Below are 126,813 nucleotides of genomic sequence, written 5' to 3' on the forward strand. Positions count from 1 at the left end.
CATTTACATTGACAGATGACTCCCCCCAAATCCACTGCTCACCCCTTGAGTGCTGTTGGAGGGGCAAGGGTCTGGAGGACGTTAGTACTTACAGATGTTGGTCCAAATTTCTAGGACTGGAGTTTAAGTTCTACTTGAAAGTCCTAGGCATCCACAAAAACAAACAACCCAATAGTAGCTGTTTGACCTTTTTAATGCCAAAATGGTCAAAGCCAGCAAATGAACACACTGCATTCAACCATGGCTTGTGGGAAGATTTCAGCAGTTTCCAACAAAAACTCATGTCATCCAGGACCAGAATCAAAGCTCTGAAATGTTCGAGGTCCTCCCAGAAATGCCCAGGAATTAACGCAATCCCTTGGATTCTTATGTTCTGCCAAAAACTAAGTGACAAGACTACAAATTTTCTAGCAGGGAAAATAAAGATTAAGCGTACTACAGTATCAGAAGTGTCTTCTTGAGATAAGTCCACGCCAACCCTCTGTGCTTCTGTGATGACTGCATGGTTTGGGGAGTGAAATGGGGTTAGATTACATGGAACTGTGTGTGCCTAACAGTGTCCCTTTCTAACAGAAACATACAAGCTTCTCTTTCTCTGTGCAGAATGTGACATAAGCACTACATTTTTTAGGCTGTAGTTCTTTCTGGCCCTCCAAGAAGTCAAGTTCAGATCATCACTGATTCTCATAAACAAGCTGGGGTTGCAATGGGAGCCCCCCAGGCTTCCAAGACAGAAGCATTTATGCGACAGTGTCACGTGAGTGGGGGACCACCCAGCTGCTTCTTCAATGTTTTCACTAGTGCATTATAGTTGTACAAAATGCAGGGGTTCACTTGGATGTAAGCATGCATGCATGGAATATAATTTCCTCATTTCAGTCCCCAGTACTCTTCTTTCTTTCCCTTCTCTGCCCCCCCCCCCCCGTTCCCCTTTCTCTACTTTGCTGATCTTCTGTTTATTTATTGTTTTGAATTGGTTTGAAGATATGCATAAAGGTGAAGTTCACTGTAATGTGTCACGTAGGTACATGGCAACACTTGGTCAGTTTCAGTCCCCAGTTCCGCCCTATTCCTCTCCTCCACTGATCTCCCTCCTATTCCCAGTCCTTGACCTTGCAAAAAATCCTTACCTCTACCTACAGAAAGCCCATCTACTAACAAACTGCTAAAAATGTGGTGAATGAGTTTTTAGCAAGAAAAATGTTCCTTTTTGGAGCTTTAACAAGTATAGAAAGGAAGAGGCAAATACTACTGCCATTATATGAAGCTCAAAATCAGGTGCTGATATCTGAAACACCCCCTGAAACTTCAAGGGATCTACCCCAGCTGTTCTCTACCATTTCACTTCCCATGAGCAAAAGGGCTTTTTTTTTTTTTTTTTTTTTTTTCAAATTTTGCTTTTGGACCTTTCAGCAGGTACAAGGAAGCCCCCCACAGCCCTGGAGGGCTGGGTTCAAAACAGTACCCCACACTGGCTCCCACTGTTTAGAGCTGGCTCCAAAGCTCTGGGCTCCCAAGTTCCAAAAGTACACCCCAGCTACTCTGCTCAAATCACCTTTACAAATCCTTTCCCAAGTTTCGTGGCTTTTCAAAGAAGACATTGGCACGTTCTCTCAGCTCACCTAAGGTCCACCCTGAAAGCATCCTCTAGATGTTGCTCTGGCCAGCAGAGTGTACAGGTGCAGGAGCCCCTCACCCCGTCCCCTGGGGTGGCCACGGAGCAAGCTCTACTGCTCTCTGGAAGGTGCTGCTGGAAATTTAATTAGTAAAGGCAAAGTGTTTGGGGCAGTAAGATAAAAGTGCTAGCAGGCTCCTGATGGGTTAGCAGTCCTCGGTCTGCTGGACACCAGCTAGGACACCGGCCATCATTCTCTTGGCCAAGGAATAGATTTTACACTCAGGTGCTTTGGTCATCCAGAACTCCCTACGGGTTCTCACTGTGGACCAGCAGAATTGCCCGTACTCCTAACCCATTCTAGATCATAATGCCCTCCAGGAAGGGAATGGGAGGTGTGGTGTGGAAAGCACGGTGGGATGACTGGGGCAGGGGCGCGGGGAGCGGCCATGCCAACACGGGCACGAGGTGGGTGTCTCTCTCCACCACAAAGGCCTCACCTACTCCCCCCCGGGTCCATTTCCAGGCTGCCAATGAGGATGCAAAGGAGGCCTCAGCCTCTGTGATGCTGATCAGCCCTTCTGCCTTCAAAAGAGGAGAGGCTGGTGGAGCCCACGCCTGGGCCAGGCTAACTGGTGGAACTGCCTGAGACTGGGATCCAGCAGGGTAGCTACTGCAGCTGGAGATGGTCCTAGCAATCTGCTTGACTGGGCAGGGAAACCTCCATGCACCTGGGCTGGGATTCCAGTGCTTTCCTGGTGTCACACAGGACGGACTCCAAGGGTCATGGAGATGGGAACTGCCGTGGCTCTATCACACACAACCTTCCCCCTAGTTGCACTTCTCCATCCCCAGCAGAGCTCAGAGGACATTCCAGACGATGGCTTTGGGAATTACAGTAGCAAGCGAAACTCCAGAACTGTCTGTGGCTGTCTTCTGGATGTGGATGTGACATGACAGTGAAGGATCTCCAGGGAGATGGGCTCCCTGATTTCAAGAGGGAAGAGGCTGACTCAGCACTTAGCTGTCAGCAGCCAGGTGACACATTTGAAGTGATGGGCAGCTGGAGGTGAAGCAGAATCTGAGGGTCTGCATGATCTTTGATCCAATGTGACTAATTGATCCAGTGTTTCTGGGAATGGAGTAGGTGGGTACCCAAATAAAAGATTCCTTGATCTGCAGAACAAGAAAACTTCCACTTCTATTAGCTGGAAGCCTGACTTGAGTCACCACAACAGAGAATCTTGTCACCACAATGGAAAGCCTTTACTCCAGTTCCTAGGCCCAAACTATTTCAGGGACTCTTGATTAAAGAAACCAGGTCACCTTAAGGAAGGACCCCTCAACCCTGTCACAGGAGACTCCTCTACACCTTCCCTACAAGGATAGGGACCCTAATAAATAGTGACCATGCATGGGAAGAGAGAACACCCAGGCCCCTGGAGCTGGCAAGACAACCTCAGAACTGATGCTGGCTTATAAGGACCCAAGGCATATTTGTGATCCCTCGGTCAGAGTGGGAAGAGGGGTTACAATAGCAACCAGCAAAGGTGGTTTCAGCTCAAGTCCAAACCACAGAGGGTCCAGAGGCCAAAGGACTATCTCAACACATGGATCTTTCCTCTATTTCCTGCATATAGAATGTGCACACTTGACAGTGGCAGCCACTCTGGCTCTCTGGCCACAGGGTAACACGGCGACTGTTGTAGGAAGGACCAAGCCGGGTCCCTGAACACCCTCTCTCTGCTAAGACAGAAAATCCAAAGCTATCTACCTTCCCAGAGGCAGGTGCAGAAATCAGTGCCACCGTGGGAGACTCGAAGGAAAAAAGGGATAATGATACCACCTTTCCCACTGAACAGATGTTTGACCCATCAGGAGGTGGATGGATCTTGGAGAAAGTGGATTATTGGAAACATAAACAGGCGCAGCTGCGGACGTGAAAACGTTCCTAGAGCCATTCCTTGCATCCCGTATGCAGCACGTGATGGGGCAGCCACGTGGTTTTCTCTCCGCCAGCTCCCGAGACCACCAGAAGCAGTCGTTGTAATTGGCAGTACCTTCGGGGGCCTCAAGGTAGAGATTGTGATGGTCTCAGTATTCCACAGAAATCACACTCATGGCGGGTACTGACAACGTTATGCCCAAGAAATAGCAAATTCCTTAGATCCTTCAGGAAGAAGACAAATGGCAGCTGAAGAATGAGGGTTGAGCGTGTCGCGCTCTCCTCTCCAAAGTGGCAGACAAATCCACGTTCCTTTCACCTCTTGTCACTGTAAAAGAGATTATACTATGTGGTGGGTCTTTTTCTATTTTTATTTCAAGGAAATATATTGCATGAAATGTGCTATTCTGACCCATTTACCCATCAGGCTTCCCGTTTTGAGTGGGGACTAGAGGCTGTGACTGCAGCAGGCCAGCAGTCTCCAGGACATGCTGCTTTGTCACTTGGGCCTCATGACCCTGATGTCTGGGATGCGTGGTCTCTGCAGAAACCAGCAACACTTTGTGAATTCTCTGACATGCTGCAACAGGGGAGTCACAGCGCAGGGCTCCAAGGTTTAAGAGCAAACCTTGCCCTCTTCTTCAGATAGACACTCTCCCTGTAAGAGTGGCCCCTGTCACAGCGGTGCCTAATAAAGACAAACACCCAACAACAGCACATCATGCAGGTACATGGCCTGAGCTTCCCGGCACAAATGGGTGGAGTCTGATGCAGGAACTCACAAGGTGGCAGATGCGCATGCTCAGAGAGGCATGTTCCCAGTAGTTAATAGTATAACGAATCCAACTGGAGTATCTTCAGAAGCTTCATGGGGCAACACGCATGAGCAGGGATCTCAGACTTCCCAGACACTTGTGCCTCTCCCCTACCTCTCCTCCCTCAGTCTGCTTCTCCAGCCTTGTGGGAAGTTCTCCGGGCCCCCTGGTTGAGGAGGGGGAAAGGCTCTGCCCCGGCTGATGGGTGACCCCATACAATGCGGGATCAGGAAATGGCCTGCAGCTCCTACGGCCCAACCAGGAGGGCCCCTCAAAGACAGGGCACCTTCCACCTGTGCATCGCTGTCTTCTTGGGAGGGAGAATGAGCACAGTGGTACAAGGATTTTCATGGAGTGGCTCATGTGGCAGTGGCCAGGGACCTGGAGAGAATGAGATGGGGAGACAAGGGGCCAGGGCGTGTGGGGGTAGGTCTCCGAGACCATCCGTGGGGTGTGGAGCTGCGAGCCCCATCTGCCTGCCCGCTCTGGGCAGCCACTGCCACAGGGACGCGTGATTACAGAGGCGCGAGCAGCATTTCACCTGGAGACCTGGCAGAAGCCTGTGGTGTGGTGCTGGAGGTGGGGTCCCACAGGCACCCCCTGGCTAGTCTAGCTGCCACTGCTGCTTAGCCCACCACAACAGAGACCCAGCCCGGACCCGCCCGGCAGCACCTTTCCCTGGGAAGACCTGCAGCTGCCTGGAGTTCTCGAGTATCCTTGACCCCTCCCACAGAAAGGGGTCATGAATCTGACGGACATGCCCTGGGGCCTTCCAGGACACAGACGCCTCTGCCAGTACAGAAGTCCTGGCTCACCATCGTCCCCCAGAGTGATTTCTGATCAAAGAACTGATTTCACAGAAAAGTTAGTGAAAGGATGAACTCATGCCCACAATGACAATCACTTGGCTTATAAAGTCGCCATGCCTAGAAAGGGTGGGCCTGACAGTGGCCTGTAGGAACGACTTTCCTGAGGCTCATTGTGTCAGTTAGGTGACAACATCCTGGAAAATTGGGAGTCTGTCTCATAAGAAGCAATGCACACTTTGAATCGGCCACTGATAAATGGTGGCTTTCTTCCATAGTACTCGGAAGACACAAGCCCAAGAACAAGTGAGTAAAATGGAAGTTACCTCTCTTTACTTATCAGAGCTAATGATCCACTTGCAGAATATCTGGATTCCCTCATTCCATATGGAAGCTGCTCAGGTTTGGAGGGTTTGTTTCTCGAGGAGGGAAAGATTCCACCACAGACAAACATAATGGTTTCGTTCCAACTACCCCGGGACCTTTTAGGTCCCCTTGCCTCAGAATCTACAGACAGGAGGGGTCCCTTTACACGGACTGGGATGGTGGATGCTGACTCCAAGTAACAGGGTTACTGCTACACAAGGAGAAAGGTGGATGTTTCCAGAACACAGGGTTCCCATAGATTCTCTGAGATTCTCATAGTACTTCCCTGTTCAACAATGATGGCTACTGAAAATCCACAGCCACTAACACACGGACAAGACAGAGAGGATCCAGATCCTGCAGGAATCAAGATGAGAACATCTTCACAGGCAAAGAACCCCAGAGACTAGGTCCAGACTGAGGAAAAGGGCAAGATGGAATGGGTGAGGAAAGAAGGAGGCTTTTGTGAACGTGTTTTCCTACTGGAATAGAGCAGATCATACACAGACTGCCCACATACCTGTGCCCCTCCCAGCTCCCCGGAGTGATAATCTTTCATTATCGTGACACACTCGTCAAACTCAGAGGCCAGACTAACGGAACACCAGACTTCACGTGGGTTTCAGCAGTTTTCTATGACTCTTCCTTTCCATTCCAGGATCCAACCCAGAATATGATTCCTAGATCTGGTTGTCATGTCCCTTTTGTCCCTCTGTCTCTGACCATTTCTCATGATGTTGGCACTTTTGAGGAGTACTGGAAAAATATTTTGAGGAATGTCCCTCACTTATAGTTTGTATGCTATCTCTTGCATGACTAGACACAGGATGTTGTCCCTGGGGTCATGATATTTCGCAAAGAACGCCATTGAAGTAAAGAGCCTGCTCAACACATCATATCGGGTAGTGGTAGCCCCGCCACACGGTCAGCAATGCTGCCCTTCATCCCTTGGTTAAGGTCGTGTTTGCCACTTTTACTGTTATGAAGCTGCTCCTTTTTTCCCTTTCCGTACTGTATTTAGCACAAGTGAGTTAGGAAGTCCAGCTGGAATGCAGGGTCGGGAGAGAGCCGAGTTGCCTCTTGAGAGGTGGAAGCAGCTGCTACGTGTCCTAGGAATTCACCTGTAAGAGGGTTCCTCTTGTCTGCATTTATTCGTGTATCCAGTCACTTATTTTCATCCACATGGGTTTGTTTATGCTTTGGGTTATGATTCAAAGTGTTCATTTCATAGACCCAATTGATCCCTTCTGGCCATAGCAAACCCTCAGAGTCAGCTGGCCCCCGTGTTCCTCTGACATGCTCCACCCTTTCAGTTATTGAGCATTTGTTTACTTTCTGGCCCTTCAAGATGCTCCAGATTCATCTCATATTTTCCCTACCCTGGCCCTTCAATCGGCCAAATGGCTCCAAAGAGCTCTGATCATTTCACTGAAGGATGGTATTTAGAAACCAAGCCTGAGAACGAGGTGCACTGATTGGGACTGGGGTGTCATCACTTCAAGCCTTTCTCGATGGACAAAACTACTGCACCTGTACGTGCTCACCAGCTACCCTACACACCTGTCACGTTCCTGTGCCATCCAGCCGTAGCTGCCCACCGGAGTCCCTGATGTAATCCAGTACTCTGACCCAGAACCACAGGGTTCACGCGACCCTTCCTTCTTGTTTATCTGTAACCTTGGGGAAAGGAAGCTATAAACATCAACAAAACCTACCAAATTATGCCACATCTGTGTGAATATATCACAATGGATCCTGCTTATATATATAATTCTAATTCATAAATTCAAATAATAATGGAAGGGATATCAATAGAGTAACCAAGCAGATAGGGGGAGGATGAAGGAAGGGAAGGGAAGATGCTGGAGAGTGGGATTGGTCAAGCCATGTTACATGCATGCACAAATGCAGCATAGTGAATCCCACTATTATGTATCACTATAATGCATAAATAAAATATTTAAAATGGGCTGGGCAGCCTTAAAGAAGAATGAAATTATGGCATTTGCAGGTAAATGGATAGAATTAGAGAATATCATGCTAAGTGAAATAAGCCAATCCCAAAACACCAAAGGCCAAATGTTTTCACTGGTAAGCAGATACTGATCCATAATGGGGGGTGGGTAAGGAAGAATGAAGGAACTTTGGATTATGCAGAGGGGAGAAAGGGAAGGGGTGGGGCAGTGAGGATGGGAAGGACAGTAGATTGAGACAGACATTATTACCCTATATACATGTATAGAAAAAATTTTTTTAATTTAAAAAAATGGGTTGGGCACACTAGCTCATGCCTGTAACCCCAGCAGCTCAGGAGACTGAGGCAGGAGGATCACAAGTTCAAGGCCAGCCTCAGCAACTTAGTGAGGCCCTAGGTAACTTAGCAAGACTCTGTCTTAAAATAAAAAATAAAAAGAGCTGTGGATGTGGCTCAGTGATTAATTGTCCCTGGGTTCAATCTCTGGTACCTATACAATAAATAAATAATACATAAGAATAAAATACTGATTTTTTTAAAGGAAATGAATCATTCAGCATGTACTGACAACACACATGATTATAATTTATATTGAATTTAAAATGTCTATAAGAACATCTCATAAAGGTTCCATCCAAACATTATCCTGCAAGTCATGCTAAATTATGAGATGAAAACAAGTGGTCTTGAAAGGGAAAGATCTCCTCCTGTCATCATCTGGTGTATTTATAGTCTTCGTATTGTTTCCTGTCTGAGTCAGGAGATCACCACAGAGTTAACGCAGGAACAATTCCATCGGGTGAATGTGGGCTCATCCTTGACGTGGATCTGGCATATGTGGACAGTTGATGGATTTTTTCTTTCCCTTACTTTTCCCTTTTCATCTTGTGCAAGGACTGTGGCTGGTAGTCACCTACCAATTCATTACTTTGGTTACAGAGTGCTCCAGAGGGACACCCCTGAGTCTGGAGAGTAGCAAGCACGACCAGCAGGTGAATGCCAAGACGGACTCCCGGAGCGAGGCTGTGCCTCCTTCTGGGCAGAGAGAGTGGGCCTCCTCGTGCGCAGGGCGCCGCGCAACTTGCGCCCGAGCGCGGCCCAGCGCCAACAGCAGGCTCCTGTTTGCTGCAGCACCCACCCGCCCGGCCCACTGACGCCTTCGCAGCCCATTGCCTGGATTGAACTCTCTGCTTTGGTGCGGCGAGTCCCTGGGCGCTTCTCTATCTCCCTTCCAATGTTCCTGAAGTCTTGTTCTGATGCAGTTTCCCAAGTCTCCGCCCTTCGCAGAAGACACTGCGCCCAGGGCCCGCGACTCCTATGCCTGACGGCAGCGAAGGAGACCGACTGCGGCAGCTCGCCGCTGGGAGGGGACAGAAAGTGAGTGCTGGGTAGAAAGTGGATCCAACACTGAGATGCTGTCTGATGGAAGGAAAAAGATGTTTTCCGGTAACAGAAAAGCAATGGCAGGGTTCAGAGACCGCGAGGACATTTTATGGCAGCCAAAGTTCTTTTTCTTCCCCTGCCATTTGGAAGTAGATGGGGTACACGAGTAAACGCGGGTGCACCCCGAGGATCAAGCTGTGCTTCCAGAAGGTCTCTGAAAGGAAGGCCGTGGGTCTGAGCCGCGCGCTGGCGCCCCCTGCTGGCCAGCCTCCCCGATGTCCCTGGATGCCACAGGCTCACTTGGGTAACCTCCATCTGCATGTTGAAGACCTGACTCCCGGTCCCTCGGCTGTAACTGTATTTGGAAATAGAGTCTTTAAAGAAGTAATTAAGTTAATAGGAGGTCACTAGGATGGGCCCTAATCCAAAATAACTAACGTCCTTATAAGAAGAAGAGATTAGGATGCACACGCACACAGAGGGAAGCCCATACCACTGGAGAAACCAACTCTGCCAACACCTCCATCTCAGATTCCTATCCTCCAGAACAGTAAGAAAATACAATTCTGCCATTTAAGCCACCCCGGCTGTGGTACTTTGTTACAGCAGCCCTAGCAAACTAATATCCCGGGCCCTTGATTGCATAGACCACAGACACTTTTGGTATGACCCCCCCCCCCCCAAAAAAAAAATGTGTCTTTTTTCCTGGGTCCTGCTGTGGAACAAATCCTCACTAGGGCTCCTGCTCTGAGGGAATTGGGAGTCAATTGCGAGCACTTGCTTCAGGTTGTCTCAAGTCCCAGGACTGGCTTTCGCAGGAAACCTGGGCAGTGTGGCTGAAAGGAAGATGAATTAGCTTTGGGATGAGGCCACTCTGTTCTCAGTCCTGATCAGAACACTCGCTGCAGGAGAACACAAACTGACCCACTCAGCTCCCTTTTCCATGAAATCAGGATACTCATATTCACCCCATGTTGTAGACTGAATGGGCGCCTCCCAAGTTTTTATGCTAAAGCCCTACTTCCCAGGTGGTTGTATTTGGAGTCAGGGTGGCTAAGGAAGTAATGAAGGTTAAATGAGGTCACAGCGGGGGACTCTGATCCAACAAGATTGGTTCCTTCGAAAAGAAACACCTGAGATGTCCCCCCCACACTCCCAAGAAAGGCCATGTGGACAGGAAGACAGGCACCAGCATCCACAAGCCAGGAAGAAGGCCCTCAATGGAGCTCCAACTTTTCTTGGACTTCTGGCCTCCAGAACTGTGAGAAAATAAATGTCTCTTGCACAAGCTGCCCAGTCTGTGGCATTTGGTTATAGGAGCTCAAGCTGACTAATGTACCTACAGATAGGCCCTGGGGGTCTGAATAAGAGAACAGCTAAACCAGGTCCCTGTGTTCAGTAAAGACTAGCAATGATTATTTGAAAATCTAAGACCAGCAGATAGAAATGAAAGGTGACTTTCTTTTCTAGGGGTTGCACCTACCCAGAGTGGAAGGGGATGTCTTCCCTTCTTAGGTATGACTGGCACAACAGGCCAGGGGGTGGTCGCTGAGACTACCCAAGTATTGAAAAGTGGGTGGATAATATGGGTTTTAAGCTCCCTTTCAGCCTCAAGAGTTTTTGAAAGTATGTGCTTGGATTCTGAAGTCCTTCCAAGCTGTCTTACTATTCCTTTTCTCTGGATAAGATACCATCAGACCTAGGAAGTGATGATAATGCCATTTAAAAAATAAAAAAGAAACCATCACAAAAGTTGGCCTTGTTGGATGATCCCATTGTTTGTATATGCTTGTAGTAATTGCCGCATGATTTTTCATAGACCACCTCCCTGAAAATATGACAAAATCAAAGAGAGAGAGAGAGAGGCCAACAAAACATGCCGAGGCTCCCCCAACTCGCTCCAACACAATGAAGCAGCCCGTCCAAACCCTGTCCTTTCTGGCTTACCAGGGAAAGCTCGTCCCACAGAGTCACTGCCATGCATCAAGGGTGGATTTTATTAACTGAGGAGTCTGAGACAAGGGACCAGGTTGCAGCCCCAAATACATCCTGACATGTTCCTCATGCAGAGAGACCCTGCAGGTCCTGCCCTACTGGGTCCCAGGACCCCCACCTAGTGGGACAGCCCACTTAAGTTCCTGCTCTGGGACCCCCCTCCTAGGGTACAGGAATGGTCACTGAGGGAGCGCCTTATGTTCCCTGCCCTGCCCAATTCCCTATCCTGGGGAAAAACCACAAACCAAACACTGGAGAGAACAGGGCTCCTTCCGCAGTTGTCTCTCTCGCATCTGCAAACCATTTGGGAGTAATGATTCCTCTGTGCATGTTCGAGAACCTCTGAATTTTGTCAAAGAAAGACACTTATCAGTGTGAGGTTGGCTGCTCTCATCGTAGATAATGCGCAGACCCACCTCCAGGGCTGAGAACCTAGAGAGGACTCTGGGCTTGGAGGTTGTGGTGGGAGTGCCCTCTGCTGGACAAAGAGAATGCTGCCTCTTGGCTGCTTTGAAAAACTACTAAAAACTTAATTTTAAAAAAATAAATACAACCAAATTTTAAAATTATCTAAATTAATTGGATATCTCTAATAAAGTCAAGTATAGTCTCTTCCAGTACAGACTGGTAAATTTATGTGATTGTACTGAAGTAACATAGTGGCTAGGAATGAAGGATTTAAGAACATCCTGGCTGGACTCCCAGCAAAACCACTTACTAGCTATATTGACTTAAGCAAATTATTTCAACTCTCTGCACTCCAGTTTCCTAACCTATAAAATACCTCATACCATATTTTTATTAAATTGGCAAAGACATGCAAGAAACAGAGAATAGTGATGTTAACTCTTAATTTTAAAAGTTGCTGAGAAGTTGCATGTCCAATTCAAAGTCATCTTCTCCAAAAGCCCTCTTTGCCTAACCGTGAAGCTGTCCTTGACCACTCCCAAAGAAGCAGATTGATATCTCTAAAACTGACACAATCTTTGTATGGGCCTGTCAGCAGTATCCTCTGTCCCCTCTTGCAAGTTCAGCTGTGGCTGTCAGCTGGCATTAGTCTCCTCAGGCCATACTATTTATCCCATGTATTAACCTCACTCCTTGCTCCATTTGCTCTAGAACTAGTGAGTGGAACCACATCATGTCCCCATGACTATGAAAACTTCCTTTTGTTCCTGGTCAGCTCTCCCCTTTCTCTCATATGGGTCCTTTCCTTTAGTTGGTCCCAGTCCTCAGTCATTCCTATCTTTCTCCTGGAGGTCTGTGCCTAACATCCTTCCCTTATCCAGATCATAGGTAGAGTTTTGCAAAATTCTGAAGGCATAGATTCCTGGCTCTGGTGGTAACCAGACTCTCCATGAAATGGCTCAGAGTACTCAAAGCTTTTGTTTGTTTTATGACTGGATGAAAGAAATGTACAGATTTTTTCCCCCCACTGTCACAGAATAGGAACATTTTCAAAGAAACAATAATATGTTTTAACTGCCAAAGACCTGTCTCCATCATTAAAATACTGGTAAGGAAACTGAGCCACTTAACTCAAGACTCACAGCTAGCAGAACTAGAATGAGAAATGAGAACTCCCAAGCTCTTACCAGCCTTGTACCAGAGGGAGACACTTTCTAAAGCCCCACATGGCTTCCTGCTGCTTCAAAGTAACTATGAAATCCCACTTTTAGTAACTACACAAGTACATTTTTTAATCCAAAATGTTCAAACCCCCAAATGTGATCTCATAAATTTGAGCATTCATATTTATCCACTCAAATTTCCATCATTATGGAAAATGGAAATATTAATATGCTCCCCAGACTGAAAGAAAATTGAAAACGAGAATAAATTCAAAGTGAAAGCACACTGGTCACCTACTTTAATCAAGGGACATGAAATTTAAAGAATTTCCCTGCAGCTCACAGATGCTCTGATCATTTTCTAAAAAGATTTGTTTATTGTGTTTCTATTTCATCTTTCTGATATGCAAAGAGATAAAATATGAGAACATGAGCATCAAGTCTGGATAACGTGAGCATCAGTGGCTGGAATAATGGAAGAGGTGACACCAGCCAAAAAATCTGGATCAAGAAAGCACAGGGTCTGTTATACTGACAAAATGACATGAGTGATGTAAATGACCTAGCACACTCAGGACAACTGAAATCTGTTTACGAAAATATCTGGAAAGCTAAACACCAACCTCTTTAGCATTGCAGAATCCTCAAACCCCAAAGCTCAGGAATTGGCAGCACTCAGATACCTTTACATTTACCCACAGAGTTACTATTTCCATTGGTCTTCATTCACTTTGTGTCATCTAGATTTCCATCTGATACCATTTTCTTTCTGCTTGGAAGGTTTCCTTTAATGTTTCTTGTAGTGTGGGATTACTGGTGATACACTCTTACAGCTTTCAATGTCTGAGAAAGTTTTTATTTCTGTATTCAGTTTTGAAAGTTATTACACTTGGTAAAAATTCCATGTGACAATATTTTCTTTCAGTATTTTCCTCCACTGTCCTCTGACTTTCATTGTTTCTGAGGAAACATCTGCTGTCATTCCTATATTTGTCCTTGGTTCATGTTTCTTTGTCTGCTCTTTTGAAAAAATTGCTAGACTTTACTTTTTAAAGTAGTTTTTGGTTTACAGAAAAAATGAGCAGAAAGTAGCCAGCTTCCATATAGCTCCTCTGCCCCCCTCCCCCATTTCCCTTATTAACATCTCGTATTTCTGTGGCATATTTGTTACAAGTGACAAATCAGTATTGATATATTATTATTATTAACTGAAGTCCATTGTTTATTTTAGGGTTCATTCTTTGTGTTGATAGCTCTATGCTTTTGACAAATGTGTGATGTCATATATCCAACAACGCAGCATCAGAAAGAAAAATTTCACCATCCAAAAAAATCCCTTATGCCCCACTTATTTATTCCTTTCTCCCTCTGCCAAACACTGATCTTTTTACTGTCTCTGTAGTTTTGCATTGTCTAGCTACTTTTCACTTATTGCAGTATACATATAATAAAATTTACCACCTTAACCATGTTTAGTGTACAGTTCAGTGGCATTAAGTACATTCACAATGTTGTTCAAGCATGTCCATTATTTATTTCCAGAACTTTTTTATCATCCCAAACAGAAACTCTGTACATAAAGCTAGAGCCGGTCAATCCTGTGTTTATTTCCCTGGTGAAGGGAAACCCTAAGTCAGAGAACAGAGGAAGCCCATGTTTTCTTATAATTAGTGTCAAGAGACTATTATTTTGAGGAGACCTCTTCAATATGTCAAGCGTTAAACCCTCTTCCACTCGTTATATGTAAAATAAATCAAATATTCCCTTAATTGCACATGTTTATAGCCTAGTTATAGCTCTAGGCTCAGACAGTTTTATGGGTCTTTTCAAACTTTCAAATAGACAATTTTTTTGCTATGTAAACTATTCTGCAGCACAGAAACAAATGGAAACAACTCCAATTATTTTAACAAGCTGCCATAGCCTTAAATGTCAAAACCTGGCAAAACTAGTATACACATGAAACAAATCTGAGACCTATCTCAAATATAAATATTGACCTAAAGTTCTAAATAAAAGTCTAAAAGAGTTGATATCAACTTTATGTTAGAAAATAACATCCAGGCAGGTATATAATTTGTCACTTCTGTAAATGAAAGAAGAAAAACATGTGATCACCTCAATAAGATCTGTCATAATTTTGTATCTTTTCTTTTTAAAAAAAGAAATTTAAAAATACTTTACTAACATGATAAAGAATATCTAACACAGCGACTAAAGCTTTCTCTACTAGATATTTCTTAAAATATATTCCAAATAATTTACTTCCATTAAATTTTATTAATGAGGATTATATGGAAAAAAATAGTGTTAAAATCAAATAGATATGAGAAATGATAAATTGACCAGATTAAACAGGTTTTCATGTTCTAACGCTCCAAGTGTCCCACACTCTTTTGAACCTGTAGGACATCGTTCTGACAGCAGTTCACCCAACCACCATTTTACAGAACTGCACTTTGGAACCTGCTGTAGTCATGGTCCCCCAATGATATGGAGAACAAGATAAAAATGCTGCTGGCTTCACTAGAAGATTGTCCTAAAACTTCAGGTCAAATGGTTCTCAGCTAACATAGTGATACAGCTTGACATAACAAGCAAACGGGAAACCATGAGAGGAAGTCATGAGGAGAGTTGGATGGTTCTGCCAACCGACGTGAGCCAGTGACACACACCACTCCATCCAGCAGCAGAGTTCTCTTCTCAGGGACACTGGAAACTTCCAAGATGGACCATCCTTAGGCCCACAGAACAAGTTCCAACAAATTCAAAATTACCTGTGTCGTACGTACCGAGTGTGTTCTCTAACTACAATGAAAATAAGTTGGGGGAAAAAAATGACCAGAAGATCTCTTTATAATTTCCAAGACCCAGAAGCTAAGTGACACCCTTCTCAGTAACCCAGAGCACAGAGGACAGGAAAGTAGTGCCAGGCTGAAACGGAGAGCACCAGCGTCTTCCCTAGAAAAGAAGAAACACGCCTATTCTATTGTAGGAAACTGAAAGGAAGAGCAAACCCAAAGTAAAAAGAAAGAAAATTATAAACATCAGAGTGAAGCGTCTAAATGAAAAAGAGTGAAACCGTTTTTAAAAATGGACTAAAAGTTCTTTGTGAAGATCAGTGAATTTGATAAAGTTTTAATTATTGTGATTGGGGGGAAAAATAAAAATGACTCACTGGGAGTGAAAAGATAACCTCACTACAAATTCTACTGTTATTAAAAAGCCATTAAGGGCTGGGGTTGTGGCTCAGTGGTACAGCACTTGCCTAGCAGCCTGGCATGTGTGAGGCACTGGGTTTGATCCTCAGCACCACATAAAAATAAATAAATAAATACCAGCATTTTGTCTATCTACAACTAAAAAAATTTTTTTGGACTATTAAGGGAATATTATTAGCACTTTTCTGACAGTGAATTCAATAACTCAAACAAAAATGGACTAATTCCATCAAAGACATAAACTATCAAAGAATAAATTATCAAGAACAAATAGATAACCTGAATAGCCCTGTGCCTGATAACAACATTGAATTTATAGTTTAAAAACCTTCCCACAAAGAGAACTCCAGAGCTAGATGGCTTCAGTAGTGACTCCAACCCATTGTTTACGGAAGAAATAATCCCAATCTACGTGTTTTTGAGAAAACTGACGTGGAGGGAACTCTTCCCAAATCACTACATGAAGCCAACCTCACACTGATACTAAACCAAGCCAGTGGGAGTAATCTCAGATCAATATTCCTCACAAATACCAGGAAAAAATTCTAAACCTAAGTTTAGCAAATGCAACAAAACAATGTAACAGAAGGAGGATTCATCATGACCAGGTGTTTTAGCCAGCTTTTTTTTTTTTTCTGTGACTGAAAGACCCCACCATAAAAACTGCAGACAGAGGAGGAAAGGTTTATTGGGGGCTCACAGTTTCAGAGGTCTCAATTCATAGACAGCAGGCTCCATTCCTCGGGGTTCAAGGTGAGGCAGGACATCATGGCAGAAGAGCGTGGCAGAGGGAAGCAGCTCACATCATCAGGAAGCAGAGAGAGAGAGAGAGACTCCACTCTCCAGATACAAAATATATACCCCACAGGCACGCCCCCAATGCCCACCTCCTCCAGCCACACCCCACCTGCCTCCAGTTACCTCTCAGTTAACCCCATCAGGGATTAATTCACTGATTATGTTAAGGCTACAGCCCAATCATTTCTCCGCTGAGCCTTCTTGCATTGTCTCCCACATGAGCTTTTGGGGGACACCTCACATCCAAACTATAACACATGGCTGGTTCGTTTCAGCAATACAGCATTTGAAAATCAAGGTATGTAATCACTATATTAACAAATTTTTAGAATAGAAAACATGATCATCTCAACAGGCAAAGCAAAAGCATTTGAGGGCAGGGTTGTGGCTCAAGTAGTGGAGTGCTTGCTGGCACGTGTGAGGCACTGAGTTCGATTCTCAGCCCCACATGTAAGTAAATAAAATGAAAGTTCATTGACAACTATAAAGACTTTTTTTTAATAAAAAAGAAGAAGCATTTGAAAAACTCCAACTTCTATTCCCAATTAATTAAGTCTCAGAAAACAATAAATAGAAACTTCCATTATAAAGCAACTGTAAAATCTTTGAAGCTAGTATCTTATTTAAGGGTAAAAGAATGCTTTCCCCATAAGATCAGGAACATAGGATTTCTGTTCTCATTCCACGCTCATTTGAAATTGTACTAGAGGTTCTAGTCAGCATAATAAGGCATGAGAAATAAAGTTCCCTTAATCAGAAAGAAAAAATAAAATTATTTTTGTTTTCAGGCAACCCAATCATCTACATAGAAAATCCAACGTGATCTGCCATAAAGCTTTAGAACAAATAAGTGAGACTAACAACCTTTCAAGATCAGAATAAAAATAACAGTTTCAACCTAAATGCTAACAACAAACAATTGGAGATTAAAATTTACAAAACAAGCTGGACATGGTGACACACGCCTGTAATCCCAGCTTCTTGGGAGGCTGAGGCAAGAGGATCACGAGCAACTTGGTGAGGCCCTAAGCAAGGTAGTGAGACCCTGTCTCGAAACAAAATATAAAAAGGGGTGGGGTGTGGTTCAGTGGTTAAGCACCCCCAGGTTCAATCCCCAGTACCAAAAAAAAAAAAAAAAAATTATAAAACCATTTTATTTAGAATAACATCAAAACGTGAAATATGGATAAACCTGACAAAAGATGTGAAAGATCAGTACATGGAAAAGCCACCTGCACTGCTCCTAAGGAAGTGAAGCAGAGTTCCCGGCTCTTTCCAAAGCGGTGGAGAAGAGCCACTTGGCCTGAGCATCTGAAAAGCAGTCCCAGGTGATCAAGATCGGCAGGGACGGTGACCAGTCATGACAGTGTACACCCCCAACAGTGTGAGGACGCGGAATGTGTCAGGACAGAGTTCCAGCTTGGTGTTGGACCTCCCACAACCAGTGACCCAGTCGGACCATGAAGAGAACATCAGACGATTCCTAACTGAGGGGCACAAAGCACCTGAGCAGGACCCTCCAAACCCTCAAGGTCATCCAAAACAGGGAAGTGGGAGACTGCCAGAGCCCAGAGGAGCCGCAGGAGACGTGATATAACTGATTATCATGTAGCATGGACAGGATCCTAAGCCAGAAAAGGGACATTAGGTTAAAACTAAGGAATATGGAAAAGGATGGGGTTTCGTTAAAAGCACGTGTTGGTATTGGTCATTAATTGTGACAAAGGAACCACGCTCAGTCAGGGTGTTGAAGAACGGAGACACTTGCGTGGAGTAGCTAGGAAATCTGCATTTTCTTAGCAAATTTCTCGTCACTTTAGAACTATTCTAAATGTCTAAGACATTTTTGAAATTACCTGCCAATAGAAATTTTTTAATTCCTTGCAAAATGGAGAGAGAGAGACATATGACATTCGTGATCAGAACACTCGACGCTGTTAAAACGGCAAGTTGTGTTTGCCTCAGGGATGCATACATGGTTAATGTCACCTGTCCCTGTCATCAAAGCGCCCGAGGGATTCATCCCAGTGAAAGCAGAACAGCTCTCTAACACAGGCCATACCTTCCAGGTGCCTTAAGCGACAGTGCCTGGCCTCACCCCTGTGCAGCAAGCAGGTGTCATCAGGCAGCCGGGTGGGCGTGGGAGCAGAGTCGGGGGAGAGAGCAAGGTGAAGTTGGTCAGCAGTCTGACCGGTCACTGGTGATGTCACAGGACATGTTGGGGCTGGGGGGACCCTGCCGACAGAACATCAGTGTCAAGCACTAAAACAGGCTGCAAGGGGAAATGAAGGACATAACTTTTATGGTGTCTGTTGGACAAGTAATGACACTACTGTCACCCCTATCGGAAAGTGGGTCACCTCCAACAGGAAGCCCTTCTTACTTGATAGGCCGGCTGAGATGTCCCTGAGCAGTCAGCTTGTCTAGGGACATGTCAAATCTACACAGGCACTTCACATAACTCCCCAAGCTGGGGTCGTTTGGTCTCCACACAGGACGCCAGCCCATGTCCACGTGCTGGCCGGCTGCTGGTCAGGACCCCGGGGCTCCGGCCCTGGGCGCTGCCTCCTCCTCTCCAGCGTCCTGGCACTTGATCCTGCACGGCTCGGACGCTGCTACCATCTAATGGACAGCTTGCAAACTGCGGGAGCCGGCTCCCAGGCTTGATCCAGATTGGCAGAGGAGCACTTTGTCAGCTAAGAGGATCCCCAGGTCTTAGTGCTGTCACCCAGCAGGGGAAAGACAAGACGACACCTCTAAAGGACTTACACATTTAAAGGCAAGCTGACAACGGACAGTTTTTCTAAGAATGAACCTGAGGGACAAGATGCTTGTTCTGGAATGGGGGACAGGTGCCTGGCAGGTGGTGGCCACATGGAGGCGGCTGTAGAGAAGATGGGAAACTCAGTAAGACTTCCAGTACGGTGATCCTTCGTGAGCATTATAACACTTCATTGTGCGTCTTCATACCAGCCTTGCAAATGAATCACTGCAAACAAAGAGTGGGTGGGCATACCCAGCAGGACCGAGTAATAGGACATCTGGTCAACTTGGTCCCAGAAGAGTTGAAATATAAGCCCTAAGTGCAAGGGGGGATTGGTGCCCTTGGAGAGGAAGTGGGCCTGAGAGTCATACAGAAGGGTCTGTGGGTCATTTCACCTTCACTTTTATTTGCATTCCATTTTTATATTTTAATACAAATTCCTTGTGAAGTCTTCTCATCCCCTGGCAGCTACATCTTCCTGCCTGTGTGTCTTGGGGCCTAGAGTCTGCACAGCATGGGTCACAATCACCCCCTTACCCATCTTCCTTCCCCTCTAAACTCAGACCTCCTTGGATCCATTGTCCACTACACTGGGGTGCCCACAGGCACCTGGGTTTGTCTCTCCACAAAGGGTCAAAAAGAGATTCCTGGCATTAATATGCACACCCTACTGTCCTTTCCTCCTTCCCAAGTAAGCGCCAGCGAAGGGAACAGAGGAATGAACACAGAGGACAGTCACATCTGGAGCCGAGACCATGACGAGGAAAGCTCAGAGACGCAGCAGGAACCAGGGAACTGGGGCGAAGACCTGCACCACTCCTCTTAAGATGGAAGGGATAAGGTTACCATCTGGCGGAGGGACACTGGACTTTGTATCACAGTTTGTAGTTAATGCAGGGCACTGACATTCATGGTGTTTTCTAGCCTGGCACCCACCCCTCTTCCAGGTCTAGCACCCCAATTTTCCTGTGGAGTACCACTGTCTACAGGAAGCCACTTGCACGCAGGTGGACCCCGAGATTAATTCTGTCCAATGGGATGTGAGCAAAAATTATGCCTGTATCCCGGCTGGACCTGGGGCTCACCTCCCTCTTGGTCTTCCACAGCAGGGAGGAACGCTCTCCTTCATGCTTCAGGAAGGCTCCGTCGTCCCAAGGAACTACTGAACCTCGCTGAGTCTGCTCATCCACGCACACTGGGTGCGCATGTTCCTTGGGTATCTCAGGTGCTTCCCCTTCCACGGGGGGCTCTCCCGGTTTCCTCCCAGGAATCACTCTGCCACGGCTCCTCCACCACCTGCTTTCCGACCTAATTTTCGGACTCTGCCTTCATTCTTGTGCCCGAGCCAGCCAGCCCTAGGGTGCACCCAGGCGGTGACTTTTCTCCAAGGCTGCAGGGCGGTCCTTGCCCCGCCCACCCGGGCCCTCTGACACTTTCCGTTACCATGGTGAAGTACCTGAGGAAAGTGGGGGAATGTTTCTCTGGGCTCACAGATTCAGAGGCTTTTGTTGCCGTCTCTCAGCCCCATCCCGGAGAGCAGGCTGTAAGGCAGAATGTGATGAGGTCGCCCACCTAGTACCCAGTGGGAAAGGGGGCTGGGGGCACTGCTGAGGACAAGATAAACCCCTCCAGGACATAACGTGGCCCCACCTACTTCCTCCAACTAGGCCCCACCTCCTAAAGGTTCTCCCTCCTCCCAATAGCACCCCCAGCTGGGGACCTTTTAGAGGGGGCTAGTGGAAGGTCCTAGCCCACGGAGCGCATGCCGTCTCTCCCCCGACGCTCTCTCTGTCTCCCTCCGTCTCTCCCCAACTTCAGTTCAAGACACCATCCGTTGCTCCTAATGTGCTCTGGCCATGAGGTGCCACCACCTGTCACCCTCGCCAGAGGCCAAACACATGCAGCCTCCTGATCTTGCTCTTTGAACCTCCCAAGCTGTGAACTAAAGAAGGCTTTTGTCTCTGTAAGTTAATTGCCTCGGGTGATTTGTGATAGTAAAGTAAAGATGACTAGTACCCAGAGGACCCAAGTGTCAAGGCCTGAGCAAAGTATCAGCCCTCTATCATCCTGAAGGCTGTAGAGGCAGAGAAACCTCCGCCAGAGAGGAAAGAGGATGAACCCTGTCCTCAGAAAGGAGGACGGGTTTTGTGTGTTTTTAAAGTGAGGAGACGGGAAATACTGTTAGTGAAGACGAGCCCAGTTTACTGATAACAAAACACACGTGAAGAGTTGAGGAGTGGGGTCTGGTCAAGAGGAAGCAGCGGAGGAGGAAGGCTGCCCAGGGGGACCCTGGATGACAACTGAGGAAAGAAAGGAAGACATACATGCTGGGGAGGTTGGAAGCTGGAGGCAGGGGAGAGGTCAGGAGGCTGAAGGTGTGGAGTTGGCTGTGGTGGGCGGTGGGTGGGAGAGCCGGCCAAGGAGTGGAGGCAGAGCAGAGAGCCCACCTCCCTCCATCCCGGGGGACTCCTCATCTACCCCAGCGCTGGGGTTTCTCTTCTTGTTCCGTGAGTGCGTGGGTGCGCGCTGAGGTTGCTCCTCTCCCTCGAAAAGGTCTCAGGAAAGATAACAGAGGTGTCTCCCTCCAGCAGAGGGAGCTCAACACCAGGGATCGGTGGAAGACAGCCTGCTCCTTGACCTGGGGATGGGTCGACCGTGCCCACCAAGCCCCCGGGTGCTACGCTAGAAAAGCCGAGCAGGGGGCTCAGGGCGCAAGCCCCTTGCCCGCCCACCGCTGCCCTCCGCGTGGACGGCGGGTCCCGAGGGATCCGGGCAGCCCGGCAGCGGTCCTCACTGCCCGCCCGTCCTTCCAGAGGGTCCACACTGGCGTCTCTCAGGGTCCCTTGATGGAACAGACAGCCTAAGCAGAAACTCTTGAGTGCTGCAGGGCTTCGTAGATTTGGGGAGAGTAAAGCTGAAGGCAGCTGGTCCGGGAGGGGCATGGCCCGAGGATCACAGGGCTCCGGGGGGCACAGCCCTGCCCCGCTGCTCCCTATTACCCACAGCGGGGCGGCTGGGCGCACAGTGAGGTGCCCAGGATGGGGGCTGGGAGGAACGGCAAAGGGCACCCCAAGGGTCACCTCCTGTAATCCATTATTTAACCGAGAAACGCTAAGCCTCGTGCTTGCTCCTCAACTCTCCCCAAGGTCCTGCAAGTCGTGTTCATCACAGCTTCCACCAGAACCCGCTGCTAGGCAGCCAGCCCTCTGCCCTCCTGCGGGCACCAGCCCGACCTGGTCCTAAATCCCCATCGAGCGTGGGAGCCTGTGCCTGACCAGTCTCTTAACCAAGTGTTGGTGCCTGGACCGGCCTAGTCTCTTGGCCCCTTTCCAAAGTGTTTTGTAGACGATATTTTACTTCCGCTTTCAAAAGCCTTGTAAAATTAGTTAATTATAGCTACACAGTTGTGTGTAAACACACATTCATGATTTCTCACCAAATCAACAGTTTCCCCAAATCTTTGCTATAAAATTGGATTATCAGCTTCCCTTTCCTCTCCTCCTCCCTGCCGGTGTTGTCCTGGCTGCTGCACATGCGCAGGCTCTCTCACCTGGTGCCCAGAGCCCTCCCAATTTTAAGTTCAAGTTGGCTCCCTGGGATGGCCTGGGCTCTTTCCTGCAAAGCTGTCTGCCACCTTTCTTCCCCAGGCCTCACTCCCAACAGGCCTTGTCTGGTACTTTCCATCCCCCTTTACCCTCACCCTCCGAAGCTGGAGCTTTCCCACAAGAGACAGTGAATAATAGCAATTGAAAACATGCCCACCGTTTTCCTCTATCCATTAAATAATCCATCCCTCTCCTACTTCAGCAGTAGGGAGACGGCTAGATATAGAGATGGAGACACATTTCCTGCTCCTCTTTCTGGATTATTTTCCATTATTTCTTATACTCACATTGCTGCCGATATCTTAATCATCTAATTATCATCTACAGGGTCAAGATCACCTTTTCTTTATTCTCATTATAAAATTTTCTGGCCATTCTTAGACATTTCTTTATATATATTCTCAGATGATTTTTTCTAATTTCCAAAAAGAATATTTTCCAGTGTGTGTGTGTGTGTGTGTGTGTGTGTGTGTGTGTGCGCGCGCGCGCGCGTTGAGGACAAATGCCATTTTGTGATAATAAATCCTCTCTTACAAACTGGCTCCTGACAGTGTGGATTCAAAACCTGCTTCTGAGCAAGTTCCAACACCATTTCTGTCCCCTCGTCTGCTTAACAGTGCCAACAACAGTGCCCCTTCCGTGGGTTCTGCAAAGAGTAGCAGCTAGGCGTGAAGCTCTGAGAGTAGAGCCTGGACATCATGTTGTCCGTCATCGCCATGGTGACTTCAGCCAGCAGATTGATCTGCTCAGCAGTCGACACCGACTCTGGCGGCTCACAGTCCTGCGGTCTCTGCAGTCAACCCAAGCCCTGACAATCCCCAGTCTGCATCTCCTAATCGTTTCTACCTTGACAGGGAGACATTTAGGACACCATCTGCCACAGCCTCCCCTCCCCCGTTCCTGGCAATCCTCGCCTCGGACCACGCCCCGTTCACTGCTTGCCCTTCACTGAAGGTCTAGGGGAGCTGGGGGTCAACTGCGGTTGGGTGCATGGCGACATCTGTCTTGCAGAGGGGGCGGCTCAGGCCCACAGCAGTTCAAGGGCTTTCTGAAAGATGTCCCTGATCAGCACCGCTGTCAGGGCTTAGGCCCACCTCGGTGGATGGGGGAGGGAAGAGATGGGCCTTGGGACCGAGAGGCAAAGCCACTTCCCAAAGGCTGTGTGACACTTCCTTTCCCTACATGCTCCAAAATGCGTCTCTGGAATAAGTCATACCACGAACTTATGCAGCTGGCTCGATCAGTTATGAAGACACTACCACCCGGATGGTCTTCAGAGACCCGGCCGCCACTCCCTGCAGCCTGCTTCCTGCCACCCACCAGGAGCCACTAAGCCACAGCCTGGCGTGCCCTTCCAGGCTGGCTTTGGTACCTGAGTCCCTGCAATCCCCTCCTCAAATGGGCCCAAGCCTGCTCCTAGTGCCCGCCTGAGGCTCCTGCTGGGTCTGTCCTGCACGCAGCGGCCCGTCCAGCTACCAGGGTTCCCCTCGCCGGGTAGGGCAGCACATGCCTACGTTGGAGTGGGTGTGCGCCTGAGGATGGACAGTGGGTCTGGGGTCTCCACTATCTCATCACAGGTCTTTACATGTTAGGGCGAGATTTTTCACCCCGCCTCCTTGGACAGATTCGATTCCACTGGACCAGAGCCCGCTCCCAGCTCCATGGCTACTGCGAGGACCCAGGACTCTGGGCTGACCCAGGGTTTTCAGGATTTCTTCTCGAGGCCTCATTTCTTCCTCTTGTTGTTGGTCACTGTGAATGTTGGGAGTGGCAGAATCAGTGCTCAGAGGCCCCTGAAGTTTCCGGGCTCGGTAAACGTTTGGTGCCAGCCCACGGGGGTCTTACGCTTCCCACTCATTTTCCTTTTGCCCAATGAGTCTTTGTTTATAAAATCTTGGTACCAGGTATGTTTCAGTAAATCATTCACTTCCTGTTTGGATAAGTTTGGACAGAAAACAAAAAGGGGGGAAGGAAAAGAGGAGGAAGGAAAAAGAAGAAAATGACTCCAACCATATGGCCCAGGGTGGCTGAGGCAGTCTTCAGGACAGCGATGCTAGCGATGTGTGGGTGACAGGGCCACTACGGGAGCTTCCCCCGCCCTGGCCTGCACCCCGGCCCTTGGCTGGGGTGGAAGGAAGCCCTGGGGGTTTCCATCCTGCTTCCCTGGCAGCATGCGGTGGTTACCCAGGCAGCCCGAGGGCTCTCCATGGCACATAAGCAGGAAGGAAGCCCAGACCGAGGGGAACCCCGCCTGAAGCTCAGGTGGCCTCGCCGCCTCCCATTATCAGTCCACGTCTACGGCATGTTCCTGGAGGCCTCGGGCCTCTCGGGGACGGGTTCTATAATGATCTGTGACATTCGGCTTCAGTGCGCCCCACAGGCTGTGGCTTTGCTTAGGATTAGACCTTATCCTACGGCCTGAACACAGCAACCCATGATGTGGACCGAGCTCCTGAACGGGTACAGTGACCAAAACCAAGCCAGATCGGGGGCTCCTGGAAAGGTCCAGAGGAGAAGCATTTTTGCAGACCAAGCAGCCACCTTGAGAGCGTCCCAATGCAGACACACCCGGAAACAACCACATTTTGCTTTATTAGGTGTTCCATGGTAATATAACACAGTCTTAAGGAATAATAAACACGAGACTTGTCTTTTACCATAATTATTTTGCCATTAAGACAGTGGTTACAAAAAAAACAAAAAACAAAAAACAAAAAAACAAAAATAAAACAAACAAAAACAAAAGTACTCTTCTGGTTACGCACATCATCAGCTTTAGCACTGAAAGGTCCTCCACTCAGGGGTCACAATCACAATCGTAAGGATTAAAAACCATCTATTATTAAGTCCTACACTGTTTAGAGCATCAAGTCACTGCAGTTATTCAGTTCTGAGACACTGTCAATTTATTTTAGCATTTACATATGACATTCATTGAACAGACACACAAAGCAAGCCAACAGGTAAACATGCTTACACAGCCTGCGAAATTCTTCAGGTTTTAAACTGTTTGTTTTTTTGTTTTTGTTTTTTTAAGAAAACAATCAGAACAACCAAAATTACCATGACCTGGTACAGGAAAAACAGGAAGACAAGTGAATACTGAAGAGCTGCTTGTGTTTCTTAGAATTGAAACAAAAATGTTTTCCAACTTGTTCAAATTTACTCTAAGTGAAGGTGAGAAAGGAAAAAAAAAAAAAAAAAAAACAAATATATTAAGTCAACCAATTAATTTTTCAAAAGTGCAATTTACCTTTAAAATAACAAATAAACAACAACAACAACAAACCAAAACCCCGACCATAACCCCAAAGGCAAAACGTGTGGAGAGACAAGTGTCATGACGTGATGACCTACGTTAAGATGTCGCACTCGACAAAAGCGGATTTGGTTTCATAGAAGCCTGCAGACCTGACACTGCTTACAAGCACCTGGAAGAGCAGGTTTGGAAAGAAGCGACACGAGTCAGCAGGGACAGAAAGCAGCCAGCTAGTGAAGGGGGTCTCTGAGCCAAGGGGAGGGAGGAGTATGAGACACGAGGCCACAGTGGTCTAAGTGGGCCACATGCTGGACCTGAAAGGTTTCTCCCCATAACAGCCCCATGTGACATACAGACCATACAACTTTTTTCTTTCCTCTTTCAGAGTGAAAAGGTCTTTAAGTCAAAGTTGCAAGAAATTTTCTGAGTTGGTAAGTTCTCCCTATGTTGCATTACATCTTTTGAAATCATTGGGCCAGGAAAAAAAAAAAATGGTTTTTTCTCCCAAAGTGAAAAGCCCCAGTATGTTCTGGAAACCCAAAACATACTTCCCAGTGAAAAAAATCCTCCTACTCTGCAGTCTGTTTCCTCAATGGCTCTGCTCTGTGTGGCTCCGTGCTGGGCCCGCCCTTGACAGCGTGGTGGGACCAGCTCGTCCCTGCACCTGGCAAGAGTCTCCAAGTCAGACACACCTCCTTGTACTGGCAGGCGGGTAGCACCACTCTTCCAGGGACCAGGATGACATGCTACTGTGGTCACAAGGGCAAAGCTCAAGTCCTGCTGGACAGGTCCTGGCCTCAGTAAAAGACGACAGGGAAGGAGAGGAAAATACCATCTCAGAGACAAGGGCTAGAGGAACATGAAGAAAGAGCCAGGCATCTGAAGGTACCCATGACTGACAACGAGAGAGAGAGAGAGAGAGAGAGAGAGAGAGAGAGAGAGACAGGGAGAGAGCAGGAAAATGGCAAAGAGAATCCTCAAAAGATCTAATCTGCCGCAAAATCTAGGCCAAAAGAGAAAACTTGCCCTTTCTCAACAGTTGACCCAGAAGACTACAGAATGGCGATGTGGACACTTTGGAGCCTCTCAGGAGGGACAAAGCGAGTCTGCCAACCACCCTGAGTCAGCATGATGGTTACATAATTGCATCATTAGGATGTCCAGTTCAAACCCCGTGTGTTAATATTGAATCAAACTTTCCAATTTAGTATTAAAAAAAAAAACCTCTGGCCCACCCCAACCCCTCCCCAGCCCCACAAAGAAAACCTTTTTTAAAAAAATTTTAAAAAGAAAAGAAAAAAGGCAGCTCTGGGCAATTCACTGTATCTCCCCCCACGAAAAGGAAGATGCTAATGAGCACAGGAGGGGCGTGGTGGAGGGCGCCCTCACTGGGGTCTGCTTTGTAGCATGTTGAGTGTTGGGTGCAGCTCCGTGTGGGGACAGGTGGCTAGGCTTGGGTGTGGTACTCGTGGATGTACAGGGAAGTGGGTGAGCAAATTCGTAACTCCAGGTGAGAGACCGAGTGCAGGGCCCAGGAGGAGCCCCATGAACTGGCTGCCCACAGCAACTATCACAGGCTCTTAAAAAAAAAAAAAGGAAGAAGAAGGAAGAGGAGGAGGAAGAGGAAGGAAGTCTCAGAATGTCCTCAGGTGTCCCATCCCCATCCCCAAGTGGACTGCAGGTCTCAGCTCTAGCCCAGGCTGGTGATGTTGGCACGGCCACCAGGGGGCGCCACAATGCGCTGGGTGGTGCGGCGGGGGATGTTGTCGTCGATCTGAGCGCCTGCGGGAAGGGGCGAGAAGACAGGGGTGAGGGTCCACAGCAGCAAGACAGGCTCCTGCTTTAACCCAAATAAGAGTTCAGAAGGAACGCCAGGCACGGCCTTCTCCCTCTTCTCAAAACATGAGTTCAAACTCCAAACAGGAGCTGGACCAACGGGAGCCCTAGAGTCGCATCCAGCAGGAGCAGTCCTTGTGGAGCCTGGCTGGATCCACTTCTGGGAGAGCAAAGCTGCAAATGAGACACTACATTGCACCCCGCAGCCTGACCGGTTTCTGCTGGGGGCAGCTTTCCTGAGGACACAGACGTCTCTCCCTCGGTATTGTTCCTAACCCTCACACACAATGAGAAGCAGGAATGTGTGGTCCAGCTGGAGCGTCCCTGATCCAAAATCCAAAATCGGAAAGAAACACTCCCAAACCCGAAGCTTTCTGAAAGTCTGTGACCTTGCGAGCAGATGCGCCACTGCTGACCTTGTATGTGGGCTGCGGTCAGAACACATGCACTCTACAACTGCACCTGGATCTTCCTGCTGACCGTGCACGGACTACAGAAAACATGAATGAACCTCATGCCTGCGCTTGGGGCCCGTCCCCAAGATATTTCATTATGGATATGCATATATCCCAAAAGAAAAAAAAACAAAAACAAAAAACCCTTGAAATTTGAAACACTGTTTCTCATTCCAAGTACTTGGGATGAGGGACCCTTTACCTGCCCTTCTACATGACTGGCCTGGGAAGAGGAGAGAGCACGGACCTTAATATGCCCATTGTGCTGCATGACAAAACTAAGGTTCATTCGTCATAAACTATTGGACAATGGGTAACCCATGTCCAGCTCATATGGCAATTTTCTAAAAAAAAGAAAAAAACAGGAGATCTGACAAGAAAATGGGAAAAAAAATTAATGAGCTATTTCTTTAACATATCACAGGACTGGAGGGGTGGGAGGCTCTGGTCATGGGCCCCATGAGAGAAGGAAGTTTCAAGGAAGGAAACCCTAAAATCTAGACCTTTTCTCTCACCAAGGGAACATGATATATTTTTTCCCAGTAAACAGCTAACAGTTCTCAAATGGCTCTGATCTAAGCATTTCACTCGAATGTCAACTCGGCTGATCCTCACAATTCCATAAGGGAGCTGCTCCCATAGTCCCCATTTCAGGGAAGAGGAGACTCAGGCACAGCTAGAGCTGAGCTACCGAGTCTGCTCCAGACTCCAGGACCACTCCAGTCCTGAAATATCAGGGTCCTTCCTGACGATGGACACCACAAACTGAAAAAAATGTCTTTGCAATCCTAGATCCTGGACCCATGTGGCATAAACTGATGTCAAGATTATGAAATCAACTGGCCATTTACTATAAAGATGCATCTCCCACTGCCAAATGCAACTGCTACCTCCAGGGAGCTGGCCTGCAGAGGTTCCAAGCGAGCGAGGAACCTACCAGACAAGCTGAATCCAGACTGGTGCAGGTTCCGAACAGGCGGGGCCTGCTGCTTGGCGGGAGACGTCTTGGCTGAAGAGGCTGGAGTGACCGTCTTGGGCGTCACGGACACCTCGCACACAGGTCCGTCATACAGGCCGCGAGGAACTCCTCTTAACTCTGCCAGCTGCAAAACACAAGAGGCCCTCTGCTCAGGCCACGGTCACTGACGTCCCTCCCAGGCAACCACCTGGTGGGAAGGAACAGCGGGGGCCTGGGGCATGTAGGGATGGAGGACTGTCCTTACCGATGGCACAAATGTGGCGGAGGGACAAGCCAAGCTCCAGGCCAAGCTCCCACAAAGCAGGTCACAGGTATCTGTGACTCACACCAACGGATTTCCTCCCAAGATGCTTCAACCCTAGACCCTATAGGGATCCCCTAAACTTACCGTGTCCTGTTCAAGATCTGCCCTAAGCTTCCTTTCCAGTCTCCCTCTTCCTGTAATTCCCACGAGGCCCCATCCCTTCCCTGCTTCCTGGTCCCCAAGCTCCAGCTGTGCGCTGCTCACTGTGCCCCAAGATACTGGATGCATCCAGGCTGGAGACACCTCCTTTTCCAGTACCCTCCTCCCTTCTCTGACTCGATAAACTCCTACTTCACCGTCGAAATCCAACTCGAAATGCGCCCTCCCATGACACCTTCCCTCTGGGACTCGGCGGCGTGGGTCCCTCCTTGGGGCTCACCAGCCTCCTACGGCAGCACGTGCTGGCTGCCTGGCTGGCTCTGAACAGACCCGACCCCTCCACCCATACTTGGAGTCCCAGGAATAGCAGGATCAGGTTCTCCTTGGCCCCTATCCCTCCATACTCACCTCGGTATTCTGACTTAACGTGCTTAAGGAACGTTGGTGGAACTGAACTTAATCCATGATTAAAAAAAAAAATCCTAAAAACAAAAGCACTCACCCTGCTCCTTGCTTTGATGCGCTTGTAAACAAAGTCAGGGAAGGGCTTCCGGGGGACATAGCGCCCAGAGCCCTCGGTGACGTGGAGAGTGCCATCCTCTAGGACAATCTTCCCCTGGCTGATGACCACCAGGGGAGAGCCACGGCACTCCATGCCTTCAAAGATGTTGTACTCCAGAGCCTGGAAGGAGAGCACCAGGTTCAGGGCAGGCCCGCCACCCGGGCCCACGCCATCAGGGCTGGTGAGATTTCCTGCCATGGCCAGCAGGGCAGTCCCACCTCCCACTGACCCGCCACGCCCGAGCTGGCCTGCGTGGGCAGCACTTTGACAGGAGTCTCCCGTGACAGCATCCATGGTGGCTGTCCTCCATCACCAGCTCGTGGGATCTCTTACGATCACGGCACCCCTGACATGCTAACATCCAGAGGTTGTGTGACTCCGTGATCTCACGTTAACCCTGTCTCAGAGCTCGGGTTTCTTCATCCGTCACCCTCCCAAGTCTTAAGTGACAATGACAACACAAAAGGGAGCATCCCTGTGTAGATCAGCAGAGAACCCTGCCACCGCCGAAGTCCCCTTCTGAAGGTGTGGCCTCCTCTGAGGCCCGGAGCAAGCCATCCACATTATCCCACAACTCGCTGTCTAACAGCCGGCTACCGCCACATGCACCCTAGCAGAGACATGGATGCAGCCCTGGCTATGGGGCCATCCGCCTGGGTTCCCCCAAGGTGCCATTTACCAGCTGTGTGGCCCTGGACAAGTCCCTGACATCCTTCTGAGTCTCTGCTTCCTCATCCATAAGAGGCTGAGACCCACTTCAAAGGACAGAGGCCAGGGTCAAATGAAAGGCAAGCAGCTACCCGGGGCTTGGCTGAGGGACATCTGGGAGACATCCCCTCACACGCTGTCTGGCTCTTTACTGTGCTTTGCCCACAAGTGCGTGAGCCCTTTGGCATCCAAGGCCTCATGTGACTGTGTACCGAGTCTCGTCACCCAGGAATAAGCCCCTGGAAGGGCTCTGGGGCCATCTCCCACTTTCAGACAATGGAGGGAAACAGCCCCCCAGCTCAAAACACCTTAAAACTGACGTGTCCTAGGGTGGGATTCACAGCACTGGGCACTCAGAGCCCTTCGGCCTGTGAGGCGGGGGCTACACCCACACGGCTCCCCAAAACTCACTCTTGTCGCTCCGTGGCAGGGACGCGGGGTGAGAACCTCCAGCTTGTACCCTCCCAGAGGACTAAAGTCACCCAGCAGGGGGGAGCCGGGCCATGGGGCAGGTGAGGGCAGAAAGGAGCATTCTGAAAGTGGCTGTTTCTGACACAGGCCACCTGCAGGAAAGGCAGGGCAGCTCTGATCTTCTGGAAAGGTCTGGTGGAAGCAGACAGAGGCCAGCCTCCGCCTTCCTGAAGCTCTGTCCCTTTGCGGTCCAGACAGAGCGCTCCACAGGTGGGTCCCCAGCCAGGCAGCGCGCGCCTTCGGCCATGGCCTGTCTGCTGGTCCACCGCCTCAGGGGAAGGGGAAGCACTGTATCCAACCGGCCCTCACCAGGGGCTGCGCGCACAGCCTGGGGGCGAGGAGCCCTGAACAGTGCTGAGTCCTGCCCTGGTGGGACCGCAGCATCACTACGTAACACTGGACTGGTCACAAACTCTCGGCGCCTCCATTTACTATCTTCCCACGTGGGCTGATGGAAAGCCCCTCCGTCGGGAAGGGTCACCACACAGCGGGTGGAACTATGAAGTTAGATGCCTGTGAATAGGTAGGTTCACCAGAGGGAAGTCACTCAGCCCCTAGAAGTGACCTAGGCTGGAAGTGGGCTGGCCAGCGGGGACGGAGGGCGAGGCGCCCCACACACAGAGTTGAGCCCCCAGCACCTCTACCCAAGAGAGGGGATTGGGACCTGGCGAAGGGCCCCAGCCTGCCCTGGAGAGAGGCCAGAATCCCGTCCCCATGCTGTGGGGGCCCCTGGGTGGGGCCCGTGCTTGCCAGAGCGACTGGAGTCGATCCACTGTGAGTCCTCAGCTTTCCATCTAGAAATGCACCAGAACCTCCTCTTTGTTGGTTAAGAAATCACTTCAAAATCCAAGTGAGGTCCTGACAGAACACTTCTGCCAGAGCGCCCCTCTCTTCCAAAGCTTGCCCCTGGTCCACGCTTTCTACGAGGAATCGTGCTATCCAACACCCCTGCTTCACGGCCACTGGCTCCAGAGCACCACAGGATGCACAGACCTCAGCAGGGGGCCCGAGACACCAAAAGACAGCAGTTCCCAAGCCCTGGAGCCTCAACTGAGAGCGGAGAACGCACCTGCAGATCCTAACCACCACCCAATGGCTGCGGGCATTTCTTCTATTTGGGGAGAAGTCAGGTGGATGGGTTCATTTAGGACGGTAGAACCAGCTGTCATTTTCTGTCAGGCTTCTGGGCAGCCCCACCCTCATTAGAAAAAAAACAGCATGTGGAAGTTAAAGCACCGGGAGGTCCTCAAGACTGGACAGTGACTGCTCTATCCAGGTCCCTGGCACCAAGCACCAGCAAGAGAGGTGTCGCACCACACCATGCCGGTGGAATGGTGCCCAACTTCTAGAAGTTTCTGATGACCTGATGTCACCTTGGGGATGCTGAAGGTAAAGCCATGGTACTCTAAAATGTGGGTGAGAGTAACAGTCTTAATGACGTCACTGAAGAAAAGTGAAATGGCTTTTTTTGGCCATTTTGTCTGCTCCCTCAACAAATTTCAAGTTATCACACATCCTGGGGAAGGGTCACTCCCAACCCAGCTAGTTCTTGTTATAGCCCCTGGGCCTCTCCCTTCCTCTGTCCCTCCTGTGCCCGTAATCAGCGTGGATCAGGTGTGCACAGTTAACAGGCTTACGCTGTTATGTGTCTTGGCAGAGATGGTTTTCACGCTGTCCGGGTCCCAGATGACCAGGTCAGCATCAGATCCCACAGCAATGCGGCCTTTCCGGGGGTAAAGGTTGAAGACTTTGGCTGCATTGGTGCTGGTCACGGCCACAAACTGGTTCTCGTCCATCTTCCCAGTAACCTGAGGGGCACAGCACACACGAGCAGGTCAGAGAGCTGTAGGGTAGGATGCTATCCATCTAGGAGAAGGGACACAACATTGGAACACAGAGCTTGGAGGTGCCTCTCAACAGAAGAGAGGCGCAGATGGAGCCTCGCATCTGGTCTACCTGCAGTCTCCACTCTGCCTCTGGCTCCACAGTATACAGTAGGGGCCAATCACATATGCTCAAGTCCTTTCCTTCCCAAACCTGCTCTAAATCCAATAGAACAATGGGCACAGGAAATGAGCATGCAGCAAGAGGGAGTAAGGACCGTACAAAAGACCAAAAGTGCACAAAAGAATATTCACTCCAGTCAGTAGCTGAAGAGGTCAAACAACGAGACTCAAAATCCACTTATCAAATTAGCTCTATTTTGGGCTTTTTGCTCATAATACCCATTTGGACCCAGAAGAAAAAACTGAGGGATGTCACACATTACTGGTTGCATATAAGGTGGTGCAATCTCCCTAGAAGGAAGGCTAACAATATGTATCACACCCCCTGTCCCCTGGCAATGCCACTTGTAGGCATTTCTCCTACAAACATGATTAAGAATGTGTCCAAGGATGTGTCCACATGGATGCTTATCCCAGTGAAAACATCAGAAATGTTCAGCGCATTGCCAGTGCAGTACCTTTTGGCATCGGATGAAGAGTCTGCTTTCAAAAACCAAGTGCAGGTAAGAATGTGGACACTTTTTTGTGGTGTATTAAAACTGCCCAAAAAACAGGCCTTAAAACACTATGCATGAGTGTGATTCACACACTCACACATTCACACATACATACCCTGTACTCAAGCACTCCTTAAAAATGGAAAGGCCTTCGCTAGCATGCTCACTGTAGTTGGGTCTGAAACAAGGTGATTTTTAGTTACATGACCTAAAAATTCATCAAGAAATGGAAAACCTGTTGCTGTTACATTTTAAAACATTAAAATGAAGCAGCCCAAAGATCCCCAAAGCTCAGTGCCCCTTCAAAGTGGGCTTTCCAGAAGGCTGAGGTGGAATAGAAATGCTAAATCCAGACAGCCTTCAAAGAGTCCCAAGAAGCCAGGGTCCATTTCTAAGAGCAGAAAACCAGCTGAGAAAGTCACCAAGTGGCTGAAGACGCTCTCTCCTGACCAGCACAGAAGTCACACTTAAAGACAACATGTTTGCAGTCCCTACTATTCCAGAGACGATGATAATAGAATGTAATATTTAGGGCGAAATGACCTTTTAGGAATAGTCTCCTACTTGTGTAGGAGAGCGCCACACAAGTACCATCTTCTAGAATGTTCTCAACCAACGTATCAAGGCCATGCCTGCAGACGAGGAGGCAGGGGAACTGGGAGGCCCACCACGAGGGAGGTCACTGGTCCTTACCACAGCCTTGTCCCAGATGACAGACATGCGCTCCTCCGTGCCATTGGTGCCCTCAGGAATCAGGGTGAAGTTGTCCTTCCCTACGGCCTTCTGGGCAGTGTTGAAAGTGCAGTGGGCACTGCCGGTGACCTGGAGGTCTCCACTGGAAGGAAACACATGATAACAATGTGCCCCAGTCAGTCTTAGGAATCTGGGGAGGCGGGGGTGACGCGGCACCCAGAGGCTCAGAACACCCGGGCTCAGTCCAACAGCACAAGAAGTATGGCGGGTCACTAGCTGCTAGCAGCCCACCAGCACTGTCCCCAGCCCCTCCAAGAAGACGGCAACCTCGCTGCACAGGTGAGACAAACCTGTGGTCAGGGAGGTCAAGTCCTGCAGCCACAGTGGGGTCCTTTGGACACCCACTTCAAGCCCTATGGCTGACTGTCACGATGGCCCAGCTGTTTATCAGGAACACCCTCCCAGGATGGTGACAGAATGGCAGTTTCTTGTCCTCATTGAGCAAGCCCAGTTTGGCACGTAACAGTCTATTTACAAATCTGCTCTGGGCCACTGTGTGGCCACCTGTCAGGTCAGCTTGGTCTGAGGAGTCTGAGAACATAGAGTGTGAACGGGTGGCCGAGACTCACCAGGAGAGCAGGGAGTTGAGGAAGTCTGGAGTGGTTGGATCCGGGCTCAGGGGCGGGGAGGTGACAAAGGCTGCAGCCTTGGCCCAGTTCTTGCTCCAGTAGTGGGAGCCGTCCGTGCCCAAGCTGGCGGTGATGGGCTCGCCGTATACCACAGTTCCTGAGGGTCAGAACACACATGCTTGGTCAGGCAGGAGAATTGAGGAGGTGACCCTCACTGGGGAACACTGGCCATCTACCACTGCTCTCTCCAGCCCTGTGAAGGAAACAGTGGCCTCTCACAGGTGAAGCAACTCATGCTAGGGAAGTCAAGTCCCTCAGCTGGCCAAAGCCGCCCAAGGGCTATGCTTCCAGGAATTTTCCATGAACCCCACCTTGTAAAGCCTATTTTTCAGACCGGACACTCTCTTCCTTGGTGGTCCCAAACATCCCATAGGCTTCTTTCTGCCTCCCACACCTGCTCCCCAGCTTTGGGAACAGTCTCCAGCTCACATGGCTTCAAGCACCCCATCCCGAGTGCCACCTAGACGCTTCTTGCTGGATGCTCTCAAAGGCCACTGGGCTGTTCAGCAAGCGCTCTCTCCATGCACACGAGTCAGTCCCCTTGCCCTGTCTAGCTGTGGTGAGAGGCCAGTGAGAGGAAATCACACAGGACAGGACTGGGCCGAAGCACTGGACAGCCAACACCACCTCCAGACGTCCCGAGAGGAAGTCAGGTCAGGGATGGCCACGTGACGAGAGCTGCCCAAGGCAGTCGCCACACCCATGGCCCACTTTGTTAGTGGCCACAGCCATGCTAATGAGGGCTCGGCTTCTGAAGCCTTGGCGAATTTGATACAATGTCCAAGGAAGAATGTCAGCTCCTGCTGCCCAAATCCTGTCCTCTTCTGTCAGTTCAGCCAGGCAAGAAGTTGGGAGTCATTTATATACACCAGAGGCCACACTGTCAGCGTACTAAGCACAGGAATGTTTAGATTTAAAACAAACAAGCAAAAAAACTTCACTGAAGCATCTACTGCCCTCACTATCCAAAGATCTCCTCTCTGACCTTATGCCAAGAACTCAGGGTCACGCCATCTGCCCCATAATCCCGTCCCCCACGCCACTGAAAGCCCAGTTTTGAATGTTTTGACCCTCTTGACGGTGACACATTGAAGGCAAATCTGCAATAAATAGATGTTAGAACGATTAAACAGCCCCACTAAGGCATCAGAGCTGGAGTTTGAGCCAGTCACATCCACCCCCCTCACCACCCCTTTGCCCCACCCACACCACCAGCCTGGATCCCCTCTCTCCAAACACAGGGCCCTCCAGGCCCAACCCGGCTCAGTCAGGAATGTGTGTCCCTTCCTCTCCACAGCTTCTCAAAGCCTTATCGCCAGATAATATTCCACAACACCCTCTCTGCCGCCACTCAGAGCTGGCTCTCAGGAGCTGCCCCCTCCTGCCTCAGGAATTCCACAAAGGAGCCCCTGTTCGGCCAAGGAGTGTTGAAGGCCCTGGCCAGCCACTGGTTCTAGGCAATGGGTCACAACCCCAAGCAGGAGGAAGGGCTGCAGTACCCAGGAAGCTGCCCAGGAGGAAGCCACCAGGAAGAAGAGGGTCACACTCACGATGCCTTGAAGGGACCCCAGCTCTCCTGATTCACTCAAAGTCTCCCCCAGAAGCTGATGCAGGGAGCCCGCTCAGCTCACCCCAAAGCACATAATGACAAGGACTTGCTGCAGCCAAGGTCCTTTATCAGATGCAGGACCCAGGTGCAGCTTCTTCCAGGACCTCAGCTCCCAACATTTGGGTGATGCATCCAACAGATCAGGTTAAGTCTAACTTATCTAGTAAGCTCAACCTGTCTGGTCAAGTCTTTACTCTCCCAACCTAGCCAGGTCTGGAGGTCCCATCTGCTCCTGCCTGTCTGAGCACAAAGGTGAGGTCTGTGTAAGTCCTAGGAAAACCAAGGGTCCACAATCCTAAAGGTCTTCTGGCTATATTCTCCCCATGACTGTGAAAAAGTTCATGAGAGACAGGATGCTTGGAGAAAAAAAACAACCAACCAACCAGCCAACAAAACCCCACAAAGTCGGAGGGCCTGGAAGTCCTTGGACCAACACCCACATTTCCCAGGGTTCCCTATAACTTGCCACGGCTCCTCCTCTCACCGAATCTACTCCTCAGTCCTGCCTTTAGAAACCGAGTACCAGAAGGGACTGGTGCTGGGAGTACCGGGCTTCATCTCTCTCTGTGAAACTCCACTCAGATTGGAATGGGGAGTTGTTCAAGGAGGGTCTCCCCCATCAGTGCCAAGGACACCCACCTCACAAGGGAACAAACTCGGCCTTCAGCCTCTGGAAACCCCAGAACTGGTTGGGCTGGGACTTCCAGAGCCCCTGCAGACCAAAACGTCCCACTTAGGCCAAGGATGAGCAAGGACTCCTGGACCTAAGCCAAGCCAAGATGGCGGCATGAGGGACAGATGAGAGGGCACTAGGAGAAGAAGGGAGTCATCTTGGGACACATTTCTGCTTTATTCTGTTCAAATTCACTCAGGGATTCAGAGTTTCTTGCTGTCTTTCGATTTTATTTCTGTTCTTCAGTTCCAAAGACAGCCCAAGACCTTGACCTCCACAGCAGTGTGGGTCTACATAATGAGGCTCTCCCCGGCGGCCTGATCACCAGTGGGCTGGTGCCTCCCCAGGGCTCCTCTCTCCACTCTATAAATGGCATGCATGAGGAGCCCTGAATGAGCTTCCGGAGCTCAGTCAGGCCACAGACACCAGTGAGCTTGCGTGCCAGAAATAATTGCCACTAATAATAATAAACCACGGAATGGCTTAATTGGCCTTTCTGCACTTCTCTAAACACACTGCTGACGCTTTCTTGGCGGCCATCAGAGCTTCATGATTTTCTTCTCCAGGGAAAGTCTAAACTGAAGGATGTGACCCCAAGCCAGCCTCTGGCAGGCTCACTGGTAACACTGGGAAATGCAGGGACTCAGAGGGAACTCACGAGTGATGTTTATTCACAACCAGCCCAGGGCCAGGGTCCATTCATGAAGAATAAATGCAAGGTTGGGGTTTAAAACTGACAGCTCCAGGCTCCGACGGTTAGTCATTACCCATGAGTGGGAAGCGGGAGGACAAATCCAAAGTAGGAACAATGGAAAATCATGCGTCCATAGCTCAGAATGTGGGGCAAAAGCAGACGGAAAGAGCCTGGGATGGGAAGACAGAGAGAGACAGACAGACACACACACACACACACAGCAGTCCTGCTCTTTCAGAGAACCCAGGCCATACCCATCAGCCTTGGGACTGTGCTATCAGATTTTCGTACTAGGAGTGGATCTAGAGAAACAAAATCTCAAGGCTGAGTTTTCAGGATTGCTTCTGAGGTTGCTGGAATTGGTTTTTCTAATCTGATTCAATTTCAAGGCACTAAAAATTCCATTTCCAGTAAACAGAGTCCTTGCAGCCAATGGCACAATGGGGCCAGAGGGACATGAAATACGACTGCCGATGCTCCCTGTTGACACTTCTGAGAGGCAAGGTTCTGGGTGCCAGCGATTTTGTCAAATTGACAAATATCATGAGATTGGCTGTTGCTCTTAAAGGTGCTGGAACCAAGTGGGGAAGGAAAAGAATGGATTCCTGGGCTCGAATTCCCAGGTCGAGCGCCATGTAAATCACTAAAAATTTTCTGTGTCTGCCCTGAAAGAGACTCTTGTCTCACAGATGTAGAAGTGAGGTGGCTGAAAACCAAAACCAGGATCTCGTCACACAGCTGCTGGACTTATAATGCAAACTGAACTCGCCCTCACAGGGCACGCGCACTTCAAAGGAGAGAGCTGAGTGGGAAGGACTGGGTGAAAACCTCCTCCTCCGGGGCCGCCAGCGTGCTCGCCCACCCTGCAGACTTCAGACTTGCCAGCCCCACCACTGCATGAGCCAGTTCCTTAAAATAGGTCTGCCTCTGTCTGTCTGTCTCCATCCCTTTGGTTCTGTTTCTCTGAATAGCCCTAAAATGGACTTCAGTGAGATCTTATTTCACAACTCAACCCACCTGCCACTCTCAGTTCCAATTCTAGGATGGAGGTTGCTCTGTGGTGCACTAGCTGAGCCCTCCGGGTTCATTCCAAGGTGAGATGGTCCTCATGACCCAGGGCCATGAACTTCTCGTGATGCCTGCGTACCCTACTGGCCTGCAGGGCATAAGAAGTCTTGTCCTGAATTAGGGTCCCAGGGCTTAATGTCCCTCACCAGCCACAGCTGTTTCTGCCTCTGGGTTCTGCGGGTGGGGTGAGGAGGAGGAAGGAGAAGGAGACCCACAAAGGACGTCACCAGGCACCACCCACGGGCTGCCATTCACCCATGAAATCTGTCATTCACGCACCAGTTTTCACACAGTGACAAAATGAACTTGGAAGGAGACGATTCTAGGAAAGAAATCCCCACCCTGGACCCCTGTGGACAGAAAGATGGCTGGGAGTCTGGAACCACCTTCCCCAGGCCCGAAGATCTAGGGTAAGATTCAATTTCTGCATTTTGGGTTCCTCTTCTAGGAAATGAGGCTATTAAATTGACCAGAGTCTCAATTCTTTTCAAGCTCAAAAACTGTCCAAGGCATCCTGACTCTGCTTTCATTTCCTTATCGGCAAAATGGGTTGAGGACGTCTGTCCTGCTGTGGCCCGACAGAGAACGATGGAGGCAGCAGGTGTCCAGAAAGACGGGGTCAGTCGTGGCAGCTCAGGCCAGCACGAGAAAACAGTTCTCACCGATGTCCATCTCAGTCTCCCTTTCATCTCACATCCTCACTTACCTGAACATCGAGACACACGGATGTCGTAAAGGACCACAGGCCTGGGGACACTCAGGTACAGGAGCTCATCAAAAGAAACAACTGCCAATGCTTGTGATGAGTTATCAACGGCCACACTTGTAGAGAAATTCTGAGTTCTCTCCCGCAGCCTGGCCCCTCTGAGGCCCCTGCAGTTCCCCTGCCTGGCTTGCACCTCCTCCATAGCAATGACCACATCCCACTGTGACTTTGTGCTCAAGAATCCCTCTCCTGCCGGTGAAGAAGCTGACTGAGGCTTGGGACAGGGTCTTGTCCCTGGCACCAAGGCCTGAAGTACCACACAGGAAAAGGTACTTCAGGAATAAAAACTCTCCCCATTTCACAGATGAAGGAATGGAGTGGCAGAAGCTGGCAGTGCCTCAGCCCTGCCCTGGGGGCCAGAAGAACCCACCCAAGACAGAAAAACAATACTTGGCAGAAAACCTTTGCCCTAAGTTGATGGGTGTCTTTGCTCTGCTTGCCTAACAAGTTCAGGGTCAAGTTCAGCACTCCATTCTTTTTTTTTTTTTTTTTCCGTGAACTCAGGGGCACTCATCCACTAAGCCACACCCCCAGAACTATTTTGTATTTTTATTTAGAGACAGGGTCTCACTTAGTTGCTGGGTGCCTCACTGTTGCTGAGGCTGGCTTTGAACTCATGATCCTCCTGCCTCAGCCTCCCGAGCCACTGGGATTACAGGTATGGGCCACTGTGCCGGGCTCAGCCCTTCATTCTTTAATCATGAGGATAACTGGTAAAAGTTATTGTATACATCTTTCCTTGTAGTGTCTCATTTAAACACCATCACTGCCCCATGAGGTAAGTGACAATTACTACTCTCCCCTTACAGATGGGAAATTGACATGGAGACCATAAGTAAGCAGGCCAGCTTCACACCACCAGCAGACTGAGGAGCTTTGTTTGATCCAGGACAGGATACGGATCCCAGGACCTTCTTGGTTGCGTGGAAATCCTTGCTTCCACATTACCCAGGCCTCTGCCAGGTGTCAGGCTCCAGTTGCTACCAGGTCCCTGGGGAGTGAAGCCCCAGCACAGGGAGACCACCAGCATTTTCTACACCAAAATAATCTCAAAGTGTGCAGGTAAATCGGTCAGACGTTCACGTGGAGATTCACGACCTGAAGTCAGATGCCTGGCGATCAAACCCCAATCCCACTCTTTAATAGCCCTGAGCTTGTTGACTCAGCTGCAAAGAAAACAAAATAAAATAGTTGCTGCCCGGGGTTCCTCCTGAGGGCGTCAGGAAGCTCCAACGAGGTGGAAAGAACCTGACTGGCCTGTGGTTGGCCAGGGTTCCTGGTCCTGCCCGTTAGCACCAGAGTGCACTGAAATTCCTTCCAGCAGCTCAGGCCTAACACTGCGGCTTTCAAGGACTAAAGGGTAATGATTGGAATGCAAAAGCCACACTGGGACCCAAGGTGTGGGTACTGCTGACCACCGCCAGGAGGTTCTGGACTGAAATAGCTCCCTCTGGTGCTCACCCCCAAGACACACCCAAAGCTGAAAGTTTCAGGGACAAGAGAGGGGCACTGGCCCCCCGGATGCTCATTTGGATGAGAAAACTCAGGCACAGAAAGAAGGGCTTGAGCACCGCTGAGGGGCTGATCCCCCAAGACCACCAGTCCTGACTGTGGTCTGGTGAGTTCAGACTGTCCGTCCTCCAGTCTGGACAGGTGAGTGTTTGAGTGCAGGTACACACTGGAGAACAGGGCCCCAGGTCAAGATTATGTTCAAATGTGTGCCTGACTGGTTAATCATCATCATCTGGGCGCTGAATAATTGATAAAGTTTACAAAAATAAACTACCCTCTAGATTCCTCCCTTTTCGGATATCAAAAAGCTGTCCCCACGCACCAGGGTTCATGATGAGTGTTCAGTGTAGAGGCTGATCCCACCTAGCCATCATGCAAATATGTGCCTGGATGATAAAGACACCATCCACAAGGTTCCCTTTAGTAGATTATATTACTCCTGAGTAGATCATATCACTTTAGGGGAATGCTTACTTCAAAAAAGCAATTCCTTCAATCTGCCAGGAGAGGGCAAGTTCCCAAGAAGGCAACAGCACAGCAACCATTTAAACACACAGCCTCAGAGCCCCAGAGGGCTCCCAAGAACAGGGGCTGGGAATTGCTGGGCCTGGGCAGGAACTGCTAGGTCCATCTGGAAGTCATCTCCTGGGACCAGCTGACTTAGTGGTCATTGAGCAATTTGTTCTGGGGCTTGTATGAAGTCACCCACCAGTGAAATAAATCCCACAGCCCTCCTTGATCTGTGTGGATCACATTCCACAGAGAAGCAGAAATGGAGCTGTAGAGGTCAAAGTGCTCCCTCATGGACCAAAACAGACAGAGACAAAGATACAGAAAGAATAAGTGAAAGAGAGACTGAGAAAGACAAGACCAAGTCAGAGAAAATGAGACATCAGGAGAGAAGGAAAGAGAAATGGAGACACGGAGATCCAGAGGCAAGGGGGTGGGAGAGACAGTGGGAAAAGAGTCAGGAAGAAGGGGGGCCCTTTCCTACTGTTCACTTCAGATCAGATCAAGACCCACCATCGAAGCCACCTCTGGGCTCCAGGCTGGCTGTCCCAGGAGCTAACTCCCCCGCACACCCCATGACGTGAGCAGCCAAGCTCACCCGGGCAAGCCCCTAGGGCTCTGCTACATTCATCAGGCACAAGGCGGCCTCAGAACGGCCCTCAGGGAAGCGCTGGAAGCCGCACTCAATGAATTAGTTTCCAGAGCCTTCTCAATGGACTCCCCCGTGTTAACAGAGAACAGCCTTGCCCAGGATGCACCCAGAGTGTATCGACAGGGGGTAACTCGAGCACCAGAAACCTGGGCACGATCCTATCTGGGGCAGAAATGCAGCCCTGCCAGCCTGAGGCTTTCTGACACCCTGCTGGGATCACCAGCCTCCAAGGGGAGACACAGAAGGGGTCTGCAGCCAGTGCAAGCTGACGTAACCCATGTATGCGTTGAGGGTATTCAGACGGCAGCACATTAAATCCGACTTTTCTATAGGGCGGGGGGCGCCCACCAGCCACGGCTTTAAATAGATGAGAACAAGGCCGAAGCAGAGGAACAAAGGCAGGAAACTGGAGCTCACCGCCTCGCTGGGCTGTAATTAGGTTAATGCTGGAACGTGATAAAAGTGGCCCAGTTGGCATGCAGGTCGGAAAAGGAGCCCTCCCGCCAACATGTCCACAGCCAGGTGGCCCTGTCCGCAGCACTCACCCTTCTTCCGGGCCTGCGCAATGACTTCAGCCGCGCTCTTGCTCATCACCTTGGTGATGTACAGAGGGCAGTTGGTCTGGTTGCCGATGGTGATGGATCGATTCACGGCTTCCGCCTCAACCTAGAGCAGAGCAGCTGAGCGTTAGAACTCAGCCCACCCCAGAGCCCCCATTTTTATCCTCCACCCAAGAAGAGACTGACTGCCGTGACCCCAAGGTTCTGCCCCAGGGGGCACCCAGCATCCGTCAGTATTGGACAGCTGCAGTGATGGGGCCTTCCTGACCCTTTCCAAAGTGTACTCGGCAAGCTGACAACATCAGCATCAACCAGATTCCCGGGCCCCACCCAAGACCCAGGGACCAGAACTCCAGCAGCCAGGCCCAGCCACGGGAGACCCAACACGCTCTGGGACTGTTACTCCTGCGAACACTTGGGAACCGCCATGTCCAGGCACTGGCTGGTCTCCATTCAGTACATTCATTTGGCTTCCATGGTGTTGAGTCAAGACATTGAGCACTGTGACTTTGGACTAGGCTTCTTTCAAAAGCTCACCCCCAAAACAATGCACCCTCACAGGGCTCAGGACTGGGCAGACAGCAGCAGCTGTGAGCACCAAGGGCTCCTGTGTGTGCACATCAACACGGCCAGCCACTGCCTGGTACGCCCTTGAGCCCAAGAGGGGAGGACTTGGGCTCATAAACCGCCTGGCTCTTTAGATGGGCTGCCTCAGTGGGCAGTATTTCAAAGATCCCCATGATGACTGCTGAATACTGCACTGCTCAGGGAAGACTCCCGGGATGCAGTCTAGCTTCAGGACAATCAGCTATGTGTGTTCCAAAGCAGGTAAAGCTAAGGCGCTGCAGACTCGAGGGCCACCAGCTCTCTCCAGCAATCCTGTGGCACACGCTCAGAAGGGAGGGAAGGGGCTGGTCTTGCTCTTCCTTGCCCTGCCCCCAACACTGGTACCCAGAGGATGCTCAAAAATGTTTGATGCACAAATAAATGACTTCACTCTACTAATGGCACTTAAAGTTGGGCGTTCCTCAGCACCTGGAGTAGCTACCCCAGCCTCCCCAAGTTTGCCTGGGGCTCAGGTTCCCCACGGCCGTAACTGGTAAGCCAACAGAGGGAAATGAGATAGCTCCATTGACATGGGGCCTCTGAGCACCAGCCATGTGAAGAGAGATGTCTGGAAATCCACAGGCAGGGCAAAGGCTCTCGAACGTGCTCATTAAACACCCGAATGTTTTTAATTCCTGGGATAACTGGAGAAGGGACCCACCCTGCCTCTCCCTGGCTTCCTAAGGGCAGTGGCTTCACAAGTCCCCAAAGTGGAGTGTGGAGAAAGCGCTGCCTTAGTCCTCAGCACTGGCCAGAAACACCATCAGCTACCCGATTCGTTGTCCCATACGGACACTCTGACAGGGGAGGAGACGCTAGCAATGACTCCCTGGGAGCAATGGGCCAGCCCAGGACTGTCCCCAAGCAAACTGGAATGTGCAATGGGTCTAATCGGGGGACAAGGAGCCCCTATTAGGGGCTCTACCCCTGTGGGACTGACTTCCACCAGGACCAGTCTTGGACAAAAGAATCCAAATCCAGAAAAATCCAGACAGACCCAGGGGTCTGTCTGGATTTGCACACCTGCCACGGGCTGTGTGTGAAGTGGGTGGGTCCCTAACAATGCCCCAGCCAGAGAGAGGCTGAACTGAAACTTCAGCTCCTTGGAAGAGAGGTTGGTTGAACCCCATCTCCCAGATCCACCCACCAGGTTTACCCTCCTGGGTTTCTGTGTATGCTTCCGATACCTATCATACGCTGCTTCACACAATGCTGAACTCCGTGAAAATAGCAGGAGAGTTTAAAAATCAGGTCTCTTTGCCTCTCTCAGGGACTTGGGAAGCCATCTAGTCCCACCTTCTGTGAGGGAAATGACCTGTCCAGAGGCACACAGAACAATCAGGATGCCACATGCTCAACAGCGCCGGTCCCCTCGGCTCCTTGCAGACCCAACACGTGACGTTCTCTGAGGCCAGCTGGGAGTTCTCCGCTCCGGGATGCACTCTTCGCCTGCATCTGAGTCCCCATTCTCTTCCCAGCTCCAGGGTCTTTGGGCTGCTCCTTGCTCCTAGCTCATCACATTCTGTCCTACGCACTTGCTTCCTATCTGCCTCTTTGTCCCCAGCTGGTGAGTCCCTTCAGAAGAGACCATGTCTCTCTCATGTCACTATCCCCACAGAGCCTGGCACTGCCCCATCAGAACACACGCTCAGTCACCACTTGCCCATCACAGATAGGGGATCTCCAGAATTCTCTCCAGTCTCCTCCATCTTCTCAGCTAGACGCCGGGGAAACCCTACGGAGTGGTCTCACATGGGATGTTGGGAAGAAAAGCATATGGCGGCCGGAAGGTGTTTGGTAAGTTCAAACACAAGTTAACATCATGATGTGAGTGGTGGAAAGATCCTGAGACCTTCTGCGTGGAAGCTGGATCGCGTTATGAGCTGCTGTTTCCTATGCGCTGGCAGCTCCTCCCCAGTGGGGTGGTGGCGCTCAAGTCTGCTTGGCATGCTTCCACGTTTTATTCCCCCTCCCGCCCACTCAGACCCCTCTTGGCAAATGGAAAAGAGAGAGGTGCTCCCACTCCACTCTGCCACCCTTCAAGCCTCTGACTCCCTGGGTCCCCTCCTCACCTCCTAGGACTGTCACAGGATGAAATTACTCAGGGAAAGCACCACGGGCACAGAGCAGGTGCCTCCAAGTCAGATGAAAAGCACATTCTTGGCTGGTGCATTCCCTGAGTTGTGCCTTCAAAGGAGCATTCCCAACGGGCCGCTAGGGACTCTGGAGTCTCCACAACAGCTGCTCCAAGGGAAGCCTCTGTCCTGAACCCCATACAGTCAGAACAGCGCTTCCCCCAACAGCCTCCTTTCCAGTAAACCCAGGCGGGCTGTCTTCCTGTCTTCCTATTTGCTGTAGGACAGCTCTAGAGCTCTAATTCAGTGGCCCTGCCCCTTTAGAGTCCTCTGGTCAAGCATCTCCCTTTGCCTGTTTCTGGAAGCAAACTCCTAATTTTAAGACTCCATTCGCCCAGGTCCTTGATGGCTTGCTCTTCCCTCCTCCACACCTTCCACTTTTCCAGCAGCTCTTTCTGGTAAAGGAGAACATCTGTTTGTTTCCACCAGACTCCCTCAGTGTTCTGCCAGACTACGCCTTAGTCAGGTCTGCCACAGCCCTGACCTTGACCTCAAGCCTTTCACTAAGAAGCCAAATTCTGAAAAGCATTGAAAGCCCAAAAATTCTACTTGAGAAGAACAGATTGTCCATCACCTACACTCAAGCCCCTTCCCGCTGACACACACCCCATCCAGGGTGCTGATTCTCAGCCTCGGTGCTTGAGGGGACACTGCCCTACGTTTTCCTTCCACAATTTTAAAGGAGTCTGTCCACCAAACTCTGCTGATCATGCTGTACTCAGTGCAGGCTTATCATGGAAAAACTTAATGATTCCCCCAGACACAGAAGAGCTCTGTGATCCCCGTTCCTGTTTTGGCAACCGGCTGCTGGTTATGAAGATAATCAAGAGCTTCCCTAGGAAGGGCTGAGAACCAGAGAGCAGCCTTCGGGCCTCACAACCACACTGCTCTACCTCTGGGCTCAGCACAACACCACACTTCGCCTGTGTAGAGGTACAACGTGCACACACACGACCCATAGCTTCTCAGAAAGACAGTCGGCACGAGAAAAGCCCCGTTCTCAATAGGCACAAGTGGGTTCTGCATGCTCTGCACGGCACCCAAGGGGCCTCAAGTCCCATATCCCATCTGTGGGTGTTCACCTCCTCAGGCCGGCTCAGCACGTGTCCCTCAGGGCCCGTGATGCCCAGATCCAGGATCCTCTGCTGTTCCTGAAAAGTGTAAAGAAAGCCAGAAGGTCAGGAAGCCAGGCTTCAGGCCGATCAACAGAGACCTGGGCACAGAGTGACCCCGGTAAGATGTGAAATTGGTTCTGCTGATCATTCTGCCCTCTTCCCAAGACTTCGAAGACAAGGGTTCACCGCCTTATTCCCAGGCCTGCCTGAGCAGCCTCCCCAAACCCTCTGTTTTCCCCTGGGAGGCTGAGAGCAATACAGCCTCAGCCACAGTGTAAGATGCCCAGGTGTGACCAGGGAGCTTCCCAACCCCACCCACAGCAGCTGCACTGTGGTCCCAAGGGAAACGGCCTCTCTGAAACAGGAGCCAGTTAGCAGAAAGCTCATGCCTCCAGGGACACTTCAGCAGAGTCCAGCACAGGAACACCAGGCCCTCCGATCTCCCTCTGGGGTGTCTAGCTACCGAAGTCACCCTCCGGGGGATGAAGAAACGATCCTGAAAGCTCCATACCTCTGCAATGATGTCGCCATTTTCCGCATGAACCTGGGCTATGGCACCAATATCCCGGATCACGCTCAGAACTTCATATATCTGAGAGAGAGGAAGGTGGGATCAGTCAGGGGTTCTGCAATTTACAGAGCAACACAAACCAAAAGGATGCAGAGGAGGGTGAGAAGCTCCAGGCTGGCGCCTGGCAGCTGAGCAGACTCAGTGCCCCTTTCCGCCATGCTGCGTCCTGGCTGGCAGTTCCAGGGCTCATGTCCAGAGCCCACTGGCACTGACCCCAGGGACTAGGGCACTGGGCTCACATTCTCCCTAAAGGCTGATTCGCATTAGTGAATGACTCTACCAGCCACGTCCCACAGAGCTAAGGATGCACATATACTGCTTTCCCAGGTGCCAGCGAGCCCATTCAGAAGAGCCGACTCTCTTACCTGGGAATCTGTTAGCTGGAAGCGATCTTTGAAAGCCATGTACACGAGGAAGGAGTTGACCCCTGAGAGACAGACAAAATAGAGAGGTGGAAACTTGACTTTTAATAGACAAACCAAAACCAAAGAATCTGGAAGGGAATAAGAAAGTGATAATACCACACACACGTGTGGTACAGAGAAAGAGGAGAAAGGAAGACAGCAGAGATGGAGATACAAAGAGAATGATAAAGCAAACAGGGTAAAACATAAACAACCAATGAATTCTGGGAACAGAGTCCCTGAGAATTCCTGTGAGTAGTCTTACAGTGGTTGGGTGGATTTAAAATGATCTCAAAATGAAAAGTTCAAGTGTCTGTACACCCATGTTCAGAGCAGCATTATCTACTTTAACCAAATAAGGGGGAAGCAGCCCAATTGTCCATCGGGTGATGAGATAAAATCCAGTCCACACAGGCAGCAGAAGCTCACTAAGCCTTAGAAGGGGCAGTCTGACACCTGCTAGGATGTGGAAGAGCCCTGAGGACAGTTAGCTACGTGAGATAAGAAGTCACAAAGGACACCCTGTGGTCCGCTCCTACCAGGGGCCTGGAGAGGCGGAAGTAGACGGGGCCGCAGACAAGGACGTGTGGAGTTGGTTGTTTAACGTGCAGTTTCAGTTTAGCAGGAAGAAGGTCCTGGAGGGGGACTAACTGCGACCTGGTGAGGTGCATGTGCCTGACACCTCCGGCCTGGACGCCGACCAGTGTTAGAATGGTAGGTTCGAGGCTATGTGTATTTTACCACACCTGCTTTTTTTTTAAGCTGCCCCTAACGCAAGCCTGCCATGTCTTTAACAAGAAAATGAATGACAAGTTTCTGTCTAGGCAGATCAGTACCAAATGTCTTTTCTTTGGCAAGCAGACAATACTCCTTGCCTATTTTTTTTTTTTTTTACTTTTATTTAAGTAATTAATTTATTTTATGTGGAGCTGAGGACCGAACCCAGTGCCTCGCGTGTGCAAGGCAAGTGCTCGGCCACTGAACCACGACCCCAGCCCTCCTTGCCAATTTTTAAGGAACTCTTTTTTAAACAAAAGAAGGTCCATTGGCTCAACAAGCAGACACCCAGGGCTCATCCCTCCTCTTGGAGTCCTTGCTTCCCTGCCTCCAGAGGCACCAGACCAAACATCCCTGCCCGACAGCCACAATTTTAAACAATCCTCCTGACAATCTCCTCGCCTCAGAGCTTAATCCAAGCCACCTGGGGGTGCAGGGAGGCGGCTGAGTTAAATGCCTCTGGACACCCTGGCCCTTCTCTCCTTGCTAAGCAACAGTTGTCATGGTAACTCTCAGGCCTGGTTTGGAGCAGATTCATTCTAAGTATTGAAAGTTAACTCCATGGGAGTCTGGTTATTCTCAAATGTGAAAAAGGTCAAAGGTCGCCCATTTTCTTGTCTGTGGAATCTTCAGGGTGGAAAGAACTTTAGGAAACATCTCAGTCCAGTATCCACATGTGGGAGATTTAATTGAAAAAAAAAAAAGGGGGGTAGACCCATAAACTTTAAGGAATTTGCCCAAGGTCACACAGCTAGTCTGTGGAAGGGCAAAGAAATACAGCTGAGACTCTAGCTCCCCATCCTGGGGTTCTGCACCACATCTGTGGATGCCCCCCACCCACCCCATCCACACCCACACCCAGGTCTCCCTCCTGCTCTGTACTTGCAGCACACAGTGCTCCTGAGCCTGGAAGTCCCCTACGTGCACAGGTGCTTCTCTGAAGGTCAATACCCAGTGAGGTCAATGAGTGGCCCCAGAAACCCAGCCACAGCCAAGCTCGAGGGGATCTGGGAACACCATGTGCTTTGACTCCCCCACAAAACCCCCGAGCCCCCAAGGTTCCTGTTGACAGGAGTCCTGGAGACACCTTGAGGTAGATTCCTCCCGCCTCCTGTGAATCTCTCCAATCCCTGGAAACTGTGAAACAAAAGACCCTCAGGCTGTCTCAGGTGTCAAGCGTCTCCTCACCCTCCTCACCCTCACATCGACCCTGGACTCCAAGGCTGCACAACGCTCATGGCTCAGGTGCACTCTGACTGCCCAGCGGCCTCACCGGGGCTCACCAACACTCACTGCATCCTCAACTCCCAGCCTGGCTAGAGAGCACGGGTCCCGAAGACCAGCAAGCTGCAGGCAGCTGTCACGCTAAAGCAGGCCCCTGTAGCAGGGCGCACATTCTCCTCTCGACCACAACTGTTAATGCATTGGGTTAGGCCCTCTGGTCAGCACGGCTGCTGCCCAAAGCCCCACCTCCTTGATCAGGGGCAGGCACGGGCAAGAGGCACGAATGAGATCCAGAAGCGTTTTATCCAGAGCATTTCTCCAGGGCCCTGCCAACGCCTGGACTGGAAGGCAGCCACCAGCAGCAGCAACCAGCAGCGCGACCTACCGTGGTCCTTCACCAGCGCCTCCATCTCCTCCTGGATGCCCTTATGCCACTCGGTGATGTCCACGTGCAGAGAGTAGTCACAGCAGGACTTGCTGTCCGCCCACTCCCTCCACTGGTCGAAGGCAGCCAGCAGGCTCGTCCCAGGCTCAGGGACAACGTGGTCAACTAGGAGAGAAGAGACACACGTCGTCATGGACAAGAAACCCACAGGACATGGCTGGCAGGTGCTTTCCCCCTTGAACCCTGAACTGGGCTTCTTGGGTTCCCAGCCGAGACAGTGATGTCTACGTCCAGCATCTGAGAATGCACCGAAGCCAGCAGAGCACTCCCGGCGGGGGAAGGAGAAACTGGCCTTGGCTGCCCAGTGAAACCACACGCGAACCGCCCCATCTGATGTGCCAGCTCCAAGTCCCTAACCCTGGGGCACACCTCACAGACAACGCGTCCTTACGGACAACGGCAGTGTCGAATGACCGGCCAGAGGAGCCAAAACCTTCTCTGTGCTAATAGCTGCCGTGAGACGCCCCCTGCCCCAGACGGCTGGGCACTGGGAGGCCTGGAGCCCAGCCACGCACGCTGGCCTTTCCAAAGTGCCGGGGCACAGCCACCCTCCCATGACCGCTCATGTTTCTGCAGCATAATACCACTCTGTAATTTAAGGGAAATCTTTCATCTTAAGAGTTCAAAGCATTCTAAAGCTGTGGCTGTTGTTATATTATTATTGAGGTAGCTGACATGGAGGACAAAGGACCACGGGCTCAGGCTACTCTGAGTCTGTTTCCTGGCTCCACCATTCACCCTCAAGGTACCCTAGGATAAACGACTTAATCTCCAGGTCCTAAGTGTCTGTGCTGGTTTGAAACGGGGACAATATTACCCAGCATAGACCTTTATTATGGGGATTCAACGAGAAGCATAGCTATCAACCTAACCTAGCTCCCTGGGCTAAGTGCAGTGTCCACTTGCACTTCACATAGAGATTAAAATCCCCAACAAGGTCCCCAAGGCCACGCCACCTCTACAAACAGACCCTGGACCATCTCCACCTTTCACTCCTCTCCAGCTACACAGGCAGTCTTTTTGGTGCTGCACCACCACCAGTTTGTCCCTCTCACCACAGGGCCTTTGCAGGTGCCATTATCTCTCCTAGGCCTTCAGGAGCTCTCACCCAACTACTGTGATGACAGGCTTCCTAGACTATCACCCATCTTCAAAAAGTACAAAGCAAAATGAGACTTGTCCAAGGTCGAACCAATCTTGGGCAACAATCAAGATGAAGCCCAGGATTCTAGATGCCTAAAGCAATGGCCATTCTTCCCAAATAAAATATTAGATGTTCTATACCCAGGTAAGCAGCTTACTAAGTTAAGAAAATGCCAGCGTTGGCAACACACAGAGCCCAGATTTCTGAAACAAACCACATCTTCCGATGCTGCTAGACTGCTAGCTTCTGAGCTTGGCTTTATGTATGCCAGGGATATGGCCACCGGAGACACCGAGTTCCCTGATCAGGTCACTACAGGTTGTACCTATGCACTGAGTGCCCCGCCATACCCCGTAAGTATATGCAATTGGAATGTGTCAATTAAAAATCTTTAAAATATGGCCCATGAAGGTGAATTTTCTTTTGATAGAATCTGTTTTTTATAAGTTGTAAGTATGAATAAAATAGAAGCATTTGTCTATGTAATTTGTCAGGCAGATACCTGATATCTGTAATATGATAATATTACCTAACAAAAGCAAAAACTGATGTACATTTTAAATGCAACCCTGTTCCATTGGTAAAATACTAACAGAAATTGTGACAAAACAATTCTAATTTTTCTTCTTAAATTGTGCCCCCCACACCACCCACAAAAAATAAATAAATAAAACAGAAAAACATCAGTGGCAATCAGTTCTGGCAGTCTCCACGGCCACTCCCCGCTTCGTCTCTTGCCCTCCTCCCTCCTAAGCAGCCAAGTGAATCTTCTAAAACCTTTTAACCAGCTGCTGCCAGTCGCCTGCTTAAATCCTTCAGGAGCCATCCTCCATCTGCAGAGTCAAATTCAGACTCCTTCCTCAGGTCCGGTAGATCTGGACCTGGCTGATACCCCCATGCTCTCTGTCCCCTACCTGCTCATAGCCATGGCCACCCTGACAGCGTCTCGCTTCTGTGGCTCGTCCAGCATCTGCCCACCCCAGGCTGCCCCCCTTCTCTGGAAATCTGTTCTCCTTGCTCATCCTTAGGGTCTGTCACCAACCCACAGCCATACCACAATTTGCAAGAGTTTCTATATGAGCATCACTTATTTACTGCCTGACCCCGCCCACCACTAGGACATAAATTCCTCAGGGCAGAGACTGTGTCCAGACCCAGGAAGAGCCCAATAAATGTTCTAAGTAAATAAATGAATGCTGCCTCTCAGCTGTCGCATTCTGCCACACAGGACCCAGTGGAGCAGCAAGTCACAGAGTCACCCCTTGGCATTACGAGGCACTGGTTCCGGGACTTTGCTGGTGCCCGTACCCATGCCTGTGCCAAAATCCACAGATGCTCAGGGCCCTTACAGAAAATGGCATAGCATTTGCACATGACCCACACACATCCTCCCGTGTCCTTCTCTCTCCTTCTTTTTCTTTTTCATGCTAGGGATCAAATCCAGGGCCCCCAAGCAGGCCCTCCACCACTAGCTAAATGCCACTGAACTTTCAGTCACCTCTAGATTATTTATAATACCTAGAGGGATGCCTATACCTCCCTCCATTTCAGAGGATTCAGTGGATTCAGCATTACAACTTGCTTTGAGGCAAATTTCAGTTTTGCTCTTTGGAACTTTCTGGAATGTTTTTTTCCAAACATTTTCTATCTGTAGTTGGTTGAAGCCATAGTGGGCTGAACTCACAGATGCAGAACCTTTGGATACAAAGGGACATCTGTACTGTCCGAGAGCCCGGGGAAGCTTTTCCTGATCATGCCCTAGAGCTGCCGTGAAGCCCAGAGAGCCTGTGCCCAGTCATGCTGCCTGCCAGTCAGAGGGCAGTCATCCGCTGGCCAGCAGGGGGTGGGGGAGAAAATTGTTGTCTTGGGCTAAATGTAGATGTCCAGTGCTTACCAAGCATGTGTGAAGCCTGGGTCAGTCCTAAGTACTGAAGAAACAAAGAGGGAGGATGATTGCTTATTAAAAAAAAAAAAGCGATTCGGGGGCTTGGGGTGTAGCTCAGTGGCAGAGCGCTTACTAGCATATGAGGCCCTGGGTTCAATTTCCAGAACTGAAAAAACATTTTTTTCAGTGATTTTTCTGATGATGTGATCTTAGGTAGAAAACCTCAAATTTTAGGCAGAGTTAATATCACGACGAATCCAATCACCACCCCCACCACCCTGTCAAAAACCAACCTACTCGAATTTGGTATATTTCCTCTACACCTTTTTCCTACATTTTGTGTATTTATTCCATTTCTTTATTTGTAGTCTATTTCCTCTCAAAAGTGGCTTAAAATGATAATTATAAGAAGACTTGATTAAAGCAGAAATAAGAACAGAAGGCGGTAAGGAAGAAAGAAACCAATGGTGGACATAAAGTGAGACCAGGAAGGAGGCCTGCATGTGTGTGCACATGTGCATGTGTACAAAGCACGTGTTTGTGTGTACGTGTGTATGTGTGTGCCGATAAATAACGTTGGATTTAGAATGAGCTAGATTTAGAATTAGGCCTTCTAGCCAAAGTAAATAAGGAAGCCCGATATGTTCAGCAGATCTGTTTCCTTTGGGATTAAAAAACAAACCCCTCTCGGGAGAAGGGCAAACACTGCCAAGGCCAAGATCCACAGCTCATGGCCAGAGAATGATCCTTTCCGCTCTGGCGCTTTATGATGACTTTTAAAAATACCTTAATGTTAGTATTATTAGATAAAGCATTTGATAATATTTTTAATTTGCACATACATTACAGAGAAATAAGACTGGGCTCTGCCCCGGGCTATTTTTCTTTTGTTCCCTTGTCGCCGTCGGTATTAAATGGCAGGCCTGACACCCCGTGTCTGGCGCTAACTGTCCCCTGCATCCCTCTATCTTTTTTAAACTGGAACCCAGGGCGTTGCTTGGCCAACCTTTCCCAGTGAGCTGCGTCCCCGGGCCTTTAATTTTTAGGAGAAAAAAATTATCTTCCGAAAGTTCATTTCCTCCAGAGGCTTCGCCTCTCTTCTTCACCCACGGAGCCTGAGAAGCCCCTTGGGCATGCCCGCTGGCCCTCACCCTTGACCCACCACTGGCCGTAGCTCTGCCCCCGTGGCCAGCACAGCAGGAGGTGACTGCTGAGGACACCCTTGGACCAGTGACAGTCCATACCCGGGGTGCCCAGGGGTGGCAGATCACCCAGTGTCCGGTCCTCACACCGCTTCGGGGCTCACGAACACAGGTGTGGGCCTCCCGGGGCTCCAACTCGGGGTGCAGGCGAGGACCCCGTGCTCCCCATTTCTACTGAGCGCGCACATCTGGCGAGGGCCACTTGGGAACAGCGAGGCGAGAGCACACCGCTCCCGTTGCACGTTCACTCTGCAGGCCTGTGGGCTCCAGCCCCGCTGCAGGACCCACAGGACAAGCATCAGGCTTCCTGGAGGCCCACCACGGGGGCGCACAGGCTGGGGACCCTCGAAAACTCAGGACCCAGATGAAGCCGAGTCGGTCAGGGAAAGCCACGTGCTTCCCCCAAGAGCGACCGATGCACGGGAACGCACCCCAAGAGGCTGCCCGGGTTTTCCCACAGTCCACTTCCCCACCGAGCTCTCCCGGGAGGAGCAGTCCGAGGGAACAGGACAGGAGGTCACTCTCTCTTCCGGAGGCAGCGGACCTCCTGCTGCGGATGCGAGCTGCAAACGACATGCCCAGAGCTCGCAGGCCTTCCCCATGGGGACCTCCTACCCTATCTGCCCCTGCAAGAGGAAACACTCAGCCACTAGCAGTGACGGGGCGCGCCTTGGGGTCCAGGCACCCCTGTCCCGCTGCACTCCTCCCTGCTGTGGTCACACCCTGGGACTTCCCTTTTGTCACTGAGAAAACAGGGGCATGGGGCTGGGGCGGGGGCTCAGTGGTAGAACCTCACCTAGCACAGAGAGGCACTGGGTCCGATCCTCAGCACCACATAAACAAACAAACAAACCAACAAATAAAAGTTTAAAAAAAAAAAAGAAGAAAGAAAAAAAGGAAAAGAAAAGAAGACACAGGCACGAAGCTACCTAGCAAGAACTACAGAAGTCCACACAGGACCCGCAAACAGACGCACGCGGCTCCCCTTCCCTCAGGACTTGCTGGGGGAAACCCCACCAGGGATTCGGTGGAAGGCCTGGGAAACTGCTTGGCGGGGAAGCCAGGAACCCGCAGGGGCCGGGGGCCTGAAGTTGGAAGTTACAGGCAGAATATGGAAGAACTTTCACCTAAACACCACCAGCTCTTTCCAGAGGGCTATTACAAGTTGCCGATCCATAATCCAAGAATCCCAAATCCAAAATGCTCCAAAAAAATCTCAAACATGATGCCCAAAGCAGAAAATTCCACCTCCGACCTCATGTGACAAGTTCCAGTCAAAGTGCAGGTACTCTAAAATATTGAATACAATTACCTTCAGGCTGTGTACGTAAGGCACAAGGAAACAAATGAGTTTCAAGTTTAGACTTGGGATGGCTCATTATGTAATTGCTCTCAAACTTGAAACACTCTGAAATTTGAGACTTCTCTGGTCCCCAACATTTCAGATAAGGGATATTCAAACCATATTACTTACATTAAAATTGTCAAAGGACCCTACGTTTTTAACAGCTTAATAGAGATATAATTCACATAACTATACATTTTACCTATTTAAAGATACAACTCAATTTTTAGTATATTCTCAGCTCTGTACAACCAGCATCATGACCTATTTTTAGAAAAACTTCCAAAATAGAAACCCCGTACCCATTAGCAGCCCCTCCCCATCCCTCCAACCCCGTTATGCCCCACCGTGGGCCACGGCTAATCTGCTGGGCTCTCTGGAGTGCTGATCCCAGACGCCACACACAGATGCAAGCGCACAGTCCGCGGTCGCACGTCTCGCGGCTGGCGCTTAGCTAGCACAATGCTTGCAAGCTTGCCCGCTGCAGCATGAATCAGTACTCTGTTCCTTTTTATGGCTTCAGTGTCTCTGGCTCCCCTATTTTTATGCTTATTGCACACTGGCAAAGTGTTAAGACATAGAAAAATAAACCGCTCCTGGAAAATTCACATATTGGACCTGAATGTTTTAAACATTTTTTTTTTGAGATCACTGTAGACTCACATGCAGTTTTTAGAAATGATACAGAGAGATCCTCAGACGCTCCCCCCGGATCTCCTGTCTGCACCCTTCCTTGGCTTCTCTCGCCGTCCTGACATGGACTCGGAAGGTCCCGAGCGAGGCCTGGAGCTGCCGCCCAGGCTGGCCCGCACGCGGCTCCCGATCTCACTCTCATCTGCCTTTTCCTCTCCTAGTCCTCCTTCCTCTCCCCTGACCTGCCTCCTCCTCATTCTTCTGCCTCCACATTCTTGGCCCCCACACTTGCAGGTCAATGGATCTGAGGGATGGGGCCCTTTATAGTCCACGACAAGTGCCCATGATAAAGCACCTAAAGCAGAGGGGCCCACCAACCAAAGCACCGGTCAGAGTGGGCACCTGCTGCAAGAGGGAGCTGCTCATCATGAAGCTGGAAGTGGGCACCTGGAGCCACCCGCACCTGCACCCCACCCCCTCTGCCGGCCACACTTCCTCCTTTGGGGCCTGTTTCTTTCAGGCTGCTGGAAGATAGCTCAGGAAGAACAAGAATCAGAGCTGGAGACTAAAGCTGGGAGCAGGACAGAGAGAAGGCCTGGATTCCAAAGTCAGTGATTTCTGATTCTAAAGACGACCTTGGAAAGCCACCTCTGTCTCTTTGTCCCGTTTTCACAGATGAACACAGACACAACGAGGGTCCCCACTTGAGGAACGAGATGCCCCTCTCCTCCTGAGTGGTGACGTGGGACAATGGGAAAATGGGACCCGTTTATGAGTTCATCCCACAGCTTGTTGACCTCAGCAGGAGGCCAGCAGCCCAGGCTGAGCAGGCTCCAAGGACTTTGTGCCATCATACGCCTTCCCTTGCTGGTGCCACCCACATGGGTGCAGGTGCAGGATCCGGTGTCACAGAAGGGCAGCCAGAGGCCCCGGGCCTGCCTCTGTGGTACGGATGGCCGCCCAGGAGCCTGCAGCAGTCTGCCTTGGTTTCCAGCTCTGGTGACGCCCTCCCGGCAGGTCCCTAAAGAGCTGTCAGCCGACTTTCCCAAGCCCTTTTCTGTCACCCAGAATACACACAGGCCCCCTTGAACAGGCAGCTAATGAACTCAGCCCAGGGGACAGCAGGAGAACATCCCGCGTGAGCTGTGAAAGTCACTTCTGGGCATTAGGTGAAGAGCCCTTCAACACGTTGGCACCTCATAAAACCCTTCTCCTCAGGCCCCACTGCATGTGGGCTCCTTGGCATCCCAGATCAAAGGCCAGGCTAATGAAATCTGTGTGCTGTGACGAAGGGTCATTTACAATGTGTAAATCCCGAAGAGTGAGGAACCAATGAGCAGAAACTCTCTCTGACTCACCAAAAGCAGATGTGGGGGAATAAGAGATCCATCTGCAGGCAGCATGGGTCACGGCCCCAGGAACGGCCCCAGAGGCAACCATGGGGCATGGGCTGGGCGGGGGAGAGGGCCCCGTGACCCACTCCCCCATACTACTTGACACTTGACCTTGAGGACTTGGGGGATTGCAGACCCTCACTCAGAAAAGCCACGCATGTTCTGAGCGCTCTCTGCGAGGAAGGTTTCATCAGACCAAGAGTCGCTGGGGGGAGCAACAGTTAGCAAGCACAAGGCCTCAAAGGACTATGATCGTTTGTTCTTAACGACGCTTCTATCTGCCTCTGAGTCTCACCAACCGACAAGCAAATCTGGCAGACTCCGCCTGCAGACATTTAGTGGCTGGAACCAGAGCAATCCTGAAGATCCCCAAAATCTCCTATCATTTTACTGATGAAGACTCCGACGCCCAGGGAGATTTCAGAAGTTGCTCAAAGATGCATGATCAGAGGTAGCAACACCAGAATTAAATCCAGGACTGAATCTCAAATCTGTCCCATTTCCTCGCCTTTTTATTATGTAGAAGAAACATTACTTATAATCTCACCACCGTAATAATATCTACTATTCTTCTTCTACATTAGCTTCCAGATCGGTCCTGTGCATGGATTTTATGTGGGTGTGATCACAGGGCATGCTCACTTTTAATTGTGTGGGGTTTCTCTTTTTCTTATTTTAATTGCATGTTGTCTTGGAGTCTTCATAATTCAATTTTTTGGGGGGTGGTGGGTACTGGGGATTAAACTCAGGGGCACTTAACCACTGAGCCACACTGCCAGCCATTTTTTGTATTTTATTTAGAGACAGGGTCTCTCAGAGTTGCTTAGGGCCTAAGTTGCTGAGGCTGGCATTGAACTCAGATCCTCCAGCCTCAGCCTCCTGAGCCGCTGAGATTACAGGCTCATAATTCAGTGCTCTTGGGGAACCCACTATCGTTTTCTTTACCGTTTCCCTACTGAAGAACCCTTCCACTCTTCCTCCATTCTGAATACACTCACACTGATGCTGTTTCACAAGGCTTTCTCTGGAGAGCCTTAAAGAGGTTTTTACCAGAGACTGCAGTTCCTAATCCAGACATCTACACTACGATCCAAAAGTGCCACCACTTCACTCTGCCACCAGCAACCCAGTGGGATGTCACCCCTGACGGTGCTAGTATCCATTCTATTTGCTTACTGTGTAAGGGGGTAAAACACACTCTCTTTCCACTCTTCCAGGCTATCTCTGTTTCAGATAAATAGCCACTTTCCAAGACTGGCTAGAGGAACAAGTAAATAAGGGATCAGCCAGACCAACCATCTGCACACAGTGATCAACGACCCACTGGCCACATCTGCCATGTTAGTTCTTGTCCTACCTTGGCCCTTCTCCCAGGTGCTTCTTGGGTATGTTAACCAGAGCCCAGAGATAACTCCTCAGCCAAGGCTGAGGCCTCTGAGATCTAAGCAGATGGAGTGGGCCCAGACCCTGGGCCCCCAGGGCTCTGAGTTCCTTGACCCATTACAGAGAGAAGCTGTGCTTTGTCTCTACTCCAAGTTTATGTCCACAGACTGACACATGCTTCATAGGAAATGCCATCTCCAAAACAGGATGAGGAAAGTGTGGCCCAAGGAGAAGGCAGGAGAGCCAAAGGAGAAAAGCCCAGCCAGATCCATTCAAGGGCAGAGCCTCCAGCCCCAGGTCCATGCAGAATTTCTCCAAGAGATGTCGAAATCCTCAGCTAAGCGTGGGGTGAGGATTGTTTCCTGTAATTAGACAGGCATTCGAAGTCTGAGTCGGAACAAAAGCCACATTGACAGTATCTCATGTCCCTTCACCGGTGGGGGAAGCACCAACCCAGCCTCCTACATTTCAATCCTGGAATTCCTCTAGCACCTGAAGTCCCAAGAAGACACTTCACAGGCCCTCAGGTTGGCCGGCTCTCAAACACCTGGCACAGACAACAGGGCCCAAGCCCAACTGCACCATCCATAATGCTAGGCTGGACAGTGAAGAGTGTCCAAGAAACAGCAAGACCGGTGTCCCCACGGCTGTACCATCCTCACTGAACTTGCTGGGACAGGGGTGAGACAACCAGCCACAGGGAATCTTCAGTCTACCAGAGGCTTAGAGTCACCTGCCTGGGCTTGAATTCTAGGGCTCCTGCAGACTAGATCTGGGACCCTGAGCAAGTTACTTAACCCCGCAATGGCCTCAGTTTCCCCATCTGCAAAAGAAGAGTAGCAACAGTGCCTGTTTCATGGTAGGGGGGCTCAAAGCATGAACTCTGGAGTCTGAATTTGCACCCCAGTCCTGCCAATGACTAACTGTAACTTTGGGATCCTTTACCCTTTCTGGGCCTTGGTTTTCTCATCTGTAAGATGCACATCATGACAGTGCCACTCACAGAGCTGCTGCGAAATAGCATTTATAAAGGGCTCACAATAGCAGGCGCTGTCTAACCTGTGTCAGATAAGCCCAGAGTAACACAGGACTACCCGAGGACAAAGTGGCTTGATGCAGTCCCAGGCCTGCACTGTGTTCTGCAAGCATCCAAGAACCCTCCAGTGCAGCTCATGGGGAGACCGGCCGCACCCCTCAGTAGGAGGGGAAGAGCACAGAGCACCAGCCTGGAAGAATAGGACACAGGAGGGGACCGGATAAAGGCGCAGCTGAGAGCAGGAGGCAGGAGCCCACAGTGCTGCAAGGAAGGCCTGGAACGGGGAGTCACCCAGAGGGCAGTCTCCTGCGTGACACTGATTAAGACTCAGGAGACAAACAGATCTGTCCTGTTTACACAGCAAGTAGGCACTGACTAAGTCAGGGGCTCTGTGACAGATAGAAACGCAGGCTTTCGCCTCCCAGGTACCCCTACCTCGACTGCACGTGGTGAACGATCTCCCATCACAGAACATCTAGGAACAAACGAATTCACTTCCCCTTTTATCAGAAATCAAATGCAAATAAAACCGCCAGTAGCAGCAGACAAGCTGAGCCATCCTCATTAGCAGAGTCCATGTCATTCCAATCAAAAGCAAAGAAACCTGATCCTGCGGGGGGTCCCTCGAGAGCCCAGGGAACACCAGCTCCATCGTCGGCAGCTTTGAAGATGTAAAATGACTCACACTTTCAAAAACCCCAGAGACACAGGGAGCCCAGGCTGATGGACGCCCGGTTCCTCCCTCCCCACGTGTATGTGTGCACGCGTGTTCCCACGGATGAATGTGCACACATGCGTGAGAGCCCGTGTGACAGGTGGGGGGGGTCCTCCCTCCTGGGTCCTCGGACGTTACAAGGAAACACAGGAGCCTTCCCAGTTTTCTCTGCAGTATGCCAGAAATAAATTCCAGACCATAAACAAATTATAGGAAGACGAGAGACACAATGAGCAACAGAGAGCCCGGGGCCGCGGCGACAACCTAAAGATGCTCCATGCGGGGACCAGGTCGACCCCTCCCTGGCCAGACTGGGCCCTAGGATCTCCACCTCAAAGGAGGGATGGTAGTTGGCTGAGTCGGGCCAGATGAGGTGGCTGGAGAAATATGTGAGTAATGACACTTCCTGTGTTTGTCTCCGCTTTGGTTGCCATGGGCTACGGGACCACAGATTTGGCGCTGGCTTGCCCAAAATAAGAGATTACAGGGCTGCGGAGAACATCAGAAAAACAGCAGGCGCACCACAAGCCCTCCACGTGCAGAGAATGGTTTTCACTCGGTTTTCTTTCCCGTTGGTGCCTTCTTAAGAGGGCATTAGGACCATACGCTTGAGGACTTCCCAAAGGCCAATGACAATGACAGGAAAGAACACTGAGTAAATCCACAAGAGCGTCCTGTTGACATCTTTAGAGGTCTGTCTGCCAACAACCCACGTGATCAGATTACAATGATCCTCCGGTGAAATTGCAGATTGAAATAAACGATGCGGTGCTGACAACTCTATTAGAGGATATCATTTCTGGCCAGATGACACATTATTAGGATAAAATCAAGAGCCCCTGGTTCCAACAATAACCAGTGGGGACACAACTCTAACCGGCATGTGAACACCGTTCCCCTCGTACAAAAGCTGCCGGGACAGCCTCGCTCGCACGGCAAGGAGTAGGGCAGCTCTTGGACTGGGGCTAAGCTCAGAAGCGAAGGCAGGAGGAGTCTGGCCTCCGATCTGTTTGTTTCAGCATTGCGCAATCCCTCTTGCCTCCCCTCCAAATGAAGTCGAGCAGGGAAGGAAGCCTCGGTGATGTCATGTGTTGACCGGGCCCAATCTAGAGCCAACACAATTGGATGGGTGTTTTCCTCCTAGGAACCTGGACTGAATTCAAAAACACAGCAAAAAACAGAGCATAACATCCCTCAAGCCTGACTTCAGCCGTGGTACGGTGGTTCTCAGGCCCAGGCTCATGGTTCAATGGGTCTTTTTTGTCCCCAGTTGATGAGCAAGACTCTGAATAAAAGCCAATGTAGCTGGACAGGAGGCTTAAGCCTGGTGCGGGACCTGTTGTTCAGGGAGCCTGTAATCACTCTTTACAACCTTGGGGACAGTTTGAGAGTCCAGGTGACACACAGACGCAGCCCAGCACCACGCCCGCCATATGTAAATGCAAACTCTCGCTCACAGTATGTTCTCTTCCTTCTCAGGAAGGCCAGAGATAAGAGATAATAACCCAGATGCAAAGCACAGCTCCAAAGGAACTATTCTTTAGAGAAGATTCCTTGAAGTGCAAAAGTATTTCAATGCCAAAAACCTGAAACGCCAGAAAGACTGAGAGAAATAAGATTTTCCACTATTCATCCCATCATTCAAAGAAAATATTATTATTCATATGCTCACATGTCTATATGATCTTTTTTCATACCCACTTATACACACATGTATATTTTTTTACAAAGTAGTAGTATAATGAATAGTATGTAAATTATACTTCAATAAAACTCTTTAAAGGGGCGGGCTGGGGGTGTGGCTCAGAGGCACTGCAGGTACTTGGCATGTGAGAAGCCCTAGTTTCAATCTCCAGCATCGAAAAGAAGAAAACAGTATCCAACTGGACGTACTGATCATAGTGTATGCCTTTTCCCACCAATATATTATGAACGTGTTCACATTCACAAATATTTCCCACGATGGTTTTTAATGACTGTGTACTACTTCCTAGAGAGGGCTATACATAATCACTGCTTTGGTTTATTTTGTAATGACTTGCTTTCTTCAGAACTCAGGGGTCCCATGAATACTGTTCATCCCTTCTGCGGGTACCCCCATGACCTACGGACCTCCTGCTAGGCTGCTCCTCCTGAAGGTTCCTACCATCCCCAACACCACCACCCAGAGGTGCAAGCTTCTGACTCGTGAACCATTAGGGAACAAAGGACATCCAAACTGAGCAACTTCCCAGGCCAAACTCAAGACTTGACAGGAAGGGGTCAGGGTGGATGTGGCTCATGCCAGACTCTGGCAGCCTGGAGCCCCAGGGGCAGCCACGCTGACCTCCAGCTCTGCACTCCCTCTGCCTGTCTCAGGAGCCTTCCAAGACCATCCCGCTGGACACTGGCCAGTAGACCTCAGACCTGGCAGAGTACTGGGTGGTTTTCACTCCTCACTGGCGCAACTTCCCAGGACCCAATGACATCCTGCTACCTAAATCTGACCAGCTGACTCCTCACCCGCTCTCTCCAAAATTACCAAGAAGGACCTCCATTTGGTCAAAATAAGAGTCATAATTGCCCTTGGGGAGCGGTGGTTGTAGACTCTCCCTCAGAGCTGGCGTCTTCCTGCTGTCACACAAGGGTGAGGACCAAGATCATCCAGGCCCCACCCTGAGGGTCAACTTGAAAGATGAACTTAAATGAGGGGCCGGCCACCACACCAGGTGCATGCACATCATAAGAGAGGGCAGCAAGGACAGAGGCAGAGAAGGGCAGACGGAGACAAACCTACGCACAGCGAGAGAACACCCATGGGGCTCAGCCCAGCTTTGGAGCTGAGCGCAGCATGCGACAGACGCAGAACAGAACGCTGACTCATGGGGAAGGGCTTCGACTCCTGGCTGGTTCCCTCCTCGAGGAAGAACCAGGCACCACTGGATCATGAGCTGAAATCGATTTCCATGGGATGAACCCAACTATTCTGTACAACCATTAAGCTCTATTTAAAAAATAAATTAATAAATAAAATAAATAAATAAAAAACATTTTTCCCAAAGCAAAAACAAAAGTCAAAAGTGGCCGAGTGCACACACCCAAATCCCAGCTCCTCAAGGGGCTGAGGCAGGAGGACCCCAAGTTCAAGGCCAGCCTGGGCAACTGAGCAAGACCCTGTCTGAAATAAAAAATAAAAAGGGTAGGGATGTAACTCAGCAGTAGAGCGCCCCTGTGTTCAATGCCCAGTACCGGGGCTGGGGGCCGGAGGCCAGTTTAAAAAGCTTTTGTTTTAAAGACTGAGTTTTCCAGAAGAAGGTGGAAAGGGCTTTTAGGGAAAGGACTTAACAGCGACTATGTGTCAGGCACACACTCAATGACCTTGTATATGCTCTCCACTTTAAGCTGCACAGCAACTGAAATCACATTACACACCGGGAAACCGTGGCTCAGAATCACCGCGACCAGCGATTCCACTTCTGGATGGGAACCCAGAGGCGGGGAAGCAGCGACACAAGCAGATATTTGCACACCCATGCTCACAGTGGTGTTTCTCCAATGTTACCAAAAGATGGAGTCCAAGTATGCACAAACAAATTGGCGTGCACACGCAGTGCAAGATCACCCCGTTTTTAACAGGAGGGAAGTTCTGACCTGTGCTGTGACATGGACGAAGCGTGAGGATGTCAGCCAAGTGAAATAAGCTGGCACCACAGGACAAGCAGGTCTCACTTCTGTGACGTCCCGATGTTCACAGCATCAAAGCAGCATGGCGGGTGCCGGGGCTGTGGGCTCAGGGCTGGGGCCTCGGAGGAAGGGAATAGGGAGCCGTCTGAGGGGGACAGACCTTCAGTTTGGATCTGAGAAAGGTTGTGGGTGGAAGGTGGTGCTGGTGGCACAATAATGTGAGTGTGAAAAAGCCACTGAACTGCACACCGAAGACGGGTGGAAAGGTTGCTCTGTCGTGTGTGACCACGTCAGTGGACGCCGTGGCTCAGAACAATGGGAAACAGCTCGCCCCCTCGGAGTAAGCAGGGAACATCACATGGCTGCATCCAGAGCTCCAGGGACAGGCCAAGCCCTACCTCCCCAGAAAGTCCCCTGCCTGGGGCTCAGTCTGCAGATCTGCCCTTGCACAACAAAGGCCTTACTGTCCAAGTCCCCCAGGGCCTCCGGGAACTCCAGTGGGAAGTCCTCTGCCCTGGCCGCCGGCAGCATCTCCCCCAGCCTGCGGGGCCACACCCAACGCCCTCGGCAGGCCGGCCTTCTGAGGAGTGGACATGGCAATCTGCGAGAAAGCAAGAAGAGCTGGACACTGGGAAGAGTGGGGCCAGTCCCAGCTCCGCACCAGGGAACCAGCCTCCCCGAAGCCACGGCTCCACCAGCTCGCCTCCCCACTCCTACCCGCGCCCCCCAATCCCTTCACCAGGCTTTTTTTTTTTTAAATACTGATTTACTGGTAAATTCTAAAACATACCAAACTCTCATCGAATTCCACGTGCCCTACCCTGCCTTGCACGCGTCCCTTCTGGGTGTCCACCCCCTTCTCTTGGCAACTCACAGTCAGACCCCGGGGGCCAAATCCAAGCCAGGCGTCAGGTGCTGGCTCACCCTGGGCCTGCTGGGCCAGGCCTCCCTGACTCTCTGGGGCAGCTTCTCTCCTCTCCTGAACCTTCCTCCAGCACACAGTATTCCATTTTAACAATTTCTCTGTGGAACTCCCCGGGAGATAGCAAATTCTTCGCAAACAGGGACGTTATCTGTACTTCTAATGCCCAGACTAGGTCCAGCCGCTTGGCCTGATAAAAGTCAGCCGAATGGACGGACAGATGAATGAACAAACAATGCACAGGGTCTCCTAAGCAGTGGAAACCACAGCACTAATGTGCTTTGTTTAAACAAAAGCAATGGCTGCCATGGTATCGTGCAGGGGACCACATCCTCTCCCCTCGTCAGCCCTCCATCGGCCTCCACGTCCAGCAAGTGCTCTCCGCAGGGTCGCGCCCATCAAGAAACACAGGAAGGCAGGGGTGTGTCAAATCGACACACACTGGAACTGTGCCTCATGCCCATAGTGATGCTGATGGTGGAGCACCCAGTGACAAGCCAAGAGGGACCACTGCTGGCCAGCAAGCCAAGTCATCAGGCTTCAAGTCCTTACTTGGCATCTTATTAACTGGGTGGTCTCAGGTGAGCCCCTTGGCATACCACAGGGGACATTTCCCACCCCATCTCTCCACACAGAATGCAGGTAAGCCGCGAGCAGCCCCAAGAGAGGCCCTCTAAACTGCAAAAGGCGAAGGAATTGACTCTGCCCGTGCTGGCCTCTGGAGGGGACCTCCATCTGAGGCAGGAATGGAAGGTCATGGTCGAGGGTAGCTCCAGGCTACAGAAGAGCTGTGTGAGAGGGGAGCTGGGGGAAGAGGCCGCGGCACAGCCTCCCCAGCACAGCCACCTACCAGCCCACTCGCCAGGAGCAGAAGGCAGGACGGGCACAAAAATCAGCAAAACAGGCCTCACGCTGGGCCACACCAGGGCACGAGAGCAAACCTGGAGAGGTGGTGCCACCATGCAGCCAGCTATACCCAGTGAACCCCAGAAAGAGGATCCCAGGGACCCTGAGACGGGAGCAGAGAGCCCCACGGTGGGGCGCCCTGACCTCGAGACATCTGTCTTGGCAAGTGGCTTCCAACTATAGCCAAACGCAACAGCACCGTGAGAGGCCACCTCCCACCCCCTGCCATGGCTGCTCTCAAGATGATGGCGGTGAGGTGAGGTGGGGAGAGGGGAGACATCAGGGCTCGCTCACTCTGCTGGTGGGAACGGAAACGGCGCAACCCCTTTGGGAAACAGTCTGCAGGTCCCTTTGAACAAGAGCCCCCATGTGACCCAGCAATTCCACTCCTGGGTACTTTCCCAAGAGACAGAAAGACCTACGTCCACGTAAAAAACTGACCACAAATGTACATTATTCCTTTCACAACAGCCAAGAAGTGGAAACAACAAACGCCACCAATGATGAACAGATAGAAAAAGACGGTATATCCAGACAAAGTTCTGTCACTCAGCCAAGAAAAGGATTAAAAGACTGATACACATTCCACTGCAGATGAGCCTCCACGACAATATGCTAAAGGAAAGAACCAGGTGCAAAAGCCTATTTATAGGAAATGTCCAGAAAAAGCAAATCTATACAGATAGAAAATAGATTAGCAGTGTTCAGGGTCTGGGGCTGGGGGAATGAGGAGCTGCTAATCGCTATGGGGTTCCTGTTTTGGATGTGTCTTAGCCTGTTTTGTGCTACTATAACAGAATACCTGAGACTAGGTGACTTATAAAGAACAGAAATCTATTTCTCACAGTCCTGGAGGATGGGGAGTTCAAGGTCAACAGCCTGCATGTAGCAGCCTTCTTGCTGCATCATTCTAAGGTGGAACATGGAGGAAAGGAGCACACATGTGCGGGAGAGGAGGCAGGATGCGGGACCCCTATTGCAACAACTGGCCCGCTTCTGAGGTCAACGGCATTAACCCGCTCAGAAGGGCAGAGCCCCTGGCACCTCCCCACCTCTGTAAGGTCCCACTTCTCCACACTGTTGCCCTGGGGACTAAGTTTCCTACATGGGAACTTTAGGGGACACAGTTGATACACAGCAGGTGGCAAGAATATTCTGAAGTTACAGAGTAGCAATGGCTGTACATATGGTGAGAACCACTTTAGAAAGAGTGAATTTTACAATAATACAAATCATATCTCAAGTTTGAAAACCAATGCTAAAAGTATCAAAAGAGTTTGTATAATCCAACACAGAAAGAAAAGAGAGGGAGAGGGAGCTAGAAACCCTAACAGACAAGACTCTTCTCAGCATCTTTTCTTTCATAGAAAATCCCTTCTAGAGCTCACAGGGAGAAGCCAGAGCACCCCATCTACCGCAAAGCGCCTCGGAGAGGAGAAGAAGGAAGAAGCCCAGCTCAGACAGGAAGTAGGAGAGCAACAAGGGACACGGCCACACTCAGAGCACCTATCCGTCACCAGAGGCCACCTATGACTGTCAGGGAGACCTGGAGAAGGGGGCTGGGTCAGAAGCAGGAATGTTCTGTAGCTTCTAGACCATCGAACCCTCTCAGAATCAAGACATAAAGGAAATTCACATGTAAACACACAGAGCTGCCAGAACTTTCTACCTGCTGCAGATGGAAGCCACTTCCTCAGCACCTCGGCCCACATTTCAGCACCAGGAGGGTCAGAACACCTTTCTGGCCTCCCTCAGAAAGGGGGCTGCTTCCTGGAAATGAGCGTTTGCACAGTGAACAAGCTTCCTCGGCCCTGAGGGCACCCGCTGCAGGTACCAGCTGAATGCCCAGGGGCGGCATGGGCACTGACATGAAGGCAGGTCATAGGAAGAAGGACACAGGGTGGCCTTGGTCCTAACCAGAGACCACGCCCCTGGGAAACAAGGAGACTGTAACCCACGAGGCCCAAGTCCGGATTCAGCCCTGGCGTGAGGCTGCTCCATCCCTGGGGGCAGCAGGATGCTGCCCTGAGGCTTCAGCCCACACTCCAGGCCAGTCACAGTTAAAGTCCTGTTCTTAACCGGAAAGGGAGGAAGTGACCAGATGCCTAGGATCTCCCATAAGCAGGAGGCCGTGCCCAGCAAGGGAGGACGCGCCCAGGGGGTGGCATGTGGCTATCCTGGGATGCTTCCTGCCAACACCACATTCTAAAACTCAGCATGGCAAATCCACCTCTTCCAAATAAGGTGGAAATTGATTTCATGGGGAGCAGAGGAAGAACTGCTAGGGCTTAAATGTGTGCCCCAAAGTTCACAGAGCCCCCGAAACTGAACCTCTGAATGCATGTGTTAACAGTGTCTGCAGGTGGGGCCTTTAGGAGGCCACTAGGGTTAGGCCTTGAGGATGGCCCTGTGATGGCATTACTGGCTAGATGAGGAGAGAACCTAGCTAGCACACTTGCTCTGTCTCACCACGTGACACCCTTCACCATGTTATGACACAGCTTGAGGCCCTCACCAGATGCCAGCCCCACACTCAACTTCCCAGCCTCCAGAACCTCTGAGCCAAGTAAACCTCTCTTCTTTATAAATTACCGAGCCTATGGCAGCCAGTTATAGCAACAGAAAGTGAAGTAACACAAGAACTCTTCAATACGCAGAATCAAACATTTTTGTTTTCTTTTTAGTTGTAGGACACAATACCTTTATTCATTTATTTTTCTGTGGTACTGAGGATCAAACCCAGTGCCTCATACGTGCTAGGCAAGCGCTGTACCGCTGAGCCCCAGCCCCAGCCCCCAGATGAACACTCTTGACAAGAAACGCAGCGGCGGTAGAGGACGTGACCCTGGAACTCTACCATCAACCAAGCCTTTTCAGAGCGATGCTGCCCATTCTGACTGATTCTCAAGGACAGAGGGTAAAAAAGAGGCGAATGTTGAAATAAAGGAGCCGCCAAGTCAATCCCCACAAGCAAACGTGTCCTTCAACATCCCGGAAGCCCAGTCCCTGTGAAGAGCTTGGACTGTCAGAAGCGAAGCGGGGCTGACGGGCCACCGTCCCACGTGGGTACCTGCGTATGTTCAGTCCTATCCACCATCCCCTGAACCCCAACAGCAACCCTGAAGGCCAGAAAAGTTCCAGACAGTTGAGAAACCAGGACAGACGTGGGGCAACCTGCCTGAGCTAAGGAGCAGCAGGGTCAAGACCAGAGCTCAGGTCTCCTGATTCCCAGCTCCACACAGAAGTGTCCTCAGGGAAGCGGGGCCTCAAGTTCTTTCCATCTCACCTCACGCTTCCCTAGAGGAAGCCTGGAGCATCCCACAGAGGATGCTAGGGCAGCAGACCCCACCCTGAGACGCTGTCCGCTTCCTCTGTGTCGTGTGCCTGGGGTGTCCCCCGGCCCCACCCAGGAAGAGCCGAGCCGATGAACCTCACAGAGGGCCATGCCGGTGTGACTCAGAGAAATGAGGCAAGAAGAACCCAGGAGGACCAGAGTCCCAGGGAGCAGCCCGCAGCACAGAAACCGGCTCAGTCTGGCCCTGCACGGAAAGGGACTCGGGCCTCCCAGAAGGGATCAAGTTCAGCGGGTGAGTGCAGAGCATCAGTTACTCCTCCACGGACTCTCCAAGCACCTCCTGGGATGCAGGGGAAATCTAGGTCATGGAGCCAGGCTTCTGCTGGGACATCAGAGGTACTCGGTAGACCCCCACTGGGGTGCAGCCTCCTGCTTCGTGGCAGATGTATGGTACCTGGCCATTTCCCCCTCTGTACTACAGAAGAGGGACATTTAAGTGATGGTTGGACCAAAGGGCAGGAGAAATCTTGAATACCAGAATCTTCCCATTGCTGGAGATGGACAAGTAGCCTGAAGGCTGACTCAAGGTGTGCGTCTGAGATTTCTGGAAAGCACCCACAAGGTGCTGGGTACAGGCTGGCATTCATGAGTACGTTTACATGTTAAAGAGCAAACATTGCTTTTTGATTCTGTGCCACTGGCATAGAGCTTAGATCAGAAACCCAGTCCTCCCTGGGCGCAAGGCGTACGCCTGTAATTCCAGCGGTCCGGGAAGCCGAGACAGGAGGATCATGTGTTCAAAGCCAGCCTCAGCAAAAGTGAAGCGCTAAGCAACTCAGTGAGGCCCCGTCTCTAAATAAAATACAAAATAGGGCTGGGGATGTGGCTCAGTGGTCAAGTGCCCTTGAGTTCAATTCCAGTACCAAAAAAAAGAAAGCAAGCAAGCCAGTCCTCATGCTTGCAAGCTCTGAGGGTTCAACTAAGTCCCCTGGCTTCTCAAGGCTCCTGTTTCTTCGTTTCTAGCAAGAGGACCTGCCCCTCAATCTTCATGGCTAATGGAAGGATCAGAAATGGCTTGCACAGAACATGCATGGCCCAGATGACCAATGAACGTTGATTATCTGCTCCCCCAAGTCACCACGGTTTCTTCTCACTGCCTCGTGTGAAAGGAACGGAATCATGCAAGGACGGAATGCTGCCCTCAACTCCTGGCACGTCTGTGGAGGAGTCCAGAAGGCAACTACAAAGCCACTGCCTTTCAGAGCTCAGCAAGAACAAGAGAACCTGATGGGAGCCCTAGCGGTAGAGTCTGGGTGTGCCTGGATGTGCCTGGTTTGCACTACCATCCCAGGTCATTATTAGTAGACTATAAGTACATTCATTTGGACAATAACTTAAATGTTCAGCCTATGAACAGGGGTCAAGCCCCATCTAACCATGTAAAATGACTTCCAATACACCCCCAATACTGGCCCCAACTGTGGCTTTCTATCGAGTTTCCATTTAAAACTCTGAAGCAAAAGTTGCATTTTTCCAAGAAGCTAAGTCCCCTCCACTGGGCCCGGAGTGTGGTTCTGAAGTACCTGTCAACCCCCTGCGACAGTTAAGAGAGGGCTTCTTAACTGAACTCTCTCCTTCCTCCCACAATGGGTCTGGTCTGTCTGCTTTTTTATGCCCTGTGATTTGTATCTGCTAATGAGCAAAGACACAACATAAATAAAGCAAGATGATCAAGACTCCCAGCTAAAGGAAAGAAGCGAGGGACGTGCCCGCTTACCAAAAAAGAAGAGGGGAGCGGCTTGTCTACCAGGACGCGCCACTGAAGGGGCAGGACCAGTGCTTTGATCTTCCAGGGGTCCGTGTGCTCCATTGATTTTATGCCATAAAACAGGAAGACACAGCTCATGATGCCACCCAAAGGGGACAGCCCTCTGCCAACAAGCAGGCCTCTCCCAAGCCTACTTCCCCATGTGTTGGGCCCTGTATGACTAACTGCTTCCTTAACCAAAGTGCCTATGGGGAGGAATTTGTCACCAGTACAGCCGGAGGAAAAACCCAGAGCCCTGTCAGCAAGCTGCAGGACAGTGGGAGGGGGATCATGCAGGTGCAAGAGAGACGGAACCCCCTCCCAGCCCCTGAGGGCATCCGCCAGGAAAAACGAGGGGCTCCCTCTGGGGGTCCACAGCACAGTGAGCAACCCTGAGGCTGGTTTCCGACAACTCCCAAGAAGGCTGAGAATTCGGATCTAATAGTGACTGACTTGAGGAGCTGTTTCCTGGTGGCATTGCTTTACATCTGTGGGACCAGATGTGTCATTGAAAAATCTAGGCCTCAAATTCTCCCGAGATTATCTGAAGGGGGAAAAAAGTGAGAAGCCCTTTTTTTTGGTATAAAAACCCCGCTTAGCCTCTGAGAGGACACTCATTTATTTGTGTACTTATTTATTTTTGCAGTGCTGGGGTGGAACCCAGGGCCTCGTGCCTGCGAGGCAAGTGCTCTACCACTGAGCTACATCCGTTGACCAGAGAGGGTTTCTTATATGCAGATTGTTTTTCCAGCTGTGTTCCAAATACAGACTCCTTTACATCCACATGAAGATTAATAAGCCTTGAATTCTCTTTCTGATCTCATCAAGTAACAGTAAGGTGATGTAGCCCATCTGAAACCAGACAATGTGCAACTGCATCCTCAGTACAGGAGAGATGAATGGATGATTGACAGATACAGATCAGACAGATCACACGAGAGGAGATAAACAGCTACTAGCCAGATTAGCTATATAGCCGATTAAATGGAGATGACAGGTAATAGATACAAATTTGATATGTAGGTAGTGGATATATGATTAGATGACTGATAAGACAGACAGACAGATAATGGAGTGAGCAATGGTCTGAATGTTGGGTCTCCTGTTGAAGTTCTAGCCCCAACAATGATGGTGTCAGGAGGTGGAGCCCTTGGAAGAGGCTTAGGTCAGGAGGGAGGTGACCCTGTGAAGGGGGTTAGTGCACTTGAAAGGCACAAGAGAAACCTTCAGCCCTTCTACCTTGTGAGGACACAGTGATAAGACAGGAGCCTATGAACCAGAAAGTGATCCTTCACCGGATATTGAATCTGCAGGTGCCTTGATCCTGGAAATTCCTGGTACCCAGAATCATGAGAAATAAGTTTCTATTGTTTAAAAGCCACATTGTGTATACTGTTTGGTTATAATTGCCCAAACTAAGACAGTATAGATAGATGATCAACAGAGTAGATAAGACAGATAAGAGTCACACATGTACCAAAAGTGTCACAACAAACATTTTTAAATAGTATGTGCAAAAAAAAAAAACTCATTGACTTTGTACATAACCCTAAGAAATACATCTTATTATCTCCCTTTTATAGATGTGGAAATTGCCATCTAGAAATACATTAGCATGCTCACTCTCAAACAGAAAGTACTAGAGAGGAAAACTGGTATTCAATCTGCTTCCTGGAGCTCTCCCACCCCATCGTGCTCTGTTGCTGGTGAACCCCCCCCACCCCCAAGCGTGCGAGGTCTGATGAATTCCACCCTGCTGCAAGAAAGGAGCTGGGGCAGAAGATCTGCGTGGTCGCCTGAGAGTCCACCATGCCGTGTTATTACCAGCATCTTTTAATTTCTTCCTCACAGGCTCCCCACAAGGAAGGAATCCAGTCCTGGCCTATCATTAGAGGGAGATTAGGTCACAAGCATTACTGATTCAACCTAAAGACAGCACAGCAGGTGGCCCGCAGGGCTGGGACCGCTGCAGGGTCCCGCTCCACTCTCTCCTCACCCCACCACCAGGCCTATTCCTACAGTGGGATCCTCCTTCCATCGCAAAGAGGACAGGACAGAGCAGGGGTCAGGGAGCAGAGAGCACCACCCGATTTTGGAAAACCTTGGCAAACACTTTTCAGTTTTGCCAGAAGTTCAACTGTTGGACCACGCTCTTGGATTTATGGTTCATAACCGCGGCTGTCACCTGGAAGCTTTCAAAACTACCAATACCAGCCCCCCAGAACAATTAAGCTCTGGTCTCCGTATTTCGTTAAAACTCCCCAGGGTTTTAAGGTGCAGCCAGCATTTTAATGAGTGCTCAAGCTCATTGCAAAGGTCCCTTCGCTGGAGAGGAGCCTTGGCCACCGCGACCCAGCCCCTAGCTGATCCTCTCTATCATTAGGGAAACATTTACTCACATTCAAAGAAAGCTGCCTCCCAAATGGGTTAACCAGAAAGAACTCTAATGTCTACTCGCTGTAATCCCCCTTTATCATTAACCAAGGCAGTGGAGGCCGGCTCAAAGCAAGGAATTTGAGCACATGGCTTCACCCAACAATAGCAGCAAGTTAGAGGCAGGGCCCTCAAACCCAGAGAAAGAAGTGGTCATCTCTTAAGAAGAGAGAGGTCTGCTCGAAGAGGAAAGGAGGGAAGAGGGACAAAGGCCCTTCATGGAGGATTTAGGGCCAGAGCCATGGAAGGTCAGAAGTGCCCACCACGCCCTGGGACACCCCCTCTTCCCTCTTGAACACTGGGTCCCATTAATGTTTTCCAGGAAGGCCAAATGCCCAGGGCTTTCCTGTGAAAAGCAAAATGGCCAAACTTAGGGGAAATTAAATGGGTGCTGCAGCCCAGTTCCTGTCTTGAACAGAAGGAGGGACGCTGAAGGAACCGGCTGGGAACTCGGAGGAGTGAGGAGTTTTCTTGGGTGACTAAGCAGGGTTGCCCAGGGCCAGGGGCACTGCCAAGCTTCAGAGGGAAGGTAAGCGAGGGAGAAAGGCAGCGAGGGAAAGTGGCGGTTTCCTACCACACTCCTCAAGCCCCAGGATTCCCCAGTCAGAAGGGGAAGGCGGGCAAGGACCCAGGTCCCCCACAGCTGCCACCACCCATCCTTCCAACCAGCAACTCTGCTGCCATCAGTCCCAGGCATCAGCAGGAGGGCGCCGTGGCCGACTGCAGGAGAAGGGCTGCCCCAGGGCAGGGTGAAGGCCAGCAGGGCTCTTGTCAGACTCACTCAGTGGCCTGTCAGGCCACCAGCATGGCCAGCTCCCACGCACACCAGAGCCACGTAAACATGAGGGAGCACAGGCTCTGCCTCTGGAGGTCTATGCCAGCTCACTCGGCCAGGTCGCAGGATGTGGGCACCTAGGACTCCAGAGGTCATGGGAACCCTCGTCTAGCAATGAGGAACCCTGAGTCTGGGCTGCTGGTCACTGGAAGCCTGTCCCTCAGATCCAGAGGTTAGGAAGGACTTGCTATAGTCTGATGTCCACTCCCCCACCGCCACTCCTGGCCGGAGCTGCCATTCTGGCCAACAGGATCGAGGCGGAATTCCCAATAATCTGAATACCCTACTCTCGGGAGAACCAGAGAAAAGGCTCCGAAAACATCTGAGAGCCGAGATTCTCCAGCTCTGTGTGCAAATCCCACAAGCAGGGTCAGGGAGAAGAGGGGCCAGGGAGGACACAGACGTCTCAAGAGAGAGGGCTATCCTCTTCATGAGCTGGCCTGACTTCCACGGCTGTCCTGCCAGCTCTCGGGACCAGGGTCCAGACAAGGACCTGTGGACTATGGGAACTGCCGTGATGACCGGGAATTAGGGTCTAGAGAGTCACAATGCCCCTGGAAATGCCCGCTGACCTTCCCAGTTGGCCAGTCAAGCCCAACACAACAACCCCCTTCGTGAGAAAAGCATTTTGTACAGCATGTGCTACTTCCCTTTCCTCCACGATGCCCACCACCACGTACTGGTACCCAGTACTCAGCCCAAACTATGCCAGGGAATGGACGGAATCTTCCAGTCTAGGCATTCGGGACTGAGAGTCACAAAGGACACCTGAGCAGGTCCAGCCCCATGGGGTTCACTCAGGCAAAACACGGTACCTCATCCACGCAGGGCTTGGGGAGGCGAGAGGAAGAGCCCACACCGACAGCCCATCGGATAACGTGGCTTTCTAATCGCCAGACCACAGGCAGATTTGTGGGGACAACTTTGGTCCTGGACTTCGAAGACTTAGTCTGATGTGGTTGGGTGTTTTTGTAAACACTTTCTAACCCTAGTCAAATGAGAGCTGGAAAGGGAATAATCAAAGTATCAATTACAGATGCATTCATATTATAGTGTGTGTGTGTTCAGTTCACACATGTGTGCCTGTCACCGACAGGGAGCAATCCCAGACGCCACATGGATGGAAAAATGACAAGCAGTAGATGCACCGCAGTGGAGCCCTGAGCCACGTCGCCTCCTCCCAGGCCTCCTGCCTCTACCGGCGAGGTTCACAGAAAGAGCTGGCCCAGCCCAAAGCGTTTCTGGGAAGGACTGCTGAGTCCACAAGGGTGCTGGGCCATGTGACTTCTCCAGCCAAAGCTGCCCCAGAGAGCAAGGCTCCCGCTAGGAGGATCAGGGTGAGAGCCGACGGCTAGAGCCAGCGCTTCTGCAAGAACGGTTCAGAGAGAGGGGCTGCTCGTCCCAACCAGGCAGAGGCCTGGGCTCTGGGCTTCCCCTTCTGTCTCCCTCCCCAAAGTGCTGATGGAGCTGACCGCAGGACTAGGCGGCTGTGGCGAAAGGGGACACTGCTGAGGGAGCAGCCACTTCCGACGACTTGAACACTGTTAGCGTCAGAAACATGCGCCTCCTTCCCTTCCCACGATGCTCGTCTCCTGGCATCACCCAGCCGAACAGGAAACCGAGACTCATGGGAGGATTCATGCACTCAAGCCGGGTATCCGTGGATGCCTCCCAGCACTGAGGCACTGCTCGGGGAGTGGGGAACACAAAAACAAAACATGGCCCGACTGACCCCAAGGGCCAGGGGATAAAGCCCAGTGTCTGCCAGGCACAATGGTACATGCCGGTAACCCAGTGATTTGGGACTGAGGCATGAGGATCGCAAGTTCAAGGCCAGCCTGTGCAACTTAGTAAGACCCTGAACAACTTAGTGAGACTGACTCAAAAAAAGAAAGAAGAAATAATAAGACTTGGGATGTAGCTCAGTCATAAGGAGCCCTGCATTCAACGCCCAGCATAAAAAAAAGTCCGTGTCCACCCAGGTGCAATGCAGCAGGGGAGTCCCAGGAAGAAGGCTAAGAAGGAGCCCACAGGGAGCACCCACACTGAGCTTCCCGGGTAATAAAGACAGGGCAGAAAAGTCAACAGCATTCCTGGCTGAGCTGACATAAGCCAAGGCAGGACCCCAGCACTGGGCTATGTCAGCGGGGCTCTGACACTGGGCTGCAGCCTTCAAGCAAGAGAGAGCCACTGAAGGTTTCAGAGGAAGAAGGAAGAATGAGCTCAGCAGAGACAGGGCCCAGCCTGCCACAGAGGCAGAGACTGCCCCAGGGTCAGGGCAGAACACCAGTGGGAGGCAAAGGGCAGAAACGGTGGGTGCCCAGGAATAGGTGCAAGAGACAACCCGGGGACAAGACCCGCTTGACCAGGCACAAACAAGCCAAGGCTCCAGGGTGGCTCCGGGGTGGGAGCCAGCATGACATGGCAACGCACCCCAGGACTGGAGGCTGATAGCACCACAGAGGAATAGAAGAGGGCGAGCCTGCCTGGGGACAGGTGAATGGAGGTGCTCGAGGCAGCTGCACAGAGAAGTGACCAGTCTAGAGCTCAGGGTGGGGCCTCCCAGCCCTGCGGCAACAGCACCTCCTCACCCCATCGTCATCGAGACCCTCCGCCTCTACAGTAAGGCAAGGAGGTCCCCCTGGGTATCTGTGCCTGGACCCCATGCCTCTAGGAGCAGCCAGGAGTTCAGGTCGGCAGAAATGACATTCTGAGCGGTGCTCCTGATCCTTGGAGAGCCAGGGTGCAGAGATCTGCACAGACTTCCGGGAGCCACAGTCGGCCCTCGGCATCCGTGGGTTCTGTGTCCAGGGTCGACTAAACATGGATCAGATACATTTAAAAACCTGCCTCTGTGCTGAACTTGTCATTATTCCCTGAAGAACACAGTAGGACGTGCAGGAGGCCCAAGCATATAGTCTAGGGATGATTTCAAGCACACAGGGGGATGTGGGCAGGTTCTATGCAACTACCAGGCCTTCTTATTAGGGACTTGAGCATCCTAAGACTCTGGTACCCGCAAGGTCCTGGAATCAGTTCCCCAGACACCCAGGGACCACTCTATCCCATTCTTTATATTCTTTACATTAGCACAGGATCTGGCCACGATGTACCCAAAATTGTTCTGAACTTGAGCTAAATGTCATCTCCTTCAAGGACCAGACAGGCGTGTACCCTCTGCCACATCTTAAAAGAACTGGCAGGACCTGGACTGAGACATCAGGGAAAAGAACAGGCAAAAGAAAGCCACAGTGAGTCTCCTCCCAAATTGTCCTGTACTGACCAAGGATCTACTGTCCTTTCAAACGGTGCCCCGGGTGCTTCAGACAAATGCCAGACTACAATACAGATCCACAGGTCCCACCAGCAAATCTGCTGCTTCAGTAGGTCAGGCAGGACTCAGGAAGCAGAATCTCTTAGGGTGAAGCCCCAGGGGACACACCCAGCACACTGACCACTCCTGGACAACCCGTTCTCTGTGACTGCTCAGGCCAGGGCCCCGGCGGCTGCAGCCTCTTTTCTCTGGCTCTGTCATGAGACTAGAGCTCTGATAGGTCATAGAGATGGGGCTGCAGAGAGATGGAATGACAATGACTGCCACTTCTCAGTGGTGCCTACAGGCCATGGGCCATGCTAACACGGCCACGGTCCGTCTTTGTGACAACTGTCCCCATTTCAGAGATGAGGTAACTGAGGTCAAGGTGGCACAGCGAGCAGTGATGGGGCCAGGGCTGCAGGTGTGCACCATGCCTGCCACCTGCCCCAATGCAGAGGGAACGTGTCAACAGTAGTGTCCTTACTTCTGGCCTCAGTCTTCCCCTCTGCAGAATGGAAGTAACTATTCCCACCTGCTTCCTGGGGGCTCTGGGGTCCTAACAACTCTGATGACCATGAAGCCTATGGAGAGTCCACGGCACTTCCCCAAGCAACATCCCGGCCACCTGTGTGGCCAGTCTGGATGCCACCTGCAAGCTGTGTCTGGGCTCCACCCACCCACAGAAAGGTGAAGGGCATCCCCTGCCCTGCGCCAGGGCCCTCGCAAAGACCCCACTGTGCAGTGCTGCGCAGCAGGCTCTGCCTGATGGCAATAATATTATTTTCTGCTGCTGACATGTCACCTTTTTTAAACTGGGCACATCTGGCTTCATTTTCCTCAGAGGGCAATACCATGGCAGTCAGAAATGGAGCCTCTGGGGCCTGTGACCTGGGAAACACACAGCCCGCAAAGGGACAGGAGAAAACACACTGGCCAGGGCAGGAGACGAGGCCTGGAGAAGGAAGATGAGAAGGAGATGGCGCGGCTGGTCTTGCGACCAACTTCCTCCTACTGCTTTGCTGTGCAACAGCCGTGGGCACGTCGAGTCTGCACGTGGATCTGTCCAAAACTCCTGGGCATTTCTTCCTGACTTCAACAGGCATCCAAGGAGCCGCAGCCTCACTGAGGAAGCGGGTTCTACGTACCAACCAAGCGGCACTGAACAGGTGCTCTTGCAAGGCCTCCTCTGTGAGGCAAGCACAGGCCGCTCACTCACGAGAGGCAACACGGAAAGCATGAACAGAAAGCAGAGAAAGGGGAAAAATCCCAATTTCCTCATCTGTACAAACACGCCTCCCCTCCAGGGAAAGGCGGGCTGGTGGAAATCCCACACAGCGGATAACTTTTCACAGGCCACAAAAGCAATGGAGTTTGGGGTGCGGCAGCTCTGAGCACTCATTGTGACGACAATTCAGGGTGGCAGCTCTGAGCACGTTCATTCTTTGAGGTTCGCTCAAACCCCGGGCCCTTTAGCGGAGCTCATGTCACCCTGGAACCATCAGTTCAACGCCTTCGCGTCCCACGCAAGCAGGCCGAGCAGCGGGTTGGACTTGTCACTCGCTCCCCTGACCATCTGCCCACAGGGCCATCTGCTGACTATTCCAGGTGCCCTGGAATGAGAGGCCTCTCATTACTGCCCAGAAGGATGCCCACCTGGATGAATGGAAAGAAGCCCAGGCCACTGAGGGAGAAGGCCACAGAGAAGCTGGGGGGCAGCCAACAGGGAAGTGCCCCTGTGGCGGGGGAAGACAGGCAGGGAGGGACAAGAAGCAGAGCAAGGGGCCAAAGCATGGCCAAGTGCAAGGCATGAGGAGACACATGCAGGAAGGTAGGAGAGAAGAAAACAGACTGATGGGGTCTCTCAAGTAACGGGCCTTTCTGTATCTGCCAAGAAAAGTGCATTTGGTTAAGGGCAAAATCTCTCACTGAGCTCGGTGCCTGACCAAACGGGGGAGCTGGATAGGACTTCCAGGTCAACAAATCCTTCCTCAGGCAGATGAGCCACTAAGGCACAGAGAAGTGAGGTGACCTGTGCAAGGTCACACAGTGAGGTAGCACTAGAAGGGAACCAGACTGCTGACTTCCAGCTGGGGACATGTCTCCCCCGGAGGACTCCTACAAGGCAATTCCTCAACCACAGTCGTCACCAACCCTCACTCAAAAAATATGACGTACGGCTTATTGACCAACATCTGCACTCAGAAGTGAGGCAGATCACCACCGTGACTTGGCCCTTCCGGGCGGACACTAAAGTGGTCTGTGCTCCTCCCAGCTCAGGCGAGATTCCAGATCGCCCTGGAGGCTGGGAGTAAAGGCCCGCTCAGTCAAGAGCATCCTGAGCCACACAAGCAGCAGCCCCCCTCACTGGCCCAAGTCTTGGGGTGTACACAAAGGGCCCCCCAGAGGAGGGCACCCACCAGCTGGAGGCAAGGCCTGGAGCTAGGCAGAAGTAGTGAGCCTCGACCTTGGAGGCCGTCTCGGGTTAGGAGGAAGGCAGAACAGGAGAGAACTGTCCCGATGCTTCAGAGCCAAAGACGGGGACTGAGTGTGCAATTTAAAATGCAGGGAAATTTCAACCAGGAGGGGGCAGCAAGGCAATGCCCCTCCAGCTCAGGAGAGATGGAAAAGAAGCATCCAGACAGACCCCGGAGCCACAGGTAAAAGAGATCATCACTCAAAGATACAAAATCCAGCTTCCCTCAGTGGTGACATTCTTTCTGCTCTGACCCTGTTTTGAACCAGACTAGTGGCTTCTCATACAAGACAGGAAGTGTGTTGACTTTCACTCTTGGATAAAAATCTATTTTCTGAAATATGTATCTGATGGGCCACCAGGCAGCTTGCCTACCCCCTCAAAACAAAAACAGCTTTTGCAAAAAGACATGGAATCTGTTTGTTCACAAGCAAACTCTGAGCAACAATGCTGCTTCCAGTAAATACACTTTGGGTTTCGCTGAACCAAAAATGCAAAGTCCTCTGAGCAACACAAGGGTCACCTGGCTGTGGGCACCAGCAGTTTTCATATCTAAAGGGCAGGTAGTATCTGTGGCTCCTCCCCCAAGCAGGGCTGCCTAATTCTTTATGTCCAACCCAAGCTAGAAAGTATTCACCCCATTTGGTTTTCACATCAATGGAATAGAGGTTCCTGGCTGGATATTTTATTTGCTGAACCCCATTCTTATTCCATGAAGATGCACCTTTAGGAATTTTTTTTTTTTTTTAATTATCAATGGACCTTTATTTTACTTACTTATATGTGGTGCTGAGAATCAAACCCAGTGCCTCACACATGCTAGGCAAGCACTCTACCACTGAGCCACAACCCTAGCTCAGGAATTTTTTTTTTTAAATCAAAATCAAATACTTACGAGTAAAATCGATAGCTTTGAAGATGACTTCAAACACTGCACTCTCACAACCAAATCACATTTGGGGGTCAAATAAGACAAAAGTCCCCAAGTAGAGAAATCAAGAAGCGATTCTTCTCTTCCTACCAAAATTCCTCAGGACCAGATGCTCAAATTCAACTGGAGAACACCAAGTTCCACAGAAAACCAGAGCAAGGAACTAAGACAGAGGCGAGCCCACCTGACCCTTCCATAGGAGGCCTAACTGCCGCCCGTTCCTTGGCTTCTCAAAGGAAGAAGCAGCAACACAGACTCATTTGCTTCCTTACGGTTCTAAGGGTGGTGCTACAGGGACGGAGTGGGAGCTTCTTACTGATCATGGTGGTTCCCCCGGCCAGGGCCGCCTTGGTGCCCTGGAAGAAGTCATCAGCAGACGTCATTCCCTGGTCAGGCATCTGGAAACGAGTGTGGACATCAATTCCTCCAGGGATCACCATTCTGGAATGTGCTTCAATGGTCTTCACCCCTCCTGGCACGATCAGGTTTTCTCCTATTTGCCTAAATAAACAGGGTTGGTGGTCAGGATGGTCAGTAAATGTGGATTCAAATAAGATCTGACAGCTATCTTCACTAAGCTCTAAACTATCCTCCGAAGGGGACTGGGGACTTTTCAGATTCTTTTCATTTATCACCTGACCTCCCCACATCCCTCACCAGCACAGGGTGCTGCAAAGTAAACCAGAAAACAAAATTCACATAAGGCACCAGAGGCCCAATTCACACGTTAGCTATCAGAAACTACCAAGGTCAAATGGTAACAAGACCCCAAGGTATTTATATGTCATCTGACTTTCTTGTAACACACACCATTGAGCTAATTATCCAGTAGCAATTTGCTTCAGACCTGACTACATTTTCCAGACATTTATTTTTACCATATCCTTTTTAAAAGAGAAAAAACAGAGGTAGGAGGGTGGAGATGGAACAAAAAAAAAAAAAAAAATGAGCACTATAACTGCAGCGATTTTAAAATGTGGAAACAGGTGCTGAGCGATTCAGATAATAAAGGCAGGAAAACAAATATCATCATGTGGGGACAAGATTCATTTCCAATTTTTAAGAAAATATTTTTACGATATCTTTCTACTATCTTCAAAATTAGTGGATAAAGTTCTAAGACAAATGAGTGATGACTAAAAATAGCACTCAGGGCTACTCCCTTCCAGGCCAGTGTCCCTCTGCCAGGCCAGATCACGCTCTCTTATAATTGGGAGCGGAGACGGAACAAGACAGTCACAGCATTTGAGAGCCCAGAGCTGAGACTGTCACAAGAAACACATGGAGAAAACATTAAATGTGGAAATGCTAAAACCTATTTTAGGTTCATAAATCAGGGCATGAGCTTCAGTCCAGGTTTCCAGTCCTCTGGCTGGTCTGCTGCTAGTGCTTGATGAATGCTGCTTATTTAAAAGATGTCACTCGCTGCAGTGTTTGTCTTTAAGCAGATGTGCTATATCTCCAGAGCCTGTGAGCTGTCCCAGTAGAAAGGGTATGAGGACACTGGTATGCACTCCAATCATTTATCCCTCCAGAGTCCAGAAATACCCAAACTCATAACTGCTTATGAGTTGTTTCTCCTGCGTGACATAATACACAACACACGAAGGGCAGCCTTATTTGTGCCAGTTGCCACTTAGAGAATGAAAACTCAAATCCCCCCAGGATTAGGGAGTAATTTGTCTGTGGCACTTGGTAATTAACTTGGTGTCCTGTGGCCCCTCCAACTTGAACTCCTGATTAAGGGAGCAGATGTGCCTGCCTTGTGAGAGGCTCGTCCTCCACACCTGTGCCCCGATTATCCATTCCAAACAGCTCTGTTCTAGGACACCCTTTACATGGCCAGCGTATCCTAAACCAATATCTGAGCAGGCAACAAGAAGATATTTTGAATGCTCAAATTCATTAATTACCACTAATCAAAATGGAACTTAAAATAGATACTAAGTTGGTCACTCTTTGAGTCCTTACACTTCAAGTGGGAAGGGCAGCCAAAGCATGGGAACAACGGGAGGTCTATAGAGAGATGTCTCTACACAACAATGAGTTACACTTACTTGATCAACCCATCTTCCATGTATATGTCTGCATAGAACGACTGATCATCATTAACAATTTTACCTCCTTTGATCAGAAGTCGATCACTCTGAAACAGAAAGGTAGTAAGGTCACAACACATAAACAACCTTCTGGGAACACAGGTACTAAGTTAAATGAATACAGGACACATTTTTACTATTCAGAAGTGATACTCAAATGAGCCAACTTTAGAAAGCTCTGGTGACAAAGGGGAACCTGTACGTGGCAAACGATTTATCACCCAACGAGCCAGAACATACTGGCAAAGCTTATTGTAGAAAAACCAACCATCTCCTTCAATTAGACCTTAAACCTGAAAACAAAAGAAAAAGGGAGGTGGGGGAGAGGGCATCAAAGAGCAGTGACATCCCAGATAATGAAGACAATACTTTTTAAATGACTTTTAGCTAAACCTCATTTAAAAAAAAAAAAAAAAAAAAAAAAAAGGAAAGAAATAAAGAAAAAAAGAGAAAGAAAGAAACACACCCACATGTAGGAAAGTCTTGGCAAGGTCTGTGTCGGGGAAAAGTGACCAAAAGTCTGTTGTCAGGGGATACCCTATACAAACACACCCTGTCCAACCATAACAAGGTTTCAATTCAGTAATATTTGCATTTATTTTTGAGGCAAATCACAGCAAGCATAGCAGAGAGGGGAGGGACTACAGAAATTACACCATTTTCACTATGTAGTTAAGAAAAAGGTAAAGTTTTATGATAAAGCAGATGAGATGGCAAATTTTAAAATCTAACACCATTACAGATTACTAATGCACTTCTATTTTAACTGGTGATATTTGTGCAAAAAAATAAAGGATGTGTGGCATGGGAGGTCCGAGAATATAACAAAATGCCACATTATGCCTCATGGCTAGCCCAAATCCCGTTGAGGGAATGGAATGTGAAGTGGTATATTCAGGGAATACACACTATTTTATTTCCTTCTGGATTCAAGCTTTACAAGCTGAGCCATATATTACCTTTTTAATAAGCAACACACCTCAAAGGACAGCATTCATCTTGACAAGGGTTAACCCAAAACTAAGCTACAAAACAATACTCAGAGCAAGTGCCGTCTACATTTAGTAGCTACCAGGAAAAGGAAATTACAGAAAATCTTTAATATATGTAAGTTGCTAGAGAGTAAGGGAAAAGATACATTTACATGTCATTGCACACACACCAGGTTTAGAAAATATTTGTTTCTCTGACATGCTGAAAAACAAAATGATTTTCATTCTGAATACTGCAGGGTCTTTCGTCCTGCTGTAGATACTGGGAAGTCAAATGGAAACAGTTGACAATTCCTGAACCTGTATATGGTAAATGTAAATACCTCTACAAATCCTTCCTGAACATCAGGCGGTTGGAGCCTCAGAACATGATGGAACAAGATTCTATTTTCATGTGACAGGGAAACTGAGGCTGAGAGAAGTTAAGCCTATATTGTTCCCTCCTCTCCCGGAGCTTCCACTGCCTGGGAGGCTAGGAGAAGTCCCGCCTTTCACCACCTGCCCCTTAGTCACTGCCCTACCTGTTCCTGCCATAGCCACGAATTCCCCAGCCAACATCATGCCAAAAAAAAAAAAAAAAAAAGCGACATATCACAGCCCTGTTCACTCCAGTGCCTTCTAGAAGGCTTCTTACGTAAGAGGCTGGCCGCGGTGATGGAGGGAGGGAAAACATGCTATAAGTTCTAGGAGAATGCAACCAAATTTTTTAAAGGGTGGCGGGGTCGTACTTTTAAAAATCATCTTGATTGCCTATATTTTCTCCCCAAAACATCAATACGAAATGAAACTGCCTTCTTCAAGAAGACAACAAATCATCAGAGGTTGAGGCAAATCTGCTCCCCGCCCCCCACTCCCCAGCTCCCCAGACTCCTTCCTCCAGCAGAGAACATATAACGTTGGGTGCCACATGCGCGGGACATGGGGTCTTTTGCCTTCAGGAAAAAACTACAACTCACCTTCGTTGTATAACAACCCAGCTCATTCTAGAAAATCTCGAGCGCACGACCCCTCCCCTGCGCATTTGTTCCCACATCTCTCCTGCGGATGGGTGTGTCCTTGTGCATGGAGAGGAAGCTGGGGTGCCCAGGGCCAAAGGGACATCCACAGCGAAAACACACCCTCAGATTCGGCCCTAAAACACCTCTTGGCTGTTTGAAGGATTCTAGTGTCTGTGTCGGCCTTGGGTTCTACCCGGGAATCAGCTGGCCATCTGCGATTGCACAGCCTTATGTAACAATGAATTTCCCTGGCTTTCCCCCCTCCCTGGGATTTCATTCGAGGATGCAGACAACAAGGACCGGGGAGATTTTTCCAGGAAAAGATGGAGACAGGGTGGGCGCAAGACCCGGTGCTCAGCCCTGAAGCATCGTGAATTCACGGCACGGATGTTTTCCGGTGATGTACGAACCAAGGCCCCAGAACAGCGCCCACACCTCGGGCCGCCGTGATCATTGTCTGCCTGGGGCCGGCCGGGCCATCTGCTCCGCGCGTCGCGCAGCGCCATTACCTCTCCGAGCCCGGCTCGCCGCTGTCCCCAGCGCCCACCCTCCCAGCCCGCTTTGTATGCGCCGACACGGACGCGTCCCTGGTGGCGGAAGAGGCAGCAAAGACGCAAGAAAGCGAGCCTCAAACCAGAGCGCGAGAAAACCAAGCGGCTACCAAAAACCTGTCCCCAGTCAACAAAAAGCCCTGGCCCGGGCCCCCGCCCTCCTCGCCTGCTCATCCCTGTGCTCGGGTTCCTGCCCGTTTCCACATCATTCCGGTACACCCTGCCCTTTTCAGCATCCCTCTGCTGTCACTACGCTTTCGGGTTGAAACCCGTTCCTTCTTCCAAGGAGCCGGAGGAAGGCTCCAGAAAGCCCTTTATGGTGGGGGCGGAAGACACAGGGAGGGAGGATCCATTTCCCCAGCTCCCCATCGCTGCTCCTGGAGTCCGGCCTCGCAGCACGCAGCCGGGAGAACAATATCGAGCTTCGACCATGCATATTCAATCTGGCATCCATTTGCTTACACCCCGCAGGCCAGCGCTGCAGCATCTCCGGCTGACAATAAAAGGATACAGCGGATCTGGCGCGCTACCTAAGGCCATCTCCATGTACTCACGCTCCTATTTTAATGCCTTGCAAACTACGTGCCTAATAAGTCTTTATTATTGCACATCCCACCACCACCATCCCCACCATCGCCTTCGTTAGCAACTGAAATTTTTTTAAAAGTTGGGTCCCCCTCCATCTCCCTCTTCTAAAAAATTCCTTAGATGTTCACTGCCACAAAAGATTGCCCAACGCACATTTTCCAAGTACCCAACTCACCGTGATGCGTGGAATATTTTTCTTCCCCTGATAAGACATCTCTCTCCTGGAAAAAAATTAATTTCAAAAGGGCTGCTTTAAAGCAAAAATTGCTGGGAAGGGGACTTCGTACTTTTTGCAGAATTGAAGAAGGTACAACCGTTTAGGTGGTCTTGCTGGGAGCAATTTTCAGGAACGTAAGGGACAAATACAATCCTCTGTTGCTCTTTCTTCCTCTCCTCCAACACAGCCCCAGCTAGGGCGGAAAAAAAGAAAGAGAGAGGGAGAGAGAGAACAGGAGGGAAGGGGGGTGGAAATAAACTACAGCAATAAAAGCCTCGGTTCAAGTCAGCCACCGCGGCGCATGCGCCGCCAGCCACTCCCTTTCCTCTCAGGCAAAAGCCATCCGCTTCGAGAGAGACGCTCACTGATTGGTCACAATCGTGGGATATGTAAATGAGGGTAAGCGGGGAGGGGCGCGGCGCCGGAGCGCGAAATGCTGCAGTGTGCCGTCGAGGGCGGCGGTCGGTGCGTGCGCCCGAGCGGGGAGCGCGCCTTTGGCGCCCTTTCTTTGGGCCTGGGCAGCCGGGACTGGGGCTGGCAGCAGCCCCAGATGCAGCATCTGCAACGCAGGGACAATGGAGGGGTGGTCATTTCGAACGGGGGGAGGGGGCGCAACCCCTAGATGGAGGGGCTTCAGTGCAGCCCGGGCGGCACGCACACGCCCGCCCGCGCGCCAATCCGCGGAGGCCGCCGCTGCAGCCCGCGTGGGGTGACTGCGCCGAGCCAATGGCTTCGCTGGCGGCGAGCGCGCGACTGCACCGCCGGCCGGCGCCGCGCGGACCGGGAGGGGCGCCGGGCCTCCCCCGCCCTGCCTCGCGCACGGCTTGCTCGGCCTCCGCCCAGCAGCCGGCTGGGGAATTGAGGCGGCGGCGAGTGCAGGGAAAGGAAGCAGGCGACAGGCTCGCCGCCGGCCACGCCCGTCGCCTCCAGCCCCCGAGCGGCCGCTGGATGCGGGCTGCTGCGGCCCGAGCCACAGGGCCGATGGCGCTCCGGGGCGCGCTGTGGCGCGGGCGGGAGGTGGGCCTGCCAAGGCGGACTCTGGCCTGCGGCGGCGCCGGCCGCAAGCGTCTGTTGCCGGGACCTGGGAGGAAAGCCCCAGGGCAGCGCGGCGGCCCGGAGGAGGGAAGGCGGCATCCGGGAAGGCCGCGGTCCGCGGGGCACGGGAGGCCCCACCCGACCAGGCTTTTGTGCCAACAGGCCACAGTCTGTGAAAGCATAAATGGCCAGTTAGGGCCCTGTGCCCTCTTTAATGGCCACGCCCACCTGGAGCCCCTGGGGAAGTTGAGCCAGGGGCGTGTTTCGCTGGTGCCTACGGATCTGTGGAGGAAAAGCTGCTGGGAGTCCAGCGCCCGAAAGAAGCAAGAGGAACAAAAAAGAGAGCTGATATCCCAAAGGAAGGGGAAACAGCCATGGAGAAAACCTCTAGTCTCAGAGTTAAAAATGAGTTAAAAACACAAAAGCCCTGAATCCCCAGTCGGAGTCGAGTCGCACCTAAATGTTATTCAAGGTCTCTGCGTGACCCTAGCTATTGAACAGACCAAGGAGCCCTTAGCTCTGCTGTGATGCTCTAACTTCAGAATCCCTGGGTAAGAAAAGAGCTGGTCCAGTGAGTCCCAGGCAGTCTTCCCAGGCCACTCCTTTGAAGGTTCCCCAGGCAGGTACAATGACAAACATCGGACTTTGGGGTTTCTCTGCTTGAGGCCACAATAAATGCAACTCCTACATAATCTAGGCCAGCAAGCGACATGGAATCTATTTAATTGGCTCACACCTGCTTAGGAGAGATTAGCTGGATAAATGCAGGCTAATCCCAGGGTTAGCGTGGGCCCTATGTCCCAGGGTCTTTGCACCTGTCGGTCTTCCTAGACTCAGAGATATAAAATTCACCATTTCTTTCCCCCTCAAAAGTCCCAGAAGGGGACTGTGGAAATTCATTCAAGTTCAATAGAAGCAATTCCCCCTACAACTATGTGATATGCAGGAGCAAAGTGGGCTGATGTCCCCAAATGTTGGTGTCAAAGGACTGTCTCAGAAGACAAAATATGCCTTCCTACCAAGGAATGCCACCATAGGTTCCAGCGTGGAGTAGGTAGGGGTGTGTGGAGTAGGGTCTTATGAAATCCCCAAGAAAAATAACCACTTGGCAAGCAAGTAAATAACGAGGTTCAAATTAATTTGAAACAAAATGACTCTTAATTATACTGTTTGTTTATATTCTTGTTATATTTCCTTGCTCCTAGTTTCATCTTAATGGGTTTAAATATATCTTGTTATTTACCAGTTTGCCATGGAATGTTTTGTTTTGTAATAAAAAGCTCCCATGAGCTTTTCTCAGACTTATTTGCGTCAATCTTATCTCTGTAGTCATTGATATAAGGTTTCCAGTCAATAATAATTGACATTTCTAACCATAAATATCCAGAAATGTAAGGTTTAAATTGATTGTCTGCTCTGACTGGAACCTCAGAGAGTATTTGGCACATAGAAGTTACCCAAGGAATAGTTTTAATTGACCAACGAGAATAACTGACTGTAATCTGCATTTCTTACCATACTCACTGCCCAGTGCCATGAAGAAAAGTAAAAAAAGATGGGGGGAGAAATGTCCACCCACTCTACACTAATTGATTTGTTACTTTAACCTACTTTTTTTAAAAAAAGTCTCTCTTTAGAAAAAAAAAATGAAAATTTCTGGTGAAGCTACAAATCATTATCTGGGAACCTAATATTTGAATATAAATATAATCTATATTTTTCATATAAATATGAAATACATGCCAAATGGGAAACAGCAATGAAGGTCTCCTATTTCGCATTTCGCAACCCCTTCCCAACCTCCTGCCTCCCCAAACTCCACCGGCATGAAGAAAGGGTAAGGAGCGGTAAAGAGTGAGACAATTAGATGGAACACCCCCCAGACAATCTGGGGCCCTGGAGGAAGGAAAACTGGCCCAATGGGGTCTGTGAACAGAGGGGGAGTCTCAACCAAGTGCCATGTCAGAGTCTGACCTCACCTCTACAGCCTAATATCAGGTCCCTGGACACCCACCTTGACCCGGTTGGCAGGTGCTTGCAGACAGCCTCAGCAGACCTCTCACCTCTTTTCCTTTCTCCCTCCCCCTTTCCAGGGACACTACTCTCAAACTGAACTTAAATGTCACCTGACTGTGGCATCTTCCTCAGTCTGGAGAGCTAAAGTCTGGAGCGCTCCTCCTGTGATCACCTTGATGTGACACACTTTGCGTGCACAGTGACTGTCCATTTCTTCTATGAGATTGTGGCCTCTAGAAGTTACGAGCTTTGCATCCCTTTTCTCCCACTTACCAACACTCTGCTCAGTCCATAGGGGTTGTCCTCAGCATTTAGTGCATAAGTAAGTGTCATGTCTTTGACAAGGACAAAAGGTTCTTCCACATCACCACCATGGTGAGTTTCGATGTCAAAAAAATCCCCCCAAAATCAGCTCTTTCTTTTGGCACGGTTACTTTGCTGGGTCTTACTGCAGCTCAGCTCCTCTTCCCCAAGCCCCTGAAACTATAAGAGAACCTTAGGACAGCAAAGCTCATTACCCTGAGTGCAGGCACAGTTGCCCACACTTTAAGTAACTGAACTGCCAAGTGCCACCAAGCCTGCTAACACAGAGGTAGAGCAGCCAGTTCTGAAATGAACCACTGAATGTTGAGGGTCATCTCTAAAAACTTTCTAAGCAATGTGCTCTTTTGTCCCCTCTCCCATTACTCTTTGTGCATGCCTGTGCTATACCATTTGTCCCGTGATGCCACCTACACAGTGCAATGCCAGCTGTACCATACCTAGGTGAGCATCATTTTCCTTCCTTCTGAAGTCTGAGCTCACAGAGAACTTGTTCATAAGTTCCTCATCTCCTACTCTTATTCTGGAACCAGCAAAATGGGACTGAAGACAGGCACCCTGATGCTCTGCAGTGACTGGCTGCTTTCAGTTCCTCAGCCTCTGCCCTGCCCAAGTGCTGTCTTGGCCTAGCCCACCGAAGTCCTTGGTTTCATCTTCCTCCTTTGAAAGGCGGGAGTAACCATTTCTGCTTCTAGGGCACGGCTGGAGCTCTGTGGAAGTGCACCACTCAAAGTTACAGTGTGGGGAAACTCTGAAACAAAATGCTGACAGGAAGGACGAGCAGAGAAGAGAAAGCCACAAATCCTCACGCTGCTGCAGTTGGACACCAAGGACTGCGGTCTCCAATGCAGACTGCAGAGAAGGTTAAAATGAATGCAGTGTAAGAGAAGGTGCCGGAATCCTGCTTTGCCAAAAACAAAGGGCGCTGACTAGGACACATCTTCACTGCAGATGGAATCGGGCACTAGTGACTGCTTCCTGTGTGTGTGTGTGTGTGTGTGTGTGTGTGTGTGTGTGTGTGACCGTGAAGGGGCACAGGCTGCAGAGGCACGGCTGAGGGCCAGCGGATTGGCACTGCCCACTGCCTTCTTCAGTTGTTACGGGGGTAACAGGGTGGGGACCAATGAGGGTCAGCGGTGCAGCCCTCTGAGCCAGATGCTGCTTTTGCTAGAATTAGACAGGCTATTCGCCACCTCTCTTAGGACTCTGGAAGCTCCTACAGATGGCCTCAGGGCACGAAGACAAGAGGCTCATCTGTCCAAATCTGCTGGGCATTAGGGCACAGAGGACAGATGCAGGTCACAACAGCTGGCTTCCTCCTCTCTAGTTAGTGCACTTGCCTTCCAAAGGACTCCAGTATTAGACATCCTGCTCCCCATCCTCTGATACAGATTTTTCCTGGGGTCTCTGTCCCAGCTAGAGATACAGGCACCTTGCTCTGGTCATCCTGCCTCATGTCCGCCCTCTGGTGGCCAATGAGGAGTGTGCATGTGGTCCCCTCCATCCTGCTCCAGAAGTGAACTGTGGCCTGGAGAGGTCCTCAGAGGTCACTTGTTCCAGTGTCCCCAGACCTGCTTCTTCATCAGAATTGGATGGCCCCAGCTTACTCCGCCAGACCAGAGCCTCCTGCAGTAAGGCCAGAAGTGGCTTAATTAGTCTGCCTCTGAACACCAAAACGGAGTCAGCCTACCCCCCCTCCATTTCTAGAGAAGGAAGTTACAAACCAGATACTAGAACGAAGGTTTCACTCATTTCCCCCATTCCCCAGAGTGCAGCTGGAGCCTGCCCTTGAAAGAGTGATAAACATTCTCACTGTTGGTCCATCTGTCACCTTTCAGTTATAGTCCAATACACTAAAACTCTGCTCTGTCATCAGTGAGGAGGGAGCTGACATCCATGGAGCAGCTACTTGATCCAGCCATGGTCTCAGTGCTTTTACCACATCCTCAGGGCCGGGGGTGTAGCTCAGTGGACCCGTGCTTGCCTAGCATGGGTGAAGCCCTGGGTGGGATTCCCCATCACTGCCAAAAATAAATAAATAAACGTGCTCCCTGAATCTTCCCCAAATCCTCCCAGCTAAGTCTTCTCGTGTCCTTGTCCTACAGATGAGAAAGTAAAGCCAAAAGATGCCTCTGTTCCAGGCTCAGCTTCCCCCAGAGAGTGGGCTTCTAATCTAGGCAACAGAGCTCCCAGGGCTAGTTCTCTCAATGCTGTAGAACTTGGTTAGCAGGGACTAGACGGAACTAGAACCTGCACAGGTGCACTGCCTTCTGCCTTCGCGACCTTCCACCCCTCAGGCCCTTCCCCTTGCCTCATCCCCTGCAGAACTCAGATTCACTCTGGGACCTTGGCCCTCCTCCCCTGGGAAACAGGACAGATGGACACCAAGGCAAGGAGCATGCTTAAGGTGCCACCCCTCAGCTGAACGGGAAGACCCAGTTGGTAGAATTTCAGACGAGGCAGCTGCCCGCATAAGAAAATGCAGACAGTTTATTAGCAAATCGCCGCCTCCTCTGCCCGCTGTTGCCCCTCACTCCAGGGCACCCTGGTCTCCATTTCCTCACACGGCCCCCTATTCCTGCTGTTCTCTTCTCCCATTTATGGCATAGCCAGCCTCTCCTCACTCCTCCGTCCCTGCTTGCAGGAGACCCTCCCCGGCTACTGACCTGGAGCCGGCCCAGGTATTCACTGCCATAACCCAGCTTGGCACCGGCTCCTCAGAAGCAGTGATCACAGTGTGGAAATATTTTTGTGGACTTGTTTACTTGGGTATTTTTCAGTCTGTCTCTACCTCTCAACAACAAGGCCCCTAAGCTGCCTTGTTCTCCACCCCACCTTGCAAAGGACCCCACTACGCTCATTAAACAGAAATTTGAATGAAAAGGAATCGCTGGACATTTCTAGGAAAACCACATCCCTCTCCTCCTGCTGCCTCCAGCCCAGGTGACCAAACCATCTCCTCCCACCTGCCACACCACCCCGATGTGCACCTGTAATCTGATCCTGATTCACCCCAGGTCTGCAAGATGCCAGCTGCCAAGAGTTTGCATCATTGAATAAGGCGCTGAGGTAGAGCTTCCGTGGCCCTTGGCAGAGCCTCAAGAGTCAGTCCTTCCCCATCAGGAGGATGCCTTCAGCCTAACAGTCACAAGGTTCATCTCCACTGGGGGTCCGGGTGTGGGGACAGCAGCTGATCCCTCTTTCCAAGCCCAGATTTCAGACCTGAGCTCCACCAAGCCCAGGATATACAATCTCATTTTCCATTAGGCCTCCTTGAGTCAGAATCTGCATCAACTCCACAATGGCCAAGGAAAGGGGTTAACTGTGTACTGGGAAATTGTAAATATTTCGGGAGTTTAAGTCCCTTAAAAGAGTCAGCCATGAACGAGTACCAAGAACTACACATTTGCCCTGACACTCCATGGCTATTGTGCTTTTGTACAGCCAATTCCCTGGAGGCCTCTTTGGGTAGGATTATTAGCTTACTGAATTCTTGAAGCAGTCCATTTGGCTATTGTAAAGATTTCACAAAACTCCGAATTTTTCCTTAAACAAATTGGTCTCCTTCCCCACCCCCCACGCCTACCCCCATCTATTTTCAAGCAGTGAGCGTTTACCATCCACCAGGGGTGCAGGCGGGGGTGTTGGAAGCTTTTCAAGCAGTCTCCTCCTTGAGGACGAATAAGTGGGTACGTGGATGGGTGGGCAGAGGCAGAGGGCATATGTTGCTGTACATCCAGATCCATACCAGCTCCAGGTGAGCTCTGCTTCTCTACCCTAGGCCTGATAAGTAGATGAATAAATGAATAAATACCTTGGATGAAAGTCCCAGTTATAAAATGCAGCCATGTGGGACTTAAGTCCAAAATGCTCTTCCAAGGCACAAAATTTACAACCCGGCTCTGTTTTAGGCCCATCTTTCAGCTGGTTTCTAGGAGGTTCCTGGGTATCTTCTCTCTGTTTTCTGCTTCATTGTTTCCTCCCCTCCCTTCCTGTCTAGTTTATAAAGGGTTTGCCTCTAGACCATTGTTTACCTGCCCTCCAATCTTAGGAACCCCACCACCCTGTCAATTGCACAGTCAAGTTCACAGAGAACACTCATGTCACAAAGCCCTATAGTCAGAGATTTTGTATCAGGTAGTTTTTCTCCCCTGCTGGGAAGGAATTTGGCATTTTGTAGCACGTATCTGGGCTCTACGCCACCAAATGACCAGTCCCCTCTTTCTTCTGCAAGGACCCTTTGGGGGAGGGGACTCCTATGATTTTAAGTCTGGGCCAAGACCCTCCTAAGTGCATCAACCAGAGCCTGCCCACCCTCACGTCTCCCTGTCAACCTTGGATGCTGCCTGGCCCTGCTGGTAATCCATGCCCCTCATTCTGTCTGATTTCAAGGATTGGAATCTGATGCACAGATAGGCTTCCACCAGAATGGCGGGCGTCCCATGGAATAATGGGCCTCCTACCGAGTACTGACCACTGCCCACCTACCAGTACTTCTCAGAGCGACCTCCTCTTGGATCCCCACCTCAGGGCTCTACTTAATTGGTGGGCCACTGGCCTGTGTACCTTACAGCTCCTTCGCCCCCATCACTACCACCAAAGCCCCCAAATGACATCTAAAGAGAGCTAAATTGTTTGATGTGCCCGACCGACAAAATCCCCAGTCCATCTCTGCAGCAGAGTCAATCCTACATCACGAGGATCTAGGACAGACCAGACCCCTCCTACTGGAAAACACAAGAGATCTGCCTTCAAAGTGTTAAGATGTTAACACTCTCCTCACACAGTGGGTGTCTCCATCTTGTACACTCTATACAATGGATAAAGCCAGAGTGGAATGGAGGGATTCTCCATCAATCCAACACTATTAAATCTCCCAGGCTCACCAGAGCTACGGGCCAGAGAAATGTCTCATACTTTGATGCAAGACAATATGAAACTCTGCAGGAGTTGCTCCTCTGACCTCCATCCTGGCTTAATACACTGTCCGTGTGACAACACTTCATAAATCAACACAGACAGAACATAATGGCCTGTCTGTGTTTAAGAAAGGAAACCTCTTCTGACATGAGATGCCTCTCTTTTATGCCCCTCTAGTGCTTTGCAGAAGAACTTTCTACTATGAGAGAAATACCCTGTGCTTCTGCTGTACAACCCAAGTAGCTACTACCCCCAGTGGCCATGGGCACACCTGAAATTCGGCCAAACGGAGGGACGGGACTTTTAATTTTATTCCATTTAAATTAAACCAATTTTCATTTACACAGCCACTTGGGGGTCTGGCTGTCATATTGGATAGCACAGATCTAGAGGCCATGCTTACAGCGGAACTTCACTGGGACACGATACACAAGTTTCAAACTGGTGGCCAATGGGCCAGATCAGCCCTAAAACACATTTTGTTGGCCCCACATGGTGATTTTAACTGGTTCTGAATTTATATACAACATTTAAAAATTAGGAGTCTTTCCATGAAAAAGTCACCACATTTCCACCTTCTTTTGGAAAAATCAGGACCTCTAGTGTCTGTTCCCAAGTGGTGCCAGGCATTGGGAGCAGGTAGAAGCCACCCCTGGAGAAGGGACCTGGGCTCTTTGCTAGTTCTCCACCACGGGCAGCCTCCCTCAATGAGACTGACTCTACTGACCTGGCTCCAGGTGCCCTTGAGGCGAATCTTTTCTAGCTCATCCCAGACCTCACCCTACTTTTTTAACAATGCTTTCCCTCTACTTGTGACTTTGAAGATCCTTAATTAAGTAGACAGAAGAAAAAAAAAAAAAAAACTTTTATGAAACAGTTGCTATTCACCAAGAATGTTCTCTTGAATCTCTTGAAATCGATGATCCAGTCCCACTTTACAAGACAGGAGAGCTGCGGAGATCAGACAGCAGGAAAGGAACACGCTAGATTCAATTCAGAGAAGTCTGGCTCCTCGGCACTCCCTCCGCCCTCCAGCAGTGTCAATCCAGACCATTGTAACACTGTCACTTACAAAAGCCCCGCCCCTCCTGGGCATTGTCACGTCTCTCTGAAATTCATTTCTGCACACTCAGGCCTTGAACAACTAACTAGATCAGTCTATCCTTTGTGATTCTGTGTGGCGGCACAGGCTGTTCGCAAAATCCACGTTCCCCTCTTCATCCAGGACACAACTAGACACACAGAACACTCCCAGACCCTTTGGCAGCTAGATGTGACAGAGCTTAAGCCTACCAAACCTGTCTCCTCGATGGCTGAGACAGAGAACTGCCTCTGTCCTCCTCTGAAGTCGTCTCCTTCTAGCTAATGAGCTGATGGTTCCCCAGACAACCATGGGAGATGTGTGTCGAAGATGGAGAAGCAGCGGAAACCTGCGTCACCAGTTAACTGCATGGAGTGGGGACCCTGCACCCCCATCTGCTGTTCAAGAATACTCACCTTGAGCTATGATATGACACAAACGAACTCCTTTTGTCCTGGAGTCATTACACGTCTTGGGACCTGTTGCTGCAGCAGCATATCCTCTCTACCCTAACTCCTATCATAACCCTGCTCTAATTTTAAATTTGTGTGAAACACACACCTATGTACACACCCCTTGTTTCCTTCACCTTCTGGACTTCAGTGACCTTGGCCTGTCCTCCTCAGACTCTCACCCTCTCATGGAGATGAAGTGAGTTCCTGTCTCCACCCCAGCTGGACGGCATGGCCCATCACCCAAGCAGCCTCAGGCAGTATCCTTCGTACACTTGCCCTGCCACCTCCTGGTCCCGGGGCAGACAGCTCACCATGCCTCCATCAACACAGTTACGAGCAGCTGGAAAAAAATCCACTCTCTGGTAGAACCCACGCTGGGGACAAGTGACCCCAGAACAGCCTTCCCCGGCCTGCCATTTGTCCTTGGCTCGGTCACCCTCTCACACCCTTCAGCAGGGGTCACAACCTTCACCTTCCTCTCAGCTCACACTCAGTCCCAGCCTCATGGAACTCCATCCAGCTGGCAGGGCAGATGCTGAGCAAGGAATCAAAGACGGGCAGAATCCTCTAAGACAGTCTCACTCACCCATCTTTTCTTCTTCCTCGTGGTCTCATAGGAAGAGGTCAGCATGTTCAAGGAATCTGGGGAGCTTCCACCCCTTCTCCCTCCGATCTCCTCTCTTCCTCGCCACCACTCGCCCTGGAGCTCGGAGACGAGGGCCAGCCCCTCCCATCCCCCGGTCCCACATCCCTCTACACCTAGTGCCCTGTCCTTGCCCTTCCTTGGTGGCTAAGCTTCTGGGAAGTGTAGTCCAACTCATGACCTTCACTCCCTCAACATCACGTTCCTGTAGTTTCTCAACCTGCCACCGCAAAGGACTTCTTCCCCTAACACCATTGAGACAGCGCGGCAAGAGCCCCCGACTGGGAAACGCACTGAAAACTTGCAGACCTTATTGTAACTGGCCTCCCTGTGATTCCTAACTTATTGCCTCTACCTTTCCTCTCCCAACCACTATCAATTTTTTAAATGTCTACAACATCCTGCTAAATTTTTAAAAAGCTACAGAACAGTTTATATACTACAATGCTGTTGTTTAAACTGATAGACTATTTTTTAGAGCAGTATTAGGTTTACAGAGAAATTGAGCAGGAAGTAACAAGAGATTCTAAGCCTCCCTTCCCCCCCCCACACACACAATTACAGTTTCTCCTGTTAGCTTGGGAGCAGTTTGCATTTGTAGGATACATTTGTTACAGCTTATAGGCCAACATAGATATGTTATTAACAAAAGGACCGAGCTGGCATCAGTATCCACCACTGCAGTGCCTACAGGATAGCTTCACTGTGCTAAACTCCCCCTGCTCTATCTACTATCACTCCCTCCCACGCCCACACATAAACCCCTGGCAAACACTGACCATTTTGCTGACTCTGCCATTTTGCTTTCTCAAGAATGTCACATGGTTGGAATCACACAGTACATAGGCTTTCAGATTGGCTTCTTTCATTCAGCCACGAGCATGTAAGGATCCTCCACTTCTTTTCATGACTTTTGACTCGTTTCTTTTTAACCCTTAATAACAGTCCATCATCTAGATACACCACACTTTGTTTATCCATTCCCCCGCAGAAGGACATCTCGGAAGCTTGCAAATGTGCAATTACGAATAAAGCTTCTATAAACAATTTGTGCACATTTTCATATGGACGTGATTTTCATCTCATCAAAGGAGGATGACTGCTGGATCACGTTTTGAGAGAATATTGAGTTTTATAAGAAACTGCCCAAGTGGCTATGGCACTTTGCATTTCCACCAGCAAATAAATGAGAAATCCTGTTGTTCCCCATCTTCCTTAGTATTTGTCCCTTCCCCACTGTGCATTCTCAGCCCCCACATCAAAGACCAGCTGACCAAGCCAGGCACAGAGGTGCACACTTGTAGTCATAGCTACTCAGAAAGCTGAGGCAAGGAGGATCCCAAGTTCAAGGGCAGCCTGGGTAACTTAGAGAGAGACCCTGTGTCAAAATAAAAGCAAAAGGACTGGGGGAGGGTAAAGGAAAATGAAGGAACTTTGGATTTGGCAGAGGGGAGTAACGGGAGGGGAGGGAGTGGGGGAAGAAAGGAGGGTAGAGATGGACTTTATTACCCTATATACATGACCACACTACCCATGTGACACTGCACCATGTACAGCCAGAGGAATGAGAAGTTGTGCTCCATTTGTGTCCCATGTGTCAAAATGCATTCTACTGTCATATATAACTAATTAGAACAAATTTTAAAAATTTTAAATATTTAAAATGGACTGGGGATATAGGGATATAGCTCAGTGGTAGAGCACCCCTGGACTCAATCCCCAATGACCCCAGCAAGAAGAAAAAAAAAAAAAATTAGCTAACCATAGATGTGTGGTTTTATTGTGGAACTCTGTCCTGTTCTTTTGGTCAGTGTGTCTGGCTTTATGTCTTTGTCCTGTAAGGTCCTACTATGACTGTAACTTTTTAAAAATACATTTTGAAATCAGGGAGTGTGAGGCCCCCAGCTCTGTTCTCACTCAAAATTGCTCTAAGTAGTCAGGGTCTTTGGTGGTTCCATATGAATTTTAAGATTTTTATTCTATTTTGATAAAGAACACCTTGATACATGGATTCAATGTAGTCTCCACCCACACTGAATCCATACATCAATTTGAGCCATATAAATATTTTAATAATATTAATTCTACTAATTAATAACATAGGCTATCTTTCTATTAATGTGTGTATTATTTAATTTCTTTCATCAGTGTTTTATAATACTCAATATTAAGGTCTTTCACTTCCTGTTGAAGTATATTACCATGTATTTTACTCTTTTGATTGCTTTATGAATGGGACTATTTCTCAATTTCCTTTTAGGATAATTTATAGTCTGTATATAAAAACAGGATTAATTTTGTATGTTGACTGTGTCCTACAACTTCATTTAATATATATACATATATATTATATATTTTTATATTATATATAATATATATTATATATTTTTATATATTATATATATTTTTATATTATATATATTAAATATATATATATTTTTGTGTGTGTGTGTGGTCCTGAGGATAAAACTCAGGGTTTTGCATATGCTAAGTAAGTGGGATATACATTCCCCCCAGTCCCATTTTTTAGTTCTAATATATTTTTGATGAATCTTCAAGGTTTTCTACATATATCATCATGTAGTCTACACATGCAAATAATTTTTCTCCTTTCTTTTCAACTTGGGTGTTTGATTTAGTTTTCTTATCTAATTGTTTTGGCCAGGACTCCCCAAAAGAAATGGTAACATGGATATTCCCACTTTGTTCCAGATCTTTGAGGGAAAGCTTTCGGTTTTCCCCGTTGATGATGGTGTTAGCTGTGGGTTTTTCATGTACGGTCTCTACTGTATAGTGAGATAAGGTCCATCTATACTACTTGCCTGAGACTTTTAATCATGAGTTGGTATTGATATCTGTGAAATGCGTGAGGTTTTTGCTGTGGCTTTTTTGTTTTTGTCATTTTGTATCTTATTCAGATGACCATGGGGAGCTTTTTCTTTCATCTTGTGTCCATTGGTTGAATTGCCTATGATGAAACATTCTTGCTTTTCTCAGATAAACCCCACTTTTTCGCTGTGTCTGATCATGTTAATGTGCTGCTGAATTTGGTTCGCTAGCATTTTATTAAGGCTTTTTTGTCTATGTCCATCAGTGTGTTAGCCTGAGTATTTTTGTTTTATTTTTTGTGTACTGTCTTTACCTGGCTTTGGAATTGATGTAAGCTGGCTTCATAAAATGAGCATGGAAGTGTTCCTTCTTTTTCTATTTTTTTGTAAGTGTTTAAAGAGGATTGATATTAATTCTTTGATTGTTTGGTTGAATTCACCAAACCTGTGCAACAACAAGGTCCCAAGCTTTTGGAGGATTTTTTATTGCTGATTCAATCTGCTTATTAATTATTGGCTTTATCAAGCTGTCTCCTCCTTCCCAATTCAGTGTTTTTCAGGAGTTATACATTCATGTAGTGATCCAGTTAGTTGGGTTAGTTGGGTATTTGATTTATTTTTCTGATCTAATTGTTTTGGCCAGGACTCCCCAAAAGAAATGGTAATATGGATATTCCCAATTTGTACCAGATCTTAGAGGGAAAGCTACACTGTTCATGAACTCGTCTATGATCTTTTTTTACTTCTGATGTGTCCTTGCTAATGTCTCCTCTTTCATTCCTGATTTGAGTCTTCTCTCATTTTCTTAGTCGGGCTAAGGGTTTGTCAATTTTGTTTGTTTTTAAAAATAATCCTCAGTTTTGTTGATTTTCTTTTCCTTTTATTTTTCTGTTAGATTTACTTCTAGTCTAACCTTCACTATTCCCTCTGTCTGCTAACTCTGGGTTTACTCTGTTCTTTTCTAGTCCTGTGAGGTATAAAGTTAGATTGCTTGTTGGAGACCTTTCCTGTATTCAAGTGTAGGCATTTATTGCTACATATTTTCCTCATGTAGCTAATTTTGCTGTATTCTGTAGATTTTTATGTTGTGTGGTTTCATTTTTATTTGTCTTAAAATACTTTTCAAACTCCCTTTTGATTTTTCTTGATCACTGGCCATGTAAGAGTGTATTAATTAGTTTCCACATAGCTGTGAATTTTTCTTTTTATTCTTATCAACTTGTAATTTCATTCCATTGTTTGGGAAAATTACTTGGAATAATTCTGAGTTTCTTAAACTGGTTATGCCTTATTCTGTGATCTAAAATGTCATCTGTTCTAGAGAATGTTTCACGTACACTTGAGGGGAATGTGTTTTCTTCTGCTGTTGTCGGGGAAGCCATGTAGGTCCATTTTGTCTCCAAAGTTCAAGTCAGCAGCTGTCCCTTGATTTTCTCCATCCCTCATCACTGGTAGGGTATGGAAATCCCCCACTACAAATATATCGTTGTTCGTTTTCGATGTCAGATCTGTTGAAGTTTGCTTTTGATATTTTCTGATGTTGGCTGTGCAACTGTTTTATATTCCTGCTGAATTGGTCTTTTATTATATTTAAAGTGACCTTATTGTCTCTGGAGACGGTTTTAGAGTCAACCTCAGTTTTGTCTGGGATAAGTACAGACACTTATGCTTTCTTTTGGTTGTCATTTGCATGAATTCTCTCTTTCTATCCCTTCACCATCAGCCTGTGTGACTTTAATTCTAAAGTAGGTCACCTGCAGACAACATATCCCTTATTACCCATTAGCCACTCCGCCTTCTGATTGGTGAGTTTAATCCATTTATATTTAAGATAATTATTGACAATGAGTATTTACTATTGCCACTTTGTTACATTTTATGGGGTCATTTTGTTTGGATTTTTTTTTGGCAGTTGCTCTGTCCCTGTATTCCTTTTTCTGTCTTCCTTTTTCTGTCTTCCTTTGGTGTTTCTTTCATATTGATTTGCTTTGAGTATTTTTTATGATCTTTGTGTACCTAGTACATGCTTTTTATTTGTTGTTCCCTTGATATTTGGGTAAAATGTTTGTAGTTATGACTTTCTATTTTTGTAACAATTTAACTTGCACATACTACTTTTTTTTCCCTCCTGCCACTGAGAATTAAACCCAAGAGTGCCACAACAGTTCATTTCATTTTTTCTTCTAAGACAGGATCTTGCTAAGTTGCTGAGGCTGGTCTCAAACTTGCAATCCTTCTGCCTCAGCCTCCAGAGTCACTGGGATCACAGGTATGTGCCACCACAACCAGCTCCAAGATACTTTTCTACTCACCTCTACAAATTTTGTGTTCTGTAGGCAGAGATTGCTTCTTTTTATATTATGTATCCACTTTAAAAATTTTATCTAAATTAAACACACTACCTTTAAAATGCTACATTAATCTGTGTCTATACATTCACTTTTACCCATAAGATTCATACTTCCATGAACTTTTGTCTTGCTATTTACCAAATTTTTCATTTTTTATTTTTAGTTATACATGACAGTAGATCGTGTCTTGACATTATACATACATGAGTATAACTTCCCATTCTTATGGATGTACATGATGTAGAGTTACAATGGTCATGTATTCATACATGAACACAGGAAAGTCATGTCCAATTCATTCTACTGTCTTTTCTATTCCGGTATCCACTCCCTTCCCTTCATTACCCTTTGTCTAATCCAGTGAACTTCTATTCTTCCCTCCCTCCACCCCACCCCCACTTACTGTGTATTAGCATCCATATTATCAGAGAGAACATTTGGCCTTTGATTTTTTGGGATTGGTTTATTTCACTTAGCATGATAGTCTCTAGTTCCATCCATTTTCTGGCAAATGCCATCATTTCATTCTTCTTTAAGTCTGAGTAATACTCTATTGTGTATGTATACCACGTTTTCTTTATCTATTCATCTGTTTAAGGGCATCTAGGTTGGTTCCATTGCTTAGCTATTTGTGAATTGTGCTGATATAAACACTGATGTGGCTGCATCACTATAGTACGCTGATTTTAAGTCCTTCAGGTATATGTGGAGTGGGATAGCTGGGTCAAATGGTGGTTCATTCCAAGTTTTCTGAAGAATCTCCATACTGCTTTCCATAGTGGTTACCCCAATTTGCAGTCCCACCAGCAATGTATGAGTGTACCTTTTTCCCCACATCCTTGCCAACATTTATTGTCGCTTGTATTCTTGATAATTGCCATTTTGACTGGAGTGAGATGGAATCTCAGTGTAGTTTTAATTTGTATTTCTCTAACTGCTAGAGATGCTGAACATTTTTTCATATATTTGTTGACTGACTGTATTTCTTCTCTGAAGTGTCTGCTCAGTTCCTTTGCCCATTTATTGATTGGATTATTTGGTTATTTTGGTGTTAAGTTTTTTAGGTTCTTTATGTATCCTGGAGATTAATGCTTTATCAGAGGTGCAGGTGGCAAAGATTTTCTCCAAGTCTATAGACTCTCTCTTCACTTTCTTGATTGTTTCCTTTGCTGTGAAGAAGCTTTTTAGTTTTATATCATCCCATTCATTGATTCTTGATTTTCTTCTTGCATTTTAGGAGTCTTGTTAAGGAAGTCAATTCCTAAGTTGACATGATGGAGATTTGGGCCTCCTTTTTCTTCTAGTAGGTGCAGGGTTTCTGGTCTAATGCTTAGCTCCTTGATCCACTTATGAGTTGAATTTTGTGCAGAGTGAGAGATAGGGGTTAAGTTTCATTTTGCTGCATATGGATTTCCAGGTTTCACAGCGCCATTTGTTGAAGAGGCTATCTTTTCTCCAAGATATGTTTATGGCCCCTTTGTCCAGTATGAGATAACTGTATTTATGTGGGTTTGTTTCTGTGTCTTCTACTCTGTACCACTGGTCTTCCTCTCTGTTTTGGTACCAATATCATTCCATGTTCATTACTATAGCTCTGTAATATAATTTAAGGTCTGGTATGATGCCTCCTGCTTCACTTTTCTTGCTGAGGATTGCTTTGGCTCTGGGCCTCTTATTTTTCCAAATGAATTTCATGACTGCTTTTTCTATTTCTATTAAGAACATCATTGGAATTTTAATAGTAATTGCATTAAATCTGTACAGTGCTTTTGTAGTACGGCCATTTTGACAATATTAATTCTGCCTATCCAAGAACATGGAAGATCTCCCCATCTTCTAAAGTCTCCTTCAATTTCTTTCTTTAGTGTTCTGTTTTCATTGTAGAGGTCTTTCACCTCTTTTGTTAGACTGATTCCCAAATATTGGGGTTTTTTGTTTGTTTGGTTGGTTGGTTGGTTGGTTGGTTTTTTTGTTTTGTTTTGTTTTGTTTTGAAGCTACTGTGAATGGGGTAGTTCCCTAATTTCTCTTTCAGTTGATTCATCACTGATGTACAGGAATACAACTGCTTTATGGGGGTTAATTTTATACCCTGCTACTTTGCTGAATTCATTCATGAGTTCTAAAAGTTTTCTGGTGGAGGTTTTTTTTTGGGGGGTCTTCTAAATATAGAATCATGTCATCAGCAAATAGGGATTGTTCATTATTCTTTTTCAATTCTTATCCATTTAATTTCTTTCTTCTGTCTAATAGCTCTGGGTAAAGTTTCAAGGATGATGTTGAATAGAAGTGGAGAAAGAGGGTATCCCTATTTTGTTACAGTTTTTAGAGGGAATGCTTCCATTTTTTCTCCATTTAGAATGATGTTGGCCTTGGGTTTAGCATAGATACCTTTTATAATGTTGAGGTTCTTATGATCCCTAGTTTTTCCAGTGTTTTGGACACAAATGGATACTGTATTTGTTAAATGCTTTTTCTGCATCTGTTGAGATAATCATGCGATTCTTGCCTTTAAGTCTGTTGATGTGGTGAATCGTATTTATTTATTTCCATATGTTGAATTTGCATCCCTGCATCCTTCACTTCAATTTGAAAACTTTCCAAGCATTTCTTACAAAGCAGGTCTAGGGGTGACAGCTCCCTCAGCTTTCCTTTGTTTGTTTGGTTTGGTTTCCAGCTTCACCAGTTATAAGGCAGGTCTAGCCGAGATGAGCTCGCTCAGAGATAAATCTACCTCACCTTCATTTTAATGGCTGATTTTGTCTGCTGTAGTGTTCTTGGTTGGCAGTTCTTTTCTTCCATGCTTTGGAAATATCACCCCATCCTTCCTGGCCTGCAAGTTTCCTGCTGAGAAAACAAGAGACTGAGAGTCTTAGGGGATTACCTCATATGAATTGAGTAGGTTTTCCCTTGCTGCTCTCAAAATCCTCTATTTGTCCTTGACTTTTGGCAATTTGGTTATAATGTGTCTTGGGTTAGTCTTCTTTGGGTTTAACCTGCTTGGAGATCTTCAAGCTTCATAAATCTAAATGTCCATTTTTCTTCCACAAGTTTGAAAATTTTCAGTCATTATTTAAGTTGTTCTGCCTCTTACACAGCTGATAGATCTGGCAGCCACCACCTTTACCAAGTGATCAAAGTTATAACTAGTAATGATACAAGTTGACATCATGTACCTCTTATACCTGAAAAGACCCAGGATCACTTCAGATACAGTCTCATCAAAAATGCATAAATCATGAAGAAATGCCAGAAATATCCAGACTCAGAGACAGACCACAAAACATGTGATCAGTCATCTCCATTCGATGCCAGGTTTTCAAGTGAAGGAAAGATGAATAGTTCCAAGGAGATTCGACGTTCGACATGAATCCTGTCTTGGATATTGGACCTGTTACGAGACCCTCCTGGACAATCAGAGGAATTCAAGTGGAGTCTGAGGATGAGACAGATGCTAGATGGTCAATGTTCTGATTTTGATGGTTTTATCTTAGTCATGAAGGAGAGTGCGCCAGTGTTTTAGGAAATACACTCTAATATATTCAGAGGAGATAGAGCATCATATCTGCAACCAACTCAATGTGTGTGTGTGTGAGTGAGGAAGAGAGAGTGATAAAGTAAATATAATCAAATGTCAACAATTAGGGAAATGGGGTGAAAATATACAGATATTCTATATCATTTTTATAACTTTTCTCTAAATATAAACTTCAAAACGTATGTTTTATTTAAAAGCTCAAAAGGCTTAAGCCAATTTTTACAAAATACTAAATAACAGTAAAGGTTATGTACAGATCAGGCAAAAACTCAAACGCCTGACCCGCAGGACCCTGTGCTCTCCCATCCAGTGGCCCTGAGCCTGCCTTGACCTTGCAGCAGCCAGGGCATCCTGCCCAGACTGGTTGGAGACGCAAGGCCATTCCTCAGCTGCCCCCAGAACATCTGATCTTACCCTAATTAAGCAAATATTTAGGAAATCGTAATGGGAGTATTGCCTAATCATCTCAGTAGGAATTGCCTTGAACATTCATACTCATCCGAAAATCAGCTTTCAAAAGCTTTTCACCAAAATGAAATCTTTACTGCATCTCATAACCTTCACTTGCACACTTCCCAGCAGTGAGAAAGAGGTCAGGTTGGCCTGTTCCCTTTCCCAAGTAGGGTCCCTCTGGTGGCCTGAGTCAAGAGGGAGCTCGTCTTCCTCGCCGGGGTCCCACCGCCTGCTCCCCCTACAGCTGCGACCAGAGCCTGCCTTTCCTTCGCTCTTCTCTCAGCTGACAGTGTTTCTATTGCTTCTCTTTTGTCTTCTTCAGGCTCAGTTCCAGATTCTTTTTTGCTCAAACACAGTTTACTTCTCTTTATGAATCAACTATTCATTCCTTGCCCACCTAATAATTTTCTGAGCCACATCCCCAGCCCTTTCTTATATTTCATTTAGAGACAGGGTCTCACTGGGTTGCTGAGGACCTCACTAAGTTGCTAGGGCTGGCTTTGAACTCAAGATCCTCACACCTCAGCCTCCTGAGCCACTGGAAATACAGGTGTGTGCCACTGCGTCCCACATAGCTTACTCTTGAATATACACCAGCCATAGAGAGCGCACAGCTCAGATGGCGAGAAGGCGACACTGAACCTGTACCAACCGGCTCAAGGGTAAGAGCACTGGTTAGCTCGGCACTCCTGCTACAAGACTGTGCTGGCACTATGCCCTGCCCTCCTGGCCAATTAACAAGCTCGCCTTGATCAGCTCAGCCAAATAAATAACTAGTTGACATCCCAATTCATAAAACCAAGGCACGTGCTCCCTGCACTGAAATGAAAATCCAAATCTCAGTATTCAATTTTGTATAAACAGGTTCAAAACATAGTATGCCTCTCCTCTCGTCTCCTCCTTCTCCTCCTCCTCCTTCTCTTCCCTTCCCTTCTCTTCTCTTTCCTCTCTCTCTCTCTCTCTCTCATAATCTTCATACTTTCATTCTGTGAATTGAATTCAAGCTTTGGACTAGAGCAGGAAACAGTCACAACTTCAGAGAGAAAACCTGAGTTTTACTACGTGGTAGCCTGTGCTCTGGAGAATTTATGTATTACACATTGAATCCCCCAAATAAACCTAATGTCAGGGACTGAAAGTTTGTGTCCTCCTAAAATTCCTCTGTTAAAATCCAGCTCCTAAGTAATGGTGTTTAGAGGTAAGGACTTGGGGGGGTCATCATTTCAGGAGGGTGGAGTTCTCAGGAACAGAATCAGTGCCCGTGGGAGAAGAGAGAACACAGAGCTGGTGCACTCTCCTCTGCCAAGTGAGGATACAAGAAGGGGACTATCCGCAACCTGGAAGAGCACTCTCACTAAAACCCTGAGCAAGCTGCCACCATGGTCTCAGGCTTCCAGCCTCCAGAAATATAAGAAATAAAAGTTATTATTTAGTCACCAGCCGATGGTAATTTGTTATTATAACAGCCCAAACTTGCATGTCTTAAACACTGTTCTTATCCTAAATAAAATGTTAAGGAAACAGCCCTGGAAATACCATTGGCAGATAAAATACAGAATGCCTGGTTAAATTGGAAATTTAGATAAACAGTGAACAATTTTTAGTATAAGTATATCCCACACACTGGATGAGGCATAGTTATACTAAGCAAACAAAATTTTTATTTGATGCTTATCTGAAATTCAAAATTAATGAGCTGTCCTGCATTTACATTTGCTAAAACCAGCAGCCATACTACTGCTCACCGCCTGCATGCCCTGGGCAGCATGCCACCAGGCAGCTGGCTCCAGAGCTTCGATTTACCTCCGAGATCTTGTGAGGATTAAATGACACGGTCCACATAGGTGACTTAGCATGGTAAGGTGTCACACACCAGCTGTCCATAGTAATGTTAATAACTAGTGCTGCTGTTGTTATTTCACTGAGTTCCTAAAGTCATCAACTCCAATCTGTGTGAGTGTGTGTGTGTGTGTGTGTGTGTGTGTGTGTGTGTATGCGCGTGCGCGTACTGGCAATTGAACCCAGGGTCGCTGAACCACATCCCCAGCCCCTTTTACTTTTTATTTAGAGACAGGGTCTCTCTGAATGGTTAGGGCTTCGCTACATTGCTGAGGCTGGCCTTGAGCTTGCCACCCTCCTGCCTCAGCCTCCCACGCCACTGGGATCACAGGTGTGCCCCACCAAGCCCAGCATCAGCCCCTAGGGGCCAACTCCCATTGCACTACTTGATCTTCAAAGCACGTGGACTTCCCAGTTGATCCCATTTCCCAACTCTTGAACTTCGCGTCCCTCCCCTCCCACTCACTCTTCTCACCAAGCCTGCTTTTCAGCTTCTTAATTAAGCCCCTCTTGTTTTGCCAGGCTATCACTTGGTCTCTTCATATGTTGCCCCCAACCCTCAAGCCCCTTTGCCCCACCGCCTTTGCCCCGTGTGTGCTCTACAGGACTCCTCTTTGGCTAAATGTCAAAACTTTCTGCAGCCTTGTCACTGACTTCACTATTGATGCGACCCTTTCAGTACTGGCAGTTTCTCCAATGCTGTGGACAACTGTTTTGTCCTGCCATTTCCTAAAGTGTTTCTGCCAATCACCAAATGGAACTGGGACAACTGGATATCCATAGACAAAAGAATGAAATTAGATTCTAAACCCAAACCACATGGAAAAATGAACTCAAAACGGATCCAAAACCTAAATAAAAGAGCTCAAACTATAAAACTTTTAGAAGAAACCTACATGTTAATATTTGTGGCCTCGGGTTAGGAATTGGTGTCTTAGCTGCAACACCAAAAGCACAACCAACAAAAGAAAAGTTATAAATTAGACCTCAACAAAATGAAAAGCATTTGTACACCAAGAACACGATCCAGAAAGTGAAAAGACAACCCACAGAGCAGGAGAAAAGGTCTGCAAATGGGTATGTTGCAAAGGCCTGGGATCCAGAACAAACCAAGAACTCTTACAGCTCAACAATAAAAAGGCAAATGTCCCAATTTCAAAATGGGCAAAGGATTTGCACGGACACTACTCCAGAAGAGACACAAATGACATGAGCACATGAAAAGATGCTCAGTGACATCAGTCTTTAGGGGAACACAAATCAACCACAAGATACTCCCTCCACCCCGCAGGAGGGTTCTAATCAAAATCACGAGGACAATGACAAGCACAGGCAAGGGTGCGGAGAAACTGGAACTCTCGTGCACTGCGGTGGGAACCAAAGGGTGCAACCGCCTTGGGAAGCAGTTTGGCAGTTCCTCAAAAGGTAAACGTGGAGTCCCCAAATGACCCAGCAAGGCTGCTCTTCGGTATGTAACTTAAAGAAATGAAAACAAATGTCTATGCCAAGTTTCCTCCATTAACATTCATGGCTTCATTTACAAAAGCTAAAATATGGAAACAACCCACATGCCTGTCAACCGATGAATGGATTTTTTTAAAAAAGTAGTACAGTCATGTACCACAGAATGGTATTTTGGTCAAGGACAGACCCCTATATGGGAGTGAGCCCGTAAGATTATAATGGAGCTGAAAAATCCTATCACCCAGTGACGTCATAGCCCTCGTAATGGCTACAATGACATTGTCCACATGTCTGTGCTGATGGTGGTACAAATGGACCGACTGCCAGTTGCACAGCGGTAGAGCTCTTCTGTGGAGGCACAGTAACTGACAACAAAGCAACCGGTCCTCTGGTGTGCGTGTTTACTGTATTGTACTTTCATCATTATTTAGAGTGTGTTTCTCAACTTATGTAAGGGAAAACCGCTTCCCGTGAGGGTTCGCCATGCTATACCTGCAGCAGCCTCATGGATCCTGTGTCTACTGCAACCTTGGATCACCTCACTTTCTCAGGGGCTTGATTTACTCCCGTGTTGTTTGGTTCCTCAGGGCCGGAGGACCACGGGCTATACTACAGACAGATACAGACGGACAGACCATAATGCCTGCGTGTGGGTACGCCCCACCATCCGCATCTGTTAGGTAGACTCTGTGATGTTCCCACAACAAAATCGCCTAATGGCCTGTTCTCGGGTTGTATCCCCGTCCTCAGGCGATGAAACACCACTGCATACCCACAGGAGAAAGCGTCATTCAGCCTAACAAAGGAACAAAGCACTGGTAGGTGTCACAAGGACGAACCTTGGGAACGCACACTAAGACGAAGAAGCCAGGCACAAAGGCAAATCCACAGGGGTGGAAAGCAGACTGGGGCTGGGGTAGAGGAATGGAGAGTGACCTTACAATGGGTCTCCTTGGGAGATAACAAAAATGCTCTGGAAATGCTTGATGATGGTGGCACAATTTGTAAAAATACTAAGTCACTGAGTTGTATTCCTTAAAGGGGTGAATTGTATGATGCATGAATTACGTACAGCTTAAGAAAAGTGTGCTCTAACCAAAACTTGCTTTCTCCCAGGGCCCACCCTGCCCCACTTCCCTTGGAAGACTTGATCCTCTCCTCTGCTTTTACCTGTAAATGGAGCCCAGCAGAAATAGCCTCCCTAGGGACCCCTGCCCTCCAACTTCAGCGCCATCCCTGGGTTGGCACAGCCTCTGCCCTGCTGCAAGGAAAAGCCCTGACCCTCCTCAAGCAATGGTGCCTGAATGTGCTCTGAAGCCATGCCTCCCTCCCTGTCAGGACTGATGGGTATCAATCCAGCCTTCCCGCTGGGCCTCCCCAGCTGACCCAAAGCAAGGGAGCAGACAAATGCACAGGAGCCTTCCCTGTGCCATATGCCGTGATCCCTGGGTAACCCACCTAGTTCCCTAAGGACAACAACATGAGCCCCCACCACCACCCCGCACCTCATTTCCCATCACCCAACCTGCTGTCACTGCCCCCCCAAGACTACTCACACAAAGACCAGCCCAGAGCAGCCGACCGGCCGTGGCCTTTCCAATTCCTCCGACTTCCTTTCATTCTGCCTGTGGTCCTATCAATCATCCTGCACCATTGAAATGTCTGCTCTCCCTTCCTTCTCTTGACTTTTTAAATATTAATTAACACAAAACGGTCCTCTAATCAGCACCTGATAATACCAGTCACCGAACTTTCACAGGTCCTCTGGGCTCATCTGAATGATGCTATGGAAGAGGAATTCTGTGTTCTTAGGCCAGTGTCTGGGGGCCCAGATTCGTTAGATAATTTAATAAAAAGCCAGCTTTAGATGGCTCCAATATCGGCAGACTTTGTCCTGCACTACTACTTCCCACTGCTCTGACAGTTCTCCTGCATCTCCTGGGGCCTCTCTCCTCCTGCCCAGCAGTTAAGGGTGACTCCTGTGCGTGGTGCTGCTGTGGACTCTCCTCATCCAGTGCACACCTTCTCCAAGTGACCTGGTCCGCCCCAGGGCGTGCACCTCCACCTCCACCTCCATCTCCAGCCCCCAGATCGCTTCTGAGCTCACTTCAGCTGGTTGTCAGAGGATGGAAGGTGGCCCCTGCCCTCTCTAGGCATGCGACAACTGGACCCTCCTGGAGCACCCTGAGCTCCTGAGCGGCCCCTCCGCAGGGTTGAGATGGAAGGCCCCTGTGTCTCTTCAAATCCCCATCGTCTGCTTCCCCAGGTCTCCCTACCACTTCCTGATTTTGTTCTCTGTCCTGGCTATTCTCTGAATGCATCCCCCCAAATCCACGTGTGAGCAGCGTAATCCCCAGTGCAATGGTGTCGGCAGTTGGGATTCAGGGGAGGTGTCTGCGGAACCCTCGTGACTGGATTAACGCCACTCACTGTAACAGGGCTTATGGAAGGTGGCGGCCATTCTGCCTGCTGCTCGGTAAGGATGCTGAAAGCGAGCCCTCACCAGACGCTGGCACTGCTGGTAGCCTGACCTTGGACTTCCAGCCTCCAGGACTATGAGAAAGTCCATGCCTGTGCTTTATAAATCACCCAGCCTGGCCTCAGCGGTTTTGTTATAACATGAAATGGACTGAGACAGCCTCAGGGCTAATTCTGACATCCCCCTTCCTTGAGTTCAGCCTTGGCATTTCAGTCTTCATGATCAGCAAACATTTCTTCATTTCTTTTTTTTTTTTTAACCAGGGATTGAATCCAGGGGTGCTTAACCTCTGAGCCAGCCTTTTTATTTTTTATTTTGAGGCAGGGTCTCACTGAGTTGCTGAGGACCTCACTAAGTTGAGGCTGGCTTTGAACTTGTGACCCTCCTGCCTCAGCCTCCCGAACCTCTGGGATCACAGGTGTGTACCACTGCACCCGGCTTTTCATCCCTTCTTGACTCACAGGCTGAGTCCCTGGCTACCCGCACTCTGGAACTGACTTTGATCTTGAAATCGCTGCCCTCCACTCACAGCCAGTGCTTGACACCCACATAAGTGTCCCACAGGCACCTCACACTCAAAATGTCCAAAGCAAAGCTCACTGGCTGTCTCCAAACCACCGCCCCCACCTGCACCCCAAATTTGGTTCTGAGCCTCACTTTAGCCAAATGAGAACCTAGAGAGCGTCAAGTCCTCCCACGACTCTCTCGCCACCCTCCGCCTCAGAACCGCGCCCAGCTCCGCCAGCTGCAGCTGGCCACCCACCCCCACCGCCACCCTCCCACAGGATCCAGGCCACCACCACCCTGTCACGGGACATCTTGCAGCTGCTTTTTGGCTTCCACATTGCTCCTGCCAGTCAGAGTCACCTTTGAAAACCTCGGTCATCTCCTGGACGTAATTATGACAAACCAAGAAAACATAAAAAATTAACAAATCAGGGCTGGGGATACAGCTCAGTTGGTAGAGTGCTTGCCTTGCAAGCACAAGGCCCAGGGTTCGATCCCCAGCACCGAAAAAAAAAAAAAAATTAAATAAATAAAAACTCAGTCCTACAGTCACACTCAGCCCCACAGTGGCTCCCCATTCTCATCAGAGGAAAAGCCCACCGTTTAAGATGGCCAATCAAGCCCTGCATCCCGGCCTTCCAACCCAATTCACGCCAAAGCTCCCCTTGGCTCATTCTGCTGCCGCCACACGGCCCCTCGCAGCTCATCAGGTGTTCCAGGCTGATTCTCCGAAGGCCTCCGCACAGCCCTTCCTTCTCTCTGGAAGGTTCTTCCCCACACAGCCTCATGCCAACGCCTTCAAGTCTGCGCGTGACTTGAGTTCCTCCTCGACACGGCTCCTAGGGGGTGCTGTTCCCCTCCTTGCTCGGCTCTGCTTGCCCTCAAACACTAGTTACCATCAGCCCGCGTGTTTGTGGATATGTGTGTGTGTTCCATTTATTGTTCATCTGTCTCCTCCTCTTCTTCCATTAGAAGGTGGCCATCAAAATCAAGGACCATCACCTATTCTGTTCACCACGTGTCCCAAGAGTCCAGAGCAGCGTCGGGCATGCGTCAGGCACTCCATCAACACACGCGGAAGGAGGGAGCGCCGTCGTCGCCTGGGAGGCTGCTTTGCTCCATCCTCGTCTCTCACTTCCACAGCTGCTCCTGACTCACGGCCTCCTCGCTCCGCATCTCGACTTGGCAAGAGCCACCCCGTGGTCATTCTGCCACCCAGCGCTTTCCGCCTCGTAGAAATTCTTCAGGCTCCTGCCAGAACCATCTTTTCAAAACCGACACCTAGTCGAGTCACTTCTGCTGAGAACCCTGCATGGGACCCTCGAAGAGCAGCACACTATCACTGTTTAAACCATTTCGGAGCCGAAAGAGGAACGCCGTCCACGTTCTGCATGACGTCGGAAATGAAACCCAAGAGCTGGAGGCGGAGCTCAGCGGGGAGCCCTTGCTGAGCAAGTGCGAGGTCCTGGTTCCATGCTCAGCACGACACTCAGCCGAAGAAACACAAACAAACAACTTGAGAAAAATCCATAGGAGGGGGAAAGGTAAAGCAGAGCACTCAAACGTGATAGGGACAGAATGAAAACCAACCCCTCCACCTTCCTTAGTGCCCTTTCTCCTCTTCCCACCCCATCCTGAGCTTCAGATTCCGCAGCCCGCGGTGGGACCTCGCCATCTTCCACAGCTTCATTTCCTTCATCCCTGGCCCTCCCCTCCCACTCCCTCCTCCCAACTTTCACCTTTCAGCCAGAGGATTCCTCACTCACACCACGCGTCCCCCAACCCCACTCCCTATTCTCTTCCCTCGTCTTACTCCAGCCCCTTCCTCTCCACGGCCAAGAGTTCAAAGGCAACCTCAAAGACCACATCATCTCTCTTGGAAACCCTGACCCCACCCTGCCTCTGTGCACCCATGCATTCAGTCACAGCACACAAATACACGAGGCTCATCTCCGTCATGAACACGGGAAATTCAGAAGTTGGTTCTGCCATCAAGAAGGTTCATCATCCGGCAGAGGAAGACCAAAGTTAAACAAATAAATAACAATAGCTCACTTTTAGGTTGACTTCCTGCAGGTCAAGGTCCCCTGGGCACTTGGCATCTTCACAACAGCACTCCATGGCAGGGACTGCTCAGATATTAGGTCAACACACAAGGAAACTAAGGTCCAAAAGTCTCTCCATAGATCACATAGCAGGAAAATGGTGGAAACAGGATCTGAATTCAATCAATCCACTTCCAAAGTCCATACTCTATCTACTCCTGAATACTGAATAACAACAACTACAAAGGAAATAAAGATGAGATAGAAATCAAGTATTGCTGGAGGGGAGTGATGACTTAAGGCTGTACTGTCCTATGCAATACCAACTGGCCACATGTGGCTACTTACACTAGAAAAGTGGCTGGTCCAAACTGAGACGTGCTGTACACGCAAACAAAATGCACATTGGATTTTCAAGACTAAGTATGGATACACACACATGCACAAAGAATATAAAAGGTGTCGTGAATAATTTTATATTATTGACAATAGTTTGGATATATTGGGTTAAATGAAGCATGCTGCTAAAATTCATTTCATGCATTTCTTTAACTTTTTTATTGCAGCTACTTGAAAGAACATCATTACATATGATGCTTGTACTGTGACTCCCATCATATTCCAACTGCCGGTACTGATTAGGATGATGCGAAGGCTTTCCTTGGGGTTTTCTCTAGGAAGTCTTCATAGTCAAGGTGACATTTCCAGTGAGACCTGGAGTATAAGAAGCAGCTAGTCATGCAAGAGCTGGAAAAAGGACAGACCAAGCCAAAGGAAGAGACCAGGTAAAAACATGAGAGATTGCCGTGTGCAAGGGCACAGTGGCACAGAACCCAAGCTTGAGTGGCTGAAGTGTTTTATTGGACTCACGGAGAGAAGACTGGGTGACAAATTTGAGGAGCCTTTGGGAAGCTAAAGCTAAATCCAGAGCGAGTTTCAGGCAGAAGACCATCACAACCCAGCCTGCATCCTTTCAGCCCCTCAGTTGGTCTACAGTCACACACAAGGGCATCACTGGTAACCGTGAGGAGGCTGCTGCTGTGGTCCACATGATACAGCATGGTAGCTGGGACCAAGTGGGAAGAGCGGATGGGTGGAGAAGAGTCAACAAATTTGGGATGCTTTGCAGATAAACCCTATCGACTTGCTGGTGGGATGAGTCTGGAGGGTGAGGGACTTGGTGGAGTCCTGTGATTTTTAACTTGAACACCAGAATAAATGATACCAGGAAGCTTAGAAATCAAAAGTTCTACTTTGGGCACACAAAGTTTGAGATGTCTATTAGATACAGAAGTAAAAATGTTGAGTTGGACGTAGATAAGTCTGAGCCAGAGGTAAATCTGAAGTTGTTCCCACTTGTATTTAAACCCATGGACTGGATGACATCATCCAGGTAGACACAGAAGATTTGCCTAGTCTCAAGCCTAAGGCATTGACTTCAACAATGGTTCTTAAGAGATTGGGAGGTTCCAGGACCAAGACTATTACCATAATAATACTAAAATGTAATATGCCTTTTCAATTTCATTCTTTCATGAATAGATGGTAGAGTTGTCCAAAAGATATATGATATGTGATATGATAATATCGTGGCATCAATGGACAATGAAATATGTCTATGTATACTTATGCTTTCTAGAATTTTCTAAAATAGCAAGTTTAGGTCATACACATGGATATTTTCAGATAAATTCTGTTCTGTAGACTTCTATTCTTACCAACATATCTGCTCTACATATCTGCTATAATTCCTAGTATCATTATATCCAATAAGCAGTTATTTTGAAATATCAAAGCTTTTTGGAGCCTACACAGACACATAACAAGAACTAAATATACTTCATTACCATATTTTGCCATAATTTTTTTAATTTTTGAAATACTTTCTAAATTTTAAAATTTTATCTGAAACATATCATTAAGGATATTTTACTCCAAATTAAGGTTTATTTGTAATGTTTTTATATTTAAAGACGGATTGTTAGCTCAAAAAAAAGAGATCATAATTCTTGATCTCTAAACACAGTTGAATTCTCTACACTTTTTTTTTTTTTTTTTGCAATACTGGGGACTGAACCCAGGGCCTCACACAAGCTAAGCAAATGCTCTATCACTGAGTCACATCCCTAGCTCTGTATTCTGTACATCTAAAGGTGATGAAGATGATATTGACATATCAGAAGGTTCTTGTGGCATTTTTCATTTAAAACACATAATTTAAATTAACTTGGGTTAACTATTGTTATCGTTAAGTGAATCAATTTATTTGGCTTATTATTATTGTTTTAATGAGCTTATTATTACTAGGTTTACTAGTTTGGGGGGTTCGTTTGGGGGGAACTCAGGGGTGCTTCATCACTGAGCTACACCCCAGTCCTTTTTACTCGTTATTTTGAGACAGCATCTTACTGTTACCCAGCCTGACCTTGAATTTGCAATCCTCCTGCCTCAGCCTCCTGAGTAACTGGGATCACAGGTGTGTGCCTTGTGCCCAGCTTAGTATTACTTTAAATGAATTAATAAATGTTAAATTCTTCTTAATTTCAAGTGTGGCGAATACGGGCAGATATAACCACACAGCCAAGGCTCTTTGGGGTCCTCAATAATGTTTGAGAACACAAAGGCACCCTAAGACCAAAACGCATGAGAACCTCTGACAGAGGACAGACTGAAGGGTATGAGTCAGCAGAGAAGCCGGGGAGGCTGGGCATGAGGAGGAGAGCCTCCCAGGAGGCAGAAGGGCTCTGCAGAAGGAGGGTCTGACGCGGGGCGAGGCTGGCTCCAGGTATTGGCCCCCATGTCTTTTTCTTCTTCCCACAGACTGGAACTTCTGCCTGCAAGTTCTCCAGCACCAAACTCAAATTTTCACATTCAACTGCTTTAAATATAGTCCAAATAGGCCATTTATAGCCTTCCTGCTTTGAATACTCTACGAAGCTGCACCTAACCTCTGCGAGCCCGGCAGAAGCGTGGTGACTTACAAGACCCCACGCTGACACTGCCCTTCAAGTTCTTTGACTCAAAAACTCTCCATGCACGGCTGAGTGACCAATCTCAGACATCCATGGCCCCGCCCCACCCCAGGTGATGTCCCTCTTATACCCTCTTCCCCTCGGGGTGGGTGGTGGTCCGCACCCTCCTCTCTGGACTGTCTCTGGAAGGCCCCTCTCAGGCAACTTATCAGTGCCACCCAAATACAGCTCGTTTTCTGCCACCGTCATCTCATGGTCATGTTTTGTCCTTGACCAGTCCCAAACTCCTCAAACCCACAACAGAGGGCACGGACAGAAGCTGCTGGGTTACAGACAGGGATGGGGAGGCTGCTCTTGAATTCACTACATGGAGGGTTCCATGACCTTGAGAGCTCTGGTAAAGACAGACGTCACTCTGCAGTGAGCAGAGAGTGAGTTGTGCTATTCCAAAATATATGCACGACCATAAACCCACTGAAAAAGTCAAGTATTCCCACAGAAAAACGCATACAGATCATAAAGAGGCAGTTCACAAAACAAAGGCTATAAACCCACCTATCACCATATGAAAAGATGTTCTATCCACTCGTACTAGGAAAGGGCAAATGAAAATTAAGAGAGACTATTTTTAACCCATGTGATTGGTAGATATTTAAAATTTTATATCGAGTGCTGGTGAAATCACGGGGAAGTTGGTGCTGTCCTCCATGGCTTAAGAGGGCATAAGACAGGTGGTCTGCTTCAAGGGCAGCTTAGCAGTGCACTGAATGTCCTTATCCCAAGAAGTTTCTCTAGTCAGCATCTGCCACAGAGAAACACATGCGTGCACCCACAAGCAAGCCTGAGATATTCCAGAAGCATCGTTCATTATAAAGAAAAACTGTAAACAACATGCAGTGGTTTGGATATGAGGTGTCCCCCAAAAGCCCCTGTGTTCAGAGAGCTGCGGCCTAGTTTGTGCAGCCCAGTGTGCATGGACTAATTAAGCAGTAACTGGAGGCCATCACAAAGTGAAAGGTCCCCTAATGGTTTGCTGAGCACATGACCTAAAACAGGCTACCTAGTGTCTTTGTACCTCTGTTCTCCATAAAAATGGAGTTAATAATTCCTACTTTCCAGAGTCATTGAGAGGCCTAAAAACGTAACCACCTTTAAAACAATGAGAACAGGGCTTAGGACATAATCCCAATGTAAATTTACACCACGGGGAGTGATATTGGCCAAGTTACACTGTTATATTGTGTGCATGTACAAATATGTAACAACAAATCCCCCAATTATGGACAGCTATAATGCACCAATAAAAAATGTGGAAAGAGAAAAAAGAACTTTACACCAACTACTATAATCTACCCATACTACGTAGACCTCAGAAACACAAAGAGGGAAAGGGGGAAAATTGCCGACACAGATTGAGCTCATGGAAAACACACACAAATAATACTGCACACTCTCCAAGGACATATATATATGTAAATACAGTCAGTCCTTCATATCTATAGATTCTCCATCACGGATGCAACCAACTCCAGATATGCACCAGGTAGTTAGGTCCAAGAAGGTTGGGTAGGTGCTGAAGGTGTACAGACTTTGTGATCTTCTCATTATTCCCTAAACAAAACATTATAACAACTATTCACATAGCATTTACATTGTATTACACATTGTAAGTCATCTAGAGATGACTTAAAGCATACAGGAGGTTGTCTATAGATATGTGCACATACCAAGTCATTTTCTATGAGGGACATGAGCATCTGTGGGCTCCTCTGGAACCAATCCCTCACTGAAACCAAGGGACAGCTTTATGCAGATTAGAAGTTGCAAGGATACAAAGGAATAGATAAATCTTGGTCACCTATAGTTCGGGGAGGAGACCAGTGGGGAGAGGTATCAAAGCAGGCTTCATGCTTATCTGTGTTTAGTAACATATACCTGCGTCATGTACCTAAAGTCAGTTTTTACAAATGGTGAACAGGAGATGAAGAAATGGAGATATTAAGTATACATAAGTCTTTAGAAAAGTTTGAAGAGGAATACAGGACTTTGTGAGTATTGTTGCTATTGTTTAACGAAGCTGTTAGAGGGCATTTGCAGGCTGAAAGAAGTGTTCTGGCAGGGAATGAAACATGGGGGAGATGGGTTCAGAAAGCGATGGTACTCAGAGCACGTGTGGACACAGTGGCCACAATGGCCACAAAGCTTGTGTCGTGAGCAAAGAGGAGGGGAAGACAGTGCTAGAGGGATGCATCTGGTGGTGAGAAGAAAAGTGCATTTCTCTTGATGCCCCCACCTCTCATTACCCACCAGGAGTAAAGTGGAGTCATCCACTGAGAGAGGACAGATGCAAAGAATGTGTACGATTTGAGTAGGGAGGAGATGTAGAGTATTTGTCTTTGCACTGGGGTTTATATTAGTCTGATTTCCTTTGCTATCATAAAACACCTTAAGTCTGGGTGATGTATAATAGAATGAGGTTTATTTACTTTGGAGACATAAAGTTCAAGATTGGATTGCTCCATCTATTCAGCCTCTGGGGAAGGCCTGTGACATAGAGTATCATGGTGGTAGCAAGTACAAGACGAATCACCTGGCCAGACAGAAAGCCAGCTCCATCTTTTACCACCTCCAGGTAACTAACTGGGTCCCACTAGAATCACCTTAATCCCTTCCAAGGGCCATGCCCCCAATGACCTCACCACTTCCTGCTAGGCTACACTTCCCACCACCTCAAGATAGCTGCAGTGGGGACCAGGCTTCCAACACACAAACCCTGGAGGGACACCCACATATCCAAACCATAGCAGGGTGAATGGCCACTTGCAGTTTATAGCCATAAATTAAAGGAAAATCAACCCTCCCCACCCCATGGCAATGCTTTCGACCTTTGCCACAGCCCTCGCCAAGTGACGCGCTAATTACACTCACCCACCTCCAACTCATTTTACAGTATTCTCAGCTCTGGTTTATCAGCCCGGACTCAGGATAAGCATTTAGGTCTTCACAACAACCCCATGAGGTCATTATTTCAATGCCCACTTTACAAATGAAGAAGCATCTCTAAAAGAAGCAAGATGGCTGCTTAGAACCACTATCCAGAATAATTAAGAAGCCTGCTAGGACGTACAGAACTCATCCTGATATTTTTATACACTTAGACTCTCCAGCAACACTTAAGGAAATCTCAAGAATTCAAGTTGAAACACAACATTGGCCTAGTCCTCCCACAGAAGTCCATCTTCAGAAGGAAAAAAAGCCACTGGTTAAGTCGTAAAGCATCCAAATAGCAGCCCAGAGTCATGTTGGGCTTGAGAAGTTGGAGAATGTTTCCACATTGCTTTACGTGCTTCCGAACCTGGATAATTCCCTCTAGGGCTTAATTCCTGAGTGCTCCATGATAATATCAGAGTCTACGTCCAATGAGGGTATGAACAAAAATACCACAGACAAATTAAAGGTTATTATAAGAAATTACATTTCAACGATATATTTTTGCTGGTGTACGCTAGTTAATCCACTGAGTCAATGCAGTAATTACAGGGCACTGCCCCAGCACCAGCTCTTGGTCAAGAGGCAAAGCTGATCCTTTCTAGAAACTGTTTTGGTTAATCCTGTCAGCGAAGCTGGAGATTTAGTGAGCAGACTTGTAAATGACAGATGTTTTGCAGTTGATTTTTTCCCCCCTCAGCCATCTTTGCTACCAGCTTTGGCATCATTGTATACACTGTAAGAAATTTAGTTCATTTGTAAAAATAAAAAATAATTAAAATAAAAATTTCCCACAGTTCAATGGATTGGTTTTGGTGATGTGGCTGTAACTCTGAACATGCCTCCAGTTTTTAAAAGTAAGATTGCAGATTTAAAAAGGAAATTTGTCTAGCAGCTCCAGACGCAGCATTCCAAGTAAAATATTAATGCAAAGTGTATGAAATATGAAAGTTCCCAATCGTCCTGTAAGACTTAGGCCAGAATCTTGCACTAATCTGAGGTCTTCTGTTGCCAATCTGGTATGGCCAAATTAACCATGCCTTCTTATTTTCTGTTTTTCTGATGCCTTGACATCTGCAGCCTTCCTGGCCCTGGAGGGGGAAAAACTGTCCCTCCCAGGGTGGCCAGTTCCTACAGTGAGTAAAACCAGTCCCCGGGAGCCGGACCCTCACTCGTAAACCAACCAGTTCAGGGTCCATACCCTCGCCCTCCTCCTTTATGAAGTTCTTCAACTCTAGGCCACTGTCCCCCTGCCCTGATCATCCCAGGGTCATGTGTGAGACAATGAGGGACAGTCCCCAGGCCTCAGGGCCCACCCGAATCATCCAAACTAGCCTCTTTACCCTGCTTCTCCTCTTCTTTCACAGAAACCATGACAAAAGCCACTGCCCACATTCCCCTCTTGCTCCCCTCTGCCTCCTGGTGTCCCTGCATGGTGCACTGTGACTCTGTGCACCAGGCACAGATCTGAGTATAACAGCTTCTTCCCTCACGAGAGTATTTCCATGGCTACGTGTCTTACCATACCTGATTAAAAGAAATCCGGATACGGTTTTGCACAGTTGCCCCCACTGGCCTTCCAGGGGCCACATATCGAACAGAGACTGCAATTCCCAGAAAAGGGACTGTACACCGCGCAGGCAGGGGCTGGGGCAGACGAGGAGGGGAAAAGGGGCACCTCAACCAGGGCTGGTCTGGCAGCTGATGCCAGGCTGCCTGAAGCAAAGTTTCCACAAATCTGTGTCAAAATGAGAGAAATAAGGACAATTCTTTTGACATTTCATGAGACTCAGTTGTGCATGCTTTTCAATTCCGGAGTTAATTTCCTCTGATGATTTTAGTGCCAAGATGTCCTTTATTTTATGAGATAATAGTAAGTGGTAATTTTTTTTAATGCTCTTCTTCGGCAACATAAAATGTTGGCAACCCTTAAGCTGTTCTCCAGATTTCTATTTGAATGTGACTGGGGTGTGAAAGCCCAAATCGCAAACCACCGCACCAGAAAACAGGCACTGGATGAGGAGCTGGTGCTTCAGTCTGTGGGTGTCTGTTGTCGGAGAGGGAGGCCAAGGACAACCCACGGGCTCTGAAGGGGTCTCACTGGAATCAAAGATAAACACAAGGAAAAATTTTGAATCTTATGAAAAATGACTGCAGAACAAGGGATAGGAGATACCACGTTGGGGGCAGGGAGACAGGGTGGACTTTCAGGAAACCACTTGGCATCTTCAATGGAAATTAGAAAAAGGTCCAAAACAGCAAGAGAAATAAAACACTAGAGAATATAGTTATCACATCGATCCCTGATTTTAACAGTATACTGAGAAGCAAATTACAGTCAAATCTTGCTTAACGATGGAGATGCATTCTCAGAATCCTCTTGCTAGGCAATTTCATCAACAGGCAAACGTCAGAGGGTGCCCTTACGCAAGCCTAGAGGCTATGGCCTCCAACACACCTAGGCTGTGGTGTGGCCTGCTGCCCTTAGGCTATAAGCAGGTATGGCACGTTACTGTACAGAACACTGAGCAACTGTAACACAACAGTAAGTATGTGTGTATCCAAACACACCTGTGCATAGAAAAGGGATGGGAAAAGACCAGGTAATGAAACTTTTTAACTTCATTATAATCCTGGGGACCACCTTTGTATATGCGGCTCAATGTTAACCAAAACATTGTTATGTGGTGCATAACTGTCATTACCAAGAACTGATCTGTTCCATTAGGGGCTGAGTCTTCTCTATTTGAACATAAACAATTTTCACAGAACATCAACATCAGACAAGCTCACTCTTTTCTAGGATAGACCAAAACAAAAATACCCCATAGTCTTATCCAATAAAATATGAACTTTTTTCTAGTGATAAAAACACCAAACTTCCCCAAAGTTAACTTGTGGAGAGTCATCTATGTCTAGCAGAATCAGACTTGGCTGAGCCACGGGATACAGAGGTCTGACTCCCAGGAAAAGGGAGTCATGAGAGACTGTTCCAGACAGCTGGGGAGTAGGCAGCCCTGTATGGGCTGGTTCACTGTCTGAGGATATGCTAATTCCCTAAGCAAATGGCTTCTCTAACCCCACACCACCCTGTTCCTCACCGAAGAAGCCCCTCCCAGTCTTGGTCGCCTTTACCTATGTAACTATAAATGAAAGGGAGGTAGGCTACTTCATCTTGTTGGAAGCCAGATCTGATATGGGCAAATCTGTCACGCCCCTTCCCATTTGAAAAGAGTATGGCTCTTGTGTTTATTGACTAGATAAGTTTAGTAATTAATTGATTTATAGCTAGCATCATCCTTCAGCAGTTAACCTTGCCCTCATCCACGCTGGATGTGACTGAAACCCTCACCCTAACTAAGATGGGTAACCATTGATGCTAAACGGTGTCAGCATTAGCCTCGCTCTAATCTGCCCCCCTGTAAATAGAGTGCTTGAGAGCTCAAGCATAGAATCATCCCCACTTTCTGACACTCTCTATCAGAGAACTCACTTCCCTGGACCCCCGAACCAACCAACCAAAGTCCAAATATCTCCCTGTGGTTCTCCATGGTATGTGTTCTAGTTCTCTGCAACAAGGAACGTCACAGTGCCACCACAGGTACTGGTGGTCACTGGACCACAGTGTTCCTAGTGGTCACTGGCTGAAGGACATGGACAATATGGTCAAGTAGGAATTCAAGAATAATTCTTTAACATGATAGAGAATCACTCTTTAGCAATGATGGAAAAATAGAAGTTGTCTCATCAAAGTCAGGAATCAATCAGGGAACTCTCACACTACCACTATGGTTCCAGAAGTTCTACCCACCATAACCAACTAGGACGACACTTAATAAATAAAAGCATTGGCAAAAAACACAAAAGAGAAATATCAGCCACTCAGAATGAAACCATCCAAAGAGAAATCAGTAAGAACCAAGAACGAGTTCATTACTGTGGCTTGTTATTAATTAACAGAAAACTCAAAAATCTCCTAGAACTTAAATTACAAAATACAGTGGAGGAATTTCCCCTTCACAACAGAAAAAAAAAAAAAAATCAGGCAATAAATCTAACATGACAGTTCACAGAAATAAGACAAACTATCTGAATCGATGGTAAGCATAATATAAACTTAGGTTAAGAGGCTAAATAACAATAAATATGCCTTATAACAATTCACCAGATTAATAGAATCAAAATCAAACCCAAGTTTTCAGTAATTTAAAATAGCTTTAATGGGAAATACATATAGACAGTGGGGAAACTAAATAGGAAAGATATTAAAAAGCTACAGTAACTAAAGCAATATTGAACCATGACAAATTTAGTAAAGCCAATCAATGAAATGGAGCAGAAAGCCAAAACAGATCCAAGCCTCTGTGAAAGGCTAAACATATTAAAAATAGGTGGAAAAACACCAATTATTCAATAAGTACCACTGAAAAAACTAGCTATTTGGAACAATAACTTACATCTTACTTTTAAGTTATAGAGAAAACTTAATTACCAGATTCCAATGTAAATAAACATGAAATCCAAAAAGGTTTTAGGAGAAACTACAGGAAAATAGTTATGTAATATTGAGATCAGAATGATAGTAAAGGTAGGAAACAGGTCAAAAAATGAATTGACTTAACCATGCAAAATTTAAATTTGGATGTCAAAAAATAATGTCATTAATGCAAATCTACTCTAAGATTTCATCTCACTCTAATCAGAAAGGCAGTTATCAAGAAAACAAGCAACAATAAATGTTGGCGAGGATGTAGGGAAAAAGGTACACTCATACATTGCTGGTGGGACTAAAAATTGGTGCAACCATTATGGAAAGCAGTACGGAGATTCCTCAGAAAATCTGGAATGGAACCACCATTTGACCCGGCTATCCCACTCCTCTGTTTATATCCAAAAGATTTAAAATCAACATATTACAGTGACACAGTCACATCAATGCTCGACTCACTATAGCTGAACTATGGAACCAACCTAGGTGTCCTTCAACAGATGAATGGATAAAGAAAGAATACATACGATAGAATATTACTCAACTTTAGAGAAGAATGAAATTATGGCATTTGCAAGTAAATGGATGGAGCTGGAGACTATCATGCTAAGCAAAGTAAGTCAATCCCAAAAAAATCAAAGGCCAAATGTTTTCTCTGATATGTGGATGCTAATTCACAATAAGGGGGGCACTCGGGAAGAATAGAGTTACTTTAGATTATGTAGAGGGGAGTGAAGGGAAGAGAAGGGGTATGGGTGTAAGAAGGATAGTAGAGTGAAACAGACATTATTACCTCATGTACGTATATGACTGATGTGATCCTACAACATGTACAATCAGAAAAATGAGAAATTTTACTCCATTTGTGTATGATTTATCAAAATACATAA

At 48.7% G+C, this 126,813-nt stretch overlaps 1 protein-coding gene across 1 annotated transcript; it reads right to left on the reverse strand.

Annotated features, from left to right (window-relative positions):
- Nucleotides 1-25,430: 25,430 nt before the first annotated feature.
- On the reverse strand, nucleotides 25,431-87,779 carry DPYSL2 (dihydropyrimidinase like 2). The gene is made up of 14 exons (XM_079143125.1): nucleotides 87,460-87,779; nucleotides 84,114-84,202; nucleotides 82,373-82,557; nucleotides 50,679-50,843; nucleotides 48,254-48,315; nucleotides 47,829-47,909; nucleotides 47,285-47,353; nucleotides 43,447-43,567; nucleotides 35,358-35,514; nucleotides 34,729-34,870; nucleotides 33,170-33,340; nucleotides 30,294-30,473; nucleotides 29,347-29,512; nucleotides 25,431-27,900 (listed from the first exon to the last, which is right to left on the reverse strand). Exons 1-14 carry the CDS (start codon nucleotides 87,496-87,498, stop codon nucleotides 27,809-27,811), a joined length of 1,719 nt encoding a protein of 572 aa, XP_078999251.1. The 5' UTR covers nucleotides 87,499-87,779; the 3' UTR covers nucleotides 25,431-27,808.
- Between the last annotated feature and the right edge of the window lie 39,034 nt (nucleotides 87,780-126,813).

Source organism: Sciurus vulgaris, assembly GCF_902686455.1.
Source record: "Sciurus vulgaris genome assembly, chromosome: 5".
In the NCBI taxonomy this organism is placed as follows: Eukaryota; Metazoa; Chordata; class Mammalia; order Rodentia; family Sciuridae; genus Sciurus; species Sciurus vulgaris.

What these genes read in the sequence shown, in the direction of transcription:
- DPYSL2 (XM_079143125.1), bottom strand. Translation starts at nt 87,498, where the DNA reads ATGTCTTATCAGGGGAAGAAAAATATTCCACGCATCACG. An exon ending in ATGGAAGATGGGTTGATCAA is followed by an intron (nt 82,558 to 84,113) that starts GTAAGTGTAACT and finishes CTGTTTATTTAG; the next exon opens with GCAAATAGGAGAAAACCTGA. An exon ending in CTGCCAAGACACATAACAGC is followed by an intron (nt 30,474 to 33,169) that starts GTAAGCCTGTTA and finishes CTCTCCTTCCAG; the next exon opens with GCTCTGGAGTACAACATCTT.